This window comes from Lampetra planeri, chromosome 73 (assembly GCF_965212315.1).
Source record: "Lampetra planeri chromosome 73, kcLamPlan1.2.h2, whole genome shotgun sequence".
NCBI lineage: Eukaryota > Metazoa > Chordata > Hyperoartia > Petromyzontiformes > Petromyzontidae > Lampetra > Lampetra planeri.
Genome location: NC_136178.1, coordinates 479,581 through 621,783, shown reverse-complemented (window position 1 = coordinate 621,783; position 142,203 = coordinate 479,581). Strand labels below are relative to the sequence as shown.

Here is a 142,203-nt window from a genome sequence, read left to right as displayed (position 1 = left end):
AGGTTTGAGGTTGGACGGAAAACACCCCGAAGAGAAGGAGGCATTTGCGATGTTCTTGATCATGATGGCGAGTTCCGGAGCACATTGCTTGAACAAGGAACCTGGGAGCACGTCGAGTGGAGATGACTTCAAATGAAGTGATTCAATTAAAGAGAAAACGTCTTTTGTAGACACCGGCTTTAGTGTAATAGAAGAGTGTCTGGGTTAGTGGTTACAATTTTAGGTTCCATGAGCGGGGTACAATGGTGCGATGTGTCGGTAGACGTGCACGAGTTTGCGACAGTGATTAGCTTGTTGGTGAAGTAAGTATTAAAAGAGGTGGCAAGTTTCATTGAGGCAAGGGGATCGCTAAGGTGAGGGACCATGATGCTACCAGGATGTAGAAGATCTTTGAGGTTTTTCCATAGAATGCACGGTTTTCCGGTTGCTTTTTTGATGCGTTCCTCAATGTAGGAGGAACGTGAGACTAGGATCAGTTTGTTAGTTTTCCTGCAGGCGACTCTGTAAGCAAGTCGATCAGCAGGTAGACCACTGCGGGATGCGATACTTTCAAGGCGCCTCCTGGTTCGCTTAGCAATGATGGCATCTCTTGAGAGCCAGTGAGTGTCGTGGGAAGACTGCCTAGCGGTTCGTGATTTTAATGGAGCTAGTTTGTCCAGCGCTGCCCTCATGTCAGCTTCTAGTTGGAGAGCGCAGACGGTTGGATCCGATGATGGGGATAACATTGAAAGCGAATTTGCAAGGAGGTGATGAAAAGCAGAAAACTCGATACCCTTAAAATTACGCAAGTTGCGGGTGAATTTGATGGTGATTGGCTTGGGAAATTGGAGGGAAGAAAGTATGAGGCGGTGGTCGGAGTAACCAGTTTGGAAAACTCCCAGTGCAGTGATGCGTCGGTGCTGGTCAGGTTCCAGAACCAGGTCGAGCATGCTCTCAACGTTTGTTGACGAAGCTCTGGTGGGGCCTGAGTTTGTGATGACCAGGTTATGGCAGGCCAAAGTTGACTCAAGGTGACTATCGATGGAGGCTGGGGTATTGCCGGGGCAATTAAAGTCACCTGTAAGCACGAGCCTGTGAGATGGGTTAGGAATCAGATATAGGAATTCCGAAAGCTCATTTAAGAAGGTGTTGATGCTGCCATCTGGAGGGCGATAGATGGAAATAATGGAAAAGCACTCGTTGTTAGTAGTAAGGGATACGGACTGGACCTCGAAGGTGGCGGGAGCCATTGGTAGATAGAGCTCTTTAATTTTCAAGTGAGCATTGTAAACAACCGCTAAGCCACCACCCCGCTGGTTAGTTGCGCGAGGTTTATGAAGAACCTTGTATCCTGGGGGCGCAACTTCCAGAGAGATGGCTGGCGGGGAGTCTTGCCTGCACCAGGTCTCAGTGATGAGCAAAAGGTCGATGTGGTGGTCCGAGATGGTGTCGTGAATCAGGGCTGATTTATTGGTGATGGAGCGTGCGTTGAGTAGGCCGAGGCGGATGTGTGAAGGTAGATGTGAAGATCCGTGCAGGTGAGGCGTCGAGGGAATAGAGGAGTTGGCTGGTTCGAGGTCGACCTGTGAACGGTGGCCCCTACCACCTCTGCAACCACGGTGCCGATGCAGTCTCCGACGTTGACCTCGGAGAAGCCCAAGGACAGAGAGCGTCCTCAGGAGCGCGGGTTCCAGGTGCAGATGATGAAGAGATGGCGCATGTCGTAGCCCTATTATATCAGCCCGTGCTGCACCGATGGTGCTGATGAAGGGGCCCGGATTCGGGTGGACTCCAATCAGCGGCTCTGCTGCCCTGAGCAGCAAGTCGAGGTGGCGTTGTCCAAGCTCCACGCTGTCAGCAAGCACTTCCCCGTACGTAGCGGATGGAAACACGCCTGTGTAAACACTCGTTGAGCGCGTACACGGGCGTACAGAACCACGCAGGCGGGGCGTACAATGGAGCAGCCAGAAGAACACGAGGTCCAGTGGATTAGCTGACCACGCGCTGTGCTCCAGCTCGCAGGTGATGCAGCAGGATGGACGAACCTCGCAGAGCTCCCGTTCACTGGTGGTGCTGGGCAGCAGGCAAGCCAACTCTCTCGTGTTGAGGAGATGACAGTCTGCTTCGCGTTCCCACTCGCTGATGGTGGTGAACATTGGACGGAGCACGTAGATCTCCCACTTGCTGGCGATGCTGGGGCACGCCAAGCTCACACTCGCTGATAGAGGAGGAAGAGGTGCCTTGTGAGGACGTTGCTGGCAAGAACCGTACCCGGGGCGGCTGTTAAGCCGCGCTGCATGAACAATACAGCCAGCGTCCTCCAGCTTCGTGAGTCGAAGCAGCAGGCCTCGTTTACTCGCACTGCCCAACAGCTGTGCGATGCGGCAGTTAAGGCGGGTTGTGTGACACTGCAGTAAACGGCATTTGTCAGCTGTTGTAGCGCCGCGAGGCGTGTGCAGTGAACACGGAGGCGGGCGGGTTTGGGTGCAGGGATCTCCTGCCACCCAAAACTCGGGCGACGCCAAAGTAATAATGAAAATAATGAAAATAAATTATATGAAAAATGTAATGGAAGATGAAAGTAAGAAGAGCGGTGGTGAGTGAAGAAGGACGTGGGTAAGGTACGAGGTGTGGTTACGGTTGATAAACCGTGAGAGCGATCCGGGACTGCAGCCAGCTGCAGTTTCTGTTTCGCCGGATAGAGAGGGCTAAACAGACGCGGCACGGCCTGGAGAAGAGATGGACTGTTGCAATATGGGAAGGATGTGGAGCTGAGTGGACTTGCTCAAGACTCGCGATGTCATGAAGAACGCTATTGGGCAGTTGGAGGCAGTTACCTTCCAACAACAGAGGGCAGAAGAGCGACGCTCACGACAATGAGCAGAGTGTCAAGTCACTAAAATGCAGCAAGTTGGCAGAGTAAGGGGGCACAGATGCCCCCTCAGTCAGCCAACCCAACACCATGGTGGCGAGATTTTAACTACCTCCCCTGGTATACAGGAGGTTATGAGTACGATCCCGATTCTGACGCCTGTATATTTGGAGTTTGCATTCCTTTCTCTCCGTGGTCACATGGATTTTTCTCTGGGTCCTCTGGTTTTTCCCTCTAAATTTAGAAACATGCTTTTAGTGTATTTGGCACATGATAAGCAAATTCGCTGAGCTATCATTTGTAGCCAGATCGCTTCTGAAAAATAGCTAAATAGCTCAGTGGGCCTTACCTGGTCAAATAAAAAAAAAAGTCTTCTGTCCTCTGACCTGTCAGCAAGCCTTCGGCACTTCACGTGGTCTCGGTGTGCACCTGGCCTGGCACAAGCACCTTGGTGATGTCACCGCCACTTAGTGACGAATGGCAGCTGTTGTTGCTGTGTGTGAGTGTGTGTGTGTATACAAGCATGTGTGTGGGGAGCGGTAGTGTAGCAGTCATTGCGCTGCGCTTTGAAACCATTATCCTCCGTTCGATTTCCGCTCACGTTCAACACCAGTGACGTTTATCGGAACCGGTGATGGGCCTCCCACTCGCTCCACTCAGCTTTAAATGAGTACCTGATGTGATGCATTAACATTCCCACGGATGCGGTCCGAGACATGTCGTTTGTCTCGGACCGCATCCGTGAACATAGAGCAGACTTGAAACACGGTAGGACAAACACCTCAGCCGTGGCAGATCACTGTTACAATTCAGTGGGCTCACATGACATTGACTTCTCCGAGACAGAGGTTTTCTGCAAGCCATCTGGCTACCATGAGAGATTCGTTCATGAGGCGATCCACATATACAAACACAGAGACAATTTCAACCGAGAAGATGGATTCTGGCTCAGCAATCATTGGAAGGACGTAATAAACCATTTCGGATCTTAACTGATTGTTGTTCACGTTTACGGTGACTTTCAGACCGCAGTCCACTCACTGGCATTGACTGTGTATCTTGTGTTCTCCACAGGGAATGCATTATTTGCTCCGCTGCGGGTCTCCTGCCACCGCTCTCATTGACATGTTTCATTACTTCTACATACTATTAACATTCCCTCCCTTTGTTAATGCTACCCCCTACCCCCTCCCTTTGATGCTGCTAATCCTGCATAATGCATGGGCATAATATGACTTTGAAACCCCCCCCCCGCCCACCTCCTACGTATTTCCCATGAATATGCTAAATTCCTCTTGATATGCACATTCTTTTGTTAAGGCGCTCTTCTTCCACCTCCAACCCAGCTTATATATAAGCTCCAAGCTTGGCAGTGTCTCATTCTTCACCTGAAGACGGCTGCTTGCGTTGTAGCCGAAATGTCGTGAGAATAATTTTATTATGTTTTATTTTTATTATTTTATTACTTCCCTTCTATGTGACTTTACCGAAAGAACCAAGAAGAGTTAAATAGATGCGATGCATCGCTTTAAACGGTGTCAAGCATTTGCAGGACAAGTTGCAGGAAGTCAGGATAACCCTGTTACGTTGCCCTTATTCGTAAACAGCTGTCATGACCCCATTGGTTGTGAAAACCTACTTGCTAAATACAGCAATCCCTCGCCAACCCAGGACGGTTAGGTTCCTGGAAAATGCCACGGTTGGCAAAACCATGGTTGGTAAAGTCCAGGGGCCTATGGGAAATAGGCTACGGTCAGACGCATCATCGCTTAACTCAGCTGCCTGCTTATTAATTAAACACCGAATAAAATACAGTACATGACACAACATAAAACATAAATGAACGTGAAATTAACTTTGCATGCCTTTAATGTTGACGACGATGACAGTGAGATGATGAGGGAAGGGCTGGTTAGAAGGAGGAGGGGCAGAGGCTAAACCTACTTTCCTCTTCCTCAAAGCCACAGACGCAACTCTCTCAACTTCACTACTCGCTACCATGCTCCGGGTTCATGAATAAGGGCAAAAGAAACCCTTTCCTGGAATTGGAAGAAAATATGAATTAAAAAAACCTTATCGATACGCAGTACGTCCTTAATGGCTTTACGCATTACCATGATGTCATGCGGTGATGCAATGACGTAATACACACGTCATGTGACGTGCTTAATACCTTACCCGTGGATACTCAAATTTCGAAGGCTGCTGTTGGTAAGCAGGTATACAGAAATAAATCCGCGTATACTCAAACTTCCCAATTGCAGAATTCACGGTTGGCCAGGGATGGCTGCAATCACTCGTCGTTGTTTTTTTTAGATACTTATTTGGTTTTCAGAGAGCACCGTTTATCTGAGGGTCTCAGAGCACTTGGCATGCAATGACTTTCACATATTTTGTCAAGCAGCTGATTGGGCACGCCCATTGGCAGCTGTTCCTGTGTGGCACAATATGACCCAGAAGCTGGCCTACAAACGGGCGTCAGCCTGCCAGTATAAAGCAATTATTGCTGCGGCTGCAGCTGTGTAACCACAGTTTATTAATTTGCAAGTAACTTGGCGAATTTGGGCTGTGACCGGGACCACAATCGCGGACTATCTTCCAGTGACGCGCTATGAATGAAGTAGACGTTGCAGAGTATTTTACAGTTAATAATCCTTGAATTTTCCAGGACGGCCATCGGATTAGAAGCACTGAAACAAGTGGCGAATGGCCTAAGGCCGGACCGTGCCATTAATGCTGCCTGTGCCTAAACCGTGGGGATTGGTAGTGTCGTGGTTAGTGCACGACCCGAGTTCCATTTCCACTGACTATCAACGTCAGTTACGATTATCTAAACCAGTCCTGTGTCTCCACTAGATTGGCACAGCCTGAAAAAGGAGTACCTTAATGTGGTGATTGCTAATAGCACTTTTCACAAAAATCTGGTAAGGCTATATGGGGGGTCTTTGTCTGACTCATGTGTAGGTCCTGGGGGTGCCGCCTCGGTTTGCGTGGAATACTGCTCCCTGCAAGGATCAATACTTTGGTGAGTTGTAGGGGAGGGTGAAATTTGGTTATGTCTGTGTCCTTAGGACCATCCGCCATCCAAAAAGCCAAAACAAATTCAATGACCACATCCACAAGCTTTGAAACGACACGCCAATTATGGTCATTTCAGAACGACACGCCGATTATGGTCGTTTCGGCTCAACCACATCCCATTGTCTCTACTATCAACTCCCCCACCTACAAACTGGCTCGTTTTTTGTCTGAAATCCTGCGTCCTTTCACTGGAAAAACCACCTCTGCGGTACTAAACTCTACTCACCTGGTATTGACAATCAAGGGAATTTCCCTGTCCCCAGATGACCTGCTTGTCAGTTTTGATGTGGTTTCCTTATTCACCAAAGTTCCTCTACCTGACACCATCGCAATCATTGAAGGACTGAATGCTGAGGTACCCCCCCTGGTGAGACACTGCTTAACCAATACATACTTCACCTGGAATGGAACTTTCTACAAACAAACTGAGGGCGGCACCCCAATGGGTTCCCCCCTATCTCCGGTTGTAGCCAACGTTTTCATGAAGAAATTTGAGACTGACGCCATCCAGACTGCCACTCTACGCCTGACCTTATGGAAGAGGTATGTAGATGACACTTTTGTCATCTGGCCACATGGCCGGCCTGCTCTAGACCAATTCCTCGACCACATCAATTCCATACACCCAGCCATCAGATTCACCATGGAAGTCGAAAAAGATGGCAAGCTACCCTTTTTGGATGTCCTAATTAAAAGGAGACCTGATGGTTCAATGAGCCACTCTGTCTACAGGAAAGCCACCCATACGGATGCTTACCTAAAACCGGATTCCCACCAGCATCCATCCCAGAAGAATTCCCTCATCAAGACTCTACACCATAGAGCCCAATGCATCTCCGACCAGGAACATATTGCCAGTGAACTCAAGCACGTATGTAGTGGTGGTGTTGACGTGCGCCGACAGTGATGGATCACGGGGCGGCACGGGGTGTGGGGTTGGGCACGCGTTGTGGGCGTGGTGTGGACGCGCGCGCCGGGAGTGAGAGATTACGGGGCGGCGCGGCGTGAGTGGTGAGGCGCGCTGACACGGTGGGAAAAGAGGATCGTAGCCAGCGCCCAGTGATTGGTCAAATGGGATGGGTGCTCTCAGCGACGTCCGCAGGAGGTGTATAAAGGGTGACGCGCGAGAGCACTCGGGGTTGTTGTTAACCAGTTGAAGATCGAAGACGGAGTGAAGAGGTAGTGCCCTGAGACCCCTAGTCCCGCTGTCCTTGTTGGGACCGGGGCCCTGTGTGGCTCGGAGGCGAGACTGTGGGACCCGGGGTCCGACGCCCATGTGGGTCGGGACTGTGGGACCCAGAGTCGAGAGGGACACCCCGGCTGGGTGTGTTCCGAGAGGCTACGGGGCGTAAGAGCCCGTGTTGGTGTAGCCAGGAGAACCGTGTGGGGTAGGCTGGTGTTGGCCACCCGTGTAGTTAAGTGGGTGTTAGTCACCCGAGTAGCTCAGTGGGTGTTAGTCACCCGAGTAACTAAGTGGGTGTTAGTCACCCGAGTAGCTCAGTGGGTGTTAGTCACCCGAGTAGCTAAGTGGGTGTTAGTCACCCGAGTAACTAAGTGGGTGTTAGTCACCCGAGTAACCAAGTGGGTGTTAGTCACCCGAGTAACCAAGTGGGTGTTAGTCACCCGAGTAACCAAGTGGGTGTTAGTCACCCGAGTAACCAAGTGGGTGTTAGTCACCCGAGTAACCAAGTGGGTGTTAGTCACCCGAGTAACCAAGTGGGTGTTAGTCACCCGAGTAACTACAGTGGGTGTTAGTCACCTGTGTAACGAAGTTGGTGGAATAAAGAGTGTGCTACCCGTGAAGTCGTCTCCCGCCGAGTTACTACATTACAACTGGCGTCAGAAGTAAACCTGTCTTCAAGAAGAATGGATACTAGGAAGACTACCCGTACCCACGAGCGAGATCGGGAAGACGACGGCGTACCGGAGACACCAACCTCGGGAGGAGAGGACGAGGAGTTGCCGCCGATGCAGCACTTCGCGGCGATGGCCGACGCTCTGCTCGCCTCCGACACCAGCCTACAGGACGCACACTCCCGCCTGGCGGAGTTGCTGCTTGCCGCCGCTGCAGTTTTGGCGGAGATCTCCGTTCCAGCGGGCGGAGGGACGGCTGCGGGGTTGGAGGAGGCGGCGCGGCTGGAGGGATCCCGCCAGAAGGCGCTTCGCGCCAAAAGTTTTGAAGTTGGCGCCGTTTTTGAGGGTCCGCCATTAATTGGCGGGAAGCGCGGACACCACGTGGGCGGAGAGCTCCACTCAGAGCGGCCCGCCTCATCGGCGCGCGCCGGAGCCCTCCATTATGCGCCTGCAGACGGAGCCGACATTTTCTACAACCACAGCGACGCGCGGGAAAATCGTTTCGACGACGACGACCGGGTCCTCCAGCAACGATTGCCCGCGCTGTCGGCGTTCAAGGCAGACGGGGGCGACTGGGGAGCCTTCCAACGAAGGTTCCTCGCACATCAAGAAATGTCGGGGTGGTCCGACACCACTGCCCTGCGCGCGCTGCCAGCGATGCTCGACGACGATGCGCTTGCAGCCTTCACATCGGCCCCTAGGTCGTCCCGCTCAACGCTCCAGGCCGCGCTACACCTAATGGCTAAAGTGTTCGGGCCGCCCTCGACCTGTCGCCACCAGTTCTACGATCGGCGAAAGGTGGTTGGAGAAACGACGCTCGCCTATCGCACGGCGCTGCTCGCCCTGGCGGACGCAGCTTTTCCCCGCATGGACAAGGAGGGGAAGGACGCCATGGTGACGGAGCAGCTGTTGGCGTTGGCTCACGGCTTGGGAGTCCCCATCAATACGGCGGACGAAATGGACATCTGCTCCCTGGGGATTGCCACGAGTATTCACGCATACGAGGTCCTCAAGCGCAAGCCAACGGTCATCTGCGCATCGGCGGGGAACGCGGCAGTGGCTGCCACGGTCGCCGAGCCTCAGCCTGCTGCGGCTCGGGAGGAGGCCTTCACTGTATCGAGACCGGGGGAGTGGAGAACGGGAGGTCGTTCGCCCACACGTTCATCCCGCAAGCTGGAGCAACCAAAACCTACGACGTCCCTCGTCGTCTGCTACAACTGCGGCCTTCGGGGTCACGTCGCAGCCGGGTGCCGGGCTCCGCGTCAGCGCGCCACGGGACCACGTCCGGACGACGACCGGGGCCACAAGTCATCGCAACTAAACCCGGCAAGTCGCGGCACCTCACGCGCTCGGTCCCCATACACGGCACGTTCGGGTCGCCGCTTGGCGGTGCGGGGACCGCATAAGGGTACCGGGGGTTCGGTTCGGCGAAGGGGGTTCGTACACGGCCCGAAAGCAGTCGAATGGTCCGAATTGGCCCACAGGATGGTGGCTGCGTCGGCCGGGTCGTCCGTGGTAACGGGGTTTATTGACGGGGTTGAGGTCCGGGTGCTTGTGGACACGGGTGCGTCGGCCACTATCATTTCGGACCTTATTTATAACATTCTTCCCGTCCAATGTCGACCCCTTCTGCCGGTGGACGTACCATTTTACGCGGCGAACGGGGGATCCCTGGGAATTATCGGCCAGATTCGGGCGACTATTTGTATTGGCGATATCAAATTGGCAGGTCCTATTTTTGTATCATCATCGCTGGCCGTTCCTTGTTTACTAGGTACGGACTTTCTGTCCAAAATGCCCATCAAAATTCTCATAGATCAAGCCTGCATTGAGCTTCCATCGGGACGGCGGGTTGCGTTTTTGACGAGCCCTACTAAAATGCGCACGGTTTGTGCGACGGGGCAGGCGCTGGCAACTCAGACTGTACGGGTGCCCCCGGGATCGCAAATGTTGGTACCCCTTCGGTTGAGAAAACCCCTCGGGGTGGATGCGGGGGCACAGGGAGTTCTGTTGGGGCCGTCTAACAGAGCCAAAGGGGGCCTCGACTTAGCGGTAGCTCAGACCATGGTGAGGGGGGACAGTGAGCCGTTCGTTATGGTCCTGAATACGGGGTCGCGGCCGGCCGTAATTACACAGGGAACGGTGCTGGCTCACGCCGCGCCGCTACCCGTCGAGGAACAGCTCGTTGCTCACGCGGGATTGAGTGCCGATACGCATCCTCAAAGTAAGGAGGGGACAGAGTGGGTGGACTCGTTGTGTGCCGGGTCTAGTAACCTGTCCAGTGTGCAGTTGGGAGCATTGAGGGGCTTGCTACTCGAGTTTGCTGACGTGTTTAGCAGTCACAAGTACGATATTGGCTGCACAGACCTGTTGCGCCACCACATAGCTACGGGGGACGCGGCTCCTATTCGACAGAATCCCTTCCGGCTCAGCCCAGCCGAGAAGGAGCATGTGCAGTCGGCGGTTAATGACATGTTGGCGGCCGACATCATTTCGCCCTCTTCCAGTCCGTGGGGTGCTCCTATCGTCCTAGTTAAAAAACAGGACGGGTCCTTGCGGTTCTGTGTCGATTTCCGCCGCCTAAACAAAATCTCTATGGCCGATGCGTATCCGCTCCCCAGGATGGATGAGTCGCTGGATGCCTTGGCGGGAGCACAGTTTTTTTTGACGCTCGATCTGCTGTCGGGATTTTGGCAATTGCCTCTCGATAACGAATCAAAACCTAAAACCGCTTTCCGGACGCCGGGAGGCCTATTTGAATTCAACCGATTGCCCATGGGCTTACATTCCGCTCCCGCCGCGTTCCAGAGGCTCATGGAATTGGTTTTGTCGGGCCTCCAATGGGACACCTGTTTGATCTACCTCGATGATATCATCGTTTTCAGCCGGACTTTTGAGGAGCACCTCCAGCGTCTGAGAGCGGTGTTCCTCAGGATGCGTTCCGCTAAGCTTTAATTTAAACCGGCTAAATGTTTTCTGTTTCGGGAGTCGGTCAGGTACTTGGGCCATATCGTTAGTCGTTCAGGGATCTCGACAGACCCTGCTAAGACGCACTGCGTCAGCTCATGGCCAACGCCAACCTCGGTCACTGAAGTCCGCAGCTTCATAGGATTCACCTCCTATTACCGTCGTTTTGTCAAGCAGTTTGCCACCATAGCCAGGCCCCTGCACGCTTTGACGGCTAAAGGTGTGCGGTTTCACTGGGGGCCGGAAGAGGAGGCTGCGTTCTGCTCCCTTCGTGACGCCTTGGTGCAGGCTCCCCCCTTGTGTTACCCCGATTTCACGCAACCGTTTTTGCTCGACACGGATGCCAGTAACACGGGTATCGGGGGAGTGCTCTCACAGGTGGTCGGGGGGGTTGAACGGGTGGTCGCCTACGGTAGCAGGGTTCTGTCCCCTGCGGAACAACGCTACTGTGTGACACGTCGTGAATTGCTGGCGATTGTGTTTTTTATACAGCAATTCAGGCCGTATCTTTACGGCCGTCATTTTACGGTTCGTACGGACCATGCGGCTCTCCAGTACGCTATGCGGGTGGCGCAGCCATCCGGCCAATTGTCCCGATGGTTGGAGGTCCTTCAGGACTACCAATTCACGACGATTTACCGCAAGGGATTGCACCACTCGAACGCGGATGCCTTGTCGCGGTTGCCGCCGCGCACGGAATGCGAATGTCTGCTGGGATCGGCGCGGTGTAAACCCCCTGTCGCCGTCCCCGCGGAAGTTGTGCTCACCGCCACTGATACTACGGGGGTCGACGCTCCCACGGGGAGGGACTCGCTGTTAGCGTTGCCTCTCATCGAGTGGGGCCATCTGCAAATGGCCGACAACTCCCTACTCACGCTACGTCGGATGGTTGACACTCCCGAGGGGGGGGAAACGCGGGTCGGTTCCTGGGTGTGCAGACAGGGCCTCTTGATGAAGTGGGACAACATGTCCCGGCGTCACGCGCTCGTTGTGCCATTTGCTATGCGGGGAAGGGTCGTTCTGGCTGCTCATGAACGACTCATGCATCTGGGTTTTCACAAAACGCTCGCCCTAATCCAGCGAGACTATTATTGGCCGGGGATGGGCAACGACGTGGCGAACATTCTTAAGGGATGTGTAAGGTGCGCCCAAAGGAAGCCGCCACCAGTAGCGGCTAATCCACCGCTGCAATCCATTCAGGTTTCGCGCACAAACGAATTGGTTGCGTTAGACATCTTGGGGCCCTTTCCCGCTACACCTAGGGGAAATAAGTTCCTGCTGGTTGGCGTAGAGTACTTCACCCGCTGGCCCATGGCGTGGCCACTCGCCAACCAGTCGGCTGCGGCAGTGGCGGACGCCTTCGTCCAAGGTTATGTTTTGGACAAGGGCGCCCCTGAACGCTTGCTGACGGACCAAGGGAAGAATTTTTCGAGCGTTTTGTTGCGCGAGGTGTGCGACCTGTTGGGTACAAAGAAAGTGCGTACCTCCCCGTACCACCCGCAGACTGACGGAATGGTTGAACGTCTGAACAGGACGATTACGTCTATGCTGTGCCAACAGGTCTGCGACGATCAGGTTGATTGGGACTTACAGGTACCGGGGGTGCTCGCGGCCTATCGAATGGCCCCTCATGCGGCGACGGGGTTTTCCCCATTTTTTCTTATGTATGGGCGGGAGGCCGATCCGGCCATGGACGTCCAACTGGGGATTTCCCAGCCACGTGCAAAATCTAAATTGGCAGACCACATCAAGTTTAATATCGCCAAATTGGCTGAAGCGCGAGAGGCTGCGAGATTGAATTCGCAGTCTCGGCAGATCGCGAACGAGAGATTGCATGGACGGAGGGTGCATACGCACGATTGGAAACCAGGCGATAAGGCCTGGCTGCATTGTCCACATGCACCGTTGGCTACGTCCCCCAAGTTGTTGAGACCATGGAGGGGACCGGTGGAAATTGTGCGGGTTGCACGACCCCAGAGTATACAGATTAAATGGGAAAAACGCCGTTGGTACGTGCACCCCTCCCGACTGAAACCCTACGCGGCACCGCGTGACCCCGTTTTGTGCCGTAACGACCGAGCGTGTGATGTGACCGTCGACTCGGGGAGGGATGTGTCGCAGGCTGATCCTCACGTGTCTCCACCTGACCCACCCCCAGGTGTTTCGGGCCTGACGGCGGTTGACCGTCGGGAACCGGAACCCCGCGGCACGCGCGGATCCCCGATGCCTGGCCCGTGCCTTCCTGAACTGCCGGCACCACCGGACGGTCAACCGCGTCTGGTGCCGTACGACGGACTGGCAAGGCGGACTCGGGCTAGGACACAACACTTTTCATGAGAAGAAAAAAAAAAATTAACAAAATTTTTAAACCCGGGCTCACCGCCGTGTTCCCCCTCTGCCGGGGTAATGTCCCATTCAAGGGACGCTCGGGAAGAATGGGACGCTGCACGAGTCAGAAGAAAGAAAAAAAATTTTTTTTTTTGGCATACACATTTATTGTTGTCACTCGCCGGATTGTACATATTGTTCTGTTGTTGTGGTGGCATTTGCTGATTTTTGCGGATGGCGGTGTTCGTGTTGTGTTATGTTGTTATGTTGTTGTTGTGTTACGGGGCACACATGAGGGGGTGTTGTATATTTTTATAGCAGCCGGGTCGGCTGCGAGCTATGTGGTAGGGGGTGATGTAGTGGTGGTGTTGACGTGCGCCGACAGTGATGGATCACGGGGCGGCACGGGGTGTGGGGTTGGGCACGCGTTGTGGGCGTGGTGTGGACGCGCGCGCCGGGAGTGAGAGATTACGGGGCGGCGCGGCGTGAGTGGTGAGGCGCGCTGACACGGTGGGAAAAGAGGATCGTAGCCAGCGCCCAGTGATTGGTCAAATGGGATGGGTGCTCTCAGCGACGTCCGCAGGAGGTGTATAAAGGGTGACGCGCGAGAGCACTCGGGGTTGTTGTTAACCAGTTGAAGATCGAAGACGGAGTGAAGAGGTAGTGCCCTGAGACCCCTAGTCCCGCTGTCCTTGTTGGGACCGGGGCCCTGTGTGGCTCGGAGGCGAGACTGTGGGACCCGGGGTCCGACGCCCATGTGGGTCGGGACTGTGGGACCCAGAGTCGAGTGGGACACCCCGGCTGGGTGTGTTCCGAGAGGCTACGGGGCGTAAGAGCCCGTGTTGGTGTAGCCAGGAGAACCATGTGGGGTAGGCTGGTGTTAGCCACCCGTGTAGTTAAGTGGGTGTTAGTCACCCGAGTAGCTCAGTGGGTGTTAGTCACCCGAGTAGCTAAGTGGGTGTTAGTCACCCGAGTAACTAAGTGGGTGTTAGTCACCCGAGTAACCAAGTGGGTGTTAGTCACCCGAGTAACCAAGTGGGTGTTAGTCACCCGAGTAACCAAGTGGGTGTTAGTCACCCGAGTAACCAAGTGGGTGTTAGTCACCCGAGTAACCAAGTGGGTGTTAGTCACCCGAGTAACCAAGTGGGTGTTAGTCACCCGAGTAACCAAGTGGGTGTTAGTCACCCGAGTAACCAAGTGGGTGTTAGTCACCCGAGTAACCAAGTGGGTGTTAGTCACCCGAGTAACCAAGTGGGTGTTAGTCACCCGAGTAACCAAGTGGGTGTTAGTCACCCGAGTAACCAAGTGGGTGTTAGTCACCCGAGTAACCAAGTGGGTGTTAGTCACCCGAGTAACCAAGTGGGTGTTAGTCACCCGAGTAACTACAGTGGGTGTTAGTCACCTGTGTAACGAAGTTGGTGGAATAAAGAGTGTGCTACCCGTGAAGTCGTCTCCCGCCGAGTTACTACATTACACGTACGCCAAGCTCTTAAGGCTAATGGTTACTCCGACTACACAATCCGCAAAGCCATCAATCCAACCATCAAGAAGGATCCTGTTGAGGAGCCATTCAAAACCATCACCTTACCCTACATTGCTGGGGTCACAAAAAAGATCTCCAAAATCCTGATTAAACACAAGATCCAGGTCCGATTCAACACAGTACATAAAATCCCTGATCTGGTCCCGTCTGTAAAAGATGTGGTTCCAGACATACAGTACCCTGGCGTCTACAAACTAAGTTGCTTCTGTGGTAGCAGTTACATTGGAGAAACCAAACGACATGTCACGGACCGCATCCATGAACATAAAGCAGACCTGAAACACGGTAGGACAAACACCTCAGCCGTGGCAGATCACTTACAATTCAGTGGGCTCACATGACATTGGCTTCTCCAAGACAGAGGTTCTCTGCAAGCCATCTGGCAACCATGAGAGATTCGTTCATGAGGCGATCCACATATACAAACACAGATACATTTTCAACCGAGAAAATGGATTCTGGCTCAGCAATCATTGGAAGGACGTAATGACCCATTTCGGATCTTAACTGATTGTGTTCACGTTTACGGTGACTTTCAGACCGCAGTCCACTCACTGGCATTGACTATATATCTTTTGTATTCTCCACAGGGAATCACTCTCCCATTGACATATTTTGTTGCTTCCTCTTAGTACTTTTCACGTGACGGTCAATTGTATAGTGTATAGCAGATTGTATAATAATAAATAATATGAAAGTGTAATGTCTAATATAATGTATAAGGTAATATATAGTATCGTAATTATATAGTGAATATACAGCAGTGTGGTATACAGTAGGGTGGGTAGAATAATACATAGTGTAATATTACAATGTATAGTCTAAGGTATAGGGTGGTGTATAGTAATGCAGTATATAATTTAATGTTGGGTTTGTCTCTGGCAGTATATTGTACGGGGTAGACCCGTGTGATGTAAGAGAAAAAAGTTTAGCTGGAGGCATATTATATTTTTTGCAACATAGAATTGTAATGTATGACTTACTGTTAGTCGCTCAGCTTATTGGAGAGTATATTTAGTATATTGATGACACTGATGTAGTTTATATTTTCGTTTTTTACGTGGTGGTTTAGCTGCTGTAGCTCCTTACTATTAAAATTCCTTCCCTTTATTACTGCTAACCCTACTCCCTCCCTTTGATGCTGCTAATCCTACATAATGCACGGGCATAATATGACTTTTAGACTCCCCCCACCTCCTACGCATTCCACAAGTAGTGACTAATCCTATATCTTCATTTTCCATAAATATGCTAAATTCCTCTTGATATGCAAATTCCTTTGTCAAGGCGGTCAGGGTCAATGTCGCCATGTCTCATCCCAATTAAGTCATTGGCAGTGTAAATCTTCTAATTCGGACCATGACATTTGCACACAATGGTCTACTCCTTTGGAATTATGTCACGGGGGTATTTAACTGGCACTTGCAAATCAAACGGCTCAAAATATTTCACGATAAAAATTCATACCGCAGTAAAAACCCAGGGTGGTATGGCAGATCCCAACCCCGCGCCGAGTCATCATGCTACGTTTTTTTACGTTTCTGTGCTGGTGGCTATGCGAGGCCGACGTGGTTTGTGACAGTGTTCATCCTGCATCTCGTCATTCCCACAGACGGCTCGGGGATGCCTCGCAATGAGAGAATATTCTTCGGGAGCTACCCGCTCCACGAGGCGATTGCCACTCACGACCCCACCTTGGTAGACTTCGTCTCCAGCTGCCTACGGTAAGAACCCTCCTGCTCCTGTCACTCTCCTCCAAGAGACACCCATAGAGTCACATAGACTTACATAGAGACCCATAGAGTCACATACACTTACATAGAGATCCATAGTCACACACACACAGAGACCCACATGCTTACATATGTAATAAATGTCTCCGACACGGTTCAAACTTCATCTGTATATTTATTCTTAAGTTGCAGTACAGCACGTGTCTCCCTCGTTCCTTCGCAGTTGTCTCTCTCTTGCTCTCGGTACGCGGCGCACGCTTCCCTCACGCCGCCCTAGCACTCGCTCTCTCTCCGCCTCGCCGCTGGCTGACGGCGTGTCGGAAAGAGGGAAGGCTCTGCTGGTGGAGCCCGTCACGTGGGTGATGGTGGTAGCATAGGTGGTGACGACATTGGGACCCAGGGCTCTTCACACCGACGACCCAGAGTCCTGTGCTGCTTCTGCTTATATCCCTCTCGGCGGGGCTAAGCCCCGCCTCTAGCCACGCCCCTCTCGGAACCTTCTAGAGGGCTCTCGAGGCTTCCCGCTAGCTCCGCCCGTTTACCTTTCACCCAGATGAGATGTGAGACAACATAGCACGAATCTGCAATAACCCCCCGGTCGTCCTGTAGGTGGCGCACTCTCATTACCCATACAGACAAAGCAATTGCCTCGTAATATTATTTAGGGCAGCTGCTGTATTCGATGACGAACCTCTTGCAACAAGCAGCGAACACGCCACTGCTACACCACGTCACCGCTGCGTCTGTGTGTGTATATGGGTGTGTTGAGAAGTGGGTATATATGTGTGTGTGTGCACTTGGTGCTGTATGTGGGGAGACAAAGGTGGTAGTGCGTGGTGCTGGCTACCCACCCCCTCATATGCTGTGCCAGCCTTCAAAGGTGCTTGCTAAAAGCATTTGTCCCAGCAGTCTGTTAAGACTATATGGAGGATCTTTGTATTTGTGTGTGTATGTGTATGGCTGATTGGGTGTGTCTTTGTCTTTTCTGTATGATTGATTCAATCGAGCAGCATTATGAAACAAACACAGCAGCAGGACTGCAGCAGTCCTCCTGCTATGTTTGTTTCACACCTGATGACGGTTGCTTGTGTTGCGATCGAAACGGCGTGATCTATTATTATTTTTTCTACCTACGTGACTTTACCGAAAGAACCAAAGAGTATACATGCCCATCTATTTTGCCAGCTGCCCATGCAGCATTGTTTGGCCAGATAGAGCGGACTGACCGGGCACGACAAAGTCTAGATAAGAGATGGACTGATGTGGTATAGGAGGATATGGTCCTGATTTGACTTGCCAAGAACTGGTGCCACCAATGTCAAATCACCCTCTGTAGAGGATGTACATGAAGGACACTTCTGGACATTTCCAGGCTAGATGCACTTGAAGCATTTGGGGAGTTGGAGGAAGTCGCCCTCCAGCAACAGGGGACACAGGAGAGACGCTCACAATGAGCAGAGCATGGGGTGGCTAACATTCAGCGAGGTAGTACAGTGGGGAGCACAAGTGGAATATCTGATGGCCTTCTCAGCAGCAGATGGTCTAAGATGGTGTTGACAACTGCAGAGTATTGCTGCTGCTGCGTCTGTAAGTTCATAGAGCCACTTGGAGATGAACGCGAAGCCTTCAATCATTCTCACCCTCTCCACGTGCGCCACGTGTGTCTGTGCATCACAACAGGTGGGATCTGGCCGAGCGCCCGACACCTGAACAGGCGCTGGCCAACAGCTGGCTGCAGGAACCAGGGTCCGCTATCTGCAGGACTACTACCACCACCACCACGACCACCATGACCACCACCGTCATCACGACTACCATGACCATCACCGCCATCACGACCACCACCACCATGCTGCCCTCACTCGCCATGACCTCAGACGAGCAGGAGGACAAGGAGATGGTGGAGCAGGAGATGGAGGCGGTGGAGCAGGAGGCAGAGGCGGTTTGTAAGAAGAAGAGGTCGCATCTGGCCTGTGTGTCAAAAGCGATCCGCTCATTCTTCTGCCGCGTGCTGCTCTGTGGTGGGTGAGCGTCCACAGAGTAGTTGTGAGTGGTGGAGGCAGTTGGGGGGGGGGGGGCGATGATCATTCTGTTTTGGTGTAAACACCTCGACCATTGCCACATGCACACAATTCACACCACACACACCACGCACATCAGACTATATGCACTACACACATCACATACTCTATGCACACACCACACACACGCTACACACAATCTAAACACAAACTCTACACACACACTCTACACACACATACCACACACACACGGAACTAGCCCAGTAGCATACAGTGAGGGAAATAAGTATTGATCCCCTGCTGATTTTGAACGTTTGCCCACTGACACAGAAATTATCAGTCTATAATTTTAATGGTAGGTTTATTTGAACAGTGAGAGACAGAATAACAACAAAAAAATCCAGAAAAACGCATGTCAAAAATGTTATAAAATTATTAGCATTTTAATGAGGGAAATAAGTATTTGACCCCCTCTCAATCAGAAAGATTTCTGGATGTCAGGGACAAGATTGTAGACATATACAGGGCTGGAATGGGCTACAAGACCATCGCCAAGCAGCTTAGTGAGAAGGTGACAACAGTTGGTGCGATTCTTCGCAAATGGAAGAAACACAAAAGAACTGTCAATCTCCCTCGGCCTGGGGCTCCATGCAAGATCTCACCTCGTGGAGTTGCAATGATCAACTGTTGTCACCGTCTCACTAAGCTGCTTGGCGATGGTCTTGTAGCCCATTCCAGCCCTGTATAGGTCTACAATCTTGTCCCTGACATCCAGAAATCTTTCTGATTGAGAGGGGGTCAAATACTTATTTCCCTCCTTAAAATGCAAATCAACTTATAACATTTTTGACATGCGTTTTTCTGGATTTTTTTGTTGTTATTCTGTCTCTCACTGTTCAAATAACCCTACCATTAAAATTATAGACTGATAATTTCTTTGTCAGTGGGCAAACGTACAAAATCAGCACGGGATCAAATACTTTTTTCCCTCACTGTAAACGGCCCCATCCCGGACCCTTCCATGCTGGTTTTCATCCTGGCAGTCCTCAGAGGATGACCTGGCCACAGTTCTAAGGACATGGAAGTGGCAGGGCTGTGAGAGCTGGAGGTGGCCTGGTGGTATAGACACAGACGAAGCCAAATACACGGCAAGTCCCAAGGCCACCCATTAGGAGTTATGATCAATCTGATTCGTGTTATTATTGTACAGAAATTTTATTTAATAAAGAGATTAAATAAACCCACTGAGAAATTGCCTATTTTGCTAGTGTGGCCTGCATGAAATGTATCTTAGCTTGTGTGCGGTACCCTGGCTTGTGTCAGGCATTCTGGGCCGTCCATTTGTACTGGAGAGCAACTCCCTCCAACGGCCCAGTATTCTCACACCACTATCAGTCTGGCACTGCCCAGTAGGATCTTTCATGTGCCTCTTCCACAGAGGCCTATCTTGGCAATGCTGGTACCAATCATCGGCAAATTGAATTCTTAGTTTGCTTCTGTCCCACATCGGTCTTGGCTTGCGGGCTACCATGACCTAGCCAACCAGCATCGCCTGCAGGAGGAGTTCACTGAATGGGACTGTGTCTAGGCCTATGCCATCAATCACCCTCCGTGTGGGTGATTGATGTGTGATGTCGTGTGTGGAAGGTATGTGCATGTTGTTTGTGCCGTGCGAGTGTGTGAGAATGGCATATCTGTCAACGCTCTATCAGTGCCTACCTTATTACATACCAATTCAGACCTTATTAGTTACCCCGTGCCCCTTATACATCTCAAAGTTCATCCTACAGTGTCCCATCACAAGGGAGAAACAAACAAATCGACAAAAATGATGTTACTAATCAAAAAAGTTTTACATATTAATTTTTATAATTGGTGTTGTGGTGCCACAACCGCGGAGCAAATCCACAAGCGCTGCAACTCCCGCCTGGCCCCTGCACTGAACACACACCCACACGCAGCACTTGCACCCACGTAGTGTCCTGGTGGGGGATTGCCTGGCACATCGGGTTTTAATCCGAAGGGCCTCTAGAGGGAAAGTCCCACGGTTTCCCAGTGCCAGGAGATTGGCCGACTCTCGCAGGACAGGTTACATTGCGATAAAAAATTGTGTAGAGGAGTAATATGGGGACGTGATGGCATGCGTTGCGTCCGGTGCGATGACGTCATGGGAAGTGATGTGATGCACGCTGGGTGGGGCGATGACATCATGTCTCTTCTAGGTACTTAAGGGGGACCCCGTGACGAAAGCGGGGTCACTGTGGGAGCCCGGGATAGTGAACGGTCGACGAGCCAGCCAGGGTTAGAGATAAAGAAGTCTGGAGAGAAGCCGGCGGTAGTCATAGAGGTGCTGCTCTCCCCGGTTGGTCGGTGTTGGCTGAACCCCCGATCCAACTCGAGGGAGAGAGCCCTGGAGCTAGCCGAGTGAAGTGCAGACAGTGCAGGGTCGTGTGAAGGACCCAGTATAGGACCCCTACCCCTGGGGAAGTATCTAAACCCTTAATAAACAACCGGCGCAAGCCCTTACCTGAACACCTGCCTCCGCGTCATCATTTGCACCACAACAATTGTATGGGTGCAGAAAGAAAAGGTTCCCTGGGCCAACCGCAATGAGTTACAGCATTGGGGGGAGGATGGAGGGCGGAATATTAGGCAAGAAAAGCGCAAGCGCCCTTCCAGACAATGGGCAACGAGGGACAATGCGTGGCCGGTGACCGCCATTGCGGACTACAGCAAGGACACAGTAACGGGTGGCGGCAACCACAGGTCGGGCATTTGAAGTGAGGGGATTAGGTTATGGTAGAGACGGTCGAGAGGGACGATGGAGCAGGTAAGCGCACGATTGGCTGCGTGGTACGACGTCACCCTGGGCCTTTGAAGTTTAGAGAATAAAAAGAGTAGCCCAGGACGATTTTAGAGCTCTTGTCCTCAACCTCCGGGTCATCAAGACCGACTCCTTGCCATCCTACCTCCTCGAGCCACTCGCAGCATCCATGTGATGCCAGCGAGTGCTGCTACGAGGCAGTGATAGGTAAAGTTTTCTCTCGTCCTTCTCCCTCCAACTCTCCCAGCGTCCGTGCGACACCATGAGTACAGCTTCGAGGTACGTGGCAAGACGTGACTGGGTTCGTAGGCATTGTTAGGCTAAGCTCTTCTCGCAAAATATTCCCCCCAGGTAGTGTGTATTTGCGCCATTAATAAACTTAATTACAGAGTATCGGTGCGGTATGATTTCTGTGTGGGTGGGTGGAACCTCGGCGTGGTGTTGGTAATTTGAGTGTGTGTGTGAGGCGCGCGTGTAATAAAAATATAAACGGCCGCCGAGGGTCGCGCGTCCATTCAGACGTGCCGCGTGAATATTAGGGCGGGGGCGGGGTGCGTAAAAACCGCTCTCCAATGCCCGCGCGTGTTTACACGCGCGTGTGTGTTAAATTGATCGCCGGTAGGGGCGCGCGCATGCTCGCCGCCGCCGTAGCATTAGTGTTAGCGTGTGTGCGTGTGGAATAACCCCGTGCGGCGGTGAGCCAGCGATTTAGTGATGTCCCTCAGAGGGGGCGCTAACACGGGGGGACCGATCACCCGGTCGGCGGGGGCCCGGCGGGGGCCGATCGACGCGGTGAAGGAGGGAGTGGAGGAGGAAGTCGATGGGGCAAACGTTGCGTCCCACCTGCCCGGCAAGAACGGTGGGGCAGACGTCAGCCATCACAGTGTCAATGATGCTGCTTATACTGGTAGGAACCTCCTGGTTACACCAGCCCATAAGGGATTATTGTGTCCGTCCGTCCGTCGTGAATCCAAAAATAGGAGGGTATGGGCCTTGGGTGGAGAGGGAAGGGTGGGGAGGGGTTAGGTGGGGAGGGTGGGGAGGGGCTGGGTGGGGAGGGTGGGGCTGAATGGGGGGTGGGAGGGGTGGGGCTGGGTGGGGAGGGGCTGGTCACCCCGTGGTGCCCTTATAAAACTCAACGTTTAACCTACTCACGCCGGCTTGTGCCCACACTCACAGTCGACCATATTTGCGGAATACACCACGCCGCCATTGACCCTGGCCATTGACCGAGCAACCCAACGTTCCTACCAGCTCCCTCCGCAGGAATGTGTTTATGCTGCTGTCTGTGATCTTGCATGCTGCTGCTTTCTTGATATGTGGATGCACATATGGGGATACCAGTAGAAGATGTGGTTTCTCAGATTGATGTAGCCCTCAGAGGCATAGGACACATCCATGCGGATGTAGCAAGAGCTGAAATAGCCACTATTCTTAAGAATGCTAAGAAACCCACTTGTAACATTAGCAAAAACGAACGCTCTGAACTCGCGGACCTAAAAAAGAGAGATGATATTGTCATCCTCTCGGCAGACAAGGGAAATGCCACGGTCATCATGGATAAAGATTCATACAACAACAAAATCCTGGACCTACTTAATGATGGGAGTTACTCCAAAATTAAAAACGATCCTACTAACAGCCTAACGACAAAAATTAACAAAATCATCACGAGTTCGACTTCCCTAATCGAACCAACCAAACGTCACTCTCTAAAACCATCAGCGGCAAGACCTCCCAGACTCTATGGTCTTCCCAAGATCCATAAAGAAGGCACCCCGCTACGACCCATCGTGTCGACGATCAACTCTCCTACCTACAAACTGGCCCGGTTTCTATCAGATACTCTGCTTCCCTTCACAGGCAAAACCTCTTCGGCAGTACTCAATTCAACCCAATTAGTCTCTATGGTCAAGGACATGGTACTATCTCCTGATGATATCCTCGTCAGTTTTGATGTAGTATCTCTGTTTACCAATGTCCCAGTACCTGACACCCTAACAATAATTGAGGACTTGGTCCAACATGGATTGAATTCGGATGTACCTGCGCTGGTTAGGCATTGCCTCACCAACACTTATTTTACCTGGAATGGCACCTTCTACAAACAGAATGAGGGTACCCCTATGGGCTCCCCCTTGTCACCAGTGATAGCCAACATGTTCATGGAAAAGTTTGAATCAGACGCCATCCAGACATCCACCCTGCGTCCTTCCCTGTGGAAGAGGTATGTGGATGACACTTTCGTCATTTGGCCACATGGCCTCCAAGCATTGAACCACTTCTTGGACCACATCAATTCCAGACACCCATCCATCAGATTCACCATGGAAGTGGAGAAAGATGGTAAACTACCATTCTTAGATATTCTGTTTGAGAGGAGACCTGACGGATCCTTGGGACATTCTGTCTACAGGAAAGCCACCCACACAGATTCCTACTTGAAACCTGATTCCCACCACCACCCATCTCAAAAGAATTATCTCATCAAAACGCTATACCACAGAGCTCATGGCAATTCTGACCCACACCACCTGGCCAGTGAATTAAGACATGTACATCGGGCCCTCAGGATGAACGGATACTCTGACCGTACCATCCACCAAGCTGTTTCTCCCACCATACAGAAACAGCCACATGAAACTCCGATCAAAACTATCACGTTGCCATACATAGCAGGTGTGGCCAAAAAGATCTCCAAAATTCTAAACAAACATAAGATTCAAGTCCGATTCAGTACAGTACATAAAATCCGTGATCGAATTCCATCTGTAAAATATGTCATTCCTGACTTACAATACCCTGGAGTCTACAAACTGAGTTGCGATCTTACATTAACATGCTAATCTCTCACATTACAATAGCCACCTCCGCGCCCTCGGTGTGGAAGTCGCCTTCCGACTAGCCCCGCCCACGTCGTTTATAACCCTTGGGGACCGTCCATAAATGACGTCACGCACCTAAGGGGGGGGGGGGGTCAGACATTTGTGACGATGTGTGACAAGGGAGGGGGGGGGTTGAGAAATATGACGTCACAAGAAAATGCGCAACTTTAAATAAATATAGACAACACGTTCTACTTAATTAAATATACTTTTTAATACATGTTTTTTCCGACAACAGAGTGCAGCACAACATTAAATACGCAATACAATGACAATAGTTTAAAGCGATTTAAAACAGCCTGCCTCAGCAGCTTTCCCCCTCCTTTTTAAATCCTTTATATTAAGTTCGCTTGCGTGCTTGCTTGCTTACGACCGTGCAAACCTTTCGGTCGTTTTTTAACCCACTTCCCGTGATCCAATCGAGCTGACACACAGACTCGTTGTGCGAGACAATTAATGTTCGTGAAAAAAAATTCCAAAATTTTACACTGTTTAGGGAAAACTAATTAAATATTTAATTACCAATTGTTTAATACTGCAGACAATCATCTGACCCATAGGTGGCAGCCATCTCAAGCCAGAGGACGAGAGGACTCTAGCCGCCACGCATATAAGGGATTTAGAGTGAAAAACTTTGTTTTTACGGGTTATACTTATTTTTTCCTGATGACGAGTTTTTGTTATTCTATTTTTGTTCTACGTGACTTTACCGAAAGACCCCAATAAAAAAAGTTATCCCGCGACTTTTTTTTTTATTTGGCCGTATGTTGTTGTTATTGCCCGCAATAAAACGGCTGTAAGCCGTAAGGAACTCAGCACTCAATTGCCCTGTACAAGAATACGGAGTAAACCGTATGGGTTGACAGCTATGGGATGGCTGAGACATCCTCTACATTTGTATTTGCTTCGCGTAGTTGTTGTAGGATGTCACGAAATGACGTCACGGGGTACACGACCTCATCGGTGAACGAGTGACGTCACGCGACGCGGGCGTTCGGGAAAAAGGGCGGGAAACTCGCAACCGCAATGGCGGCGCAAGGAGGGGAGAGGGAGGAGAAGACGGCGATGAGGAGCCCTGAGGAGACGTCGGTGAGAGCGACTCCCTCGCCTCTGTCAGCACGATCAATCCACCACCTCACGACTCCTCTCTGCCTGCCTCTCTCTGCGTGCGAGTCTGTGTAAGGGTTCAGGATCTGTATCCATCCTGGAGGAATCCGATGAGCCGTGAAGCTCTTTGTCGCACCTCCAGTGATCCGTTCTTCCACTGCGGTGGTGGCCGCCTACCCAGCCCCCGCTCCAACCCGCAGTGGCCGAGTCGCTACTCGCCGCAAGCAGGGATATCAACGTCGCTAGCAGCTGGGGTTGGCATCGTCCCCCTCCTGAGGGGAAATAAGTTAACGACTTTGGTTGCTGCGATGGCTGCTGTGGGAACGCGGCGGTCCAAACCTCCCCAGAGACGCGGACTGCTGCTGAGGAGGAGACCGACTCTGCCCTCGGTGACCCCGCAGTGACAATCAACTTCGCCTTTAAAGCAATCAGTGGGAGCGTGTGGCATAGCTGTCAACCCATAATAATTATCAGTGCCCGACCTTATTAGGGTGCCAATTTAGACCTACAAAGTCCCATCACAAGGGAGAAACACAAACAAATAGACACATTTGTATTGCCCGTATTGAAACGCCTGTACACACCGCATGGACTTGAAAACTCAATTTCCCAGAACAAGAATACGGCTAAACCGTATGGGTTGACAGCGATGTTGTGGTGGTGGTGATTCCCTGTCTGTATTTCAATGCACAGAGCCACCGCTGTGGACTTGTCGCGATGCCGCTCGAGGCATTGGCGGGGCTGCGTTCTGAGTTTGGCAGCGGCCCCCTCGTGGTAGTGTTATTATAACTCATAACTACTACTGTTACTACTACACCGTAGTATTATAACTATCATAACTACTACGGTTACTACCACACCATAGTATTATAACTATCATAACTACTACTGTTACTACCACACCGTAGTATTATAACTATCATAACTAATAATGTTACTACCACACCATAGTATTATAACTAGTATCACTACTACTGTTACTACCAGACCGTAGTATAATAACTACTACTGTTACTACCACACTGTAATATTATAACTACGTCTGTTACTACCACACAGTAGTATCATAACTACTGTTACTACCACACCGTAGTATTAGAACTGCCACTGTTACTACCACACCATAGTATTATAACTACTACTGTTACTACCACACCGTAGTACTATCATAACTACTACTGTTACTACTACACCGTAGTATTATAACTAGTACAGTATCACTACTGCTGTTACTACCACACCGTAGTATTATAACTAAGTCTGTTACTACCACACCGTAGTACTATCATAACTACTACTGTTACCACACCGTAGTATTATAACTACTACTGTTACTACCACACCATAGTATTATAATTACTACTGTTACTACCACACCATAGTATTATAACTAGTATAACTACTACTGTTACTACCACACCGTAGTGTTATTACAACTACTTCTAGATTTGAAGCTTTCGTGACTGCAAGGATTCATATTCTTAGGTTTTTTCGGTAAAGTCACGTAGGTAAAACATTAAAATTAATAAAAGAGAAATAAAATAAATCACGACGTTTCGGAAGCAACACAAGCTTCCGTCTTCAGGTGGAACCGTCACAGCCCAACAGCTGTATCAAGTAAATGAGAGATTACAGGAGATACCACTCCGTATATATAATGGTTGGGGGGGGGGGATGGCCCACTTTTTATTATTATGGTAAGGTGCGGTTTGAGACTATGAATAGACTGCAATACAAAATACTGAGCCTTTATTATGGAGAGGTTCGGTTTGTGACTACGCCTAGCCTACATAATAAAAGTGTGAAAAAAGAAGAAAGCTAAACCCGGTAGAAAGCTAAACCTGGTGAAACAACTGGCTGTCCATCAGTAACCTGCAATAGTTTTCTGTCAAATAAGATGGTTCAAATAAGTGTAGTTAAATCTTTTTTGCGTGGTTAATCACATCTTTCCAATGATTAAAGGTGCGGCTTGAGACTATGAATAGACTGCATAACAAAAGACTGAGCCTTTATTATGGAGAGGTTCGGTTTGTGACTACGCCTGGCCTGCATAACAAAAGTATGAAAAAAGAAAGCTTAACCTGGTAGAAAGCTAAACATGGTAAAACAAAACTGGCTGTCTATCAGTAACCTGTAATAGTTTTCTGTCAAATAAGATGGTCCAGATAAGTGTAGTTAAATATTTTTTGCATGGTTAATCACATCTTTCCAATGATTACTCAGTTTGTAACCATCATCACGGTTGAAATTATGTCTGTGTTTGTATATTTGTATGGCTTCGTGTACAAACCTTTGATGGTAGCCAGGAGGTTTGCAGAGAACCTTGGTCTCGGAAAAGACAATTGCTACAACTCGGTGGGCTCTCATGAAATTGTCTTTTCCGAGACCAAGGTGCTTGCAAACCTCCTGGCTACCATCAAAGGTTTGTACACGAAGCCATACAAATATACAAACACAGACATAATTTCAACCGTGATGATGGTTACAAACTGAGTAATCATTGGAAAGATGTGATTAACCATGCAAAAAAGATTTAACTACACTTATTTGGACCATCTTATTTGACAGAAAACTATTACAGGTTACTGATAGACAGTCAGTTTTGTTTTACCATGTTTAGCTTTCTACCAGGTTAAGCTTTCTTTTTTCACACTTTTGTTATGCAGGCCAGGTGTAGTCACAAACCGAACCTCTCCATAATAAAGGCTCAGTCTTTTGTTATGCAGTCTATTCATAGTCTCAAGCCGCACCTTTAATCATTGGAAAGATGTGATTAACCATGCAATAAAGATTTAACTACACTTATTTGAACCATCTTATTTGACAGAAAACTATTGCAGGTTACTGATGGACAGCCAGTTGTTTCACCAGGTTTAGCTTTCTACCAGGTTTAGCTTTCTTCTTTTTTCACACTTTTATTATGTAGGCTAGGCGTAGTCACAAACCGAACCGCTCCATAATAAAGGCTCAGTCTTTTGTTATGCAGTTTATTCATAGTCTCAAACCGCACCTTACCATAATAATAAAAAGTGGGCCATCCCTGCCCCTCCCCCCTCAACCATTATATATACGGAGTGGTATCTCCTGTAATCTCTCATTTACTTGATACAGCTGTCGGGCTGTGACAGTTCCACCTGAAGACGGAAGCTTGTGTTGCTTCCGAAACGTCGTGATTTTTATTTTATTTTACTTTTATTAATTTTAATGTTTTACCTACGTGACTTTACCGAAGAAAAAACCTAAGAATATTACAACTACTGTTACTTCCACACTGTAGTATTATTATAACTACTACTGTTACTACCACACCGTTTTATTATAACTATTATAACTACTGTTACTACCACACCATAGTGTTATTATAACTACTACCACACCCTAGTATTATTAAACCTATTATAACTACTGTCATTACGACACCGTAGTATTATTATACTAAGTATAATAACTACCACCGTAGTATTATTATAACTACTGTTACTACCACACCGTTGTGTTATAACTAATACTCTTACTACCACATTATAACTATTATAACTACTACTGTTACTATCACACCATAGTGTTATGATAACTATTATAACTGCTGCTGTTACTTCCACACCGTAGTAGTAGTGTAGTAGGTTCAATGAGATGTGGACGACGTAGTCGGAGGCACACTTATTTATTAACCATTTTACTCAATACAGGCCAAGGTACACAACACTCGAAGGGGTATCGGCCCCTTCACCCATCTAACAGGGAGATCCCACTATATCTATCCCGGCTAGCCTACTCCCAGGTCCTCCACTACAGAGCTAGGGGAGGCTAGCTGATCCAGCTCTGGCCAAGCTAGGATCACGGCACCCTTAGTCACCAGACCGGCTCTTACAAGAGCATCGGCTCTGAGCTCTCGGGGCCACGCCACTGGCTTGCCCTGGTCGGTCCTTAGAAGGACAGCGATCCAGGGGAGTCCCAGGGCCTATCTAGCCGGTCTTCTTTCTTCACTGGCTTAAGCTAAACACTCAACCCTGAGCCCACCGGCTCACCGCCTTATATAGCAACATCCCCCCCGAGGGGTGGGGCCGTGGGGGATCACAGCGCCGTTTCAGCCCCCCAGGCTAAACGATGCGGACGTGGATGTAAGCATCCTTCTTCGTGCGGGCATAACCACCCCTGGTGTGTTTGTTCGCCCTCCCGTAACACCTCCACAGTAGTATTATTACTATAAAGATTATCACTACTACTGTTACTACCACACCGTAGTGTTATGATAAATATAACTACTATCACACCGTACTAGTATAACTATTATAACTACGACCTACTACCACACCGTAGTGTTATTTTAACTACTACCACACCGTAGTATTATTATAACTACTACTGTTACTACTATACCGTATTATTATAACTATTTTCACTATTTTTACTACCACACCGTAGTAGTCCGGCAAAAATAATCCCCTACCTCCTCGTCGTGCCGGACGGTAATGCTGTGGTGGGCAGTGCCATGGGGGGATGGCCAATTAGGATTGGCTTTTCCCCTCATGGCATTTGTAACCACCACAGCGTTCAAATGGGGGCTCTGGATTGGTGCGAGGGACTGGTAACCCCTCCACCTTCAATTAATTAAGACAAAACCACGGATAAAATATCTAATTAATAAGCTTGTGCCGGAGGCCCCGGGGGGACAGACGTCTATGACGTTTCCTGGCCAAACCCCATTTGGCGGAGCCAGGAGATTGAATGTTTACCCTCGGGGCTCCTCCAGAAACAACTAAAAGCCACTACGGATGGCCACGTGGAATGTTCGAACACTCACTGTGGAGGAGAGGCTGCCACTTCTCTGTCGGGAGCTGGACCGGTACCGCCTGGATCTCTGTGGTATTCAGGAGGTCCGTTGGACCGGCTCTGGCTCCTGCCTCAATGAGGGGTGGACAGTCCTCTACTCGGGGCAGGAGACTACCAAACAACAGGGAGTGACTTCTTCTGAACAAAAGAATGAAGGGGGCATGGGAGCTTGGTAGTGAGGTGTGGGAAGCGGTAAGCCCCAGACTACTTTGGGCTCGCCTTCCCATCAACCGGAGGCGAGAAGTGGTGGTCGTGGTTACTTATGCCCCCCCACGAAGATGAACATCCGTGGAGGAATGCAGGCAAGGCCGATGAGTCAGATGCCTTCTATGACCTCCTGTCACAGGTGCTAGCTAAAGTGGCCCCTCGGGATCGAGTCATCCTGTTGGGCGACTTCAATGCCCGAGTTGGTCATGATGTTGGCACCTGGTCTGGAGTGATTGAAAGGCATTGGCCCGATCAGCCCAATAACAATGGTAGGAGGCTGCTAGATTTTTGTGCAGCCTATGGGCTTGTAATTACCAACACGCTTTTCCGGCATCGGCGCATCCACACAACGTCATGGATGCATGCCAGGTCCAAGCAAAAACATCTGCTGGACTACGTAGTGACAGAACAGCGGATGGTGGCCCATGTCCTTGACATCAGGACCTACCGTGGAGCGGATCTGCCCACTGACCATCGACTTGTCATCTGTAAGATGCGCCTGCCATTCTTTCACTCAGGTGGTGGGTGTACACCCAGGATGCCATTCAATCCTAAGGTGGCATGGTCTCAGCTAGCAGATGAAAGTTGCAAGCGAGAATTTAATCATCGCTTGCAGCTGGGGTTGGCATCGCACCCAACTCCTCCAGATGTCGAGGTTAAGGATTATGACTCACGCAGCTGCAATGGCTGCATTGGGTACACGGTCCAGACCTCCCAAGAGACCGTGGCTGACAGAGGAGGTGTTCAGGCTGGCAGAGAAAAAGCGACAGGTCCACTCATCGTCTACAGCATCCCATGTCAGAGAATGAGGAGGCTTACCGCAGCCTTCGCTCGGAGGTTCGGAGAGCCGTAAGGCGCTGCAAGGATGGGTAGTGGTTGCGGGTTGCTGAGGAGATGGAGTCTGCCTTAATGGCCCGCGATCACAAATCATTTAAGTCCATCAAAAAAGTTACCATCATTAGGGGAAAAACGATGATCCAATTTCCAACCCCCAGGAACAGGTTTGCAGATTTGCTGAGCATTTCTGTAAAGTCCTGGGGGAGGAGAAATCCCTCGGCATGGAAAACATCGTGGGACAAAGTGGGGATGACCCTGCTGAGGCTGTGGTGTCTCAAATATTGGAAGAAGAAGTAACCCCTTGTGAGTGGCTGGCTGAGGTGCCATCTTTTGAGGAAGTACTAAAGGCGATCCAGAGTCTGAGACCAGGAAAGGCACCGGGCAGAGATGATCTCCCAAGCGAAATGCTGAGGGAGGGTGGCGTTTGTGCACAGACTGCCCTCCATGATATCATAACAACAGTCTGGACCACCGGACGGGTTCTGCAGGATTGGAAGGATGCCCTTGTGGTCCCCCTTTTTAAGAAGGGGGACCGCACAGACTATAAGAACTACAGGGGCATCTCACTCCTCAGTATGCCAGGAAAGGTCCTGGCAAGGATTATTCAACATCGCCACGCCAGGCATGCTGAGGAGAGGCTTGCGGAGCCCCAATGCGGGCCAGTTTGGAGGTGGGTGCACTCATGGTGGAGACGATAGGACGGAGTGGTGTACCTTTTTATGGAGTTTTGGTAAGCAATAAAATCTGGATGGTCTAGCAGCAGAAGGTTTTAAGGAAAGCCGCTTGGTTGGTTTGATTAAAGATGTTGAATCAGTCTATCACCCACCTACAAACTGGCCCGATTTCTGTCTGAGACCTTGCAAACCTTCACTGGTAAGACCACCTCAGCATTACTTAACTCGGCTCACTTGATGTCTTAAATTAAGGACATCTCACTATCGCCAGGTGATTTGCTTGTCAGTTTCGATGTGGTATCTTTGTTTACCATTGTTCCTGTGCCTGACACCATTGCAATCATTGAAGATTTGGTCCAGCAAGGACTGAATGCTGATGTACCGGCCCTGGTTAGACACTGCCTCACCAACACTTCACCTGGAATTGAACATTCTACAAATAAGTTGAAGGTACTCCAATGGGTTCTCCCTTATTTCCAGTTGTAGCCAATATTTTCATGGAGAAATTTGAGACAGATGCCATCCAGGCATCCACCCTACATCCTTGTGGAAGAGATAGGTAGATGATACATTCGTCATCTGGCCACATGGCCTACCAGCTCTGGACCAATTCTTCAACCACAAATTTCATACACCCAGCCATCAAATTCACCATGGAGGGGGAAAAGGATGGCACGTTACCATTATTGGATGTTTTAATCAAAAAGAGACCTGATGGCTCAATGAGACACTGTCTACAGGAAAGCCACCCATACGGATGCCTACCTAAAACCTGACTCCCACCACCATCCATCCCAGAAGAATTCCCTCATCAAAACTCTATACCATAGAGCTCGTTGTATTTCCGACCATCACCACCTAGCCAGTGAACTGGAGCACGTACACCAAGCCCTCAAGAAGAATGGATATTCAGACTACACAATCCGTAAAGAACCATCTGAGAACCCAATCAAAACCATCACCTTGCCATACATAGCAGGGGTCACCAAAAATATTTCCAAAATCATTAGCAAACACAAGATCCAGGTATGATTCAACACAGTTTATAAAATTCGTGATTTGATCCCATCTGTGAAGGATGTGATCCCTGACATGCAATACCCCGGTGTCTACAAACTAAGCTGTGTCTGCGGCAGCAGTTACATTGGGGAAACTAAGCGACATGTCTCGGACCGGGTTCGTGAACATAAGGCAGATCTGAAACACGGTAGGACCAATATCTCAGCCGTGGATGATCATTGTTTTAACGCTGTGGGCATTGAAAGGACGTTATTAACCAGTTTAGGTCATAACTGGCTGTGTTGTTCTCTTCCTACCTACCTATGTTAGCAGTTATTTTTGACTCTGAGTTACATTCACTAACACAGCCACCGTTAACTGTGTTAGTAAATGGCAGCTTGCCATCCTTTTCCACCTCCATGTGGCGATGTCTCTTTCCGAGCTCTCTCCGAGTTTACATTTACAAGCAAATTTCTTACATACTAATCTCTTACAATACAATGGCCACGCCCACAGCTTCGTTTGTCAAGATTTATCCGATCTGACTGTTGTATATGTTGGATTATGATTTTAATAAAATTAATAAAAATTAATAATTTTCCGAAAAATGCGTAAATCGCATAAATTATGTTAATGTGTGTATTAATATGCATACATTATGATAACCACGGAGATAATCGTAGTTATTTATGCGAATGCTTGCGATTATGTTAATGTGTGCAGTTATGATAATTAAGCTTAGTTTCGTTTATCCAGAGTTGTATCAATCAGGATAACACGATTATCATTGATGAAACATTTACTGATTATCTCAGTGTTTATGTTCTGTTAGGTCTCCAATTTCATATCTCATCGCAGGCTACAGTTTTTAGGAATAAGACAGTTTTGCATGGACTTGGAAGGAACACTCGATATGCTTCTGTGTTAACAATTTTATTCTAAACAAACATGTGACATTCTAGCATGCAAGTCAAAAACATACGTCAATAAATTAATGAGCAAGATTATGCAATTAACGAAAATGAATGACTAAAACACTTATTCATTGGCGAGATTATACAATTAACTAAAATGAATGACTAAAACTCTTATTCATTGGCGAGATTATGCAATTAACGAAATTGAATGACTAAAACTCTTCTAACAACCGTAATTTCTACTTTCCCACCAGACATCTCAGTAGTTCCCCCATGTATCGAGCACAACCGGCGACTGGCGGAGTTTTAAAACAGGCATGCGACGATATTCATATGAAGGCAATAAAAGCAACTTATTATACCCCAGAGGCGAAAGTATACGTCAATAGATTCATCGGCAAGTATAAAATCCTTTTAACGAAATGTTTGAGACAAGGGTGGGTGCATGCGTGTTGTGAGAGAGTATCGGCTCTGCTTTGATTAATTCTTATGACAAAGAAACCGGTTTGACAAGATATTCTCTCTCTCTAAACGGGTCGATTCGTAATGAAGATTTCGAGAGTTTGAGTTTGCCTCGACGAATCTATTGATCGCCTATGCGATGAGCGGAACAAAAGAAAAAAAAATTAACCCGTAAAAACTAAGTTTTTCACTATAAATCCTTTATATGCGTGTTCAATGGGCCACAACCCAGCCCACATTGGTCTTTGAAACGGGCGGCTAGAGTCCTCTCGTCCTCTGGCTTGAGATGGCTGCCACCTATGGGTCAGATGATTACATTGCACCATTAAGCAATTGGTAATTAAATATAATATTTTTGTCCTAAACAGTGTAAAATTTTGGAACATTAATTGTCACGCACAACGAGTCTGTGTGCAAAATGTCAGCTCGATTGGATCACGGGAAGTGGGTTAAAAAACGACCGAAAGATTTGCACGGTCGTAAGCAAGCAAGCAAGTGAACTTAATATAAAGGATTTAACAAGTAAACCCGTAAAAACAAAGTTTTTCACTATAAATCCTTTATATGCGTGGCGGCTAGAGTCTTCTCGTCCTCTGGCTTGAGATGGCTGCTACCTATGGGTCAGATGATTGTCTGCCAGTATTAAGCAATTGGTAATTAAATATTTAATTAGTTTTCCCTAAACAGTGTAAAATTTTTGAATTTTTTTTTCACGAAAATTATTTGTCACACACAACGAGTCTGTGTGGAAAATGTCAGCTCGATTGGATCACGGGAAGTGGGTTAAAAAACGAGCGAAAGATTTGCACGGTCCTAAGCAAGCAAGCGAACTTAATATAAAGGATTTAAAAATATATTCGCCTGTGGAGGACGCGGGGATCGATCCCGCGACCTTTGACATGGGAAGCGAGGGCGCTACCAACTGCGCTACTCCGCCACGGCCTGTGGAGGGGTTACGCTCTGGGCTCTTACACTGTGACCTTCAGCCAAAGCCATGAATGAGTTCTATTTGAATATATGTAAAATAATTTTTTTTTTGCCTAAAAAGTGTAAAATTTTGGAAAAAAATTTTCACGAACATTAATTGTCTCACACAACGAGTCTGTGTGGAAAATGTCAGCTCGATTGGATCACGGGAAGTGGGTTAAAAAACGACCGAAAGATTTGCACGGTCGTAAGCAAGCAAGCAAGCACGCACGCAAGCAAGCAAGCGAACTTAATATAAAGGATTTAAAAAAGGCAAGGAAAATAACCTCACTCTTATAACCGATGGACTCTTAATCACTCGATGGGCCACGATTCCTCATGGCCAGCTGATGGTTCATGTAATTGATAATCAGTCTTCTGATAATTGACTAGGATTGATACGATGGTATGGGTGAAACAGATTGTCTCATAGGTAAGTGAGGCGTCGATGCGTGCGTGTGTGGGTCTATGAGTGGGGGAAGTTGTGGGTACGAACGACTTTCGGAGAAGGACCCTCTGGCTTGAGCGGGCTGCGGTGAGCGGCTCGCTTTCCGACTCCTCCCTCGGCTGACCCCGTACGGTGACTGACGGCGCGGCCGCGCTCGTTCGGAAGGCTTTGACTCTCTTTCTCCACTGCTGGACGATTGTTGAGTCGGCACGATGCTCGCCGTCGCTATGGACGTCTTGTCTGTTCTCATTGGGTGTTGGTCGGTGTGTGTATCAAACACACTGCGCATTCGATAGCTCTTTCTCTCTCTTGGTGGCAGCCCCCGGCTTCTCCACTGCTGGACAATTGTTGAGTCGGCACGATGCTCGCCGTCGCTCTGGACGTCTTGTCTGTTCTCACTGGGTGTTGGTCGGTGTGTGTATCAAACACACTGCGCATTCGATAGCTCTTTCTCTCTCTTGGTGGCAGCCCCCGGCTTCTCCACTGCTGGACGATTGTTGAGTCGGCACGATGCTCGCCGTCGCTCTCTCCTTGATCGCTGCCAACTTCACGCGGACACTCGCCCTTATTTCAGGCGGTGTTGCTCAGGCTCTGGACGACGCGGCTTTGCGCGCTCACTGGCTTGGAGCGCTCTGGCGATGAACAATGCTTCGTTCGTTGTCAGCGTTGAGAGGAGATGGAGGCCGAAGCCCCGTGGAGATCTGTGGTGGGGCCGAAGCCCTGGAGATCTGTGGTGAATGGATTTTTCCTCGGCTTATATCGGGAAAATCCACTCAGTTTTCCCGAGTTGTTCAAAGGCCGGGTCATATAACTTTTCCTTTGTTGTGTGCGTTTCGTCCGTGTGTGTCGTGTGCGTGTCCGTCCGTGTGTTTATTAGCTTTGAAGACACAGCTGTGTAATCATTCTGGAAGGAGCGGTGGGCTTCCTCGCGAACTGGCGTCACATAAGTTATCCATTAATCAGACCGACGATTCGCGTTCGCACCGAGTTATAAAAATCATAATCCACGTTTTTGATTATGAATAATATTTGTCGCGAAAACCTACGCGTTAAGCAAGCTTAATGATCCGCTCCCTCGCTCTGGGCGTTATATCCTTTGTCTCACACAGCTTAAGTTGTTTTTGGTTTGGAAGTTGAAATGCGACTTATTTGCTGCTTAGTTTCATTGTGATTTGATTGTAAGTGACTCCATGCATGTCGTAGCCGTGTTCACGGTATTTCATCGTGATTTGATCTCCCTATGGGAAATGTTATTTGCTCGCGTGCGAAAATCTTGCTGTCCGTGCTGCGGGGAGACAAAGACGGCTGTGCTGCGTCATTGGAGCACCCTGATGTGTGTTTATTTATTTATCTTTGGAGGCATGTGTTAATTTCCTTTCTGAGCTGTTGCCCCGACCTTTATGAGGGCCATTTCCTGGCTTGTGTGTGTGCTCCGTGGAGATCCTCTCGGGAAGACAAAGACGGCTGTGAGCTGCTCGCTTTCCATGGAGTGTTGCGTGTTGGTTAATTATGATAGACTTCTCCACCCTTAACTCTCCTAGGAGATCCACTTTAATTTCGTACTTATTATTTGACTTCTTGCTATTATTTAATCTGATATCCCGGGCTAGGGAATTTGTTTTTATGTTTTTTTTTTAGGAGCGACCCTGACTGCCATAATTATTCTTTGATGCTTCGGTCCGGCCGCGTAGAAATGATTAAGGGTACCTAATGTCCGCATGGAATTAATACATGAGGATTCAAACCCGTCTGTGCTTCTTGTTGTCAATGTTATTTCTTTGTTGAGAATATAATTATATATATTTCGTGGCCTGGTTTTGTATTGTAAAAGGGCCTTTGAAGGAATAGGTGTTATCCTAATAACCCTTTGCGACTTCCCCCCCCTTTTGTTCTTGTGTGGACTTTATGACATTTTATTGCCCTCTCTTTCATGCTTTCTGGCCTTTGAAGCGTGGTGTGCACGCCAGTTGGAAAACGGGTTTTTGTTCGTCTTTGTTCGCTTCCAAGTTGCCCCGTGTCTATTAAAAAAAATGTATTATATATGTTGGCAGGATAATTCTTAATATTAATCTAAAAAAGGGGTATATACACAACATGACATTTACATGCAAATTTAATCTCTAGCCCTACCCACTGACCCTTGGGCTACACCCATCTCAAACCTTTATAACTCACTGCCGTAGCAGTGCTCCCGCCATATATATTTTTCCTGCCTCAGCAGCTCTCCCGCTATATTTTTCACCTGATGACGCTTGCTTGTGTTGCGATCGAAACGTCGTGATATTATTATTATTTTTATTATTTTTCTATCTACGTGGCTTTACCGAAAGACCCAAATAATATGAATTCCTGCAGTCACGAAATCTTTAAGTCAAGTGTTATTATTATAACTACTGTAGTTACTACCACACCGTAGTGTTATTATTAGCACTACCATTACTACCACACCACAGTATTATTATTACTATTACTACGGTTAATACAGCACTAACGCTTGGCCGCATCACGGCCAAATATTATACATGCACACACACACGTACACACTCATACACATGTACACTTACACACTCATACACACGTGTACACTCAACAACAGCCGCCATTCCCCACTAAGTGCTGGTGATGTCACCACGGCGCCTGTGCCAGGCTAGGTGCACTTTGAGGCCACGTGAAGTGTCGAAGGTTCGCTGACACGAGGTCACGGGACAGACCCAGGTGCCATGGGTTGACTGAGATGACTGTGTCCCTTACTGTGTAAACTTGCTGCATTTTAGCTGCCCAGCGCTTCGTTCATTGTTGTGAGCGTCGCTCCTCTGCCCTGAGATGTTGTTTAGGACGACTGCCTCCAACTACCCAGTAACGTCTTTCACAAGCCTCCTCCATAGAGGCAAATCTTAACACCGCTGGTACCAGTCTTCGGCAAGTCCATTCAGCTCTACATCCTCCCGTACTGCATCAGTCCATCTCTTCTCCAGCCCGTTGCCCTTTTAGCCCCCTCTATCTGGACAAACAGAAAGAGCTTGGGCATGTGGTGGTGGCGCATGTGGGCTACATGACCCAGCGAATGCAACGCTGCCTGCCGGAGGAGCTCTTTGATTTAAGAATTTGTGAGCTCACACAATCCAGCCTAGTTAAACCAAGGATGAACCGTAGGCAGGCCAGCCTGAATGTTTCTAACCGGCGCAGATGTTCCATTAGGGGGGTCCACATTTCACAAGCACAGAGAAGGCAGGGCATGGCTGTGGCTGAAACGATCCGAAGCTTCGTCTGGAGCGACAGACCAGGTAGCTTCCACACAGCATTACACAGCCGACCAATAGAGAATGCTGTCTGACTGATTCAGAGTGAGACCTCTGCTGTCAAACTGCAGCTGGTAATAAGCACACTGCCCAGATATGGAAAACTCCACTTTCCACTCTCTACAAATGCTCCATTGTATACGTGCACACTTGTACATTTACACACTTGCACACACGTGCACAATTGCACACATGTACACGCATAAAGACAAAGGTCTTGTAGCCTATACAGAATGTTGGTTCAAGTGCTATTAGTGAGCACCTATGAAGGATGGCACTGCACACAAGGGAGGTGGTTTGGCCAGCGCCACGGTCGGCCGCCTTCATCTCTCCCGTGCTGACATTCACTACACACCACACCAGGTTCTCGTATACATCTGAATCTAAGTAAGTTGGTACATTTGTAAATGCGCAACTATTATAAGCCAGGTGATCATGACGAGGAAGATGGAAAATTGGTTATGATGTTTGCTGTCGCCATTCTTAACCGCGAGATTGACTCGAACACGGCTCGCCGGGTCGAAAGCGTGGTGCGCTATCTGCTACGCGAGCGCCGATGCCCCTCAGTTGTTCCTGTCGCGGTTGTTGCCGCTGCTGCTCGTACCTGTCACCCTCATCATCGTCCTCCCTTGTCGTCGTTGTCTCGCAGCGATCCGGCGTCCCGTTTGGCAGTCGCCCGCGGCGGGCGTCCCCATACTTCCAGACCCTCGCCGTGTCCGACTCCCAGCGCCCCGAGCTGGCCTCCCTAAGTTCGCGGGAGGATCTCGACCACTGGTAAAACGGTCGCGGCCGGCCCAAGTTCGAGTACGCGTTCTCCCTTCTTACAGTTGGCCCAACTCGGAATTGGAGCTGGGGAAAACGTCCCAAAGTCGGCAGCCTCTCGCCACCAGTGGGACGGTTCAGAACTGGTTTCTAGTGCATTGTACACGATACCCGCTTGACGACTTGAGACTCAGTAAGGTAAACAGAAGGCAGCTTTAACATTTTGTTATTATCAGTCACCCTTTCACCCTTGTCTCTACACACCAACCTGCAGCATGTTCAGAACTCATCCAGCTGACCGTTCATCAACCCACCCTGGCCACCTGCTCCCCGTCAGCTGTTCCCACAATTGGCCATTCGTCCAAATCGGCTGGCAGTGATCCAGCGCTTTGGAGGCAAGAATTGGTCACTGGGGAGACGGAGTCAGCCGGACGTAGTTCTGGCCACCCACTCCCTTCGTGTGCCCGCTAATAGCACTTGCCCCAACAGCCTGGTTAAGGAAATACAGGGGATCTTTGATTTGAAGCTTTCGTGACTGCAGGAATCCATCTCTTTGGTTCGACGTTTCGGGAGCAACACAAGCGTCCGTCATCAGGTGGGAAAGCACGGTCTGCTGCTGAGGCAGACTGTTTAAAAGGTTTGAAATGGGTGTAGGCCAAGGGTCATAAAGAAGTGGCCGGGGCTAGTGATGTTAATGTGAGAAATTAGCATTAACATAGCCACTTCCGTGCCCTCGTCAAGGAGGCCGCTCTCCTAGCTTACATTTACATGCTAATTTCTCACATTAACATCACTCGCCCCGGCCACTTCTTTATGACCCTTGGGCTACACCCATTTCACACCTTTTAAAACAGTCTGCCTCAGCAGCAGACCATGCTTTCTCACCTGATGATGGACGCTTGTGTTGCGCCCGAAACGTCGTGATTTATTTTATTTTATACCTACGTGACTTTACCGAAAGAACCAAAGAGAGGGGATCTTTGTCTTTGTGTTTCCTTATGTGCTGAATAACAGGGGAGATCAAGGATACCCCAAGACAATGCTCACACACACGGACGATGGCACGGATGTCCAGCCATTGGTGGAGGTTAAGTGGATGACCGCAAAGTGGCACACATCACTGAACATATAGATACCACTCATCACCATCATCGATCACTTTGGCTCATCATCACCAGCCCCATACATAGCTCACTACAGCACTCACCATCAGTCACCTAACTCCATCCCCAGTCATCACTCACTTATGTGAGCGACATGTGAAGGAGTGTGTGATAGTGGACAAATGTGAGTGACTATGCGAGTGCAGGGGATCAAGTGGTTGAATTTAGGCGATTGACCGTATGTTCAAGTAGTGCCTTTGTGCGTGTAAGAGTGGAGACCAGCATTGCAGAGCACTGCGCTACAAACCTAGCGACCCGAGTTCGATTTCCGCTCATGGTCAACACCAACAACGGTTATATGAACCGGTCTTGGGCCTTCCCTTGGCCGACTCAGCCTTAAATGAGTACCAGGTGCGGTGTGTAAACATCAGCCCCGGAGAGACAAAGGCGATCAGGGAAGTGCTGGCCATATCACCCCCTCGTGTGCCGTCCCGGCCTTAACAGATGTTCGCTCGCAGCATTTGCCCCAGCAGTCTCTTGAGGTGATAGGAGGAATCTCTGTCCTCTTGAGTTGGTGACCAAGCGATCGTTTGAGTGACGTGCCTCCCTGCCCACACGTCGCCACCACAGAGCTCGGGTGGCACGGCCCAGGACTCGGGTGAGCTCAGCCTTGCGGTTGCGCACGGAGAGCCGGAAGGGAACCCCAATGAGGACGTGGAACCTATCGGCGACGTCTTCTTTGGTAACGAATGCCCTCCCCCTCCACTCCACTCCCATAACTTCTCAGTTTCCTCATTCCGAGTGGAGCAACGTCTGACAACCCTTGTGTTTTCCTTGTCCCCAATTAGACTGTCAAGAAACGCTCAGCATCTTCTTGAGCGAGTGGAAGCAGCGCATGAGGTGCGGTCTTGGTCGTGAAGCCAGTTGCGCTGATGCTACCGACGGCAGTATCGCGCTTTTATTCTGCTCTCGGCTTCACGTGGTGCTCATGAGGGCCCAGCATTCCACCCCACTCCTTCTCCAGCAACTCAACTACTCTCAATGCGAGGCCACTATTTGATTCCGGACCAGATAGTTTGTATGGTCTCGTTATCATTCGTATCGTTTCTCAATTTGTGTGCTCTGTTAGCCCCGGTGTCTTATTGACCATCGCCACCATGGGCCTAAATGTAAAAAAAAACGATTGAAAATAATTTCTCACGCGCGCAACTTGGCGCTTTTATCAGGTGCGTATCGCGTGGTGTGATTAACGATCGTGTGGTTAGGGTCGGAGCTAGTTTTGTGTTGTTTATTAAAGTCAGGGCCATGGTCCGGTCGGCCCAAGTGCATGTAGAGTGCGGGCTCCACTCGGTTCGGGGTGCTGCTGGTGCCGCCACGCTCGTAACGCTGGCACTGGCGTCTCTCCGCAGCTTGAGTGAGCGCTACGAGGAGGAGATGGTTGTGCGAGCCGAGGCTCTGGTCAATTCCGGCAGGCGGCTGGTACAGAGTTACGAGCAGGAGAAGATCCGTCTCGCCGACGAGCTGCTCCATGTTCACGTGCTGCTCTCGGAGGAGTGCCGAGACCCACGCTCGCACGGACGGCTGGATGACGTCGTGGCCGCCGAACCGCCGAACCACCGACTCGACGGACGACCCCCGACCGACCGCCAGCCTACGGGTGCCCACACCGAGTAAATGACCCAACACGCATCATCCTGACCCACTGACCAAATAACTTACAGACCGATAACTCGCCACCCCATCCTATGACCCAATAAAACACTTTCGCAAAGCAACAATATATATGAACCCGACACCCGACTTGCCCACCCTCTGACTATAAGACACCGAGACCAATACAATACACCGACTTGGTGAAACTCTAACCCATCAATCGATCCATTTGACTACAAGCCAATCCACCGGATCACCAGCTGACTTACTGATCCAATAAACACTCTAACTGCCAACATACTGATCCACCAAATAACCCTATAATCTTGTCACCTAACCTCAGACTAAAGACCAGCTGACCGAATAATCCACAAACCGACTGTCCCACCAGGCTATCCCCACTGAAGGAGGAGTCGGTGTTATAAGTTAATGTTGTGTTTTTGTTCCGCATTTAGGCAGCACTGCCATTACTTTGCCATAAATGTATTTAAGCTCAGGAGTGTCTGTACACTCATCTTTACCAAATGGAAGCTGCTCGTGTTGGAAACTAGTTTAGCGCTAATGGATTTGACTAAAACCACTCGTGCATAAAACCAGTTGAAAAACTATCCTGACATTTTTCTAAATTAATACACACCGCAAGGAGGGTAGTTCCTTAAACACAATGCTCAAAGTGGTCGAGTGACATGGACGTATATTTTCCTGTACGTGCATTACACGTAATTATGTTCTCCTGTAAACGAGGGCTAATCCAAGGAAAATGTGCACAACGCACGCTGCGCTCCCACGATTTCGTCTTTACGATGAACCGTGCTTTCCATGTCACAGCGATCTGCAGGTTCTGCGCTTGTTTAGCGTGAGGCTGTAGTCATCGTTGCGATGCCGCGAGGGAGTCCGCTGAGTGGGCTCCTGCGCCCCATTGTCAATCGAAGGCTCGCGTCGCTAAGCTGTGTGCCGCCAGGCTCGTTCGGAATACGACGGTGGCGTCGTCTCTCCCTAGGTGGCTGGGAGGGCTCGGCGGGTTGTTTAAAAGTTCCTGGGAGACGCCGCTGTGTTTACACAACCAATGGGGGAGCGACGTAGGCTCGGAATGAACTCAGCAAAATGATATCACTTGAGAAGGCTGCAGATTTGTGTCTATGTCATTGTCTCGTTACCAGCTTTCGGTGAACACTTGGGTGTCACGTGTTGCACTTTATCATTCTCGCGACAGACTGCAAAGGCTGAAGTAAAATTTCCTTACACATCCACAGGTTAATCCTGATTAAAATTTGGAATGCCACAATATACGCACAGATACACGGTAAAATTACCCCCGTATTTCCAATATTCCTGTAACCGTGCTCTATTCAAGACACCTATTAACTCTTATCAGTGACACATTTAATAGTCATGTATTTTGCTGGCTGTTTTGTGTGTTTAGGTCTTTGGGAATGTCTGTCATAAACAAAAAAATAAAATGAGTTCCTTGAGTGTTATCCCCTGCATATGCGTAGACTTTCTTCGGGCACTCTAGTTTCCTGCCACACACGACGACCAATTCAGCTCCTGCCCTCGCCCTCAGGACCCTCTTGGAGATGCAGCTTGAGACCCCGAATCATTGCACCGCCGCTCCCCGAATGCAGGATTTTGCAACATTCGTCAAAAATAAAATCCATTCCAGTCATTCTCAGCACATTTGACCATATTTCACCACGCTGGTGAGTGCGAGTTAGCAAAGCATGGGTGCTGGGGGATCGGTCCAAATGTCGCTCGCCACTGATGCGTGCCGTGGATGGGAATCGAACTCGGGTCGCCAGGTTCGTAGCGTGATGCGCTAAGCACTGCGTCACCGCTTCCCAAATTCCCAAACGCAAATATTGCACCATGTACTTGTACTGTGCAAAACAAGTGTTGGCACACGCGCATGTCCTCCCTTTTTACATTTGCCATGACGCTTCTCTGAATCCCCTTGCTGGCAGGTGCTCAAGTCATCCACTCGCTCACCAGAACACTGTCATGGGGCAGCTGCAGGGAAGAGGTTTCTGATGGGGGGGGGGTATCTTTTAAACAGTGCCAGGCACGCCCCCCAATTCTCCATTTCACAGCCTCGAGACGTTTTGCACATTTGTAGATGGAGGGCTTTACATTCCTCGCTCTACATTCCCCCCAGGATGCTACTATAGGCTGACTCGGAGTGGGAAATATTGGCGTAAGGCACTACCACTAGAGCGTAAGGTATGCCTATCCATAATGTTTCAATATTGTCCTCATGATCTTATTTTATGAGTTTATTAACAGATTTATGCAAAATTATGAGGACGAAATAAAGAGAGATGGATGTGGCGTGGCACAATTTTTCCCGGTGCAGCGATCCGAAGCGTTTCAGCTGAAAGTAAACATTCAGTGTCGTGATAGAGAGAAAGAGCAGTCTAATCACAAGAGAATGAGCGATGAAGGGACCGCTTTCTACACCTTGTAGCAAGCAACCCTCCATTCTCACGCCTCTTGATACTTCTCCACTGTCTATCAATGCTCACAACACGCTCGATCGATTCTTTCCTTGTTTTTTATTTGTTCTCGTCGATTCTTTTGCATGGAAGCCCCCGTTTCATCTAGCCCGGTGCTCTCCTCCGTCCCGTGGGTATTCAGACGTGACTCGCCTCCTCTCGTGGAACGTCTGACCAGTTTCCAAGTTCTCCATTCGGTGGCCACACTTCCCCTACAAGGTGACCCTGGCAGCGCGGACCCAGGAAGCTGCGATCCTCCGTGAACGCACCAGCGCTTTTTTTCAGCATCTTTCTCTGGAGGCTTCCTGGGCTCCAGAGCTCCGGGAAGGTGGGAGGTGGCAGGTGGGTTCCAGGCAGCGTAGGCCGTTCTGGCCTTAGTGACGGAATATGGAGGGTGCTTCGGGATACAAATTAAATGTAATTAAATCAGAGTTGATGCCCCAATCATCTGGGTGGCCCAAAAGTCAGGACACAGGGTTATTGTATAGGCTGGCCCAAAAGTCAGGACATAGGGTTATTGTACAGGCTTGCCCAAAAGTCAGGACACAGGGTTATTATCGTACAGGGTAGCCCAAAAATGAGGACATGTGAAGTTATTTTTTATACAGGGTGGTCCAAAAGTCAGGACACATTGGGTTATTATTGGATAATGTGGCCCAATATTCAAGACACATTGGGTTATTTTTTTACAGTGTGGCCCAAAAGTCAGGAAACATCGGGTTATTTTTGTATGGGTTGGCTCAAAAGTCAAGACACGTTGGCTTATTTTTTATACAGGGTGGTCCAAACGTCAGGACACAGGGTTATTATACAGAGTGGCCCAAAATTCAGGACACAGGGTTAATTGTACAGGTTGGCCCAAAAGTAAATCAGAGATATTTTTGTACAAGGTGGCCCAAATGTCAGAACACATCGGGTTACTTTTGTATGGGGTGGTCCAAAACTCAAGACACGTTGGGTTATTTTTAATCAGCGTGGTCCAAAAAAGTCAGGACACAGGGTTATTAGACAGGGTTGCCCAAAAATGAGGACACAGGGTTATTGTTTAAGGGTTGGTCTTAAGGGTTGGCGTTTAAGGCTTGGTGTTCAAGGTTTGGTGTTCAAGGTTTGGTGTTTAAGGGTTGGTGTTTAAGTTTTGGCGTATAAGGTTGGCGTTTAAGGGTTGTGTTTAAGGCTTGGCGTTTAAAGGTTGGCGTTTTAATGGTTGGCGTTTAAGTTTATCGTTCAAGTGTTCGAGTTTGTGTTGGTATTTAACGCTTGGAATATGAGGGATGGTGTTTAAAGGTTGGCCTTTAAGGGTTGGCGATTAAGGGTTGGTTGTTTCAGGGTTGGTGTTTAAGGGTTGGTGTTTAAGGGTTGGCTGTATAAGGGTTAGCATTTAAGGATTGGCTTTTAAGGGTTGGCGTTTAAGGGTTGGTTTTCAAGGTTTTGGTGTTTAAGGGTTAGTGTTGAAGGGTTGGTGTTTTGTGGTTGGTGTATCAGTGTTAGCGTTTAATGGTTGGTGTTTTGGGATTCGTGTTTAAGTTTTGGCGTATAAGGTTGGCGTTTTAGGGTTGTGTTTAAGGGTTGCCGTTTAATGGTTTGTGTTTAATGTTTGGCGTTTAAGGGTTGGTGTTTAAGGGCTTGTGTTTAATGGTTGATGTTTATGGGTTGGCGTTTAAGGGTTGGTGTCTAAAGGGTTGGCGTTATGGGGCTGGCGTTTACTCGTTGGTGCTTAAAGGTTGCCGTTTAAGGGTTGATATTTAAGGTTTGGCGTTTAAGGTTTGGCGTTGAAGGGGTTGGCGTTGAAGGGGTTGGCGTTTAAGGGTTGGTGTTTAAGGGTTGGTGTTCAAGCGTTGGTGCTTAAAGGTTGCCGTTTAAGGGTTGATATTTAAGGGTTGATATTTAAGGGTTGGCGTTTAAGGTTTGGTGTTGAAGGGGTTGGCGTTTAAGGGTGTTTTTTTTTTATAAAGGTTGGCGTTTAATGGTTGGCGTTTAAGGGTTGGTGTTTAAGGGTTGGTGTTTAAGGGTTGGTTGTTTCAGGGTTGGTGTTTAAGGGTTGGTGTTTAAGGGTTGGCTGTATAAGGGTTAGCATTTAAGGATTGGCTTTTAAGGGTTGGCGTTTAAGGGTTGGTTTTCAAGGTTTTGGTGTTTAAGGGTTAGTGTTGAAGGATTGGTGTTTTATGGTTGGTGTATCAGTGTTAGCGTTTAATGGTTGGTGTTTTGGGATTGGTGTTTAAGTTTTGGCGTATAAGGTTGGCGTTTTAGGGTTGTGTTTAAGGGTTGGCGTTTAATGGTTTGTGTTTAATGTTTGGCATTTAAGGGTTGGTGTTTAAGGGCTTGTGTTTAATGGTTGATGTTTATGGGTTGGCGTTTAAGGGTTGGCGTTTAAGGGTTGGTGTTTAAGGGTTGGTGTTTAAGGGTTGGTGTTTAAAGGGTTGGCGTTAAGGGGCTGGCGTTTACGCGTTGGTGCTTAAAGGTTGCCGTTTAAGGGTTGATATTTAAGGGTTGGCGTTGAAGGGGTTGGCGTTAAAGGGGTTGGCGTTTAAGGGTTGGTGTTGAAGGGTTGGTGTTCAAGCGTTGGTGCTTAAAGGTTGCCGTTTAAGGGTTGATATTTAAGGGTTGGCGTTTAAGGTTTGGCGTTGAAGGGGTTGGCGTTTAAGGGTGTTTTTTTTTTATAAAGGTTGGCGTTTAATGGTTGGCGTTCAAGGGTTGGTGTTTAATGGTTTGTGTTTAATGTTTGGCGTTTAAGGGTTGGCGTTTAAGGGTTGGTGTTTAAGGGTTGGTTTTTACTCAAAGTATCACTCGGCCTCAAGATTTCCATTGAACTGCCCATATAGGACTCATCACTGTGATCTCTACATTGGGTCGAACTTAACATCTCTCAATGTTCGACGGCTTGTGCATCAGATCTTATTTATTCATGATGTACTTACAAAAAAATCCGCAGATTACCGGCTGGATCTCCTCTCTGTTTCAAAGAACAAATTTGACCTAAGATCTTCGCTCATTTACCAGCTTCACATTCCCTATTGCCGTACAAATACTGGAGGAAGGGCCTTTGCTATTGATGCCCCCAGAGTCTGGAATGCTATTGCCAATAAACTGCAACTTGAATCACTACCTATGAGATCTTCATTCAAAACTGCTCTAGAGGAGTTGTACACCCCTAGCTGCCACTGCAATTCAGTGGCCTAAAATACAATGTTTCGCTCCGGATGATCGCTGCAAAGTATGATCTGTGTTTTGATTTAGTGTGCTGATCTTAAAGGTGCATTGAAAAATGTTGATACTCCGACTGATACTTCTGCTGTTGTGGAGTGACTCATGCAGCCAGCTATGGCTGCAGAGTTTGGTAGTACATGTTGTTTACGTCGTTTATTGTGAAAATTCGGTCACAGTTCCTATGATCACTGTTTCATTGCTTTTATGGCTTTATTTTGGTGATTTTCGAAAAGTTTTTTGGTTTGTCCATGTTTGTTTGTTGTAGTACAGAGTTAGACTAATGGCCTTAATCTAAGTTGTCTCGTGGTTGTTGTTGTTTGACTTGCATCCCACTGGGATTTTTGCACACAGTGTTGGTGTACGGTGCTTTTTATGCAATATTTTGCTGTCTTTTTTGGATTTTCTATTTGCACATAGTCACTTTAAGATGTTTTCTTGTTCATGTTTTTGCTTTTTGTTTGTTGCGGTTGCACCCGATTCAAGAGCCGAATGGCTCACAGGGCTATACCGCGTTTAAGATTTGGTGTTTAAGGGTTTGTGTTTAATGGTTGACGTTTAAGGGTCGGCGTTTAAGGGTTGGTGTTTAAGGGTTGGTGTTTAAGGGTTGGTGTTTAAGGGTTTGTGTTAAAGGGTTGGTGTTTAAGGGTTTGTGTTAAAGGGTTAGTGTTTCGGGGATGGCATTCAAGGGTTGGCGTTTAAGTGTTGGTGCTTAAAGGTTGCCGTATTTAAGGGTTGGTGTATTAAAGGGTTGGCATTTAAGGGTTGTGTTGTATATGTCGGGTTATGAAATTTTGATAAAAATAATAAAAGTAATAATATTTCAAAGAATGCGCTATTCACATAAATTATGCTAATGTATGTAATTATTTGCATACATTATGATAATCACGGAGATAATCGTATTAATGTATGCAAATGCTTGCGATTATGTTAATGCATGCAGTTATGATAATTAGGCTTAGCTTCGTTATCCAGAGTTGTATCAATCAGGATAAATCGATTATCTTTGATTAAACATTTATTGATTACCTTAGTGTGTTTATGTTATGTTAGGTCTCCAAATTCATATCTCAACACAGGATACAGTTCTTATAAATAAGACAGTTTTTGCATGGACTTGGAAAGAAACATTCAACATACTTCTGTTTTAAGCAATTTTAATTCTAAACAAACATTTGACACTCGAATATGCAAAGGCGAAAGCATATGTCCATAGATTCATGGGCGAGATTATGCAATTAACGAAAATGAATGACTAAAACACTTCTAACAACCGTAATATCTCCTTTCCCACCGCACATCTCATTCATTCCACCGCGTAATCAGCATATACGGCAGTAGGGAGAGTTTTTAAAACAGGCATGCAGCGATATTCATATGAAGGCAGTAAAAGTAACTTATTATACCCCAAAGGCGAAAGTATACGTCAATAGATTCGTGATGAGGATTTCAAGAGTTTCGGTTGCATCGAAAAATCTATTGGTCGTATGTGCGATTAAAAAGATATGAAGGAAAACAAAACCAATAAAACTAAGGCATTAAATGACTTATTCTAATCCGTGACGAGCCGCGATGCCTTCACGGCCAGTCGATGATTCATTGTTTATAATTGGTCTTAGGATTGGCTAGGGTTGATTCCATCGTGTGAGTGCGTGGAATTGTCCTCTTGGTAAATTCTTGTATTTAAACAGACGCTCTCGTGAGTTTGAGTGTAGGGGAGGGAATACGAACGGCTTTCTCTCTCCGCTGATAGATGAGCGGCGTCAGCCCGACGTTGTCCTTGGGGAGGCTTGGTCGCTAGGTGGCGCCAGGCGGCCCTGGTGGGGCTCGGTGCTGGCAGGTGGGCACCCGTCTCTGTAGCTGTTGGCAACGGCGATGCTCGTTCACTCGTACGTTGGTGGCCGGCACCTTTGCGCTCGATGATGGACGACGCGGCTGTGCGCGCTCGCCGACTCCGGGTGCTTTGGCGAAGAACGAAGCTCTCGTTCGTTGCTGGGTTGACGTTAGGTTAACGTTGAGTTGACGTTGGGTGTCTTCGCTATTGCTCGAGAATGATAACTGAAATCAGTTTCACTCGCACCTCGACGGCTCGCTATTCAGCGAGCCCCGTCATACTTGCTGATTTTCTTGAGTCTTCTGTGTTGGTGGTGATGGTGTTGAGATGCTGAGATGATGGTGGCGCTCCTCCGTTGGTGGTGATGAGCGAGATACTCGATGTGTGGCTGTGTCTCCCTTTTTATCTGAATTTCCTCCCTTGCGTTTCTTGCGAGAGGAATTTTTTTTTTTTTAATAAAAATATATGCGTATTCTGTTCTGCTCTTACCCCGTGGCCATGAAATATTGCCCCCCCCCCTTTTTTTCAACCTTTGGTGACCCCGAGCGGGTGGTTTCCGTCAAGTTTATGTCTGATTCCGTTGAAACCAAGACGTGAAGTCCCCTCCCCTCTCGAGGGAAAAACAACCCAAGAAACAGGTGCCCTCTCGGCCCCTCCCTGCGCATCTCTTGCGAGAGAAAAGCAAACCGAAAAAAAAAACAGACACCCTCCCGACCCCTCCGCGCGACCGCCCTGACCCCCCACTCCCTCTGAGTGGGTCATCCCGAGGCCAGACCCCTCCACGGATTTATGGCGGGCCTGTTTTCGTGCCGAACCGTGGAAAGACAAAGGTGGCCGGGGCTTGGTTCTATGGGATACATATTCTCTTAGTTGTGCGTGGTTGACCTATTTTGACTTTCTATTTTTCTGGATGACCGTTGTTCTAATACTTAATAATTATTATTCGGTTTGTGATTTACCACGGTTATTGCCATGTATACTCCTAGAGTTCATTGACATTTGTTGTCTATCTGTATACAGGGATGGCACTGTTTTACTCGAGTTATATTTTAATGTCCTGAGGTTAAGTGTAACTAAGTTTCCACTTAAGCTTTCTTGACTGCTGGAATTCGTATTCTTTAGTTTTGGTAAGGTCATGTAGATAGAAAGATACAATACAAAATAATATATATGCGGTGAGTACGAGTAAAATAAGGAAATTACTAATAAAAAAAGCCCCTATTGTAGGCTGCAGTCATATACCGTTGGTTGATTCTTTTTGTTAAGTTTCTACTTTTTCCGTTAAGGAAAATCGTTACAGAAAACGCGCGTTGTAACAGTTGTTTTCCCTGTTCTGCACGTTATCTGTGCATCTCCAGACCGTCTTGGGAAGGTTAGGCCATCGATCTTTCGTCCATCTGGATATCTCTAGATAGTCTCTGACCTCTCTTTACTCCGAAGTCTTGCCGTTTAATGGCCTTCCACGTTTTTTCAAATGCCTGGTGTGGCCTGTGAAGAGTAGCGGGTTGTTTTCATTATTTAATAAAAAATATATATGCTTTTTTTTTGGCCTAATTATTCTTAATATGAATTTTTGGAAAAAGGGGCATAAATACAATAGTTGGAGTTTAACGGTTGGCATTTAAGGGAATGGCGTTTAAGGGTTGGGTGTTAAAGGGTTGGCGTTTAAAGGTTGGTGTTTAATAGTTGACGTTTAAGGGTTGACGTTTAATGGTTGGCGTTCAAGGGTTGGTGTTTAATGGTTTCTGTTTAATGTTTGGCGTTTTAGGGTTGGCGTTAAGGGTTATGTACTCTTTGGTTCTTTTGGTAAAGTCACGTAGGTATATTATATTATACCTACGTGACTTTACCGAAAGAACCAAAGAGTATGGATTCCTGCAGTCAAGAAAGCTTCAAATCAAGGTTAAGGGTTATGTTTAAGGGTTTGCGTTTAAGGACCAACATTTAAACGCAAATCCTTAAACACAAGGATTTGCATTGAAGAGTTTGTGTTTAAGGGTTGGCTTTTAAAGGCTGGCGTTTAAGCGTTGGTGCTTAAAGTTTGCTGTTTAAGGGGTGGTATTTAAGGGTTAGCGTTTAAGGGTTAGTTTTTAAGGGTTGGTGTTTTAAAGGGTTGGCGTTTTAAAGGGTTGGCGTTTAAGGGTTGGGCTTTTAAAGTTTGGTGTTTATGGGTTGGCGTTTAAGGGTTGGAGTTTAATGGTTGGCGTTTAAGGGTTGGTGTTACAGGGCAGTGGCGGCTCCTGCAAAATCTCTCAGGGGGGGCAAATGTCTGGATGATTGATAAGGATAAGGTCCACCCATGCAATGGATAAATTAACAGCTTAAGCATGTAAAGGCAACTTCACTTCTTTAATATTAATGAAAAATAAAGTGACTCTTACAATACATCTTGTTTGTTTCTATACTCACTATTAAAACAAACCACTCAAGTTTCTTTTATTAAAGATTCCACTAGGTGGCGCCAAATTATATTGTTGGATGAAACGTGCTTACGTATGATGACGTAAGCACGTATGATGACGTAAGCACGTTAGGGCGAGCCCTCCCGGAAGCCATAGAGAATGCATTGCAGCACCCCCGTTCGAAAAAAAACATCTTTGAATGTAAGTCTATGGGACCACTCGGGGCGATTCTCAGCTGGAGGGAAATCGCCCAAAAAGAGGCGGTACTCCACAGAACGTAGCATGACGCTGATTGGACTATATCCAGAGGCACAGTGACGGCTAGCGTGACTCTGTGGTTGAATGACATTGGTGGTGCGTCGCCCAATCGCCCTAATGAAGAAACCGCCCCTGTTACAGGGTTTGTTTTAAAGGGTTGTTGTATAAGAGTTGGTGTTTTAAGGGTTGGTGTTTAAGGGTTGGCTTTTTAAAGAGGTTTAATGGTTGGCGTTTTAGGTTTGTGTTTAAGCGGTGACGTTTAAGAGTTGTCTTTTAAGGTTTGGCGTATAATGGTTCGCGTTTAAGATTTGGTGTTTAAAAGTTTGCGTTAAAGGGTTGGTGTTTGAGGGTTGGTGTTTAAGGGTTGGTGTTAAAGGGTTGGTGTTAAAGGGTTGGTGTTAAAGGGTTGGTGTTTAAGGTTGGCGTTTAAGGGTTGGTGTTAAGTGTTATATTCTCTTTGGTTCTTTCCGTAAAGTCACGTAGGTATTTTATTTTATACCTACGTGACTTACCGAAAGAACCAAAGAGTATTGATTCTTGCAGTCACGAAAGCTTCAAATCAAGGTTCAGGGTTATGTTTTAAACAAGCTACTCCTCATGGGAGACTTTAATGCCAGGGTGGGCTCGGAACACCAGATCTGTGACCGTGTACTAGGCCGACATAGGCTCGGTAAGCAGAACAGCAACGGGCTGCGGTTACTCATCCCATATTCCGAACAACACTAATGGCTCGCAGAGCAGATATCGAAAAACATCCTCCCAGAATATTAGTGGGGCTTCAGGAAAGACAGAAGCACCACCGACATGATCTTTGTGCCACAACAACTGCAGGAAAAATGCCGGGATCAAAACAAAGACCTCTTAATAGCTTTTATCGACCTCACCAAAGCATCCGACACCATCAACCGCGAGATACTCTGGCAGAAGCTCATCAAACTTGGGGTGCTTCCCAAGTGTCAACGCATTCTAACACGTTCCTTCGGAGTGGGCAGGTAGGAACTTGGTTGGACAGCGAATTAGTGCACGAGAGACAACATGCACGACAGACAGACAAATCATCCCTGGTGAGCAGTGTGGAAAATGTTGTTCCTACCTGTGTAGTGGGTTCACTCTTGACACGGACGACGTAGTCGAGGCATAACGTTTATTTCAACACCGGGCAATGATACAACACTTGAAGGGGTAACGGCCCCTTCACCCGTCCTGAACAGGGAAGACCCCGAGCACTATCCCCGGCTGCCTGCTCCCAGGTCCTCCGCTAAGAGTGCTAGGGGAGGCTGTCTGATCCGGCTATGGTTAAGCACGGATCACGGCACCCAGCCGACCAGACCGGCTCTTATAAGAGCATCGGCTCTGAGGCTCTCAGGGCCGCGCTTCTGGCTTGCCCTGTCCGGCCCTGAGAAAGACAGCGAGCCAGGGGAGTTCCAGGGCCTATCTGCCGGTCTTCCGTCTTCACTGGTTCAGCTTGTATACTCGACCACGAGCCTTCTGGCTCCCCGCCTTTTATACCAATTTCCCCCGAGGGGTGGGGCTATGGGGGATCCAAGCGACCACCCACAGCCCCCCAGGGTTAACCGTTGCGGACGTGGATGTAGACACCCCTGTGTGTGGGTGTAGACACCCCTGTGTGTTTGTCCGCTTCCTCTCCCGTAACACACCTGTATAAAAGATAACTTGACTTGAGGTAGCCAGGCAGCCAGCCAGGTAGCCAGCCCCTTTAACTATTGGCCCCTCCCACTTTCTTTGGCACCTCCCCTTACCCCCCTCCCATAGGCCCCTCCCCTGACCTCCCCTCCCTCAGGCCCCTCCGCTGACCCCCCCCCCCTCCATTAGGCCCCTCCCCTGACCTCCCCCCCATATCCTTAGGCCCCTCCCCTGACCACCCCCCATATCCTTAGGCCCCTCCCCTGACCCCCCTTCCCTTAGACCCTCTTCTGACCCCCCCCCCCCATATCCTTAGGCCCCTCCCCTGACCACCCCCCCATATCTTTAGGCCCCTCCCCTGACCACTCCCCCATATCCTTAGGCCCCTCCCCTGACCACCCCGCCATATCCTTAGGCCCCTCCCCTGACCCTCTTCCCTTAGGCACCTCCCCTCTCCGTACCCGACAGTAGGTCTCCACCAATCAAAGAGCTGTTTATATTATATACATATATTTATGCACGACAGACAGACAAAAAATCCCTGGTGGGCAGTGTGGAACATATTTTTCTTACCTGAAAAACAGTTCCATGAAGGAATGCATGCCAGAGTGGTGCTTGGTGGACTTCAATCAGAGCCCTTCAACGTGGAGGTCGGGGTCAATCAAGGCTGTGTTCTGACTCCAGTGATATTCAACATGCTCCTTGCTGCCATCACAAGCCTTGCACACAACTCCCTCAACTCAATCGACAGAATCCAGCTACAGTATCATCTGGATTGAAATCTCTTCAACCAAAAACGCCTCCAAGCCTACACGAAAACCAGACCCCAACAGTTCTTAGAACTGCAATATGCAGAGGACCACTGATGTGTGTGTAAACCTGTGGCAGACAGAATGCATCGCTCCAGTAAGTAAAGTTTCCCACGTTTTAGGTAGTTCTGCCCTCTCCAGTTATACGTCATCCCTCTATGGGGACCTGTTTTTTTAATGGAGGAAAGAATCAGACACTCACGAGGTCACGGGTGGTGCTGCGGTCAGAGTTCATGAAGGCGAAGGCCTGGAGTGCCAGACGCTTGTAGTGAGAAGCCAGTGGCAGGTCAGCGACACCAGGGAATAACACACTGCACCAAGGAGACTGCACGGGGCAGCTGCACAGAAAAAAAAGTGCCGTTTACCCTCAATTCAAAGCATGTGTCATGCATCGGATTGAATGCACGTATCTTTATTTAAATCTGCACGCAAGGATGAAGGCCAGCTTTACAGTCAAGACATGCTCACGACCAGCAAGGCAGCCCAAATGCCAATAATGCAGTACATCTGTGCGATGCAACCATCACTGCATGTAATCGGCCTTGTACAAACCACCAGCTCTGGGAGGCAGAGGGTGGCTGTGTTAACATCCAGAACATCAACCCAAGGAGCATTGTGGCCATCGACATTTTGGATGGCACTGCAATATTGCTTAAACGATGCCAGTACTTGACAGTCACCATTACACGAACTGTTGTCATTGAAAGGGGACGTAATTAGCACAACTCTACTTACGTGGGGGAAGAAAGACAATCAATGTCTCGAACCAGGTTGCCTCTGCAGGTGGCAGTGAGAAGGTTAAGAGAGCACTACCCCGCCCAGCCTCACCCATCCACCACAAGCTTCCATTGCATGGTGTCGGTGTCATCTGCCGTGGGCGTGGCCCAGCAGTCCTTCAGGAAGAGTACCAGTGTGGGGTCAGAACGGTGCAGCAGTGACGCCTGCACGTAGAGTGGCGTTCCCAGAAGCACTACCAGCTGGTACTGCCAGGGCTGGTATGGCGTGGTGTAGAAGTTGTCTGGCAGTGTGCGGACATGGTTCACAAGGCATGTGGATTAGAGGTGGAAAGAGCACATTGGACAAGGCAAAGCACAAATCCCACTATAACGTGTTAATTACTTTTGATCTAGGGCACATTATCTCAACATTTTTCTGGCATAGAAACCGTGGTTGATATTTCATTTGTATTTTCATAATAAATTCTGTCATCCTCACCTCCGATTAGCATGGTTGGCTACATACGGTGTATTCAACAGCATCTCTAAATGTCTGTAGATGTTGTAAGGGGGCACGGTTTCACACGGAGGGGTGGCAATCGGGTGCTAACAGTTGGCCAAGCTCTCCTCACATTTTTTGCCAATTGGTAACCAATGAAACTATTGACCATTCGTTTTAGCAAAGGTGACTTGCAAATGAAGCTAAGAAAGCCAGTCCAATTTCTTTTAACAATACCCTCAAGGAGACTGTTTTGGTTGATGGGTTGGGCAAAAAGACGCATTTGGTAGAGTCATGGGAATTAAAGGGTATTGTCATCCCTTTGAATGTTGGCCCCACATTAAACATGGTTTCAGCTGGTAGCTGCTAGATTCAAAACCTCAGCAGAAATTAGCATTTGAAGTTACACGTCGTACCATGGAGAATGTGCAAGTCGTTCTAGTTGACTTATGGCTAATAATGAACTCTTGACAGGTTCACAATACTCTGCTAGGACGTCGTCCGTTTGTTGCAGTCGTTTGCAGTTCAAGTCCAGCACCCATGCCGATTAATGCTGCAGATGCATCCAAAAATCTCATGCAGCCTGCATCAGTGGAAATTAAACCAGGGTTGAGCTATTAGCTCAGCACTAGATAAAGTAAGCACGACTTGCAGCTGGCTTCAAGCCAGAGATAATACGGAGAATAGACCAAAGTCTTCCCTGGGTAGAGCGACATCACAACCCGTGTTCCCCAAAGTGGCATTTGTCCGCTCAGAGCTGCACGGTGTGGGAGAGGGCAGCACTCACCAGTGAAGACCTGGAGCAGCAGGGAGAGGGGTCTAGTGGCCGTGGCTGGAGGTGGCGGTGGGAGAGTGCTCACCTGCACTCCAAGCTGCAGGTCTCCACTTCCAAGGAAGCGGCATTGAAGAACCATCCTGGTGAACAGACACCACCCGCCAAAGAAATGCGCCACGTCCTCCACTGCAGCAAGGAGATTGCAGGAGCGGCAGTGGACTGACAGGGTGTTTTGCAGATGTACAAATCAAGGGACCACCTTAGTACACGTTCCTTCGGAGTGGGCAGGTAGGAACTTGGTTGGACAGCGCATTTGTGCACGACAGAAAGCTCGCGTTCACGTGATGCACTTCATTCAATCCGGGAGCGTACATGTTTGGGAGGGGCTGTGCACGACAGACAAATAATCTCTGGTGGGCAGTGTGGAACCGTTGTTCCTACCTGTATAATACCGTGTTTACACGAGCCATAAACCATATTCCTACTACTTCAGGAGACGTTAAAGATCCTGTGACGAAGAAGTCGCCCTTGTGCATTGAAGGTCCCAATTTGAAAATTAAATAATTGACTATGGAAGCACAGATTGGTCATGGTTCTGTCGGCATATGCTGCAAATATATAATGTTGCAGGGAGAGTGGCCATTGGTGGGGGTGGGTCTCCTCTGCAAGGCTCATGCGTAACCCTCATGAGCACAGCACTTGCAGAGGGGTGGTGTCAGTGCTTACTTGTGTAGTACCGTTGAGGACGCGTGGACACCGGAGTAGAGGCACACGTATTTATTTCACAACAGTCACTGGGGACATACAGTACTGGAGGGGGTATCGGCCCCCTCACCCGGATAGCTGGGAACACACGGCTAGCTACCCCTAGCCTGCCTCCTAATCCTCCAAATACTGGGCTAGGGGAGGCTGTCTGGCCCGACACTGGTCAGTCGGGCTACGGTACCCGGAGTCCCAGAGTCCTGGCTCTGGTTCACGGGACCACGCCGCTGGCTCGGTCCTGCGCGGCCCTGACAAGGGCGGCGTCCCAGGGGAGTCCAGGGCTCTAGCTAGGTAGTCTTCGGTCTTCAAGAGTTTACTTAAACATTCTGCCCCGAGCCCTCTGACACATCCCCCTTTATACTCCACCCCCGCTGAGGGGTGGGGCCCCGGGCTGCCTGGTGCGGACGTCGTTGAGAGCACCCCCCCCGTGCACTCACGTAGCCCCGCCCACTGTGTTTGTTTCCCATAAGCTGCCATGCATAACGGCTCTCTCTCTAACACCCCTACACTAGTTTCCCGTGTGATCCCATACATACAGCTCCTCCGTAACACCCCTACATCACCCCCCCCTGTACAGCTCGCAGCCGTCCCGGCTGCAACCTTGACAATAAAAGTTTATTCACCCCTCGATCCCCCAGCGTGTGCCTCATTTTTACAACAATAACGCAACGAGAAGAACAACAGGAAGGGAAAATAACCCGACGCACCCCACCCCCGAATAAATACGAAATCCGTACAACCAACGTATATACATTTTTTTTCAGGAAACCCCCCAGCACACACACAACACACAGCGAACACAACATTCGTACAATGCAATGTGCCAGGAACACACCACCGACGCCGCACACAGTGAGCATAACATGTGAACGTACACAGGAAAAAAAAGAAATATTTCCAAAAAAAATTTCTTCTTCTTTTTTTTCCCATTTTCATTCCGTGCATCACAAGAGTCTGCGCATTTTTGCGCGCGTCCTCGCCGCAGGCCCGTCACACGGGATAACCCCGGCCGGCAGGCCGTCGGGTGGCAAGTGTTCATCTCCGAGTGAGTCTGTTGTTGACGTCGCAAGACCCTCGGCATCCCCCGTGGGGGTCGGCGGGCGTGAGCCCGTCACTCCCGGTGCACCTGGGGGCGGGACAGCCGGCAACACGTCAGGCGAGAGCAGCGGAGACGAACTCTTTGAGTCGGTCGCCCCCCCACATGTTCGGCCACGCGCGTGTGTAGTGGGACCTCGCACCGCAACGAAGGGTTTTAGCCTGGAGGGGTGTACAAACCACCGGCGCTTCCCCCATTTAATGCGTACACACTGAGGTCTCAGGACCTCAACCACCTCGACGGGGCCCCGCCACGGCCGCACCAGTTTTGAGGAGGTCACGAGTGGTACCTGGGGACAGTGCAGCCATGCCCTGTCCCCCGGCTTCCACTGTAGCACATGCGCGCGACCCAGTCTGAGGCGCTCATTAGCCCTCTGCCGCATGTCAGAATTCTGCATGGCAGCATCCCGCGCCTCTGTCAATTTTTGCAGGTTAAATTTAACATGTTCGGCCAATTGAGTTTTTCCCTGTGGCGCTGGGATCTGCAGCTGGGCCCGAACAGGTGGGTCAGGTTCGCGGCCATACATGAGGAAGAAGGGGGAAAATCCCGTCGCACCATGGGGGGCCAATCTGTATGCTGCCAGGACCCCCTGAATTTTCAAGTCCCAATCTGTCTGTGAGTCCGAAACCTGCTGTGACAACATCGACGTGATGGTACGATGCAACCGCTCAACCATCCCGTCGGTTTGTGGGTGATATGGAGAGGTACGAATCTTTTTCGTGCCCAGGATCTCACAGACCTGTTGGAGCAATTTGCCAGAAAAATTTTTACCCTGGTCGGTCAGCAGCCGCTCGGGAGCACCTTTGTCAAGGACATATCCCTGGACAAAGGCCTCCACGATGGCTGCTGCCGACTGGTTGGCCAGGGGCCAGGCCATAGGCCAGCGCGTGAAGTACTCCACCCCGGTTAACAAATATCTATTTCCCCTGGGGGTGGCGGGGAACGGTCCCAGAATATCCAGCGCGACAAGTTCATTCACTCGGGAGACCCTGATAGACTGCAGGGGCAGGTTCGACTCCCTCGCTGGTGGTTTCCGCTGCGCACACCTAGGGCACGACCCTAACAGATCCCCGACATCCTTTGTCATGCCCGGCCAAAAAAAATCAAGTTGGAGCAAGGCCAGGGTCTTTTGGGTTCCCAGGTGGAGGAGGCGCTCGTGAGCGGTCCACACCACCCTACCCCGTAACCCCGAAGGGACCACCAGCCAGTGTCGATGGGATTTCCCGTCCCAATGCATTAACAACCCACCGAGCATTTCCCATGCGTCGGCATCACCCCTCCCCCGCCCCCGGTCCCCGACGCGGCGGCGCAACGCAAGGAGGGAGGTATCTTCCATCTGCAAATGCCCCCATTCCGTGGCAGGCAACCCCAACAGGGAATCAGATCCCTGCTGTGCGATGGAATTCGTCATTGACGCTGCGTCGTCAGCAGCCGCCAAGACCGGAACAGGCATTTCACCAGGATGCCTGCACCGACCCGACCCCAGGAGGCATGCGCATTCGGGGGTGGTTGGCATGCGCGACAGAGCTTCCGCGTTGGTGTGGCGAACGCCCTTACGGTACGTGGTCTCAAAATCAAAATCCTGGAGAACCTCCAGCCATCGAGACAATTGTCCCGATGGTTGTTGGACTCGCAGGGCGTACTGTAGCGCCGCATGGTCTGTACGGACGGTGAAACGCTGCCCGTACAGATATGGCCGGTACTGCTGGATGAAATAGACAATTGCCAGCAGTTCCTGACGGGTGACACAATATCGTTGCTCCGCTGGAGACAACACTCGACTACCGTACGCGACCACCCGTTCCACGCCCTCAACCACCTGGGAAAGCACGCCCCCAATACCTGTGTTGCTCGCGTCGGTATCGAGCACAAAGGGTTTTGAAAAATCGGGATAAACCAGGGGAGGGGCATTAACCAGAGCGTCCCGAAGGGAGCGGAATGCAGCCTCCTCCTCCTGTCCCCAATGGAAGCGGACCCCCTTTGACGTCAAAGCGTGCAGGGGCTTAGCAATGGTGGCAAAGTCCGCGACAAAGCGTCGGTAATTTGACGCGAAACCAACGAAGCTCCTGACCTCTCCCACCGAGGTGGGAGTCGGCCAGGAGCTGACGCACTGCGTTTTGGCGGGATCGGTAGCAATACCCGAGCGTCCAACGATGTGCCCCAAATAACGTACCGATTTGTGCAATAAATGACACTTTTGGGGTCTAAATTTCAAATTAGCAGCCCGCATTTTGAGGAAAACGGCCCGCAACCTCTGGAGATGCTCGTCAAATGTTCTGCTAAAGACGATAACGTCATCCAAATAGATTAAACACGAATCCCACTGCAATCCAGCCAAAACCAATTCCATCAATCGCTGGAAAGTCGCCGGCGCCGAGTGTAATCCCATCGGCAACCGGTTAAATTGGAAGAGACCATGTGGTGTACGGAATGCAGTTATAGGCTTAGATTCATCGTCCAGAGGAAGCTGCCAGAATCCCGAAAGCAAATCCAATGTGGAGAAGAATCGCGCCCCCGCCAAGGCGTCCAGCGATTCGTCAATACGGGGAAGCGGGTATGCGTCAGCAACGGAAATTTTGTTGAGGCGGCGAAAATCGACGCAAAACCGCAACGATCCATCCTGTTTCTTAACCAGAACGATCGGCGCTCCCCACGGGCTGGTAGAGGGAGAAATGATGTCGGCGGCTAACATGTCATCAACAGCCGATTTGACATGGTCCTTTTCGGCGGGACTCAGCCGGAAGGGATTTTGGCGTATGGGCGCGCTGTCACCCGTATCAATATGGTGACGCAGCAAATGGGTACAGCCTAAATCGAATTTGTTCTGACTGAACACGTCGGCAAATTCGCGCAGGAGTGTCCTAAGTTTTTGACGCTCTACATCCGACAGGTCCGTCGATCCCGCACAAAGCGCCTCAAGCCACCCTTCATCGGTGTCCGAATGTGGAAGCGGCAGAGTGGCAGTGCCAACGTGATTGGCGACAGGTTCCTCGCAGGGCACCGGCGTTGCGTGAGCAAGCACGGTCCCTTGAGGAATTACCACGGCCTGCGACCCCACATTGAGGACCGCGATGAAAGGGTCCCCGTCCCCCCTTACGATGGTCTGGGAGGGAATTAAATGCGGCCCGCTAACCCCGGCCCTAGATGGCCCCAGCAGGACACCCTGGTCCCCAACACCCTTAGCGAAGGGCCTGCGAAGTTTTAGGGGCACCAACATTTGTGCCCCCGGCGGCACGCGAACCGTTTGAACGACAAACGCCGGTACCGTCGCAAACGCCGACCGAGCCGCAGTAGGGGAAGGCAAAAACGCCATCCGTCGTCCCGACGGGAGCTCAATGCAACCTTGATCAATCAAAATCCGAATTAGCATTTTGCCCAAGAAGTCCGTCCCCAGCAGGCACGGAACCGCCAGCGAGGAGGAAACAAAAATCGGGCCGGACAATTTAATATCACCGATCAAAATTTGTGCGCGAATCTGACCCATGATACCCAATGAGCCCCCGTTAGCAGCGTAGAATGGGACATTAACTGGTAGCAAAGGACGACTCTGGACAGGGAGAATGTTGTATATGAGTTCCGAAATGATAGTCGCCGACGCTCCTGTATCGACGAGGATACGCACTTCGACCCCGTCAATGTGCCCTACTACGGCCGACGACCCCGACGACGCAGCCACAACGCGATGGGCCAACACGGACCACTGCCTGGGTTCGATTTGAGTCCCCATAGTGGTGCGTGTTGGCCCGACGGTGCGCAATGTTGGCCCCCCGTTCGTTGCGGTGTGCTTGTGTGTAACGGGTGTGTGCTTTGGCCAAACATGTGGGGTGCCGCGACTCGCCGGGTCATGTTGATGGAGCTTGGAAGGAGGAGGAGGGCCGGCGTCCCGGCGAGGCGTCGTCCCCCGCTGTCGAGGAGAGCGGCACCCCGAGGCGACGTGGCCCCGGATGCCACAGTTATAGCAGCGCGGGAGCGCAGGCGGTGATGACGGACGGTCGGAGCGGCCCGACCCATCCCGGCCCGCCCGTACTCCCACCCTCTGCTGCTGTCGGAAGTCGGCGGCGTAGACCTCCTCCGTCGGGGGGGGTGACGGCAGCCACCGTACGCCCGGCCGCTGCCCTGCTGGCCTTCCGTCGCTGTGACAGGAGGTTAGCGTGGAGGAGCCGCGCCGCCTGGAGGGAACCCATCTCCGTGTCCTCCTGTGCGACGATGGCGATGTCCAGGTCGTCCGCCAGCAGAAGAATTTTCTCAGTGACCATCGCGTCCACGCCTTGGTCATCCATACGAGGGAAGGCCGTCTTTGCCAACGCCAGAAGGCTCGTACAGTAGGCGAGGGGCGACTCCTTTGCACCCCGCTGGCGATCGTAAAATCGCTGTCTGCATTCCGCCGAAGGTCCGTAGACCCCAGCCAGCAACTGCAGCGCCATCTGAAGAGTGGAGCGCTTGTCCCTCGGTGCCGACGTAAGAGCGGCGAGGGCGTCGCCGTCGAGGAGCGCCGGCAGCGCGCAGAGGGCTTCGGCGTCCGACCACCCCGCCATTTCTTGGTGCGCGAGGAAGCGTCGCTGGAACCCCCCCCAGTCGCCCTCCTCAGCTACAAACTCTTTCAGCGGAGGCAGCCTTTGGTGTAGCGCAGCGATCGCCGTGGAGGCCCGCGCTTTGCTGTCCCCGCAACTCGGCTGAGCGTCGGCACGAACGACAGATGGAATCGCCTGTCGCGCTGATGGTGACGCTCCGTCCGTTGGTGGTGACGCGGCAGCCCCTGCGAGGCCGATGTCGGACCCCAGGTTGAGGCTGGCCACGCCCTCGGCAGCTGCTGCGGCGATGGCGGGAGATTCGAAGTTGTAGTCAGTAGAAATGGCGGGAAGGCGCAATGGTCGTCGGCCGTCCTCGCCCCGCGGCGGTCCAGCAGCCCCCAGCCGAGTGATGCTCTCGAGTGTGGCGGCAGCAGCATACAGCAGCTCCGCCAGCCTCGCGTGCGCCAGCCGAAGTCCGTCGGATGGCGACTCCCCTTCCTCCCGATGCCCCGGTAAGGATGCATTCGGCCCCGGCTGCTCGTTGCCCCCATCAGCCGTCTCTGGCACCGCACTTCCCGCGGTGTCCTCCGCCTCCTGCACCCCGGCCCGAGCTGTTCGGCGCGTGTCCATGTTCGTAGTTGTTCACTTCTGTCACCAGATGTAGTACCGTTGAGGACGCGTGGACACCGGAGTAGAGGCACACGTATTTATTTCACAACAGTCACTGGGGACATACAGTACTGGAGGGGGTATCGGCCCCCTCACCCGGATAGCTGGGAACACACGGCTAGCTACCCCTAGCCTGCCTCCTAATCCTCCAAATACTGGGCTAGGGGAGGCTGTCTGGTCCGACACTGGTCAGTCGGGCTACGGTACCCGGAGTCCCAGAGTCCTGGCTCTGGTTCACAGGACCACGCCGCTGGCTCGGTCCTGCGCGGCCCTGACAAGGGCGGCGTCCCAGGGGAGTCCAGGGCTCTAGCTAGGCAGTCTTCGGTCTTCAAGAGTTTACTTAAACATTCTGCCCCGAGCCCTCTGACACATCCCCCTTTATACTCCACCCCCGCTGAGGGGTGGGACCCCGGGCTGCCTGGTGCGGACGTCGTTGAGAGCACCCCCCCCGTGCACTCACGTAGCCCCGCCCACTGTGTTTGTTTCCCATAAGCTGCCATGCATAACGGCTCTCTCTCTAACACCCCTACACTAGTTTCCCGTGTGATCCCATACATACAGCTCCTCCGTAACACCCCTACACTTGTATGTGGACGACTTGGTGATTGCGACGTTTCCATCGACGCAGAGGTCCCGCTTGGAGACCAACAGTAACTCGTACACGAGCTCCCGGCCACTCCACTGGACACACCAAAAAGTAGTTCACAAAACGATAATGCCATTGAGTGATCAAGCAGAGGAATGATAACTGCTATTGGCCAAGAGTCCAAATTGCTCAAAATTAGCTACAAATTAGATATTAGGATCCCCCTAAATTCTGCTTTGGCGCTCGATTCATTTGACACTCAATCATAAAGTGACCCTACTGTTCTTTATCAACTCATGCGTGATTGTGCTCGGCACATCAAGGAGTGGTGCATCGTGAAGGGTCTGATGCAGCACTTCAGCAAGACCTATGCAAAGACAATCTACAGCAATAAAATAGCCATGATCGATAGCAGCATCTAACTTGAAGGGTCCACATTCTCCTGGTCTGACAGAGTTTGAAGAAACTGGAAAAACGCAAAACGAGACCAACGTTGGTGGTAGACGTTTCTATGTTCTTCGTAAATCTGCCAAAAAACACATCACCTCGACATGTCGATTCCCAAATCATAAGCGGACGCTCTAGTGCAACGGATTGTCCACCTGGAAAATCTTTCGTTTGGCGAGGGCCGTTTCCCAAACCACTTCAAAATAATGCAGGTAACACCCCTCAAAAATGTTGGCTTGAGCCATAGTGATCCCACGAACTATTGCCCCATCTCAAAAGGTGAATAGAGTCTAGGGTCAGAGTGCCTGTGAAGTGGTTACTTTGCAATGTTGCTGCAACAGTCAGATTCAACCCATTGCACTTGGTATACCCGAAGCTCCATAGAACGGAGGTAGCGCCACTAAAGATGCCCAGTTATCTCTACAAGATCATACACGACTGGATCACATACGATGTTTTGACACCATTGACCGAAAGATACTAAATACGGGCAGCCGAATGTTCGGTTTATCCAGTACGGCACTGGGGTGGATCGTCTCATACCGATATGGTCGATCAATTAATCAAGCTGGATGACGGCCATCACCTATGCCACACCTTGTTGGCATACCACAAGGATCCATCCTCGGGCCCTTCCTATTTTTAATCATAGGTCTGCATTTGCCAATATCATATTATCGCATGACAAAGTTCCATCAATATGCCGACGATACTCTGCAGTGAAGTCAATATTTTTGATATGGAGCCTCAGGAATATCGAAGATGCACTAGCAGTGCACCAAACAGATTAATCGGAGGAACCTATCGGAGGTTCTGCTGGTTGGCATAGGAAACACATTTGTGGGATGATCAGGTGTGGCTGTCGCCGACTCTAAGATTGGTTCCTACTCTTATAGAGCCTTGGGCACCATACAACCCAAATTAGTTCAATCAACCACCTTATGCAAAAAATCGTCAGGGCCTGGCATTTGCATATCAGGACTCTACAACATACTCGACCATCATTGAGTCGTCACAGCCAAGTGGCACATAGCATCGTATCGACAAGGTTTGATTATTGCAAGTCTCTATCCTACAGATCATCTGGTAGAAACATTAATAAGCTGCAGTGTCCGAAGCACTTTGGCACGTGTCGTTATGGGTACTGAAAAATCCAACCAAGTCCATCCAGTGCTTGCCAAGCTGTATTGCCTCTCGGTTAATAGGTGAAGTCGTATTCCATTAATTTATGCTCTATTGCGAGGTTTATCTGTGGCTACCAGAAGCATGACCATCAACCAGAAGACCAAATTATAATTTCGGTGCAAGAATTGATTGTTACCTCATTTGCTCAAGTCAAATCCTATGCAACAAGCAAAATGTACAAGCCACGACGAAGGTAAATATGGCAGCGAGTATACAACTGCACCAGGCATAAGTCCACTCGCTCACGAGTGAATGCGTTGGGATTGTTTAACGAAAGAGTCATAATCGGCTCCTGGATCCCATAGTCATAAAGAAAATTTCGTTAAAGAGCAAACCTTAATGACTGCACAAATTGGCTCATGTCAGTGATACTGCACATCACACACGTTCCCACGTGGTGCATTTAATCCCATTCCCCAGTTGATGTGAAGGTTAAGTGAATTGCTATAAAGATTTAGGAGTGTGGTGAACCAGTCACTGGGTTTCATCATGGTCACTGCACCACAAGTTACCCATTTAACTACATCAGGATGGGGGCAGGGCAAAGCCGAGTCCAGGAGCCCAGTACCTGCACAGTGGCACCACACGCTGCCATGGGTACGTCAAAGACTGCAAGGTCTGCAGACACCAGCACGGGGCTGCACTGCGCACCACTACCGCCAGTCAGGTGCACGGTACTCAGGTCCAGCGGTGGAGACGTTAGGTTCCGAGACACAGGCACCACAAAGCGCCCATCTGTGGTGCACACTGGGTGGAGCATGGGGGGGGAGGGTACTGGAGCGTTTGGTGAATCACGAAAAGGTGCCGCATGTAGCCCGTGATGATACAGCAAGTTCAGGGAACCAGCACAACAGGATGCTACTGTGCCAACACAGTACCTCACAGCCAGAGCCTAGTTTAGGTAGTGAACTATGGAACCTCTGGGTTTGAGTCGGCTACGTACCAGCTTCACTGTAGAAGCAGCGGCGTAGAGTGGGGTCGTAGCAGCAGCCACTCTGTGCACAGACGTCCATGCTCGGGACACTCTGCACAGAGTTGCATGGGAAGTCCCTGCTCCGACCAGAGCACGTGGCGATCTATAACAGTAGGAGCACAACAGGTCATCGTACAAAACCCCACGTACTTAAATAAAATTCATCGTTTGAGCCACGTGTCAAGTATGTGAGTGTTATTTGGCACATGACCAAATCACCCGGGCAATTCACCCAATCTCAGAAGCCAATTAGGGTTGAGTGTACAGCAAAGATGGGCAAACACCGTGCTCAGCTGGCTGTAAAAGGCTATGGCAGTGGAGCACAATTTGTTGTATAACAGGTCAGTGCCCACTCAACCTTTGCTAACGAGGTGTAGCGTGGTGAAGCATGGTCAAATTAACCCTCAAGACCCAGGGCAGCACCAACTAGCAGTGCATTAGGAAAATGCGTTTATATGGGGCAACTATTGCAATCCGCCATTAGGGGTTGCTTCGCAAAAGGATTCAAGCAGCAAGTTGGTCCAGTAAAAGCCAAGGGCATGAAACGCACTTGCAGGAAATGCAAAAGCACCAGGACAGATGATCTAGGTCAGGGGTCGGCAACCAAAATAACAAGAAGAGCCATTTCTTTCCAATTCGGTACAAAATTCAGTATTTCAAGAGCCGCAATGCATCTGAGTACATACGTACATATCGTCAAGAAGCAGCCCGTAAAGAGCCGCATGTGGCTCCAGAGCCGTAGGTTGCCGACCCCTGATCTAGGTCGATGTAAAGGGAGTCGTTGACCCAGCAGACCCATTCTATAGCACCAAGTCATAGGTAGTGCAGTCTGTGGGTCCGACTAGCAGAGTCAAGTCAATGGTACTCACCTCCAGCTCTCGCCGATCTTAGGTTCTCAGTACAATCGATAGTGAAAGCCCAGACGAGTCCATTTAGCCCCTGCCGCATCTCCTGCAGCTCCACCTGGACCTTCCTCCTGCCGTACTGGTGAAATCAGCAGCTCTCAAATCGGACTCGGGGCCAGTGCCCCAGGAAGGCTCAAACAAATCAGTAGATTTAGTGCATCAAGTTTGGGTGAGGTCAGGTTGATGACAAGTAAAACTGTTAATAGGAAACCCGCCACCACCTGCCACCCAAATTAAGACAGGCAGACTGCACGTGGGGGTGCATTCCTGGGTAGCCGCACTCCCCCTGCACAGACTCCACATCCACAGCCTCATTCCGCACCGCTGGAGATATCAAGAACAAAGTTAGAAAAACCTGTATTTGGATGGATTGCGCACCACAAGTTCATGTGGTCAGCGTGACTGCAAGAAGAACAACAAAGGATGGTGTCAGTGTCAACTCGAATAGGAAGTCGCCACAGTACCAGGAACGTCTCTAGGACACAGGATACTCAATACACCGCTGGAATTACGGTAATCCAAAACCTGCACAACGACCTCGTCTAATAGTTGCTAGTAAATAAGGCTGCGTGTCAGATTATAGCGACAAGATCTCCCAAGTAGTCAACGGAGGACTCAGGTGGGATATGCGGACGATGCGAGTAGAGAACCAGGAGTCACCAGGTTCAGTTTACAACGGAAGTCACCACCTTGCATTAAATGTTCCAATGAAAGGGAGAGCCCATTGATTAATAAGGGAGTCACCCATCTAGTAAAACACACGCAGTTATTCTATGGAAGATAAGATTTGATTCTCGTCGTCTGTTGTATTAGACTAGTTGAAATGAACCCTGAAGCATGCTTTGAATCCCAGATTCTTAAATTTTCCATCGTTCATGCGAATTACATTTCGCAACGCAGGGGAAGCATTTGAGACCAAACAATTGGCCAGAGAATGTCATCCCCGAATCAATTTGATAGTAATCTTAATTTAGGAGCTTTCGTGACTGCAGGAATTATTCTTTGGTTCTTTTCGGTTAAGTCACGTCTAAAAATAAAATAATAAATTAACATTTTAATTAAAATTTTATTTTTAGACGTGACTTAACCGAAAAGAACCAAAGAATAATTCCTGCAGTCACGAAAGCTCCTAAATTAAGATTGAACCACTTCTACGGGGAAGTTTTAAGCTTATCCTTTTTCTTTCTGGCTATTTGTTCTCTCTGCCTGTGTCCTCTCTTTGGAATTTTCACACTTAAAATTCTAACTTAGCAAATTTTGAAACACGTAATCAACCAGGCTATGCGTTAATTGTGTGTTAACCGACTATCTGTGTTGTATTACATCACATTTTGATATTTTGCTAGGTTATTTAATTTTGGTGTGCCTGTCTCCTAATTTTCAATTTTGCGTGCCCGTTTTCAATTTTGCGTGCCCGTTCCACATTGTCATCTTACTTGCAACAGCAGTACGTTGCCGTACACTCATTGATGCTAATTCTCTCTGCCCCCTCCCTCTCTCCGTCCCCGCCCCCCCTCTCTATATTTAAGGGACCGTCACAGAAACGACCCCTCTCTTTGTGCCGATTTGTGTCCTCTCTCTGTGTGCCGTTGTGATGTCTGTCTGCTTGTATGTCTGTCTATAGTTTTCTAGTTAGATTTTTGTTGCTATTTCTTTTATACCTGATGATGATTGCTTGTGTTGCAATCGAAACGTCGTAATATGTTATTTTAATTTATTATTTTATTTTTAGACGTGACTTAACCGAAAAGAACCAAAGAACAATTTGATAGTATCCTTGAGAAGCGTCATATATGTTTTCAGTCATCATACAATGGCTCAACATGGTTAATTATGTTATCACGATTGAAGGGAAAGCTCGTGGACTCACTCCGTAAAGACACGGTAATCACTGTCAGAGGAGCTGCTCCATCCCACAGAGAAACCCAGAGTGGAGGAGAGGCATTGCTTCAGCAGACCTGGGGGAGGCAGTTCAGAAGTTGAGACGTCAACACCAACTACACCTTATGGAGAAATAAAAAAAAACACAACGTGACGGTTTCTGTATACACAAGTTAAGGCGTTGCATTGTTCTAATTTAGCGCAAATTCAAAAAGGTATGTGCACGACTTGACAGCACGAACCTCACACCAGGGATCGTCAACCTGCAGCTTCGAAGCCGCAGGTTGAAACATGGCTCTTGGTATTTTGTTCGTAGACCCCTGCATTAGACTCTTGAAATTGTAGTGGAAAGTTGCCAAGGTAGACCCTGATATATGCAAATTATCGACACGAGTGCACAGTTCGTTGTTACTACAATGTGTAAAGGAGAGCCAACACAAGATTGCAGGGGTTTCGTCTTTTAATCCTTTTCTCCCATCCACACCTGTCCCCAGCCATCCCAATCTCGTTCCCGCCAAAGGCCCCCTCTTCCCGCCCGTTCTCCCCTTATATCTCCTCGATCACCCTTCCCAATAACCCTCCTATTGGTGGAAATCCTTCCCCTGACACCCCTACATCACCCCCCCCCGAGAAAAAAAAACCGTCCTCGGTTCTGCCTCCCCCATGGACCATTTAAGTCTCCCCATGCCTCCCACCACTGACAGTGATGACAGCCCTTAACCCCCCTACAACCATACAATGCAATAGAACACAACAAAATCAATTGCGCGGCCTGCCCAGGTCTCCAGCCAGCGTCCCGTAACAGCCCGGACATCCACAGGCAGCAAATGACCGTGGCGGCCCCCTCCTTCGAAGGCCCTCTCGTCGCGGTCCCTGGTTCGGTGGTGCCGGTGTCGCCTTGCCTGGCGCCGCTGTCTCTCCGACCCCCGCTCGTGCCGCCGCTCCGTCAGGCCTCACATGGGGTGCTGTAGGTGACAAGGGAACACAGGGCACCGAACCCCCTGCCGGTCGGCGCGTGGTGGTCGGCGACCTTGGCCTGGGTCGGGATGATGATGATGATGTTGGCAGTGATGTTGGTGGTGATGTTGGTGAAAATGACGGTGGAGATATGTATGGCTTAAGGCGGGTGGGGTGTACAAACCATCGTCGCTTACCCAGTTGGACCTGGACGCACTGCGGTCGGAGTGCTTTAATGACCTCGACTGGCCCTTTCCAGGGTCGGTGCAGCTTTGGTGAGAGGCCAACCGGCACCTGAGGACAGTGTAGCCATGCCTGGTCCCCGACTTTAAAGGGCTTGGCTGTCACTGTCCTCTCCCGTATGCGTACATTACTCTCTTGGCTCGTGGCCGATGCGGCCTCGGCTGCTTGGCGGGCCTCTCTCAAATAAATGAGGGAGGTCTTTAGTGCCTTCGGCCATGCGTCAGCTCTTGCGGGAATGTCCGTCAGCTGCACCTCAATAGGCGGAACGGGATCCCGTCCGTACATCAGGAAAAACGGCGAGAACCCCGTCACCGCGTGCGGGGCCACCCTGTACGCCGCTAAGACCGAGGGAATGTGGAGGTCCCAGTCGGAATGGTTTTCGTCCACCACTTGGGACAGCATGGCCGCTATGGTGCGGTTAAGCCGCTCTACCATCCCATCGGTCTGGGGATGATACGGAGATGTTCGGACCTTTTTAGTGCCCAGGATAGAGCAGATGTCCTTCAATAGCTGTGAGGAGAAATTCCTGCCCTGATCCGTGAGCAACCGCTCAGGTGCCCCCTTATCAAGGACATAGCCTCCCACGAAGGCATCAGCGATGGTCTGTGCCGTTTGGTCCGGGAGGGCCCACGCCATTGGCCACCTCGTGCAGTACTCGACTCCGACCAACAGGTATTTATTTCCCCGTGGCGTGACCGGCAGTGGTCCCAGGATGTCCAACGCAACCAATTCGTTGACCCTGGTCACCGTGATGGGCTGTAGGGGCGCCCGGCTTACCCGGGGTGGCGGCTTTCGCCGCGCACATTCGACGCAGGTAGCGACCCATCGATGCACGTCAGCAGTCATACCTGGCCAAAAGTACCAACCCTGTAATGTGTACAGTGTCTTCTGCCCCGCCAGGTGCAGCAGCTGGCGACCGTGTACGTCCATAACCAATTGTTGACGCAGCGACTCCGGAACTACCAGGCATCGCCGGCGCCCTGTCGGGTCCCATCGCATGAGGAGGTCCTCCCATACGATGTACTCCTCCCCCCCTGCCTCTGCTGAGGCGCGTAGCGTACGCAGTGGGGCTTCCTCCAGCTGTAGCCGTCTCCAATCGCCCAAGGTCAGCCCCAGGTCATGGTCGGTCAGCTGGACCTCACCCTGTGCACCCTCCGCCGTGCGTACGGGAGCGATGACCGTCCCCTCCGGCTTCGCCTCCTTGCAGCGTGCCCCGCCTGTGGTGCATGCACAAGGGCCCTGGGGCGCCAGTCGGGACAATGCGTCTGCGTTGGCGTGTCTGGTCCCTTTGCGATGCACTACTTGGTACCTGTACTCCTGCAGGCGCTCTATCCATCTGGCCAGCTGGCCCGAAGGCTGGTCGATGCGGAGCGAATACTGCAATGCAAAGCCGCGTGGTCAGTGCGGACCGTAAATTTGCGACCATACAGGTAGGGTCGGAATTGCTGCATGAAGTGAACGACTGCCAGAAGTTCCCTACGTGTGACGCAGTAGCGCTGCTCCGATGATGAAAGCACGCAACTACCGTAGACGATAACCACCTCCCGACCCTGCTGGACTTGCGACAAAACACTGCCGATGCCCACATCGCTGGCGTCCGTATCCAGGATAAAGGGGAGGCTAAAATCCGGAAAGGCCAATGGTGGTGCATCTGTCAGACATGAGCGCAGCTGCTGGAATGCCTCTTCCTCCAGAGGGCCCCAATAAAACCTCTGGTTCTTCGCCGTCAACATGTGCAAGGGCTTGGCAATGGTTGCGAAGTTCGGTACAAACCGGCGGTAGTAAGAAACGAAACCCACAAACCGGCGTACCTCTGGAACCGTTGTGGGAACAGCCCAGGCCCTCACGCAGGCCGTCTTTTCCGGGTCTGTAGCCACTCCAGACTCACTGACGACGTGGCCCAAGTAGCGTACCGACGACTGCATAAGGTGGCACTTCGACGGCTTGAGCTTCAGGTTCGCGTTCCGGAACCGCAGGAATACCTGACGTAATCGGTCAATGTGTTCCTCGAATAATCGGCTGAAGACAATGACGTCATCCAGGTAGATGAGGCACGTTTCCCATTGGAGGCCTGCTAAGGCCAACTCCATTATGCGTTGGAACGTTGCCGGCACAGTCTGGAGGCCCATAGGCAGGCAGTTGAACTCGAACAGGCCCTGTGGTGTCCGGAACGCTGTTTTAGGCCGGGAGTCCGCGTCTAGTGGGACCTGCCAGAACCCGGACAATAAATCCAGCGTACTGAAAAATGTTGCTCCCGCCAGTGCATCCAATGAGTCGTCGATACGTGGTAGGGGATATGCGTCGGCCAGCGTGACGGCATTGATGCGTCGGAAGTCCACACAGAATCTCAGTGACCCGTCTGACTTCTTGACTAGGACCACCGGTGCTCCCCAGGGACTCGAGGATGGAGAAATTATGTCGGCCCGCAGCATCTCCTGCACCGCTTGTTGAATGTGGCCTTTTTCCATTGGGCTCATTCTATATGTGTTTTGGCGCAGGGGTGTGGCATCTCCCGTGTTAATGTGGTGCTGCGACAGATTTGTGCACCCTAGGTCGAACGGTCCCCAGCCTCAGGAATATCGAAGATGCACTAGCAGTGCACCAAACAGATTAATCGGAGGAACCTATCGGAGGTTCTCCTGGTTGGCATAGGAAACACATTTGTGGGATGATCAGGTGTGGCTGTCGCCGATTCTAAGATTGGTTCCTACTCTTATAGAGCCTTGGGCACCATACAACCCAAATTAGTTCAATCAACCACCTTATGCAAAAAATCGTCAGGGCCTGGCATTTGCATATCAGGACTCTACAACATACTCGACCATCATTGAGTCGTCACAGCCAAGTGGCACATAGCATCGTATCGACAAGGTTTGATTATTGCAAGTCTCTATCCTACAGATCATCTGGTAGAAACATTAATAAGCTGCAGTGTCCGAAGCACTTTGGCACGTGTCGTTATGGGTACTGAAAAATCCAACCAAGTCCATCCAGTGCTTGCCAAGCTGTATTGCCTCTCGGTTAATAGGTGAAGTCGTATTCCATTAATTTATGCTCTATTGCGAGGTTTATCTGTGGCTACCAGAAGCATGACCATCAACCAGAAGACCAAATTATAATTTCGGTGCAAGAATTGATTGTTACCTCATTTGCTCAAGTCAAATCCTATGCAACAAGCAAAATGTACAAGCCACGACGAAGGTAAATATGGCAGCGAGTATACAATAAATATGGCAGCGAGTATACAACTGCACCAGGCATAAGTCCACTCGCTCACGAGTGAATGCGTTGGGATTGTTTAACGAAAGAGTCATAATCGGCTCCTGGATCCCATAGTCATAAAGAAAATTTCGTTAAAGAGCAAACCTTAATGACTGCACAAATTGGCTCATGTCAGTGATACTGCACATCAGCACACGTTCCCACGTGGTGCATTTAATCCCATTCCCCAGTTGATGTGAAGGTTAAGTGAATTGCTATAAAGATTTAGGAGTGTGGTGAACCAGTCACTGGGTTTCATCATGGTCACTGCACCACAAGTTACCCATTTAACTACATCAGGATGGGGGCAGGGCAAAGCCGAGTCCAGGAGCCCAGTACCTGCACAGTGGCACCACACGCTGCCATGGGTACGTCAAAGACTGCAAGGTCTGCAGACACCAGCACGGGGCTGCACTGCGCACCACTACCGCCAGTCAGGTGCACGGTACTCAGGTCCAGCGGTGGAGACGTTAGGTTCCGAGACACAGGCACCACAAAGCGCCCATCTGTGGTGCACACTGGGTGGAGCATGGGGGGGGAGGGTACTGGAGCGTTTGGTGAATCACGAAAAGGTGCCGCATGTAGCCCGTGATGATACAGCAAGTTCAGGGAACCAGCACAACAGGATGCTACTGTGCCAACACAGTACCTCACAGCCAGAGCCTAGTTTAGGTAGTGAACTATGGAACCTCTGGGTTTGAGTCGGCTACGTACCAGCTTCACTGTAGAAGCAGCGGCGTAGAGTGGGGTCGTAGCAGCAGCCACTCTGTGCACAGACGTCCATGCTCGGGACACTCTGCACAGAGTTGCATGGGAAGTCCCTGCTCCGACCAGAGCACGTGGCGATCTATAACAGTAGGAGCACAACAGGTCATCGTACAAAACCCCACGTACTTAAATAAAATTCATCGTTTGAGCCACGTGTCAAATATGTGAGTGTTACTTGGCACATGACCAAATCACCCGGGCAATTCACCCAATCTCAGAAGCCAATTAGGGTTGAGTGTACAGCAAAGATGGGCAAACACCGTGCTCAGCTGGCTGTAAAAGGCTATGGCAGTGGAGCACAATTTGTTGTATAACAGGTCAGTGCCCACTCAACCTTTGCTAACGAGGTGTAGCGTGGTGAAGCATGGTCAAATTAACCCTCAAGACCCAGGGCAGCACCAACTAGCAGTGCATTAGGAAAATGCGTTTATATGGGGCAACTATTGCAATCCGCCATTAGGGGTTGCTTCGCAAAAGGATTCAAGCAGCAAGTTGGTCCAGTAAAAGCCAAGGGCATGAAACGCACTTGCAGGAAATGCAAAAGCACCAGGACAGATGATCTAGGTCAGGGGTCGGCAACCAAAATAACAAGAAGAGCCATTTCTTTCCAATTCGGTACAAAATTCAGTATTTCAAGAGCCGCAATGCATCTGAGTACATACGTACATATCGTCAAGAAGCAGCCCGTAAAGAGCCGCATGTGGCTCCAGAGCCGTAGGTTGCCGACCCCTGATCTAGGTCGATGTAAAGGGAGTCGTTGACCCAGCAGACCCATTCTATAGCACCAAGTCATAGGTAGTGCAGTCTGTGGGTCCGACTAGCAGAGTCAAGTCAATGGTACTCACCTCCAGCTCTCGCCGATCTTAGGTTCTCAGTACAATCGATAGTGAAAGCCCAGACGAGTCCATTTAGCCCCTGCCGCATCTCCTGCAGCTCCACCTGGACCTTCCTCCTGCCGTACTGGTGAAATCAGCAGCTCTCAAATCGGACTCGGGGCCAGTGCCCCAGGAAGGCTCAAACAAATCAGTAGATTTAGTGCATCAAGTTTGGGTGAGGTCAGGTTGATGACAAGTAAAACTGTTAATAGGAAACCCGCCACCACCTGCCACCCAAATTAAGACAGGCAGACTGCATGTGGGGGTGCATTCCTGGGTAGCCGCACTCCCCCTGCACAGACTCCACATCCACAGCCTCATTCCGCACCGCTGGAGATATCAAGAACAAAGTTAGAAAAACCTGTATTTGGATGGATTGCGCACCACAAGTTCATGTGGTCAGCGTGACTGCAAGAAGAACAACAAAGGATGGTGTCAGTGTCAACTCGAATAGGAAGTCGCCACAGTACCAGGAACGTCTCTAGGACACAGGATACTCAATACACCGCTGGAATTACGGTAATCCAAAACCTGCACAACGACCTCGTCTAATAGTTGCTAGTAAATAAGGCTGCGTGTCAGATTATAGCGACAAGATCTCCCAAGTAGTCAACGGAGGACTCAGGTGGGATATGCGGACGATGCGAGTAGAGAACCAGGAGTCACCAGGTTCAGTTTACAACGGAAGTCACCACCTTGCATTAAATGTTCCAATGAAAGGGAGAGCCCATTGATTAATAAGGGAGTCACCCATCTAGTAAAACACACGCAGTTATTCTATGGAAGATAAGATTTGATTCTCGTCGTCTGTTGTATTAGACTAGTTGAAATGAACCCTGAAGCATGCTTTGAATCCCAGATTCTTAAATTTTCCATCGTTCATGCGAATTACATTTCGCAACGCAGGGGAAGCATTTGAGACCAAACAATTGGCCAGAGAATGTCATCCCCGAATCAATTTGATAGTAATCTTAATTTAGGAGCTTTCGTGACTGCAGGAATTATTCTTTGGTTCTTTTCGGTTAAGTCACGTCTAAAAATAAAATAATAAATTAACATTTTAATTAAAATTTTATTTTTAGACGTGACTTAACCGAAAAGAACCAAAGAATAATTCCTGCAGTCACGAAAGCTCCTAAATTAAGATTGAACCACTTCTACGGGGAAGTTTTAAGCTTATCCTTTTTCTTTCTGGCTATTTGTTCTCTCTGCCTGTGTCCTCTCTTTGGAATTTTCACACTTAAAATTCTAACTTAGCAAATTTTGAAACACGTAATCAACCAGGCTATGCGTTAATTGTGTGTTAACCGACTATCTGTGTTGTATTACATCACATTTTGATATTTTGCTAGGTTATTTAATTTTGGTGTGCCTGTCTCCTAATTTTCAATTTTGCGTGCCCGTTTTCAATTTTGCGTGCCCGTTCCACATTGTCATCTTACTTGCAACAGCAGTACGTTGCCGTACACTCATTGATGCTAATTCTCTCTGCCCCCTCCCTCTCTCCGTCCCCGCCCCCCCTCTCTATATTTAAGGGACCGTCACAGAAACGACCCCTCTCTTTGTGCCGATTTGTGTCCTCTCTCTGTGTGCCGTTGTGATGTCTGTCTGCTTGTATGTCTGTCTATAGTTTTCTAGTTAGATTTTTGTTGCTATTTCTTTTATACCTGATGATGATTGCTTGTGTTGCAATCGAAACGTCGTAATATGTTATTTTAATTTATTATTTTATTTTTAGACGTGACTTAACCGAAAAGAACCAAAGAACAATTTGATAGTATCCTTGAGAAGCGTCATATATGTTTTCAGTCATCATACAATGGCTCAACATGGTTAATTATGTTATCACGATTGAAGGGAAAGCTCGTGGACTCACTCCGTAAAGACACGGTAATCACTGTCAGAGGAGCTGCTCCATCCCACAGAGAAACCCAGAGTGGAGGAGAGGCATTGCTTCAGCAGACCTGGGGGAGGCAGTTCAGAAGTTGAGACGTCAACACCAACTACACCTTATGGAGAAATTAAAAAAAACACAACGTGACGGTTTCTGTATACACAAGTTAAGGCGTTGCATTGTTCTAATTTAGCGCAAATTCAAAAAGGTATGTGCACGACTTGACAGCACGAACCTCACACCAGGGATCGTCAACCTGCAGCTTCGAAGCCGCAGGTTGAAACATGGCTCTTGGTATTTTGTTCGTAGACCCCTGCATTAGACTCTTGAAATTGTAGTGGAAAGTTGCCAAGGTAGACCCTGATATATGCAAATTATCGACACGAGTGCACAGTTCGTTGTTACTACAATGTGTAAAGGAGAGCCAACACAAGATTGCAGGGGTTTCGTCTTTTAATCCTTTTCTCCCATCCACACCTGTCCCCAGCCATCCCAATCTCGTTCCCGCCAAAGGCCCCCTCTTCCCGCCCGTTCTCCCCTTATATCTCCTCGATCACCCTTCCCAATAACCCTCCTATTGGTGGAAATCCTTCCCCTGACACCCCTACATCACCCCCCCCCGAGAAAAAAAAACCGTCCTCGGTTCTGCCTCCCCCATGGACCATTTAAGTCTCCCCATGCCTCCCACCACTGACAGTGATGACAGCCCTTAACCCCCCTACAACCATACAATGCAATAGAACACAACAAAATCAATTGCGCGGCCTGCCCAGGTCTCCAGCCAGCGTCCCGTAACAGCCCGGACATCCACAGGCAGCAAATGACCGTGGCGGCCCCCTCCTTCGAAGGCCCTCTCGTCGCGGTCCCTGGTTCGGTGGTGCCGGTGTCGCCTTGCCTGGCGCCGCTGTCTCTCCGACCCCCGCTCGTGCCGCCGCTCCGTCAGGCCTCACATGGGGTGCTGTAGGTGACAAGGGAACACAGGGCACCGAACCCCCTGCCGGTCGGCGCGTGGTGGTCGGCGACCTTGGCCTGGGTCGGGATGATGATGATGATGTTGGCAGTGATGTTGGTGGTGATGTTGGTGAAAATGACGGTGGAGATATGTATGGCTTAAGGCGGGTGGGGTGTACAAACCATCGTCGCTTACCCAGTTGGACCTGGACGCACTGCGGTCGGAGTGCTTTAATGACCTCGACTGGCCCTTTCCAGGGTCGGTGCAGCTTTGGTGAGAGGCCAACCGGCACCTGAGGACAGTGTAGCCATGCCTGGTCCCCGACTTTAAAGGGCTTGGCTGTCACTGTCCTCTCCCGTATGCGTACATTACTCTCTTGGCTCGTGGCCGATGCGGCCTCGGCTGCTTGGCGGGCCTCTCTCAAATAAATGAGGGAGGTCTTTAGTGCCTTCGGCCATGCGTCAGCTCTTGCGGGAATGTCCGTCAGCTGCACCTCAATAGGCGGAACGGGATCCCGTCCGTACATCAGGAAAAACGGCGAGAACCCCGTCACCGCGTGCGGGGCCACCCTGTACGCCGCTAAGACCGAGGGAATGTGGAGGTCCCAGTCGGAATGGTTTTCGTCCACCACTTGGGACAGCATGGCCGCTATGGTGCGGTTAAGCCGCTCTACCATCCCATCGGTCTGGGGATGATACGGAGATGTTCGGACCTTTTTAGTGCCCAGGATAGAGCAGATGTCCTTCAATAGCTGTGAGGAGAAATTCCTGCCCTGATCCGTGAGCAACCGCTCAGGTGCCCCCTTATCAAGGACATAGCCTCCCACGAAGGCATCGGCGATGGTCTGTGCCGTTTGGTCCGGGAGGGCCCACGCCATCGGCCACCTCGTGCAGTACTCGACTCCGACCAACAGGTATTTATTTCCCCGTGGCGTGACCGGCAGTGGTCCCAGGATGTCCAACGCAACCAATTCGTTGACCCTGGTCACCGTGATGGGCTGTAGGGGCGCCCGGCTTACCCGGGGTGGCGGCTTTCGCCGCGCACATTCGACGCAGGTAGCGACCCATCGATGCACGTCAGCAGTCATACCTGGCCAAAAGTACCGACCCTGTAATGTGTACAGTGTCTTCTGCCCCGCCAGGTGCAGCAGCTGGCGACCGTGTACGTCCATAACCAATTGTTGACGCAGCGACTCCGGAACTACCAGGCATCGCCGGCGCCCTGTCGGGTCCCATCGCATGAGGAGGTCCTCCCATACGATGTACTCCTCCCCCCCTGCCTCTGCTGAGGCGCGTAGCGTACGCAGTGGGGCTTCCTCCAGCTGTAGCCGTCTCCAATCGTCCAAGGTCAGCCCCAGGTCATGGTCGGTCAGCTGGACCTCACCCTGTGCGCCCTCCGCCGTGCGTACGGGAGCGATGACCGTCCCCTCCGGCTTCGCCTCCTTGCAGCGTGCCCCGCCTGTGGTGCATGCACAAGGGCCCTGGGGCGCCAGTCGGGACAATGCGTCTGCGTTGGCGTGTCTGGTCCCTTTGCGATGCACTACTTGGTACCTGTACTCCTGCAGGCGCTCTATCCATCTGGCCAGCTGGCCCGAAGGCTGGTCGATGCGGAGCGAATACTGCAATGCAAAGCCGCGTGGTCAGTGCGGACCGTAAATTTGCGACCATACAGGTAGGGTCGGAATTGCTGCATGAAGTGAACGACTGCCAGAAGTTCCCTACGTGTGACGCAGTAGCGCTGCTCCGATGATGAAAGCACGCAACTACCGTAGACGATAACCACCTCCCGACCCTGCTGGACTTGCGACAAAACACTGCCGATGCCCACATCGCTGGCGTCCGTATCCAGGATAAAGGGGAGGCTAAAATCCGGAAAGGCCAATGGTGGTGCATCTGTCAGACGTGAGCGCAGCTGCTGGAATGCCTCTTCCTCCAGAGGGCCCCAATAAAACCTCTGGTTCTTCGCCGTCAACATGTGCAAGGGCTTGGCAATGGTTGCGAAGTTCGGTACAAACCGGCGGTAGTAAGAAACGAAACCCACAAACCGGCGTACCTCTGGAACCGTTGTGGGAACAGCCCAGGCCCTCACGCAGGCCGTCTTTTCCGGGTCTGTAGCCACTCCAGACTCACTGACGACGTGGCCCAAGTAGCGTACCGACGACTGCATAAGGTGGCACTTCGACGGCTTGAGCTTCAGGTTCGCGTTCCGGAACCGCAGGAATACCTGACGTAATCGGTCAATGTGTTCCTCGAATGATCGGCTGAAGACAATGACGTCATCCAGGTAGATGAGGCACGTTTCCCATTGGAGGCCTGCTAAGGCCAACTCCATTATGCGTTGGAACGTTGCCGGCACAGTCTGGAGGCCCATAGGCAGGCAGTTGAACTCGAACAGGCCCTGTGGTGTCCGGAACGCTGTTTTAGGCCGGGAGTCCGCGTCTAGTGGGACCTGCCAGAACCCGGACAATAAATCCAGCGTACTGAAAAATGTTGCTCCCGCCAGTGCATCCAATGAGTCGTCGATACGTGGTAGGGGATATGCGTCGGCCAGCGTGACGGCATTGATGCGTCGGAAGTCCACACAGAATCTCAGTGACCCGTCTGACTTCTTGACTAGGACCACCGGTGCTCCCCAGGGACTCGAGGATGGAGAAATTATGTCGGCCCGCAGCATCTCCTGCACCGCTTGTTGAATGTGGCCTTTTTCCATTGGGCTCATTCTATATGTGTTTTGGCGCAGGGGTGTGGCATCTCCCGTGTTAATGTGGTGCTGCGACAGATTTGTGCACCCTAGGTCGAACGGTCCCCGGCTGAACACGTCCGAGAACTCATGCAATAACGAGTGCAGCTGCTGTTTCTGGTCGAGCGGCAATCCCGGCTCAGGCCCCGCCAGCTGGTCCATCCACGATTCGGCCCCTCTGTCCTCGGACTGGCTGATGCTGCCTACAAGCTCGGGCTCTGTCCCTGGGGCTCCTAGTGACAAGGGACTAACGTGGGCCAGAACTGTTCCCTCCTGCACCGTCGCTGTTCTATCGGAGGTGTTCAGCACCTGAATGAACAGATGCTGGTTCCTCTGTACAATAGTTTCGGCTCCCACCAGCGCATGGTGATCCATGGCAGCTGACGCCGGAGACACCAAGATGGGTGAGTCTGGTCGGGCTGTCACGAGGGGGGACTGATATCGCAGCGGAATTAGCATCTGGGCTGCCGGGGGAATGGAGACAGACTTACTGACCAGAGCCTGCACGTAGGGTACACCCCGGCTGGCCCCCTCTGCCTTTAGGAAATGGAGATGCGTTCCCTGGACTTCCACCCGCCCATTGGCCAGATCGATTTTCATTGGCATCCACCTCAGAAAGTCCGTCCCCAACAGGCAGGGTACGGGCAACCTTGCGGAGACAAGGATGGGTCCTCCTACCGAAAGCTGCCCAATCTGTATCGGGGCTTCAACCTGGCCCAGGAAGCCCATGCTGCCTCCATTTGCTGCAATGAACGTTGTCTTGACGGGGACTAAAGGTCGGATTTTATCCGGCAGCATCTCGTGTGTAACGGGTTCCGGAGACACTTGTAGAGGTAACGTCTTTATTACAATCCAACACCACTCCAGCACTCCAACTCTCCAACAGTCCTGATACTCTGTTACAGCCTTGATACACAGCCTAGATACTCTACTCTGGCTATGCTCTGGAACTCGCCCTCACAAGGTTGTAGAGTCTGGAGTTCCAGTCCCACCACTGGCTCTCACAGCGTCCCAGGGTCCTCCGATGGCTGGTCTTGGGTCTTGGGTCTTGAGCTACGACTGGCCCTGATCATCCAGGGAGCTCCCCTTTAATGCCTAGTCCCCAACGAGGGGTGGGGCCGTGTGCGCCCCCAGATATCCCACAGAGCACACACAGCCCCCCCCTTTGGCGGCGCCAAGGGGCTTAAGCGCCTGGGAACCCAACGCCTGGCGCCAAGAGGCTTAAGCGTCTGACCCGCCTGGGAACCCAGCGCCTGGCGCCAAGAGGCTTAAGCGCCTGGCCCGCCCAGGGTCCCAGAGCCCCCAGCAGCACCTCCCTTCTTATGTCACTACACGTGCATGGTGCTCGAGATGATCGTGGCTGATGCCCCCATATCCACCAAGATACGTACCGACACTCCCGCGATTTCACCGACCAGGACCGAGGTTCCTGACGTGGCCGCTACCACCCGCCTTGCCAGCTTCCTCCATTGTGTGGCTGAGTCCGGCCACTGACCACGCGGCGTCTCGTTATCCTGTGGTGCATGGTGAGATGATGGGGGATGGATGTGAATGGACCGAAGATGGGGTTCCTCCCTTTGGAGTGCGTCGCAGCAGGGTGAACGCGCCCTTGTTACATAGTGTGGGCTTCCCCCTGGGTTGCGGGCTGGGCTCTCTATGTGGTGCAAATTGCCCCCCTTGGTGACGTAGGATGGGCCCCCCTCGTGGTGTGGGGGGGCCCCCCCATTGTAGGGGGCGGTGGGGACTGGGGGGTGGGCCTTCCTATGAGCCCCTCCCTTCTTCCCTCCCTTTCCTTTGTCACGGGGGCGTGGTCCCCCTGGTTCCGTCTCGCTCCGCCGCAATGCGGTGGTGAGGCGGGCCGTGGAACTGCTCCAGGGCGCAATGTCAATTTTGTGGGCTGCCTCAGCCCAAGAGCCGTTGCCCCTGGCAACTCGCCGGCGTCGCAGGTAACTGGTGACGTCACGCCCGCCCGCGACGTCACGCCCGCCCACGAAACCACACCCGCCCGCGAAACCACGCCCGCCCGCGATGTCACGCCCGTCCGCGACACCACGCCCGGCCACGACGTCACTGCCGGCCGCGACGCCCCCCCCAGCCGCGACGTCACTTCCGCCCGCGACACCACGTCCGCCCGTGATGTCACCTCCGCCCGCGACGTCACCTCCGCCCGCGACGTCACCTCCGCCCGCGACGTCACCTCCACCCGCGACGTCACCTCCGCCCGCGACGTCCCTCCCGACCTCGGCGCGATTCCCGGCGCGGTCCCCGGCCTCGGCGCGATCCCCGGCGCGGTCCCCGGCCCCGGCGCGATTCCCGGCGGGGTCCACGGCCCTGGCGCAATTCCCGGCGCTATTCCCGGCGCGATCCGTGACACCACTTTCGGCCGCGACGTCACTTCCGGATGCAACGTCACGTCCGTTCGCGACGCCACTCCGGGTCGCGACGCCACTTCTGGTCGCGACACGATCACCGGCCCCGGCGCAATCCCCGGCGCGATCCCCTTCCCCCGACCAGGACAGTGGGGACCGGGAACCGACACCGATGGCGCCCACCCCGAGGAGACTCCCGGTGAGTTCGCGGCGTCGGGGTTGTAATTGCTCGGCCCGACCGAGAGGCTGGGTGGGACGGCGTCACTCGCCTGGATCCTGTCGGCGTTCGGCCCCGGCGGGTTCCAGGTGGCGTTGGCGGCCTCCGGCTCCGTGCGGCACCCCATCGCCACATGCCCCTCTCGACCACAATGGTGGCAGACCCACGGGGCGTTCCGTCGGGGGGGCTCAGCGCGATGTTGTAGAGGCGCCTGCCAGCGACGCGGCGGCTGGTCGCGCCCCTGGTCCCTCTGCTCCGCCAGTCCCCGGATCGCCGCGTACACCTCCCGCAGCGATGGCTCCGGCTCAGACGTCGGGGGTCCGTTCCCAGCTGCCCCACAGGCAGCCTGTGGCGACGGTGCAGGTTCGGCGGTTGCTGTCGCTGGACCCAGTAGCGTCGCAGCAACGGCTCGGCTCTTCCCCCCCGCCGCGCCAGCCACCCTGCCCACGGGTGGCGCCCGGCCCATGACCTGCTCGTGGGCTTGGATGGTCCGGGCAGCCCACAGCGAGGTGCGTTCCTCCGGCGTCACCACGGGCATTACAACACCAGCGCGGCAAGCGTAGGCGATGAGGTGCTCGACCACGAGGTCCTCGAGCGCTTCTTCAGCCAGGCGAGGGAAAGCCCTCCTCGCCAACACGAGCAGCGCACCCCTGTAGGCTAAAGGGGATTCTCGAGCCCCTCGCTGGCGGTCCTGGAACCGTTTAAAGGCTCCTTCCGCCGGGCAATAGATCTCCCCCAAAGCCTCGTAGGCCGCCTGTAGCGTGGTCTTGCTGTGCGAGGGAAGGGAGGTGTAAGAGGAGAGTGCTTCTTCGCCAAGAACGGATGGCAGCGCTCGTAGTGCCTCTTCGTCTGTCCACTCAAGAGCGTGGAAGGCAGCCTCGAATCGGCAGACAAACCCCTCCCAATCTTCTTCCTTGGCCACGAACTTGTTGACGGGCCCCAGCCGACGCGGCCGTCCTGCCACCTGTTCTCCGTGTTGGGTGTTTAGCCCTGGGGGTTTTGGCGGGAGCGGCGGCGGCTGGCCTGACGAGGTTGGTTGCGGCTCGTGCCCGGCCGGCTGGTCGGCCTCCGGGTCCCGTGGCTTCTCCTCCCGTGGTACGCGTGGGGGTGGGGGTCCCGGTGCTGGCGGGCCCCCCATAGGGAGCCTCTGCAGTAGCTCCTGGAGTGCCCTCTCCACGCGGGCCATGCGGTCCTCCATGGGGTCCTCCAGGCGATCCAGGCCCCCTGCTGCTGCTTCTGATAGCAGGCCCCCTTGTTGCCCGGGATGGGAAGGATCCCCGGCCCCTGCTTCCTCTTCTCTTGGCTCTTTTCCGCGGGGATTCTTCTTTGTAGCCATTGTAGAATCCCACCGCTGCCACCAGATGTAAAGGAGAGCCGACACAAGATTGCAGGGGTTTCGTATTTTAATCCTTTTCTCCCATCCACACCTGTCCCCAGTCGTCCCAATCTCATTCCCGCCAAAGGCCCCCTCTTCCCGCCCGTTCTCCCCTTATATCTCCTCGATCACCCCTCCCAATAACCCTCCTATTGGTGGAAATCCTTCCCCTGACACCCCTACAAATGGAAAGGAAGAAGGCCATGATGATTTTGCCACGCGAGTGTTACGTATAGGTCGTGTGCAGTCAAATGGTGTACAATTCACTATTTTAAGTATAGTTGTAAGAGCCGTGCCAATCAGTCATAATCCATATTTTTCGAAAGCGTTATTATCGTAAAAAGGAACGTGCAAGGGAGAGTTAATGTCCCCGAATGCCCCCTTTTCCATGCGCTGGAGGATTATGAATCATCCCCGTGCCGGCCCGTGCCCAGCAGCCATCACGTCGCGTCACGTGACTACTGCAGCGCCAGACGCTCAAAGGCACCCCCCCCCACCTCGTCCAGGCAGCGCTCTTGTGGGCAACTCATGTCGCCGGTAACGGTTTTCCAGTTCACCGAGAGACGCCGCCATTCTAATCTTGCACACGGCGGTGTCTGTACACACGAGGTGATATTGAGAGAATGAGCGATGTGGTTGTCATGTGGCTCCAACAGCAGCGCCCCCTACCACTCGGCTCCCCCAGCGTCCGCGGTCCCAGCGACTGGCGAAGCCTCGCGAGGACGGAGCCCAGGCAGAGAAAGCTGCGGGGAGCACGAGAAACGTGACCGCCAAGACGAGAGATCGCAGGGGGAGAAGGGAGGCACCCCCCCCACTCCCAAAAAAAATGAAGTGGCCAGTAGCGACTTTAGTGAGCACCTATTCAAGGCCAGCACGGTGCACGATGTAGTTGGTGTGAACAGCGCCACACAAAGCCGCCTTTGGAACCCCTACGACCCACAATGGTGCAAGCGAGACATTTCAGGACCGCATTTCTCCATGCAGGTCAGTTACCCAAAAACGTACACAAGACGTCATTATCCAGAGCTGTTGAGGAACATCCCTGAACATCACTCGGCACGCTCCTCCGCCTCCTCACCTGGTCAGGAGCAGTAGAAGAACTCGCAGTGTCTCCATCGTAAAACAAATACTCGGCTGCGTCGCCTCCCTTAGGCCACGGCATCCCTTTTATATGGAAAACCCTCAGCGATCCCGATTGGATCAGATCCACCCACGCATTGTCTCATCAGCGAGATTTTATCAGAGCAGATGCACTCACCCTTTCACCAAGCTATTTGAGCTTTTTTTTATTCCACTAGTATCGCACTAGGTAATAAACCCCACGTCTTCCTCCCTTTTTTAGATGAGTGCAGAGCTGCTGTCTTACGAGAACTACCTCTACTACTGCCCGACGTCCAACACGGGCATTGTCCGCACAAACTACGTCGCTGTGCCGGTCGTTTGCCGCTATCCCAGGCGAGTTCACCAGCAGTCTCGTTTTGACGTTTGCTTCATTTAGAAGTCCAGCTAAACTGCTTGCAATTCTACCGCTGTCTTTAAAAAACTTCGTGCCGTTTCGGTGGCTTTAGCTTTGCGAGGCCTGAATTGCAATAAAGCCAAAATGACAGCGAGTTAATCCACCGATGGAAAGTCTCCCTGTGCTCTCTGTCGTGGGGGTTTTTGTGCAAACTTGGGTTCACATCAAGCGCCTGTGTCGTGGCCTGCCTCCAACATCCTGCCTTGCAATTGTCCACGCCTGAAGTGGTGCATGCATTGCATACTGTGTGAACCACGGTCCCCTGAATTATACTCCAATGCATAGCATTCATCGCACCAAGTCTCATACTTAATCTTATTTGGTCCTCGTCGGATATAAGTCTTGCACTTTGCGATGTTAAATGTACTCTGAAAATGTGGTTCAGTATATCTTAGCTTGTCTACTTACGGCATTGCAATAAGACTCTGGTCATAATTGGTGCTGTTGAGCATCACCCACTTCTGCTCGTTGTAGAGAATGTGTGCCTGATCTCCTTACTGCAGGAAAGGAAACGTGTCCAGCAATGCCATCAAAGACACATGGATCCCCTTCAGGAGCGCCAAGGTTATGCAGCAGCAGCTGAGCTTCACGCTGAGGCTCATGACCGGTCAGTGGTGATGTGAGGACGTTGATTGCTTATTATGCACATAGCAGTTTAGACTTCAAGATGTTTGCTTGGTATTGAAGAATAGGCCAGATATATGCCCGAGGTCCCTAAACTTTATCTGAGGTTTAATAGGTTTTCCCTTTTTTTTTTCTGGCAACAAAACGGGTGTTAAGATGTTAAAACACCAAACAAAACTTTTGCAAGGAATCATGCCTGCAGATACTTGTGGTGAAAATATAAACAAAAAAACATGCTCTGACAGTATATACACTGTCTTTGAAACTGATCCACACCAAAGACGGCTTTCTTTAGAGCCTCGTCTCAAACAGTGTTAGATCAGAGGACGCCAAAAGGCAAACAGCACAAAGACAATGCACTATCAGGACACTGAGAGCTCGGGTGAGCAGCTACATCATGGGACCTCCTTTGCCAGTGTTAAAATATAAGAATAGGTTTCCCCTTTCAGGCAACAAAACAGCTGTTAAGATGTCCAAACACCAAACTGAAACCTTTTAGAAGGAATCATGTCTACATTAACCACAATACTTGTGGTCAGAATAAAAATGTGGAAGTTTTTAGTTTGTTTGCATTCTGACCACAAATGTTGTGATTTAATACAGACATAATTCCTTGTAAAGGGTTTCAGTTTGGTGTTTTAACATCTTAACACCTGTTGCCAGAAAGGAAAACCTATTCTCATATTTTGCTACTGGCAAAGGGGAGGTCCCATAATTTCTGGGATTCTTCCACAAGCAGTGGCGTGAGCAAGCACTTTCCTGGCTGCGCTTTTAGTCTGCACTCGACATTGGCAATTGTGTTTTTTGAAGTTGTCTAATTGTTTTTTTATGAAGACGACTGGAGTGTGGCGCGACCTTCCACCATATACCAGCTGGGCCAGACTCTGCATGTCGAGGTGAGCGTGCAGATGTAACGGGTTCCAGAGACACTTGTAGAGGTAACTTCTTTATTACAACACAACACTCCAACAGTCCTGATACTCTGTTACAGCCTAGGTACACAGCCTAGGTACACAGCCCCCGATCGTCTAGGGAGCTCCCCTTTTTATGCCTAGTCCAACGAGGGGTGGGGCCGTGTGCGCCACCAGACATCCCACAGAGCACACACAGCCCCCCCCCGTTGGCGGCGCCCAAAAGGCTTAAGCACCTGGAAACCCAACGCCTGGCGCCCAGAGGCTTAAGCGTCTGGACCCCCTGGGAACCCAGCACCTGGCGCCCAGAGGCTTAAGCGTCTGGACCCGCCCGGGAACCCAGAGCCCCCAGTAGCCCCTCCCTTCTTATGTCACTACATTACCCTCCTCTACGTAGCCTCCAGCCGACCCGGCTGTCAAAAAAAATACAATTGTACAATAAATTATTTGTTAACCATCAGAATGAGTGTGTGACAACTCAAGAAAAAAAAAAAGAGAAGAAAGCGCCTCTCCCCCTCCTGTGGTCACCGATGCAGAACAACACTGTATAAACACATATATGCAGGATGAACGCACGCCCCAATCGCCCACTATACATGATGGCAAGGTGAGTGGCGTCGCGTTGAGACGAGAGTTCGTGGGCGGGGGTCATGAAAATCGTTTGAGTTTTGAGCGAGTCCGAGTGGCAGGTCCATCGGTTGCGACGGAGGCGGGAGGGGACCAACGACCCGCTGTTGCGCTTGTGTCCTGGGTCGCTGATCCCGCGGGCAAGCTTGTTCCCGCTGGGTCGGCCGTGGCGGGTTTCATTCCCAAGCCACCTGAGGGCGGGACAGCGGGACCTGCCCGAGAGTTAGAAGCAGCATCATCGCGGCACGGCTCGTCAGACATGTCGCGCTCTCGGCCCCGGAGAAGTGAAGGAGGTGTGTAGGGTTGAATGTAAGGTTTTAGACGTGACGGGTGCACGAACCAACGTCGCTTGCCATGCTGGATCCTGACACACTGCGGGCGGAGAACGCGAATAATAACAACCGGGCCTCTCCAAGGCTTAAGCAGTTTTGAGGAAGTAGCCAATGGTACCTGCGGGCAGTGGAGCCAGGCGCGGTCCCCTTCTACCCAAACGTGGCGGGATGTGCGGAGATTCCGCAACCGCTCGTTGGCAAGCTGACGGGCTTCTGAGTTATTTTGAGCAGCCTCCCGGGCATCCACGAGACGACGCACATTAGCACGGATGTGGTCGGCACTCTTAGCCTTAGGTGCGGGCTGTTTAATGTGCAATTGTACGTCGATTGGGGGCCAAACCTCCCTACCATACATAAGATAGAATGGCGAGTACCCCGTGGCCGCATGGGGCGCCATTCTATAGGCGGCCAAGACACCAGGTATGTGGAGATCCCAATCAGTCTGTGACTCAGACACCTGGTGGCTTAGCATGGAGGTAAGTGTCCTATGTAATCGCTCGACCATACCGTCAGTCTGGGGGTGATATGGCGAGGTGCGAATTTTGTGTGTCTCTAGCAGGTTGCACACATCCTGCAACAGGGTGGAAGAGAAATTTTTTCCTTGGTCGGTCAGCAGGCGTTCGGGAGCACCCTTATCCAGGACATAGCCCTGGAAAAAGGCCTCCATAATGGCTGCTGCAGACTGGTTGGGGAGTGGCCAGGCCATAGCCCATCGGGTAAAATATTCGACCCCAACCAAAAGGCACTTACTACCCCGAGGAGTAGCGGGAAACGGACCCAAAATATCCAATGCGACGATCTCATTGACCGGCCAGAAAAATTCCAATTGGATTTTAGCTAGTGTTTTCTGAACACCCAAGTGCAAGAGGCGACTGTGGGTTTCCCACACAAGTCGCCCCTGCAGGGAGGTGGGCACCACCAACGTGTGGGATTTGGACCCCCCATCCCAATGCATGAGGACGCCTTCCCGGATGACATATGATACGGGGCCCCCCTGCCCTCTGTGACCCTCGGCATCCCTAGCGCGGCGTCTCAATTTGAGGAGGGAGACGTCTTCCATCTGAAGACGTCCCCAGTCGTCCAACCCGAGGCCCAGCAATGCGTCCTGCGGAACTTGTGTGGAGGGAGCCCTGTGGTCCCCGACCCCATCCCCGGCCGCGGCCGCAAGGGATGGGGGCGGTACCCCGTCAGGCTGCCTACAATGCCCCGCACCCAAAAAACAAGCACAGCGCCCATTGTTCGGCAGTCGCGACAACCCGTCGGCGTTCCCGTGTTGAATCCCCTTGCGGTAAATGACAGTGAACGCAAAGTCCTGGAGGATCTCGAGCCAACGCGAGAGCTGTCCAGATGGTTGGTCCACTCGCAAGGCGTATTGTAGCGCCGCGTGGTCGGAGCGTACTGTGAAATGCCTGCCATACATGTATGGTCTGTACTGCTTTATAAAAAAAACGATAGCAAGCAATTCGCGGCGTGTCACGCAGTAACTTTGCTCCGCGGGCGACAGCACCCTGCTGCCATAGGCGATGACGCGCTCCACTCCATTGACAATTTGCGACAGCACCCCTCCAATTCCGGTGTTGCTGGCGTCTGTATCCAGAATGAACGGAGTGGTAAAATCTGGATAAGACAGGGTAGGAGCATCGACCAGTGCTTTTCGGACGGCATTGAACGATGCCTGTTCTAACTCTCCCCAACGGAATTTTACCCCTTTGGCCGTTAATGCGTGGAGGGGCTTCGCGATGGATATGAATCCCGCAACAAATCGTCGATAATATGAGGCGAAGCCGATAAAACTCCGCACCTCCCCAACAGAGGTAGGAGTTGGCCATGAGCGCACGCAATTTGTCTTTTCGGGGTCCGTGGCAATTCCCGAGCGGCTGACAATATGGCCCAAGTAACGAACCGAATCCCTCATGAGGTGGCACTTTTGCGGTTTGAATTTGAGGTTAGCCGCTCACATTTTAAGGAAAACTGCCTTCAATCGCGTGAGGTGTTCATCAAAAGTTTTGCTGAACACGATTACAACGTCGAGGTAGATTAGGCAAGAATCCCACTGGAGCCCAGCGAGGACCAGCTCCATCAGGCGCTGGAACGTCGCCGGGGCCGAGTGAAGACCCATGGGAAGTCTGTTGAATTGGAACAGTCCCTGCGGTGTGCGAAAGGCCGTCTTTGGTTTGGATGCGTCATCAAGGGGTAGCTGCCAAAACCCCGAGAGGAGATCCAAGGTGGAGAAGTAGTGCGCACCTGCTAAGGCATCGAGCGACTCGTCCATCCTGGGAAGCGGGTAGGCGTCGGCCACAGAAATCTTATTAAGTTTCCTGAAGTCAACACAAAAGCGGAGGCTCCCGTCGTGCTTCTTAACAAGAACGATCGGCGCCCCCCATGGGCTATTTGATGGCGCAATGACATCGGCCGCCAACATATCGTTGACGGCCACCCGTACATGTTCCTTTTCGGCCGGGCTCAACCGGAATGGGTTTTGACGAATTGGAGCGGCATCACCCGTGTCGATGTGGTGGCTTAGCAATTTAGTGCAGCCAATGTCGAATTTGCTTTGACTGAAAACGTCGGCGAAATCGCTCAACAGCGTGCGTAATTTAGCATGCTGTAATGGTGACAAATCGGCAGAGGTGGAGCAAAGCGCGTCGAGCCATCCTGTGTCAGGACCTGGCTTGGCAACGGAAGAGGACTCGCCCCCTACGTGACCCACGATCACATCTTCTGGCGGGGCTGGCGTCGCGTGAGCAAGCACCATTCCCTGACAGATAACGGTCGTTTCCAATCCCGCATTAAGGACCTGGATAAAGGGGTCGTGGTCGCTTCGCACGAGCGTTTGTGCACACACGAGGTCCGACACCCGCTCAGCTGAACGCGAAGGCCCGATCACAGCACCCCCCATGAACGCGTTGTAATCAAGGGGTTTACGAAACCGGAGGGGAACTAACATCTGAGAGCCAGGAGGAATGTGAATTGTGCACGCCGCCAACGCCTGCACCGTCGTAGATGCGGAGTGCAACCGAGTGGGTGTGGGTAGGAAGGCCATGCGTCGGCCGGAGGGGAGCTCAATACACCCTTTGTTAATGAGAATTTTAATGAGCGTCTTCCCCAAGAAATCTGTTCCGAGGAGGCACGGAACGGCGAGGGTTGATGAGACCAAAATGGGCCCAACTAATTGGACGTCAGCAATGCGGATCTGAGCATTGATCTGTCCGGTGATGCCCAACGAACCCCCATTTGCGGCATAGCATGGAACATCAACTGGCTGCAAGGGACGGCATGTATCGGGCAGAATGTTATAAATTATGTCTGAAATGATGGTCGCCGACGCACCCGTATCGATCAACATACGAACATCAACGCCCTCGATGGAACCCACTACGGCAGAGGACCCTGCCGCCGCGGCAACGACCCTATGGGCCAACTCGGACCATTGACCTGGTCCGAGCGCCCGGTTGTTCAATGATGGGCCCGAATCCCCCTCCTTCGAAGCATGACCCCCCTGTGTGGTGTGAGGGTGCGTGCTTGTTGTAAGTGGGGGCCGAGAGTGCGAGGTGTCGTGACTCGCCTGAGTATGCCGAGGATACGGTGGTGGCCAAGGCGCCGGAGGTCCTGAAGTCCGGCATCGGGGGACCCGGCAGCCGGACGCCACATGGCCCCGAAGGCCACAGTTGTGGCAGACGATGGACGCCCCGTCCTGGCGCGAGATTGGCCGGTCCCGCTGGTGGTGATCTCGCTGGGATCGCCAGTTGGACGATCCGCGATTTTGTGTTGCCGTGAAGGCCTGATGAGGCCCCGAATACACGTCATAGGCTTGTGCATCAGGTGGGCCTGCGCAGGCGGCGATGGTCGTGTCCTCATCGCAATGTAGGTGTGCTTGGATGCACCTGGCAGCACGTAGCGACGTGAAGTCGTCGTCGTCGGCTGTCGGCATGGCAACTCGAAGCTGGCGGGCCAAGCTCATGAGCTTCTGCAGCACGAGTGACTCCACAGCGTCTTCATCCATGCGAGGGTAGGCAACCCGCGCCATGGCCAGCAGCGCGCTGCGGTACCCCATCGCCGACTCGAAGGCCTTCTTCCTCCTCGCATCGAAGCGGTGACGTGCTTCGGACGGGGATCCATAAATCAGCCGCATCTGATGAAGGGCATCCGTGAGCGTGGCACGTTTCGCTCGTGGCACCACAAGAAGTGCTGCGAGGGCGTCGTCGTCGAGCATGGCCGGGAGGCTCTGGAGCGCTTCATACTCCGACCAGCCGGACGTCTCTATAAGAGAGACGAACCGGCGTTCGAACGCTGCCCACTCACCCCCCTCTGAAGAAAATGCCTTGAGTTCCGGCAGGCGTTGCTGGACGTGAGCCAAGCGCTCGTTGCCTGGCAACCCGGCTGAAGCTGGCTTCGCGTTCGCAGCGCTGTCACTCGGCGGTGAGGGACGCAGCGCTGATGACGCGGCGTTGCTAGGTTGCAGACAGCTGTCACCCGGCGGTGAGGGACGCAGCGCTGATGACGCAGAGTCGTTTGGTTGGCCGACGCTGGGCCCAGAAGTGACGTCGCTCCCAGCGGTCATTGCTCCCCCGGCAGAAGTGACGACACACCCGGATGTATTTGCGGCGGGAACGGCTGCCATCTTTGTGTGGGAGCCGGCGGAATGGAGCGGCCGCTGCGCCGCCTCTCTCCCTCCTGTCTCCGCCTGTGAGCGACGCATGTCGTCCAGGATGGAGACGGTGGCGTGGAGCAGCTCGGTGAGGCGAAGCAGCGTTTCCTCCATTGCTGCTCCCGACGCTGGAGGAGGATCGGCAGGTGTGGTGGACGACTACTCAGCCGGCGGTGCGGCGTCGTTGTCGGCCCGAGTTGGCTGCCCCGTCGCCGCTTGCTCTTCAACATCGCCGTCAGGACTGAAGGTACGTGGCTTACTTCTTGTCTCCATTGCCACTTCTGACGCCAAATGTAACGGGTTCCGGAGACACTTGTAGAGGTAACTTCTTTATTACAACACAACACTCCAATAGTCCTGATACTCTGTTACAGCCTAGGTACACAGCCTAGGTACACAGCCTAGATACTCTACTCTGGCTACGCTCTGGAACTCGCCCTCACAAGGTCGTAGAGTCGGGAGTTCCAGAGTCCCACCACTCGCTCTCACAACATCCCAGGGTCTTCAGATGGCTGGTCGTGGGTCTTGGGTCTTGAGTTACAACTCGCCCCCGATCGTCTAGGGAGCTCCCCGTTTTATGCCTAGTCCAACGAGGGGTGGGGCCATGTGCGCCACCAAACATCCCACAGAGCACACACAGCCCCCCCCCCCCCCCCCCCCCCGTTGGCGGCGCCCAAAAGGCTTAAGCGCCTGGGAACCCAACGCCTGGCGCCCAGAGGCTTAAGCGTCTGGACCCGCCCGGGAACTCAGAGCCCCCAGCAGCCCCTCCCTTCTTATGTCACTACACAGACACTGAACCACGTTCCACTCAGGATCTTTGTGGTCGGCTGCCTTTGCAACCCTGGTTCTGTACAGGGACTCTCCCCTTCACTACCAAATAATTTCAAACTCTGGATGAGATTTCTCTCTCCACTGCTTGAATATATAACATAGCCTGACCTTGGAATTCCGCTGAATCTTGCTCTGGTTAAGCCTGACCAGGTGTATGGTTAATGCTTTTCATCATGTGGTGTCTGTCGGTACACTACTGATGAGAGATGTGGTCAATGTGCGCCATTGGTGACTGCTTTGGTTTGCGGGTGGCGCGGGTGGGAGGAGCCCCTCAAGAGGTGGGCTTGGCGCACCCTCGGTGCAGTATTATACAGTGGAAGAGGAGTGCTACATCTCCTAGCGCTGGCTTTCTGCTGGCCTGCCCTATGTAAAGCCACGTGTCATACGTCTACGTTGTCTGTGCAGGTGTCTTGTGGATGGCAAAGTCTCGTATGATGCTCACCTTACTTCTGGCTTCCTGCTCCAGCAAAGTGACAACGTCCTTCGCTTCTTCATAGATTCCTTCCGCTTCCTTGCGAAGTTGACCAACAATGGCGATCAGGTGATCTACTGTCATGCAGGCTTCTACAGAAACCACCTTTAGCCACATGGTGGTAGGCAGTGTGGTTGAGGTGAGAACCCATCTTCCTCTTCTCAGTCCAGGTTTTCGTCTTCTGCCAGCTGAAGGTTGCAGATGTTGCTACAACTCTAAACGGCTGTCAATAAAGCTTGCACCTACAGCCCCTCGGCTGCATACAGGTTGGTCTGCTTCCTTACATTGCCCATGAATTTGTTTTTCAGTGTCTTCCATCCAATAGCTCAATCCATGCTTTGCATGTGGGCTACACCATATTGCTTGTAGTGGTTTTTGGGTATTTTTGTCTTAGTGATTTTTTGGTGTTTGTGGGTTTTCGGTTTTTGGGTATTTTTTTCAGTTTAGTGATTTTTGGGTATTTCAGGTTTAGTAGTTTTGGGGTTTTTTTCTGTTAGTAGTTTTTGGGTATTTTCTTCAGTTTGTAGTGGGTTTGGGGTATTTTCTTCAGTTTTTAGTGTTTTTGGGTATTTTCGTCGTGTTTTTTCGGTTTTTGTTTAATGATTTTTCGGTATTTTATAAGTTTTTAGTGGGTTAGGGGTATTTTTGTCTCTTTTTACTGTTTTTGGTTACTTTTTCGGTTTTTAGTGTTTTTTGGGTATTTTTTCAGTTTAGTGGTTTTGGTTTATATTCGTCTGGTTTTAGTGGTTTTTGGGCATTTGTCGGTTTTTAGTGGTGTTTGGGCATTTTTGGGGTTTTTAGTGGTGTTTGGGCATTTTTTCAGTTTAGTGGTTTTGGGGTATTTTCGTCTCTTTTTAAATCCTTTATATTAAGTTCACTTGCTTGCTTATGACCGTGCAAATCTTGGTCGTTTTTTAACCCACTTCCTGTGATCCAATCGAGCTGACATTTTGCACACAGACTCGTTGTGCGTGACAATTTCTTTTCGTGAAAAAAAATTACCAAAATTTGACACTTTTTAGGAATTTTTTTTAAATATTTAATTACCAATTGCTTAATGGCGCCAGGCAATCATCTGACCCATAGGTGGCAGCCATCTCAAGCCAGAGGACGAGAAGATTCTAGCCGCCACGCATATAAAGGATTTATCGTGAAAAACTTTGTTTTTACGGGTTAATTTTTACTGTTTTCTTGGTTACTTTTTCGGTTTTTAGTGTTTTTTTTGGGGTTGTTTTAGTGTTTGGGTATTTTTTTAATTTAGTGGTCTTGGGGTATTTCCGTCTGTTTTTAGTTGTTTTGGGGTACTTTCGTCTGTTTGTTGTTTGGTATGTTTTCAGTATTTAGTGGTTTTGGGGTATTTCAGTCGGTTTATAGGGATTTTTGGGGGTTTTTTCGGTTTTTAGTGTTTTTTGTTTCGGTTTTTAGTAGTTTTATTTTTTCTTCAGTTTTTAGTGTTTTTTGGGATTTTTCGATTTTTAGTGGTTTTTGGGTATTCTTTCAGTTAATGATTTTTGGGTATTTTTTCAGTTATTAGTGTTTTTGGGTATTTGTTTAGTGGTTTTTGGGTATTTCTGTCTGTTTATAGGGTTTTATCGGTTTTTAGTGGTGTTTGTATTTTTTCAGTTATTGGTGTTCTTGGGTATTTTTTTGGGATATTTCCATTTCTTTTCAGTGTTTAGTGTTTTTTCGGTTTTTAGTGGTTTTTTGAGCTTTCAGTTTTTAGTGATTTTGGGGTATTTCCGTCTGTTTCTAGTGTTTGGAATTTTTTCGGTTTTTAGTAGTTTTTGGGTATTCTTTAAGTTTCTAATGGTTTTGGCGTATTTTTTTCAGTTACTAATGCTTTTGGGTATTTTTTTGTGGTTTTGGTATTTCCGTCTTATAGGGTTTTTTTTTGTTTCATTTCGGTTCTTGGTGTTTGGGTATTTTTTCAGTTATTAGTGTTTTGGGATATTTTCAGTTTTTAGTGGTCTTGGAGTATTTTCGTCTGTTTTTACTGTTTTTTTGGTTGCTTTTTCGGTTTTTGTTTTTGGGTTTTATTCCTGGTTTTAGTGGTTTTGGGGTTTTTCCGTCTGTTTTTAGTGTTTTTAGGGATTTTTTTGGTTTTAGTGTTTTTTCAGCATTTTTTAGTTTTGGTGTTTCGTTTTAGTGTTTGGGTTTTTTTTTCAGTTTTTAGAGGTTTTGGGATATTTCCGCTGGTGGTGGTGTTGATGGTGGTGACCACCGAGGTACAAGTGCACAGCGCTCCCATGTGGCCACCACCACGAGGTACACGTGCACAGCGCCCCCGTGTGGCCACCACCACGAGGTACACGTGCACAGCGCCCCCGTGTGGCCACCACCACGAGGTACACGTGCACAGCGCCCCCGTGTGGCCACCACCACGAGGTACACGTGCACAGCGCTCCCGTGTGGCCACCACCATGAGGTACACGTGCACAGCGCTCCCGTGTGGCCACCACGAGGTACACGTGCACAGCGCTCCCGTGTGGCCACCACCACGAGGTACACGTGCACAGCGCCCCCGTGTGGCCACCACCACGAGGTACACGTGCACAGCGCCGCCGTGTGGCCACCACCACGGGGTACACGTGCACAGCGCTCCCGTGTGACCACCACCACGAGGTACACGTGCACAGCGCTCCCGTGTGGCCACCACGAGGTACACGTGCACAGCGCTCCCGTGTGGCCACCACCACGAGGTACACGTGCACAGCGCCCCCGTGTGGCCACCACCACGAGGTACACGTGCACAGCGCCCCCGTGTGGCCACCACCACGAGGTACACGTGCACAGCGCCCCCGTGTGGCCACCACCACGAGGTACACGTGCACAGCGCCCCTTAAACACCAACCATTTAAACACAACCCCTCAATGCAAACCATTTAAACAACCCTTAAACGCAACCCTTAAACACAACCCTTAAACGCCAAACATTTCAAACACAACCCTTAAACGCCAACCATTTAAACACAACCTTTAAACGCCAACTCTTAAACACCAACCATTTAAACACAAATCCCTTGAACGCTAACCATTAAACGCCAACCATTTAAACACAACCCTTAAACGCAAACCCTTAAACGCATATCCTTGAGTTGTGTTTTAAATGGTTGGCGTTTAAGGGTTGTTTTTGAAATGTTTGGCGTTTAAGGGTTGTGTTGTAAATGGTTGGCGTTTAGGGGTTGTGTTTAAATGGTTGGCGTTTAGGGGTTGTGTTTAAATGGTTGGCGTTTAGGGGTTGGCGTTTAAGGGTTGTGTTTTAAATGGTTGGCGTTTAGGGGTTGTTTAAATGGTTAGCGTTTAGGGGTTGTGTTTTAATGGTCGGCGTTTACATGGTTGGCGTTTACATGGTTGGCGTTTACATGGTTGGCGTTTACATGGTTGGCGTTTACATGGTTGGCGTTTACATGGTTGGCGTTTACATGGTTGGTGTTTACATGGTTGGCGTGGGGCCGTTGGCCCCCGAGGTCTCTCCCTGCTGCGTGCCGACTGCAGGGGTCCCGCCGTTTGCCGACCCCTCGCTGGTCTGCGAACAGCTGCTGCCGCCGCTGGGCTCATCGCTCGACGGCTCCCCTCCCTGGTCCGCACCTCCGCGAGCTCGCGTGAGAGGCATGGCTCGTCGCCGACTCCCGTACGCCTGTAAACACTGCGTTGGCTCTCCGCCAATCACACGCTCTGAACGGAGGGTCAGGGGTCGAAGGGCGAATGACGTTGCTCGCACCCGCGCGGCCTCCACGAGCGGGCGAGAACGCTCGTTTAAAGGGACCGCGGAACAGGTGTTTACGGTGGTTGTGAGCCCTCACACCGCACAAGTCTCCGCGGCGACAGACGGAGCGGGTACCCGTGGACGCACCGACCACCCACGTTACGAGCGTACACACATACACACAGCACCACGCGCTTTCACCCACTCGTAAAACCACACGAGGCTGCGATGGGTTATTAATGATTTATTATTGGCCGACTGCGATTTACTTTTGGTCAGTATGGATCGGCGAGGCAGGTCTACGCTATCGTCCCAGGGTCTGTACCCGATTTATCTGATTTGATAGGCTCTAAGCGGTTCTGGTTCCTCTAGCCTCTATCCCAATACTCCCTTTCCGCTTACTCACGGTTAGATGCCCACGGCGTTCCGTTGGTCTCGTCCTCGCTGCGCACCTCGACGCGTCACACGGACGTTCGAGTGGCCGAGCTAGAGACCGTCCCGAGGGCTGACTACATCAAAGGCCTCCGACCCGAGGGCCCTCCCGGCCAATCAGGTCGTCGTACTCGTTCAGCCGTATTCCCGGTTTCCCTAACAATGGCCGGCCGCGGCGCCGGTGGCGCCGGCGGCGGCCCACGGGTGCCTTTGTTATGCCAATCAGCCGCGGCTTCCGTAACAAAGGCTCGCCGTGGGCTGCTGCGCGCCGGCGGTTCCCGAGCACACCGCCATGCCAATCAGCCGCCCCCCCCCCCCTCTGGCTTCCCCTTAGTTCGTGGTTGTGGACCCCTGCCTGCCTCGCCGATACGTGTGTGGGGGGTGCGTTTCAACCGCGGTGGCTGGGCAGCCCCCCGCCGTGACCATGCAATCTTAACCCAGGTCACAGCGCCGTGGTGCGAATTAGCATCGGGGGGTCGTCCAATTCCCTGGCCACAGGAAACCGTGAAGATTATCCCTACGAGGGCTTTTGGGTGAACCTGCCAGCCAGGGGACCTCCCCTCGGAGCTTAATGGGGGGGGGGGAATTGTGTGAGGGTGTGTTTGTGGGGAGCGGTGAGGGGGAAGCGGGGTAGGCCCCATCGCTTGGTGGTGGCGAGGTCGTAGATGGGGCACCCGCCGAGCGGCTTCGCGGTGGCGACATCACAGTAGGCGTTTTAAGGGTTGTGTTTACATGGTAGGCGTTTAAGAGGTTGGCGTTTAAAAAAGGGGTTGGCGTGTTTAAGAAAAAAAGGGGTTGGCGTGTTAAAGAAAAAAAGGGGTTGGCGTGTTTAAGAAAAAAAAGGGGTTGGCGTGTTTAAGGATGAAAAAAAGGGGTTGGCGTGTTTAAGAATGAAAAAAAAGGGGTTGGCGTGTTTAAGGATGAAAAAAAGGGGTTTGCGTGTTTAAGGATGAAAAAAAAGGGGTTGGCGTGTTTAAGGATGGAAAAAAAAGGGGTTGGCGTGTTTAAGGATGAAAAAAAGGGGTTGGCGTGTTTAGGGATGAAAAAAAGGGGTTGGCGTGTTAAAGGATGAAAAAAAAGGGGTTGGCGTGTTAAAGGATGAAAAAAAGGGGTTGGCGTGTTTAAGGATGAAAAAAAGGGGTTGGCGTGTTTAAGGATGAAAAAAAAGGGGTTGGCGTGTTTAAGGATGAAAAAAAAGGGGTTCGTGTATTTAAGGATGAAAAAAAAGGGGTTGGCGTGTTTAAGGATGAAAAAAAAGGGGTTGGCGTGTTCTTGGTTCTTTCGGTACAGTCACGTAGAAGGGAAATAATAAAATAATAAAAATAAAACATAATAAAATCAGTCTCACGACGTTTCGGCCACAACGCAAGCAGCCGTCCTCAGGTGAAGAATGAAACACCACCAAGCTTGGAGTGTATATTTGAGCTGGGTTGGAGGGGGAAGAAGAGCGCCTTGACAAAATAATTTGCATATAAATAGGAATTTAGCATATTTATGGGAAATGCGTAGGAGGTGGGTGGGGGGTTTCAAAGTCATTATGCAGGATTAGCAGCATCAAAGGGAGGGGATAGGCGTAGCATTAACAAAGGGAAGGAATGTTAATAGTATGTAGCTGCAGTTACTAAACCACCACGTAAAAAACTAAAGTATAAACTACATAGTATCATCAGTATACTAAATATACTCTCCAATAAGCTGAGCTACTAACAGTAAGTAATACATTACAATTCTATGTCGCACAAAATACAATATGCTTCCAGCTAAACTTTTTTCTCTTACATCACACGGGTCTACCCCGTACTATATACTACCATAGACAAACCCAACATTAAATTATATACTGTATTACTATACACACTCTATATCTTCGACTATAATATTACCCTAAGTATTATTCTACCCACCCTACTGTATACCACACTGCTGTATATTCACTATACAATTACGATACTGTATATTACCTTATACATTGTATTAAACATTACAATTTTATACTATTTATACAATCTGCTATACACTATACCATTGACCGTCGCGTGAAAGGTACTAAGAGAAAGCAACAAAATATGTCAATGGGAGAGTGGTGGTAGGAGACTTGCAGCGGAGCAAAGAATCCATTCCCTGTGGAGAATACAAGATATATAGTCAATGCCAGTGAGTGGACTGTGGTCTGAAAGTCACCGTAAACGTGAACACAATCAGTTAAGATCCGAATACATTATGTTAATGAGCCCCCAGTCACCGGGCGTAGCTTCGCTCAAATAAGGATTGGCACTGGAAGATATCGGCAGCGGCCAAGAAGAGGTGACGTCACGCTCAAGAGCGCGTTGGTCGGGGGTGGGGTGAATACCTTGGTGACATGACGTCACTAGCGAGGCACACCTCCCCCTGGCGTTTGACGCCGATGAGGTGGGTGGGGAGGGGATGGTGGGGAGGGTGGGGCTGGGTGGGGAGGGGCTGGTCACCCCGTGGTGCCCTTATAAAACTCAACGTTTAACCTACTCACGCCGGCTTGTGCCCTCCCTCACAGTCGGGCATATTTGCGGAATACACCACGCCGCCGTTGACCCTGGTCATTGACCGAGCAACCCAATGTTCCTACCAGCTCCCTCTGCAGGAATGTGTTTCTGTTCATTTCCCATCACAACAACGGCAACAATGAAATAACCTAAGAGTTAAATATTACCGCTTGATGGAATAAATTATCCTTCACTTGCTCTAAGTGGAGAGGAATTTACTGTTGCGTTGCACAATTTGTTGAACAAATTGTGATAGCCTTGTGACCTTTACAACTGACACACCGCCCCAAACAAGATGTACATTTTGATCTTGTTCAAGGGTTATTAAAGGCCCGAACATTACAACTGTGTGCGGTTTTTTTTGTGCGTTGATATGCAAATTCCTTTGTCAAGGCGCCCTCCTCCTCTAACCCAGCAGCTTAAATATACGCTGCCAAGCTTGGTGGTGTTCATTTAGACGCTGTCTTTCCGACAGCCCTGTTCTTCACCTGAGGACGGCTGCTTGCGTTGTGGCCGAAACGTCGTGAGAATTGTATTTTATTGTGTTTTATTTTTAATATTTTATTTCCCTTCTACGTGACTTTACCGAAAAAACCAAGATGATGAATCCCTGCAGTCACGAAAGCTTTAAATCGAAATCTTTAGAAATAGTTTTAAACAATCCAGGACGGTTTGTTTTTATGGCAACATTCCAACTGATTGTATTTGTTTGGGATGTCCCCGCGGCAGTCGAGATTTATGGCAATTATCTGCAGGGATGGTGCGTTTCCGTTCCCAGCCGCGAGGGCATATCATTGTTACTGCGCTGTCCGTTAGCGTTGGTTCACGTTCGGAGCAATGAGGAAGCCTGCTTATCTTACTTATGTTGTTGAGTTGCGTCGGCAATAAACCCAAAGGGCAACCTTACCCGGTAAATACAGTAAACCACATAGTAAACCACTGTAGTCTTCGTTCCTGCAATCAAGGAATAACAAAGCAACACCAACTCTCTCCCGAAGCCCTCTTCTGGCTAACAGACCTCGACATTTTCATTTATCTCCTGAACATATTGCCAGAATTGGAGTAAATTGTAATATGGTGCCACCTAGTGGCGATACAGCTCAGGCGAGTCTTAAGTAAACATGCGGCAAAGCTTAGTTATAGATTCATGTTCATCATCATTATCAACCATAATTAAATCCAATGCTGGATGGAGGCCTCTCCAAGCTGTCATCAAATTTTCTTGCAATGCAACAATTCACGGAGCACCTGCATATGAGCTGATTTCAGAGCTCTCCATCTTTGATCTTTAAAGGTGCATTTGAAATTGTTTTTTATACTCCTACTGATGCTCCTGCTGTTGTGGAGTGACTAATGCAGCCAACTATGGCTACAGGGTTTGGTGGTACATGTTTTTTGTCGTTTGTTGTGAAATTTCGGTCACAGTTCCTATGATCACTGTTACATTTCTTATGGCTTTATTTTGGTGATTTCAAAAAGTTTTTTGGTTTAGCCATGTTTGTTTGTTGTAGTATGGAGTTAGAATGATGGCTTTAATCTAAATCGTCTTGTGGTTGTTGTTGTTTGACTTGCACCCCACTGGGATTTTGCACAGCGTTGGTGTACGGTGCTTTTTTCTGGAAGACTTTGCAGTTTTCCCTGGATTTTTCTGTTTGCGCATAGTCACTTTGAGATGTTTTCTTGTACATGTTTTTGTTTATTTGTCGCGGTTACACCCGATTCAAGAGCCGAATGGCTCACAGGGCTATACCAAATAAATGAAAATGAAACTGTTTAGACTATATGGGGGATCTTTGTGCTTGTGTTAGGTGCTCGCTAACAGCACTTGCCCCTACAGTCTGTCCAGGCTATACGGGATTTATTTGTCTTTGTGTGTTGGGAGCAAGTTTGAGTCCCGTGTAGTCGTGGGAGTTGAACGGGAGCCTGCTGCTACTGACATTCGTTGACTCAGGTTGGACAGACGCTGATAGACAGACACACAGAGACAGACAAGACAGGCGGACAGACACAGACAAGAGGAACACAGAGACAGAGATACAGAGACAACATAGACACAGAGGCAGAGAGAGACACACAGAGTCGAACAGAGACACAGACGGACAGAGAGATGTTGAATCGACCACACTGAACTCGCTCCATTGAAAGAGTTTCCTCGATCTTTGCCCATCCCCGGAAGTCGTCCTAGTTTCTATTTCATTGTGTGTGGTGTGTAGTGTAAGCAATGTGGGATATCGATGTACACGGACATGAACAAGATCAGCAGACAAGACGTATTTCATACTCTTTGGTTCTTTCGGTAAAAAGTCACGTAGGTAGAAAAAATAAAATAATAAATAAATCACGACGTTTCGATCGCAACACGAGCGGTCGTCCTCAGGCGAAAACATCCAGACATTGTCGCGGCAGAAGTCATGTGAGCTACGGCACGTGACAAAGATGAGGTGACCCCCCCCCTCCCCCCGTGGCTCGCCCCGCTCAGCTGAGCATTGTTTTAATGCGGTGGGCTCACGCGAAATAGATTTCTGCAGGACGAAGGTACTTTGAAAACCCACTGGCGATACTCTTTCATATAAGCGCACAACTTCATCTATCTGTGACGAACGCTGCACTTTCCGTCGTTTTCATGCAGGGGGCGCTGCAAACCTACGCACCCTCTGCATGAACAACGGAGGCGCAGGGACAGACGTTTGATCGCGTTGGAATTGATCTGCAGACGGCGGTCTTCTCGCACGGCCAGCTCTGTCACCTTTTCTCGATCCCGTGATCCCAACCAGGTGAAAGTCCGCATCGAACCGCACACCCAGCAAAGCCATCTACTTAACGACGAGAGAAAATTCACACGAAGTGTCGTTTTCAATTAAGTCTTCCAGATGTAAAATGATATCAGCTTTTAATTAAGAAATACAATTATCAAATTCTAAACATAATACAATTCAAAGTTGTTTCATTTTAAAACTTCAAAACGGAGCATCGGGTGCTTGCGTGGATGCGTCGTTCGTGTGCAATTTTTTTCATGACTTTCCTGGCCCAAGGCCGTAAATGGTTGTGAGGGGCACCGCAGGCGGTCCGGCTTGCTTCAACCCATGGTTGTCAACATCCAGACTTTAATCAGTAAGGAGCATTTCTCGTCCTAATTCGACAAAATCTACGTCAACAAGTAATACAAAATTATAATCCGTGTTGTAGAGAATGTATCTCCTCTACGTGTAACTTTTGAGTGGTATGCCTTGTAACTGATGAATGATCGGAGTGTGCTCCCTATTTCAAAGACAAGGAGTTGCTCCAGAGGGAGATGCTTCCTGAAAACACAAAAATACCCTTTGACCTGTATCACAAGAACGAGTCTCACCTGAGTTATCTGTACAGGTTACTTCCAAAACACACACTGTGTCCTAACATCACTTATTCAATGTTTGACCCTTATAGACAAAATGTTACATGTACGCACACCATCAGACAAGTATTCATTCAAAATTATTGACAGGCATGTTAACAAAATTGAATTACTGCACTGAAATATACTGCATCAGATTTTGATTTAAAGCTTTCGTGACTGCAGGGATTCATATTCTTGGTTCTTTCGGTAAAGTCACGTATAAGGGAAATAATAAAATAAATAAAATAATTATTATTTTAGTATTTCCCTTCTACGTGACTTTACCGAAAGAACCAAGAATATGCTGCATCAGGTTACATTGCATTAACAAGAAGCTAATAAAAAATACGCACCGTCTGCTTAACAGTGTATGTGTAGTGGTGGTATTGACGTGCGCCGACTGTGACAGTGATGGATCACGGGGCGGCGCGGGGTGCGGGGTTGGGCACGCGTTGTGGGCGTGGTGTGGACGCGCGCGCCGGGAGTGACAGATGACGGGGCGGCGCGGCGTGGGTGGTGAGGCACGATGAGATGTGGGAAAAGAGGATCGTAGCCAGCGCCCAGCGATTGGTCGAATAAGTGGGTGCTCGCAGCGACGTCCGCAGGTGGGGTATAAAGGGGGACGCGCGAGAGCACTCGGGGAGAGTTACCCAGTTGAAGACCCGAAGACGGAGCTGAAGACCTAGTGCCCCGAGACCCCTAGTCCCGCCGTCCTTGTGGGGACCGGGGCCCTGTGTGGCTCGGAGGCGAGGCTGTGGGACCCGGGGTCCGACGCCCCCGTGGGTCGGGCTGGGGACCCACAGTCGAGACGGATACCCCGGGCAGGGAGTGTCCCGAGTAGCTCAGTGGCGTTAGTCGCCGAGTAGCTAAGTGGATGTTGGTCATCCGAGTAGCTCAGTGGCGTTAGTCGCCGAGTAGCTAAGTGGGTGTTTGTCACCCGAGATACTAAGTGGATGTTGGTCATCCGAGTAGCTCAGTGGGCGTTAGTCGCCGAGTAGCTAAGTTGGTGTTTGTCACCCGAGATACTAAGTGGGTGTTTGTCACCCGAGATACTAAGTGGGTGTTTGTCACCCGAGATACAAAGTAGGTGTTAGTCACCTGTGAACGAGTTTGATAAAATAAAGAGTGTGTTACCCGTGAAGTCGTCTCCCGCCGAGTTACTACATTACAACTGGCGTCAGAAGTAAACCTGTCTTCAAAAAGTATGGACACGAGGAAGACTACCCGTACCCACGAGCGAGGTCGGGACGACGACGGCGTACCGGGGACACCAACCTCGGGAGGAAAGGACGAGGAGTTGCCGCCGATGCAGCACTTCGCGGTGATGGCCGACGCTCCGCTTGCCTCCGACACCAGCCTCCAAGACGCGCACTCCCGGTTGGCGGAGTTGCTACTCGCCGCCGCCGCTGTCTTGGCCGACATCTCCGTTCCGGCGAGCGGAAAAACGGCTGCGGGGTTGGTGGAGGAAGCGACGTTGGAGGAATCCCGCCAAAAGGCGCTTCGCGCCAAAAGTCTGGAAGTTGCCGCCGTTTTTGGGGGGCCGCCACCGATTGGCGGGAAAGACGGACGCCACGTGGCCGGACACCTCCGCTCAGCGCAGCCCACGTCATCAGCGCGCGCCGGAGCTCTCCATTTTGCGCCTGACAACCGAGCCGACATTTTACACAACTACAGCGGAGCGCGGGAAAATCTCTCCGACGTCGACGACGATCGGGTCCTCCAGCAAAGATTGCCCGCGCTGTCGGCGTTCAAGGCGGATGGGGGCGACTGGGGAGCCTTCCAACGAAGGTTCCTCGCTCATCAGGAGATGTCGGGGTGGTCCGACACCACTGCCCTGCGTGCGTTGCCAGCGATGCTTGACGACGACGCGCTTGCAGCCTTCACATCTGCTGCAAGGTCGTCCCGCTCTACGCTCCAGGCCGCACTACACCTGATGGCGAAGGTGTTCGGGCCGCCCTCCACGTGTCGCCACCAGTTCTACGATCGGCGGAAGGTGGCTGGAGAAACGACGCTCGCCTATCGCACGGCACTACTCGCCTTGGCGGACGCAGCTTTTCCCCGCATGGATAAGGAGGGGAAGGACGCCATGGTGACGGAGCAGCTGCTGGCGTTGGCCCACGAGTTGGGGGTCCCCATCAATGTGGCGGACGAGATGGATATCTGCTCCCTGGCGATCGCCACGAGCATTCACGCGTACGAGGTCCTCAAACGCAAGCCGGGGGTCGTCTGCAAATGGGCGGGGAACGCGGCACTGGCCGCCACGATCGCCGAACCTCAGCCAGCTGCGGATCAGGAGCAGGCCTTCGCTGCATCGCGTCCGGGGGAGTGGAGAACGGGAGGTCGTTCGCCCACACGTTCACCCCGCAAGCTGGAGCAACCAAAACCTACGACATCCGTCGTCTGCTACAACTGCGGCCTTCGGGGTCACGTCGCAGCCGGGTGCCGGGCCCCGCGTCAGCGCGCCACAGGACCACGTCGGGACGACGACCGGGGCCACAAGTCATCCCAACAAAACCCGGCAAGTCGCGGCACCTCACACGTTCGGTCCACAAACACGGCACATTCGGGTCGCCGCTTGGCGGTGGGGGGTTCGCGGCTGGGTGCCGGGGGTTCATTTCGGCGATGGGGGTCCGTACGCGGCCCGCAAGCAGTCGAGTGGTCCGAATTGGCCCACAGGATCGTGGCTGCGTCGGCCGGGTCGTCCGTGGTAACGGGGTTCATTGACGGGGTTGAGGTCCGGGTGCTTGTTGACACGGGTGCGTCGGCCACCATCATCTCGGACCTTATTTATAACATTCTTCCCGTCCAAAGTAGACCCCTTCTGCCAGTAGACGTGCCATTTTATGCGGCGAATGGGGGATCCCTGGGGATCATCGGCCAGATTCGGGCGACTATTTGCATTGGTGACATCAAATTGGCGGGCCCTATTTTTGTATCATCATCGCTGGCCGTTCCCTGTTTGCTAGGTACGGACTTTTTGTCCAAAATGCCCATCAAAATTCTTGTAGATCAGGCCTGCATAGAGCTTCCGTCAGGTCGGCGGGTTGCGTTCTTGACGGGCCCTACAAAAATGCGCACGGTTTGTGCGACGGTGCAGGCGCTGGCAACTCACACTGTACGGGTGCCCCCGGGATCGCAAATGTTAGTACCCCTTCGGTTCAGGAAGCCACTCGAGGTGGGTGCGGAGGCACAGGGGGTGCTGTTGGGGCCGTCTAACAGGGCCAGAAGGGGCCTCGACTTAGCGGTTGCTCAAACCATGGTGAGAGGGGACAGTGAGCCGTTCGTAATGGTCCTGAATACGGGGTCGCGGCCGGCCGTAATTGCGCAGGGAACGGTGCTGGCTCACGCCGCGCCGCTACCCGTTGAGGAACGGCTCGTGGCTCAAGCAGATTTCACTGTCAAGTCGCATCCTCCAAGTGATGAGGGGACTGAGTGGTTGGACTCGTTGTGTGCCGGTTCTGCTAACTTGTCCGAGGTGCAATTGGGAGCATTGAGGGGTTTGCTACTCGAGTTTGCTGATGTGTTCAGCAAACATAAGTACGATATCGGCTGCACTGACCTGTTGCGCCACCACATAGCTACAGGGGACGCGGCCCCTATTCGTCAGAATCCCTTCCGGCTCAGCCCAGCCGAGAAGGAACATGTGCAATCGGCGGTTAATGATATGTTGGCGGCCGATATCATTTCGCCCTCTTCTAGTCCGTGGGGTGCTCCTATTGTTCTAGTAAAGAAACAGGACGGGTCCTTGCGGTTTTGTGTCGATTTCCGCCGCTTAAACAAAATCTCGATGGCGGATGCGTATCCGCTCCCCAGGATGGATGAGTCGCTGGATGCCTTGGCGGGAGCACAGTTTTTTTCCACACTCGATCTGCTTTCTGGATTTTGGCAATTGCCACTCGATAACGAGTCTAAACCTAAAACTGCTTTCCGGACACCTGGTGACCTATTTGAATTCAACCGTTTGCCCATGGGCTTACATTCCGCTCCCGCCACGTTCCAGAGACTCATGGAATTGGTTTTGTCGGGCCTCCAATGGGATACCTGTTTGATTTATCTCGACGATATCATCGTCTTTAGTCGGACTTTCGAGGAGCACCTCCAGCGACTGAGAGCGGTGTTCCTCAGGATGCGTTCCGCTAAGCTTAAATTTAAACCGGCTAAATGTTTTCTGCTTCGGGAATCGGTCAGGTATTTGGGCCATATCGTGAGTCGTTCAGGGATCTCGACGGACCCTGCTAAGACGCATTGCGTCAGCTCATGGCCAACGCCAACCTCGGTCACGGAGGTTCGCAGTTTCATTGGTTTCGCCTCCTATTACCGTCGTTTTGTCAAGCAATTTGCCACCATAGCCAGGCCCCTGCACGCTTTGACGGCTAAGGGTGTGAGGTTTCACTGGGGGGCGGAAGAGGAGGCTGCGTTCTGCTCCCTTCGTGACGCCTTGGTGCAGGCTCCCCCCTTGTGTTACCCCGATTTCACACAACCGTTTTTGCTTGACACAGACGCCAGCAACACGGGTATCGGGGGGTTGCTCTCACAGGTGGTCGGGGGGGTTGAACGGGTGGTCGCCTACGGTAGTAGAGTTCTTTCCCCCGCCGAACAACGCTATTGCGTAACTCGTCGTGAATTGTTAGCGATTGTGTTTTTTACACAGCAATTCAGGCCGTATCTTTACGGCCGTCATTTTACGGTCCGTACGGACCATGCGGCTCTACAATACGCTATGCGCGTGGCACAGCCATCGGGCCAATTGTCCCGATGGTTGGAAGTCCTTCAGGACTACCAATTCACGACGATTTACCGCAAGGGATTGCGACACTCAAATGCGGACGCCTTGTCGCGGTTGCCTCCGTGCACGGACTGCACATGTTTGTTGGGATCGGCGCGGTGCAAACCCCCGGTCGCCGGCACCCCGGGAGTTGCGCTCGCCGCTTCTGACACCCCGGGAGAGGACGCCCCCACGGGGAGGGATTCGCTGTTGTCGTTGCCCCTCGTTGAGTGGGGCCGTCTCCAGATGTCCGACAGCTCCCTACTTACGCTACGTCGGAAAGTTGGCGCTCCCGAGCTAGGGGAGGCGCGGGTCGGTTCCTGGGTGTGCAGACAGGGCCTTTTGATGAAGTGGGACAACATGTCCCGGCGTCACGTGCTCGTTGTGCCTGTTGCTATGCGGGGTAGGGTTGTTCTGGCAGCTCATGAACGGCTCATGCATCTGGGTTTTCACAAAACGCTCGCCCTAATCCAGCGAGACTATTATTGGCCGGTGATGGGTAACGACGTGGCGAATATTCTTAAGGGATGCGTAGGGTGCGCCAAAAGGAAACCGCCACCATTGGCAGCTAATCCACCGCTGCAATCCATTCAGGTTTCGCGTATAAATGAATTGGTAGCGTTGGACATCTTGGGGCCCTTTCCGGCTACACCAAGGGGAAATAGGTTCCTGCTGGTTGGCGTGGAATACTTCACCCGATGGCCTATGGCATGGCCGCTCGCCAACCAGTCGGCTGCGGCGGTGGCGGACGCCTTTGTCCAGGGTTATGTTTTGGACAAGGGCGCCCCCGAACGCTTGCTGACGGATCAAGGAAAGAATTTTTCGAGCGTTTTGTTGCGCGAGGTGTGCGACCTGTTGGGTACAAAGAAAGTGCGTACTTCCCCCTACCACCCGCAGACTGACGGGATGGTTGAGCGTCTGAACAGGACGATTACGTCTATGTTGTGCCAACAGGTCTGCGACGATCAGGTTGATTGGGACTTACAGGTGCCGGGGGTACTCGCGGCCTATCGAATGGCCCCTCATGCGGCGACGGGGTTTTCCCCATTTTTTCTTATGTATGGGCGGGAGGCCGATCCGGCCATGGACGTCCAACTGGGGATTTCCCAGCCACGTGCAAAATCTAAATTGGCAGACCACATCAAATTTAATATCGCCAAATTGACTGAAGCGCGGGAGGCGGCGAGGTTGAATTCGCGGTCGCGGCAAATTGCGAACGAGAGATTGCATGAGCGGAGGGTGCATACGCATGATTGGAAACCGGCCGATAAGGCCTGGCTGCATTGTCCACATGCACCGTTGGCTACGTCCCCCAAGTTGTTGAGACCTTGGAGGGGACCGGTGGAAATTGTGCGGGTTGCACGACCCCAGAGTATACAGATTAAATGGGGGAAACGCCGTTGGTATGTGCACCCCTCCCGACTGAAGCCCTATGCGGCACCGTGTGACCCCGTTCTGTGCCGTGACGACCGGGCGTGTGATGTGACCGTCGACTCGGGGAGGGAGGTGTCGCAGGCTGATCCTCACGTGTCTCCACCTGACCCACCCCCAGGTGCCTCGGGCTTGACGGCTGCTGACCGTCGGGAGCCTGAACCCCGGGGCACGCACGGGTCCTCGATGCCTGGCCGATGTCTTCCTGAACCGCCGGCACCACCGGACGTTCAACCGCGTCTGGTGCCGTACGACGGACCGGCAAGGCGGACTCGGGCTAGGGCTCAACAATTTTCATGAAGACGTTTTTTTCTCTACACCGAGCTCGCCCGGTGTTCCCCTCTGCCGGGGTATTGTCCCGTTGTAGGGACGCTCGGAAAGAAGGGGACACCGCACGAGTCGAAAGAAAAAAAAAAAAATTTTGTCCATTTATTTTCCTTTCTGCATACACATTGCTATTGTCACTCGCCGGTTTGTATATATTGTTCTATTGTCGCGGTGGCATTGGTTGATGGTTGCGGATGGTAGTGTTCGCGTCGTGTTGTGTTGTTACGTTAGTTGTTGTTCTTATTGTTGTGTTGTGTTACGGGGCACACAGGGCGGTTTGTATATTTTTATAGCAGCCGGGTCGGCTGCGAGCTATGTGGTAGGGGGTGATGTAGTGGTGGTATTGACGTGCGCCGACTGTGACAGTGATGGATCACGGGGCGGCACGGGGTGCGGGGTTGGGCACGCGTTGTGGGCGTGGTGTGGACGCGCGCGCCGGGAGTGACAGATGACGGGGCGGCGCGGCGTGGGTGGTGAGGCACGATGAGATGTGGGAAAAGAGGATCGTAGCCAGCGCCCAGCGATTGGTCGAATAAGTGGGTGCTCGCAGCGACGTCCGCAGGTGGGGTATAAAGGGGGACGCGCGAGAGCACTCGGGGAGAGTTACCCAGTTGAAGACCCGAAGACGGAGCTGAAGACCTAGTGCCCCGAGACCCCTAGTCCCGCCGTCCTTGTGGGGACCGGGGCCCTGTGTGGCTCGGAGGCGAGGCTGTGGGACCCGGGGTCCGACGCCCCCGTGGGTCGGGCTGGGGACCCACAGTCGAGACGGATACCCCGGGCAGGGAGTGTCCCGAGTAGCTCAGTGGCGTTAGTCGCCGAGTAGCTAAGTGGATGTTGGTCATCCGAGTAGCTCAGTGGCGTTAGTCGCCGAGTAGCTAAGTGGGTGTTTGTCACCCGAGATACTAAGTGGATGTTGGTCATCCGAGTAGCTCAGTGGGCGTTAGTCGCCGAGTAGCTAAGTGGGTGTTTGTCACCCGAGATACTAAGTGGGTGTTTGTCACCCGAGATACTAAGTGGGTGTTTGTCACCCGAGATACAAAGTAGGTGTTAGTCACCTGTGAACGAGTTTGATAAAATAAAGAGTGTGTTACCCGTGAAGTCGTCTCCCGCCGAGTTACTACATTACATATGTACAACATACTATTGCGCCATTCAAAACGAGTCGGCCATTGCATGCTGGTATCTTGGTAAAAATGTAGCAAATTCCAAACATTACCTACAAACTCCACAACTGAGATGCCACATCAACCATCGCCCCCTACTGACAGGCTCTTGTCCACATGCAGGCCGGTGCAGGGCCACCACCTTGTGCCACACAGGGGCAGCTGCTACTTGGGGGTGCTGTTAGAGTGTTTGAAATGAGATACGATGCAAAACTCCGAGTTGCCGAGGTGATTAAGCAAGCACCATATAAATGCAATTCATAACATAGTGAATGCTTGGGAGCTTATTGGCTCCCACTCCTGGTTAGAGATCTACCCAAGCCAAAGGTCCACAAAGACTGGCCGCTCTTACCCTGCAGGTTGCACCTAGGAATTGAGTGTTCAACTTCACATTCTTGTCATTAAAGGCCTGTGACAAAGGTGCGTCTATTGGAGCGGCATCGTCTCTGGCTTATACATCTACCGGGTCTCCATTTGACTTTGTATTGTCTCGGAGGAAGTCCACCCACACCTCCACTTCCACAAACTGCTGGGAGTTGCCTCGCTCTGCCTCACAGTCAGAATTCTCCTCCTGCTTCACGTTGCCTCCATCGATGTGAAGGTCCGATTTTGGATTTGAATCATGTTCACATTTTACCATCACTTCTTCGCTCTTCACCATCACTTCTTCACATTTCACCTTCACCTCTTCATATTTCACCTCGATACCTTTAACAGTGTCCAAGCTGGTATTTTCTTCCGGTTCTTGTTTCATGAGGGATGGGCTCATTGCGGCACTTTGACTTTCACAAGCTGATTTCAGACTCCACTCCTGATGGATCTTCTGATGCTTGTGTGTTCTCTGGTGTGCTACAAAATCAGACGAATGTGCAAATGTCTTCTCACACACACTGCACTTGAAGGGTTTCTCTCCTGTGTGAGTTCTCTGGTGTGCTACAAAAGTAGATGACTGTGCAAACGCCGTCCCACACACACTGCACTTGAAGGGTTTCTCTCCCATGTGCGTTCTCTGGTGTTCTACAAGAGTAGATGAAAGTGCAAACGCCTTCCCACACACACTGCAATTGAAGGGTTTCTCTCCCGTGTGTGTTCTCTGGTGTTCTGCAAGAGTATATGAACGTGCAAACGCTATCCCACACACACTGCACTTGAAGGGTTTCTCTCCCGTGTGTGTTCTCTGGTGTATTACAAGAGAAGATGAATGTGCATACGTCTTCCCACACACACTGCACTTAAAGGGCTTCTCTCCTGTGTAAGGTCTCTGGTGTGCTACAAACTCAGATGAATGTGCAAATGTCTTCTCACACACACTGCACTTGAAGGGTTTCTCTCCCATGTGAATTCTCTGGTGTGCTACAAAAGTAGATGACTGTGCAAACGCCGTCCCACACACACTGCACTTGAAGGGTTTCTCTCCCGTGTGAGTTCTCTGGTGTTCTACAAGAGTAAATGAATGTGAAAACACCTTCCCACACACACTGCACTTAAAGGGTTTCTCTCCTGTGTGAGTTCTCTGGTGCCGTGTCAAATTGCCAATATAATCCGTGCTGTATGCACACCGGTCGCATTGATGCCTTTTTGCACCGAGCCGCGCCGAGTACCTTTGCTCCATGAGACAAATTCTGCAGAGGAAGCGACAGAGGAAGCAGCAGCTGGAGACAGAAAAAAAGAATATCCACACCATCTACACATCAGTATCGATGCACAGAGGAATGCATATATACACTGTAACACATGACTTACACGTCTACTTATTCAGATATAGTGAAAAAGTGTCCTAAATTCATCACACGGGCTGTTATGGCACACAATGAGAGGGCAAATGGTCATAAACATGCCTGGAAGCCCTCATATTTTCAAAATGAATGTTAACACAATTGCGGCTGTCTGGCTTGAAAAGGATATTTTATAAAAGCTAAATTCAGCTGACATAGAAAAGGGTGTTGAAAATAATACTATTTGTGTTATGCAGAAATGTTCAATTGCAACTTAGAGGTGTGAAGCCAGGCACAGATGTCCTTGAATGCTGGGATGAACAGTTTCGACTTCTGCTGCTGCACGTGTGCTGTGATAACTTCCTGACTCCATTCTTACAAAGAGTTCCAGAGGGAAAAAAAACTGTTTTGGAAAAACCTCCATGCTCAATAGAGTTAATAGACTTTACTGCAAATACAAACATGACACTGTCCACACTCAGAGGCGGAGCCAGGATTTTCGGGTGGGGGGGGGGGGCAACCCTTCCAGCAATGAAAAATGATAGGAGTTGTTAGTAAGTAAGGAGTTGTTATTAAGTAAGAACCTCGGCATCGCGCTCGCTGAAGGTGTTGATGCTTTCAGGGAAGTCGTGTACTGTATACGCCACTGCGCACAATTCTGCGAGTAGCTTGCAACTGCTTTGCCGTTACTTATTGCCAATTATGGACACGGACTGTTGTCCTCTCATAGAGTCCCTGGCACGTAATAACATGCCACTCGGTGGCGGTGGGGGTCGCAAAATGCTGATTTATCTATGTGTAGTATTGTGAATTACAGCGGGAGACCACTTGACGGGTAGCACACTTTATTAACTCTTCTCTTGGGCACAATGACACGTGTGGACAACTACAGCTCTTCCTTAGCCACAATAACACGTTTGGACACTACATCTCTTCCTTAGCCACAATAACACGTGTGGACACTACAGCTCACGCTACGCGTTCCACCCGGCTACACACACACGGGCTCTCCAGCCCCGTAGCTTCCAGGGGAACCTACAGACCCACCCCAGCTTGGGTATGGGTCACGATCACTGGGTCCCGTGGCCCGGTCCTCACACGGACGTCCGGCCCCGGGTCCCAAGGTCCCGCCTCTGAGCCACACAGGGTCCCGGCCCTTACAAGGACAGCGGGACTAGGGGTCTCAGGGCCCTACCTCTTCCTTCTCCGTCTTCTGTCTTCACTGGTCACCCACTCCCCGAGCACCCGCGCGCACCGCCTTATATAGCCCTCCGCTCCCGAGGAGACGGAGTCTATGGGGACCGCGATGTGAGCACCCACTAGTCGACCAATCACGACGCGCTGCCCTACGATCCATTTTCCCAGCGTGTGTTACCACCACACAACCACTCGCCCCGCGCTGCCACACGATCACTCCCTGTCAGCGCGCGTCACCGACACACAGCCAATCACCACGCGCTGCCACACGATCCTTACTGTCAGCGCGTATCACCACTACATCACCCCCTCCCACATAGCTCGCAGCCGGCCCGGCTGCCAAAAAAAAAAAAAAAAAAAAAAAAAAAAAAAACCCACTCACGAAGTGTGCCCCGTAACATTAACCACAATGCAACACAGCAACACAACACAACACCTGAACGTTAACTAGTAACAAGAACGAACTATGTACAAACCGACGAGTAACCGAATAAAAGTTATTTCGAAAAGACCGACGAGTCCAGTGTCTCCTCGACTCCCGATCCCCCTCCCGCTTGCTCCTCGAACGGAACGATAGAGCGGTCGAACGGACGGGGAATGCCGTAACGAGACGATCCGGGCGACTCGTCCCGCACCTCCACCTCATTTATTGGGTCAGGAAAAGTTGCGCGATCTAGCGCGAGTCCGCCTGGCCGGTCCGTCGTATGGGACAGGACGCTGTCGACCGTCCGGTGGCTCCGGCAGCCCAGGAAGGCACGGATCGGGCCTGGAAGAACCGTCCGTGCCGCGGGGATCCGGTCGCCGGTCGTCGGCAGCCGTCAGTTCCGAGACACCTGGGAGCGGATCAGGCGAAAACATGCGAGGATCAGGCGGAGACATTTCCCTCCCCGGGTCGTCGGTCACATCACATGCTCGGTCCTCCCGACACAAAGGAAGGCCATATGGTGGCGAGAACGGTTTCAGCCGGGAGGGGTGAACGTACCAACGCCGCTTTCCCCATTTTATCTGCACACACTGGGGGCGTGCAACCCGCACGACCTCCACGGGTCCCCGCCATGGCCTCAATAATTTAGGCGACGTAGCCAAAGGTGCATGAGGGCAATGCAGCCAGGCCCTATTGCCCGGTTTCCAATCGTGCACGGACACCCTCCGTGCACGGAAGCGCTCGTTGGCGATTTGGCGAGACCTCGAATTAAGCCGTGCGGCCTCCCGTGCCTCGGCCAGTTTTGCAATGTTAAATTTAATATGGTCGGCCAACTTGGCACGGAAAGTCCCAGCTGAGTCTCCATGGGCGGATCGGCCTCCCAACCGTACATCAGATAAAATGGGGAAAATCCCGTTGCTGCATGGGGGGCCATTCTGTACGCGGCGAGGACCCCCGGGACCTGCAAGTCCCAGTCAACCTGTGCCTCGCACACCTGCTGGCACAACATGGAAGTTAACGTTCTGTGGAGCCGCTCCACCATCCCGTCAGTCTGTGGGTGGTACGGGGAGGTACGCACCTTTTTTGTTCCCAACAGGTCGCACACCTCCTGCAGCAATTTGCTCGAAAAATTCTTTCCCTGGTCGGTCAGCAAGCGTTCGGGAGCCCCCTTGTCCAAGACGTAGCCTTGGACAAAGGCGTCTGCTACGGCCGCCGCCGACTGGTTGGCGAGTGGCCATGCCATAGGCCATCGGGTAAAGTATTCCACACCAACCAACAGGTACTTGTTACCCCTAGGCGTGACAGGAAAAGGCCCCAAAATATCCAGCGCAACGAGCTCGTTAGTGCGGAGACCTGAATGGACTGCAGCGGTGGATTCGGCGCAACGGGCGGTGGTTTCCGTTTGGCGCAATCCACACACCCCTTCAGTATATTGACCACATCGCTCCTCATCCCCGGCCAATAATAGTCACGCTGGAGCAGAGCGAGCGTTTTGTTTACACCCAAATGCAAGAGGCGCTCGTGTGCGGCCAGAACGACTTTGCCCCGCATAGCGGAAGGCACGACATCTCATTAGCAGGCCCTGCTTGAGCAGCCAGGAGCCAGCTTGCTTTCGACCCTCCTCGGGACCCCCCGCCCTGCGACGCAACGCGAGCAGGGAGCTGTCAGCCATCTGGAGTCGGCCCCACTCAACGAGAGACAGTGAGAGCAGCGAGTCCCCGCCCGCAGGGGTAGGCGGGAACGTCAACCATCGGCACATTCGCGGCCGCGACCAACTCACTCTCAGGTACAGCACCCGGCGGTTTACAGCGCGCCGACCCCATCAAGCACGCACATTCGGGACGAGGCGACAACCGCGACAGGGCATCTGCGTTGATGTGGCGCAACCCCTTACGGTAAGTGGTCGTAAATTGATAGTTCTGGAGGACTTCCAACCACCGTGACAATTGGCCTGAGGGTTGGGCGACCCTCAATGAATACTGAAGCGCCGCGTGGTCCGTCCGGACCGTAAAATGACGGCCATAGAGATAAGGTCTAAATTGCTGTACAAAAAAGACAATAGCCAGCAACTCGCGACGGATGACGCAGTAGCGCTGTTCCGCAGGCGACAAAACCCTGCTACCATAAGCGACCACCCGTTCAACTCCCCCAACGACCTGTGAAAGCACCCCCCCAATGCCCGTGTTACTAGCATCAGTATCCAGCAAGAAGGGACTCGTAAAGTCAGGGTAACGTAAGGGCGGGGCACCCACCAAGGCGTCCCGGAGAGAGCAGAACGTGGCCTCCTCCTCTGGCCCCCATCGAAACCTGACTCCTTTGGCTGTTAGAGCGTGCAAGGGTTTGGCAATGGTGGCGAAATGCTCAACGAATCGGCGGTAGTAGGAAGCAAAACCAATGAAGCTGCGGACCTCAGAAACCGACGTGGGCGTTGGCCATGAACTGACACAGTTCGTCTTCGCAGGATCGGTGGAGATCCCTGAAGAATCGACAATGTGGCCCAAGTACCTTACGGATTTCCGCAAAAGGTGGCATTTCGCCGGTTTAAACTTCAACTTAGCCGATCGCATCCGCAAGAACACCCCTCTCAATCGCTGGAGGTGTTCCTCAAAAGTTTTACTGAAACAATTACATCGTCGAGGTAAATTAAGCAAGTATCCCATTGCAGACCCGACAAAACCAATTCCATGAGGCGCTGAAACGTCGCGGGAGCGGAATGGAGCCCCATGGGCAAGCGGTTGAACTGGAACAGGCCCCCTGGGGTCCGGAATGCGGTCTTAGGTTTAGACTCATCGTCGAGTGGCAACTGCCAGAATCCCGACAGTAAGTCAAGCGTAGAAAAATACCGCGCCCCGGACAATGCGTCCAGGGACTCATCCATCCTAGGGAGCGGATATGCGTCAGCCACAGAGATTTTATTAAGGCGACGGAAATCTACACAAAAACGCAAGGAGCCGTCTTGCTTCTTAACCAGCACGATAGGTGCTCCCCACGGACTGGATGAGGGCGAAATGATGTCGGCCGTCAGCATGTCATTGACGGCCGATTGAACGTGTTCCTTCTCGGCAGGACTCAGCCGGAAGGGATTCTGCCAGACTGGTGCCGCGTCACCTGTGTCAATGTGGTGGCGTAACAGGTCCGTGCACCCAATATCATATTTGTGCTTGCTGAACACATCGGAGAATTTGATGAGCAGAGCACGCAGCGCACCAAATTGCACCCTTGACAAATCAGTGGAGTTCGCACACAGCGAATCGACCCATCCAAGGTCATCACCCAGTAGAATTTTCTGCGCCGGGACGGGATCAACATGTGCAATAAGGCGCTCTTCCGCAGGGACCCGTGACGCATGAGCAAGCACAGTGCCCTGCGGAATAACGGCCGGCCGCGAACCAGCGTTTAAAACCATAACGAACGGGTCCTCGTCAGCCCGAACCAACGTTTGAGCCACCGCCAAATCCAGACCGCCGACAGCTCTATTCTATGGACCCAAAAGCACGCCTTGTCCCGTAGTCTCTGCACCCAATGGCTTCCGCAACCGGAGGGGTATCAACATTTGCGAACCCGGGGGCACGTGCACCGTCTGTGTCGCTAGCGCTTGGATCGTTGCGCACGCCGTCCGTATTTCAGTAGGATTAGACAAAAATGAAATACGGCGACCCGATGGCAGCTCAATACAACGTTGATCCACGAGAATTTTAATGGGCATCTTAGCCAAAAAATCTGTGCCCAACAGACAAGGAACCGCTAGGGAAGAGGAGATGAAAACAGGTCCCGCCAATTTAATATCCCCTATGCAAATGGTCGCCCGAATTTGACCGATAATACCCAATGAGCCCCCATTTGCAGCGTAAAATGGCACGTCCACCGGAAGCAGAGGTAGACATTGGACGGGGAGAATGTTATAAATGAGGTCGGAAATTATAGTCGCCGACGCTCCTGTGTCCACCAACACCCTGACCTCGACCCCGTCTATGAATCCCGTAACGACCGAGGAACCCGCCGATGCAGCCACTATTCTGTGGCCCAACTCGGACCATTTAATGTCCCCCCGGCCCCGTACGAACCCCCCTCTCCGAACCGAATCCCCGATCCCCAATCGCATATCCTCCGCCGCAAAGCGACGGCCCATGTGTGTCGTGTATGTAGGCCGAGCATGTGAAGTGCCGCGACTTGCCGGGGGTAGTTGGGACGACTTGGGGCCTTGGTCGTCGTCCAGCCGAGATCCCGTGGCACGCTGACGTGGAGCGCGGCACCCGGACGCCACGTGGCCCCGAAGGCCGCAGTTGTAGCAAGTGATGAGAGACGTCGGAGGTCTCGGTTGCTCCAGCTTGCAGGCCGATCGCAGAGGCGAATGACCCCCCGACCTCCAATCCCCCGGTCGTGCTGCAGTGAACGCCTCCTCCCGTGGGTGAATGACCTGGGGCTCGGTGACCACCGTGGCCGGAGCTGAGACCCCGGCAGCAGTGCAGACGACCACCTGTTTCCGTTTCAGGACCTCGTGCCCCTGGATACTCGTTGCAACACGCAACGAACATATGTCGACTTCGTCGGCTGTGTTGATGGGGACCCCCAGGTCGTGCGCCAACTTCAGCAGCTGTTCCAAAACCATAGCGTCCTGCCCCTCCTCGTCCATACGAGGGAACGCGGCGTCCGCAAGGGCCAACAACGCCGTGCGGTAGGCGAGTGCGGTCTCCGTGTCCGCCTTCCGTCGTTCGTAAAATTGGTGGCGGCAGGCCGATGGTGGGCCGTACACCTTGGCCATGAGGCCCAGCGCAGCCTTGAGCGTGGAGCGGGCCGATCTCGGTGCGGACCCGAAGGCCACGAGCGCATCGTCGTCCAACATGGCAGGCAGAGCCCGCAGCGCCGTAGCGTCGTACCAGGCCGACATCTCTTGATGGGCGAGAAATCTTCGCTGGAATGCGCCCCAGTCACCCCCTTCCGCTTTGAAGGCTGTCAACGCGGGAAGACGCTGCTGGAAAATAATGTCGTCCTCCGCCTCGTGACTCTCCCGCGCCGCCCCGTCGACATGCAAAATGGCGGCCCCTGTGGCGGGTGGCTGATGGCGGCCCGTAGCGCGCGATGATGACGTGAGCGGCAGAGATTGGAGGACCCCCGCCACGTGTTGCCCGCAGTTCCCGCCAAAAGATGGCCGCTCAGCAGAAATGGCGGGAATTTCAAAGTCATTTTGGCGGGAATCAGCAATGCGAGCCCTTTCAAGGTCCGTCGGCGTTCTCGCTCCTCCAGCCATGGTGATCTCCGCTAGGATGGACGCCGCGGCGAGTAGTAGCTCTGCCAGGCGGGAGTGCGCGTCGCGGAGTCCTGCATCAGCCCCCAGCCGCTCGTTGGGCGCCCATGAGGGGTCCCCTGTGGCGCCGGCATGTCCTCCTCTTCTCCCCCTGATGCCTGCTGGCCCGAGTCGTCGTGGTTTTCCTCCCAGTCACGCTCGTGAGTCCGATGAGTCTTCCTGGTATCCATGGCAGGAAGACTGTTTCACTCCTGACGCCAGTTGTAGTATTGTAGATTACAGCGGGAGACCACTTGACCGGTAACACACTTTATTAACTCTTCTCTTGGGCACAATGACACGTGTGGACAACTACAGCTCTTCCTTAGCCACAATAACACGTGTGGACACTACAGCTCTTCCTTAGCCACAATAACACGTGTGGACACTACAGCTCACGCTACGCGTTCCACCCGGCTACACACACACGGGCTCTCCAGCCCCGTAGCTTCCAGGGGAACCTACAGACCCACCCCAGCTTGGGTATGGGTCACGACCACTGGGTCCCGTGGCCCGGTCCTCACACGGACGTCCGGCCCCGGGTCCCAAGGTCCCGCCTCTGAGCCACACAGGGTCCCGGCCCTTACAAGGACAGCGGGACTAGGGGTCTCAGGGCCCTACCTCTTCCTTCTCCGTCTTGTCTTCACTGGTCACCCACTCCCCGAGCGCCCGCGCGCACCGCCTTATATAGCCCTCCGCTCCCGAGGAGACGGAGTCTATGCGGACCGCGATGTGAGCACCCACTAGTCGACCAATCACGACGCGCTGCCCTACGATCCATTTTCCCAGCGTGTGTTACCACCACACAACCACTCGCCCCGCGCTGCCACACGATCACTCCCTGTCAGCGCGCGTCACCAACACACAGCCAATCACCACCACATAACCCATGACCCCGCGCTGCCCTATGATCCCTCACCGTCAGCGCGCGTCACCGACACACAGCCAATCAACACGCACTGCCACACGATCCCTACTGTCAGCGCGTATCACCACTACATATGTATATAAAAAAGGGAAATTTGTGAATGTCTGTTAGAAATGTTAAGCATACTTCCCAACATGCAACAAACTTGAAATTTGGCATGTGGGTAGCTTCCAGACTGTACACAACGCGAAAAGTATAAAAATAGACTTTTGTATTTTGGGGAGGGGGCAGGGGCGCAATATTGCATATATTTTGCATGCAAGTGAGCGGTGACATCACATCTGTGATCACATCTGTGATGTCACACCCGCATGCGGCAGCGTTACACAGTGTGCTTGCTGACGTCACCCCCCCCCCCCCCAAACACTCCGCGTAGGCCGTATTTTAATCCAAGACAAGAATCCAAGTCCCGGGCGAAACCGGGTAGTAAAGCTAGTCTATATATAAAAGGGAAATGTGTAGATATGTGTGTGTCTGTTCTAAATGTTAAGCATACTTCCCAACATGCAACACACTTGAAATTTGGCATGTGGGTAGGTTCCATACTGTACACAATGTAATAACTATACGAATAGACTTTTGTATTTTGGGAGGGGGGGAGAAATGACCATGGAGTGTGTGGCGTCAACCCGCAACACACCTGAGTTAAGCGCTCTGCAACGCTTACCCCTACCATATGGCTCTTCGTGCGCCATACTTCTAGGGAGATTTTAGGTGGCGCTTCGCTCCTGGCCGATGAAGCCATTGGCTTCTCGGAGTTTCAATACATATCCGTGTGAAGAACGGGTACAACTGCTATCTTAAGTATAAAGCAGAAATTACATCTGTTTGTTTGTGTGAAGCAGCAAAACCTCTCCCAACGCTGAGCTCTGGCGTCATGAAATTTGCACAGCTTATGTTGTCTGGAATTTCTATGTGAACGCGACTATTTTCAGCTTGCCACGTCATTCCCTTCCCGAGTTGCCAAAATCGACATTACGTAGAAGTGGGTTAAGGTTAAATTTCCTTCAGTGAAAAACATCCGATTTAGTTAAATTGATTTCTTTCAGCTTTTTTCTTTCTTACAAGAATAACATTTTCAGGGTTTTTCAGTGACATGGTTCACAGGTGGTGGTGAATCCAGGCCCACGCTTGGCCACCTTCACCTGCTCAGTATTAATGCTTCCTCAATCCACCAAGTAATTCATTGAGGATCAACCAACACAGCCGAGACTGCGTGCCTCTCTCTCTAGTGAGTGAACACCGCCACTCGTCCAGAGTGAACACCGCGACGCGTCCAGAGTGAACACCGCCACGCGTCCAGAGTGAACACCGCGACGCGTCCAGAGTGAACACCGCCACACGTCCAGAGTGAACACCGCCACGCGTCCAGAGTGAACACCGCCACGCGTCCAGTGTGAACACCGCCACGCTGTTGACGAGCCCCACCTTGTTGTTGTTGTTGTGGGCAGGTCGCTTCTGAAAACAAGAGCGGTACAGCAGCTCAAGCGTGCTTGGCCTGGTAAAAATAAAAACTGTGTTAATATTTAAAGTAAAACAAAGTTACAAAGTGGCGAGCTGGGTGAAGACAAATTCAACTTAAGTGAGAGAATTGAAGCAAACGCGATCAGCCGAGGGCAGGATGCAAGGCCCCGCGTTGTAAAGTTCCAACCTGGACATCGCTTCCATGCTCGCTGCTACTCAAATGACATCCCTACGAGAGAGAGAGAGAGCGAGGCTCTACCTCGGTAAACAACAACCACAACCACCACCACCACAACCACCACCACCACAACCACAACCACCACAACCACAACCACCACCACAACCACCACCACAATCACCACCACCACCACCACCACAATCACCACCACCACCACAACCGCCACCACAACCGCGATGAGAATTTCTCACCTCGGATTTCAGTGCACAGGCGAAGCGGCAACTTCCTGGTCCCTCGCGACGTCACGCGGCAGCAGGTGACATGACGTCACTTGCGGGGTACGATGACACTCCCCTCCCACAATGAGTGGCTCTCAACTCGCGACGGCTTTCACGAATATATTATGTTAATGAGCCGCCAGTTACCGGGCGTGGCTTTTCCCAAACAAGGATTGGCACTGGAACAGATATCGGCAGCGGCCGAGCGGAGGTGACGTCACGCTCAAGAGAGCGGTGGTCGGGGTAGGTGACATGACGCCACTAGCGAGGCACACCTCCCCCTGGCGTTTGACGCCGATGAGGTCACGCTGCGCGGTGACGTCAGAGTGCGGGGTCAGAGTTCAAGTTTGTTGACAGAAGGGGAGCGGCAGTGTCGACTCGGCCTCAAACGAGTACCCGGTGCGGTGTGTCAACATCGCCACTAGGGAGACAAAGGCGGCCGGGCGTGGTGCTGGCCACCCACCCCCTCGTGTGCCGTGACGACCTCCATTGTAGATGTTGTGGCTTGGCTCTCCAGCACACCGATGGCGACATTTCACGATGACATTTTCACGTCCATAAAAAGATAATCGCCATACCAACCTATGCCGTTATTTTTAGCAAAATTGGCCCAATTTTCCGAGCTTTATTTTTCAACGAAAGTGCATTCCTTGGTTGTGTTTAGCCTGAGTAGCCGATATATTACGTTAAAAAGTGGGGAAATTCATGCTTTCAATTTTCGAATACTGTGCTGATTTTAAGCCAAATAAGCCCAACTTTCACAGCTTTATTTTTGGACGAAAGTTAATTCCTCTATTGTATTTACTCTTAGTATGCATTAGATTAAAAGTGGAACATTTTATGATGAAATGTTCACGTCCCAATATAGAAAATCGGCATACTAAGGCCGTTTTGGCCAATGGCCAAATTTTGACAGCTTCATTTTTTAAGAAAAGTGCAATCCTCGGGTGTGCTTTGCCTTAGTATCCTATATATTGCATAAAAAAGTAGTAAAAAGACTCTGACATGGCTGTCTTTGATAATTGTTTTTTTACCCTTTTATCTGGCAACAAAACTGACACCTTTTTTTACAAGGAGTCATGTTTGCAGATGTAGTGGTGATACGCGCTGGGGTAAGGATCGTGTGCCAGCGCGTAGTGATTGGCTGTGTGTGTTGGTGACGCACGCTGACGGTGAAGGATCATGGGTCAGCGCGGGGTCATGGGTTATGAGGTGGTGATTGGCTGGGTATCGGTGACGCGCGCTGACAGCGAGGGGATCGTGTGGCAGCGCGTGGGGATTGGTCAACTAAGGGGGTGCTCATGTCGCGGTCCGCATACGCTCCGTCTCCCGGGAGCGGAGGCTATATAAGGCGGTGCGCACAGGCGCACGGGGAGTTGGTGACCAGTGAAGACAGAAGACGAAGGAGGAAGAGATAGGGCCCTGAGGCACCTAGTCCCGCTGTCCTTGTGGGGACCGGGGCCCTGTGTGGCTCAGAGGCGGGACCTTGGGACCCGGGGCCGAACGTCCCTGTGAGGGCCGGCCCGCGGGACCCAGAGGTCGGGACCCACGCCCAAGCTGGGGTGGGTCTGTAGGCTCCATGGACGCTACGGGGCTGGAGTGCGCGTGAGCGTGTACCGTGAGCGTGTAGCGTGAGCCGTAGTAACCACACGTGTCAAGTGGAATGTGCAGCGTGAGTTGTAGTGACCGCACTTGTCAAGTGGAGTGTGTAGTGTGAGAAATAGTGACCACACGTGTTATTGTGGAAAGACAAGTTTTAATAAGGTGTGCTACCCGTCAAGTGGTTTCCCGCCGTCATTCCGAATACTTCAACTGGCGTCAGAAGTGAAACAGTCTTCCAGGCATGGATACAAGGAAGACTCGTCGGACTCACGGGATTGACCGCGAGGATAACCTCGACGACTCGGGCCAGCTGGCATCAGGGGGAGAGGACGAAGAGATGCCGACGCCGCAGGACCCACCGGGGGCGCCCGACGAGCGGCTGGGGGCTGATGCCGGACTCCGCGAGGCGCACTCCCGTCTGGCAGAGCTGCTACTCGCTGCGGCGTCCATCCTGGCGGAGATCACCACGTCGGGAGGAGCGGGGACGTCGGCGGACATTCAACAGGCTCGCCTCGCAGATTCCCGCCAAAATGACTTGGCAGTTCCCGTCATTTCAACCACGCGGACATCTTTTGGCGGGAACGGCGAGCAACAGGTGGCGGGAGTTCTCCAAGCGCGCCCGCTTACGTCATCAGCGCGCGCTACGACTGCCATCAGCCACCCGCCATAGGGGCCGCCATCTTGCAGACCGACGGTGCGGCGGAGAGGAACCACGTGGCAGAGGACGACTTCATCTTCCAGCAGCGCCTTCCCACGTTGACAGCCTTCAAGGCGGAAGGCGGGGACTGGGGCGCATTCCAACGCAGGTTTCTGGCGCATCAAGAAATGTCGGCCTGGTCCGACGCTACGGCGCTGCAGGCACTGCCTGCCATGTTGGACGACGACGCGCTCGCGGCCTTCAGGTCCGCACAGAGGTCGGACCGCTCCACGCTTAAGGCTGCGTTGGGCCTCATGGCCAAGGTCTATGGACCTCCTTCGGCTTGTCGCCATCAGTTTTACGAGCGACGGAAGGCGGACACGGAGACCGCGCTCGCCTACCGTACGGCGTTGTTGGCTCTCGCCGACGCCGCGTTCCCTCGTATGGACGAGGAGGGCCAGGATGCGATGGTCTTGGAGCAACTGCTCAAGTTGGCGCAGGACCTGGGGGTCCCCATCAACACGGCCGACGAAGTCGACATATCTTCATTGCGGGTCGCAACAAGTATACAGGCGCACGAGGTCCTCAAGCGTAAACAGGGGGTCGTCTGCACTGCTGCCGTGGCCTCAGCTCCGGGCCCGGTGGTCACCGAGCCCCAAGTCGTCTGCCCACGGGAGGAGGCGTTCACCGCTGGATGACCGGGGGACTGGAGGTCGGGGGGTCGTTCGCCTCTGCGATCGGCCCGCAAGCTGGAGCAACCGAGACCTCCGACGTCCCTCATCACGTGTTACAACTGCGGCCTCCGGGGCCACGTGGCGTCCGGTTGCCGCGCTCCACGTCAGCGCGCCATGGGACCTCGGCTGGACGACGACAAAGGCCCCAAGTCATCCCTACTACCCCCGGCAAGTCGCGGCACTTCACATGCTCGGCCTACATGCACGACACACATGGGCCGTCGCTTTGCGGCGGTCGTTACGGGATTCATAGACGGGGTCGAGGTCAGGGTGTTAGTGGACACGGGGGCATCGGCGACTATAATTTCAGACCTCATTTACAACATTCTCCCCGTCCAATGTCGACCTCTGCTTCCGGTGGACGTGCCATTTTATGCGGCAAATGGGGGCTCTTTGGGCATTGTCGGGCAGATTCGGGCGTCCATTTGCATAGGGGATATTAAATTGTCGGGACCTGTTTTCGTCTCCTCTTCCTCAGCGGTTCCTTGTCTGTTGGGCACAGATTTTTTGGCTAAAATGCCCATTAAAATTCTCATCGATCAACGTTGCATTGAGCTACCATCGGGTCGCCGTATTTCTTTTTTGTCGAATCCTACGGAAATTCGGACGGCGTGCGCTACGATACAAGCGCTGGCGACACAGACCGTGCATGTGCCCCCGGGTTCGCAGAAGTTGATTCCCCTCCGGTTGAGGAAGCCATTGGATGGGGAGACCTCGGAACAGGGCGTGCTGTTGGGTCCATCAAATAGGGCTGTCGGAGGTCTGGATTTGTCGGTGGCTCACACGTTGGTTCGGGCTGACAAGGACCCGTTCGTTATGGTTCTAAACGCTGGTTCGCGGCCGGCCGTTATTCAGCAGGGCACTGTGCTTGCTCACGCGGCACGGGTCTCTGTGGAAGAGTGCCTTGTTGCGCATGTTGATCCAGTCCCGGCGCAGAAAATTCGATCGGGGGAGGACCTTGAATGGGTCGATTCGCTGTGTGCGGACTCAAAGGATTTGTCAAGGGTACTGTTGGGTGCGCTGCGTGCTTTGCTGATAGAATTCTCTGATGTGTTCAGTAAGCACAAATATGACATTGGGTGCACGGACCTGTTGCGCCACCATATTGAAACAGGCGATGTGGCACCGGTCAGGCAGAATCCCTTCCGGCTGAGTCCTGCTGAGAAGGAACACGTTCAGTCGGCCGTCAACGATATGCTGGCGGCCGACATCATTTCGCCTTCTTCCAGTCCTTGGGGAGCACCTATCGTGCTGGTTAAAAAGTAAGACGGGTCCTTGCGATTTTGTGTAGATTTCCGTCGCCTGAATAAAATCTCCGTGGCTGACGCGTATCCGCTCCCCAGATTGGACGAGTCCCTCGATGCATTGTCTGGTGCGCGATATTTTTCTACTCTTGATTTATTATCGGGATTCTGGCAGCTGCCACTCGACGACGAGTCTAGACCTAAGACAGCATTTCGGACTCCAGGGGGCCTGTTCCAGTTTAACCGGTTACCCATGGGACTTCACTCCGCTCCCGCGACGTTTCAGCGCCTTATGGAGTTGGTTTTGTCGGGTCTGCAATGGGATACTTGCTTGATTTACCTAGACGATGTCATTGTTTTCAGTAAAACGTTTGAGGAACACCTCCAGTGGTTGAGAGGGGTGTTCTTGCGGATGCGATCGGCTAAATTAAAGTTTAAACCGGCCAAATGCCACCTTCTTCGAAAGTCCGTGAGATACTTGGGCCACATTGTCGATTCTTCGGGGATCTCTACCGATCCCGCGAAGATGAACTGTGTCAGTTCATGGCCAACGCCCACGTCGGTTTCTGACGTACACAGTTTCATTGGTTTTGCTTCCTACTACCGCCGATTCGTTGAGCATTTCGCCACCATTGCAAAACATTTGCACGCTCTAACGGCAAAAGGAGTCAAGTTCCGATGGGGACCGGAGGAGGAGGGCGCGTTCTGCTCCCTCCGGGACACCTTGGTGGGTGCCCCGCCCTTACGTTATCCTGACTTTACAAGTCCCTTCTTGCTAGATACGGATGCTAGCAACACGGGCATTGGGGGGGTGCTCTCACAGGTCGTTGGGGGAGTCGAACGGGTGGTCGCCTATGGTAGCAGGGTTTTGTCGCCGGCGGAACAGCGCTACTGCGTCACCCGTGGCGAGTTGCTGGCTATTGTTTTTTTTGTACAGCAATTTAGACCGTATCTCTATGGCCGTCATTTTACGGTCCTGACGGACCACGCGGCGCTTCAGTATTCATTGAGGGTCGCCCAACCCTCGGGCCAATTGTCACGGTGGTTGGAAGTCCTCCATGACTATCAGTTTACGACCACTTACCGTAAGGGGTTGCGCCACACTAACGCGGATGCCCTGTCGCGATTGTCGCCTTGTCCCAAATGTGTGTGCTTAATGGGGTCGGCGCGCTGTAAACCGCCAGCTGCTGTAAGTGTGGGTGCGTTGGCCGCGACCGCGAATGCGCCGATTGGTGACGTTCCCGCTACCCCTGAGGGAGGGGACTCGCTGCTCTCGCTGTCTCTGATTGAGTGGGGCCGTCTCCAAATGGCTGACAGCTCCCTGCTAGCGTTGCGTCGCAGGGCGGGGGGTCCCGAGGAGGGCCGGAAGCGAACTGGCTCCTGGCTGCTCAAGCAGGGCCTGCTAATGAGATGGGGCAATTTGTCCCGGCGGCACGCACTCGTGGTGCCTTCCGCTATGCGGGGAAAAGTTGTCCTGGCCGCACACGAACGCCTCTTGCATTTGGGGGTAAACAAAACGCTTGCTCTGCTTCAGCGTGACTATTATTGGCCGGGGATGGGGAGCGATGTGGTAAATATACTAAAGGGGTGTGTAGACTGCGCCAGACGGAAACCACCGCCCGTGGCGTCAAATCCACCGCTGCAATCTATTCAGGTCTCGCGCACTAACGAGCTCGTTGCGCTCGATATTTTGGGGCCTTTTCCAGTCACGCCTAGGGGTAACAAGTACCTGTTGGTTGGTGTGGAATACTTTACCCGGTGGCCTATGGCGTGGCCACTCGCCAACCAGTCGGCGGCGGCTGTGACGGACGCCTTTGTCCAGGGCTACATTCTGGACAAGGGGGCTCCCGAACGCTTGCTGACCGACCAGGGAAATAATTTTTCGAGTAAATTGCTGCAGGAGGTGTGCGACCTTTTGGGTACTAAGAAGGTGCGTACCTCCCCGTACCACCCACAGACGGACGGGATGGTGGAGCGACTCCACAGGACTTTGACTTCTATGCTGTGCCAGCAGGTGTGCGAGGCACATGTTGACTGGGACCTGCAGGTCCCGGGGGTCCTCGCCGCGTATAGAATGGCCCCCCATGCAGCAACGGGATTTTCCCCATTTTATCTGATGTATGGTCGGGAGGCCGACCCGCCCATGGAAACTCAGCTGGGTCTTTCCGCGCCACGAACGAATTCAAAATTGGCCGAATATATTAAATTTAACATTGCTAAGTTGACCGAGGCATGGGAGGCCGCACGGCTTAATTCGAGGTCTCGCCAAATCGCCAACGAGCGCTTGCGTGCACGGAAGGTGTCCGTGCACGACTGGAAACCGGGCGATAGGGCCTGGCTGCACTGCCCTCAGGCACCTTTGGCTACGTCGCCTAAATTGTTGAGGCCATGGCGGGGACCCGTGGAGGTCGTGCGGGTTGCACGCCCCCAGTGTGTTCAGATAAAATGGGGAAAGCGCCGTTGGTACGTCCACCCCTCCCGGCTGAAACCGTTCTCGCCTCCGTATGGCCTCCCTTTGTGTCGTGAGGACCGAGCATGTGACGTGACCGACGACCCGAGGAGGGAAATGTCTCCGCCTGATACTCACATGTCTCCGCCTGATCTGCTCCCAGGTGGCTCGGAACTGACAGCTGCCGACCACCGGCGGCCGGATCCCCGCGACACGGCCGGTCCTTCCAGGCCCGATCCGTGCCTTCCGGGGCTGCCGGAGCCACCAGACGGTCGTCAGCGTCCCGTCCCGTACGATGGACCGGCCAGGCGGACTCGCGCTAAGTCGCGCAACTTTTCCTGACCAACTGAATGAGGGGCCGATGCGGCCAGAGCGTCTCGTCACTGCGTTCCCCATCCGCTCGACCGCTCTATCACCCCGGTTGAGGAGCGAGCGGAGGGGGGGATCGATAGTTACAGAGACACTGGACACGTTTTTTTCTTGGAATTACTTTTATTGTGTTGTTCGTCGGGTTGTACATAGCTTGTTGTCTGGTGTTGTATGTTGTTGTTGACTTTTTATTGTGTTGTTCGTCGGTTTGTACATAGGTTGTTGTCTGGTGTTGTGTCGTTGTGTTGTTGTTGTTGTGTTACGGGGCACACTGGGGGGTGGGGATTTTGTTGTTGTTACTATTGTTGTTGTTGTTGTGTTGTTTAGCAGCCTGGCCGGCTGCGAGCTATGAAGTCACGCTCTAGGCTACACCTAGCCTACTCCTAGGTCCTCCACTATCGGGCTAGGGGAGGCTAGCTAACCCATCCCTGGTTAAGCTGGGATTACGGCACCCTGAGTCCCCAGACTGGCTCTGACAAGAGCATCGGCTCTGGGCTCTCGGGGCCACGCCACTGGCTTGCCCTGGTCGGCCCTGAGAAGGGCAGCGATCCAGGGGAGTCCCAGGGCCTATCTAGTAGATCTTCCTTCTTCACTGGTTAAGCTCAATACACACTGCCTCGAGCCCTCCGGCTCACCCCCTTATATCAACTCTCCCGCTGAGGGGTGGGGCCGCGGGGGATCCCAGCTCCGTGTCAGCCCCCCAAGCTGAACGGTGCGGACGTTGCTGTAAGTACCTCCTCGCGTACAGACATAGCCACACCCAGTGTGTTTGTTAACCATTCGACACAACTGTATAACACCCCCTCCGTAACACCCCTACATTACCCCCCCCCCCCCCCCCCCCTGTACAGCTCGCAGCCGTCCCGGCTGCAACAGAATAACAATAAAGATGTACCCCCCCCAAATCCGTGTGTGCCTCGCGTAATTTTAACAAGAACAACGACAAAAATGAACAATAACAACAGGAAAGAGAAAATAACCCGACGCACCCCCCCGAATAAATACCGAATCCCGTAAAAAAAACGCAACATATATACAATTTCCAGGACCTCACAAAAGTCTGCGCGTTTTGGCGCGCGTTCTTGCAGCGGGCCCGTTACACGGGGCAACCCCGGTTGGCCCAGTGGTGGGTGTCAACAGTCCGGTTGCGAGAGAGTCAGGCTTCGCCGCTCAGTGACCCCCGACCCCCCCGGGAGGGGTTGGCAGTCGTGAGCACGTCAATCCCGGTGCACCTGGAGGTGGAACAGTTGGCGGCAAGTTAGGTGAAAGCAGCGAAGTCGGACTCCGGGAGTCGGTGGACCCCTCACATGTTTGGCCATGCGTGTGTGAAGTGGGAACATGGGCCGCAACGAATGGTTTCAATCTGGAGGGGTGCACGAACCACCGACGCTTCCCCCATTTGATACGCACACATTGTGGCCGCAAAACCTGCACCACTTCCACGGGACCCCGCCACGGCCGCACCAGCTTAGACGAGGTCACCAGTGGTACTTGGGGACAGTGCAACCACGCCTTGTCACCCGGTTTCCACTGAAGCACATGCGCCCGACCCAGCCTGAGCCTCTCATTAACCTTCTTGCGGAGGTCCGAATTCTGCATGGCCGCCTCCCGTGCCTCTGTCAATTTAGCGATGTTGAATTTAACATTGTCGGCCAATTTAGATTTACCCTGCGGCGTGGAGATCTGCAGCTGAGTCGGAACAGGTGGGTTAGGCTCACGGCCGTACATCAGGAAGAAGGGCGAAAATCCGGTCGCCGCATGGGGGAGCCATTCTGTATGCCGCCAAAACCCCCGGAATCTGAAGGTCCCAATCGGTCTGTGAGTCAGAGACCTGTTGGGACAGCATGGACGTGATAGTCCGATGCAGACGCTCCACCATCCTGTCAGTTTGCGGATGATATGGGGAGGTACGAATCTTTTTCGTTCCCAGGAGCTCGCAGACTTCATGGAGAAGTTTACCCGAAAATTTTTTACCCTGGTCGGTCAGCAGCCGCTCCGGAGCACCTTTGTCGAGGACGTAGCCCTGGACAAAGGTCTCCGCGATGGCTGCTGCCGACTGGTTGGCGAGGGGCCAGGCCATAGGCCAGCACGTAAAATATTCTACCCCGGTCAATAGGTATCTATTTCCCCTGGGTGTAGCGGGGAATTAGCCTAGAATATCAAGCGCAACGAGCTCGTTAACCCTGGAAACTTTGATAGACTGCAATGGTGGGTTTGACCCCTGCGCTGGTGGTTTCCGTTGCGCACACTGAGTACACGACCCTAAAAGATCCTCGACGTCCCTTGCCATGCCCGGCCAAGAAAAATCCAGCTGAAGCATGGCAAGGGTTTTGTGAGTCCCCAGGTGAAGGAGTCGCTCGTGCGCAGCCCACACCACTCTACCCCTCAAAGCGGAAGGCACCACCAGCCGGTGTCGGCGGGATCTCCCGTCCCAATGCATCAACAGACCTTGAACCAACCCCCACGAGTCGACATTTTCCCCCCCTCGACCAGCTCCCCCGATGCGATGGCGCAAAGCGAGGAGGGAGGTGTCCTCCATTTGGAGGCGCCCCCATTCCGCAACAGACAACCCCAGCAAGGAATCCCTCCCCTGTTGCTCAATAGGACCCGTACTCGAAGGCGCGTCAGCGGCGGCCGCCAGGACCGGATCAGATATCCCATTCGGAGGCTTGCAACGCCCCGAACCCAGGAGGCATGCGCACTCGGAGGTGGTTGGTAACCGTGACAGAGCGTCTGCATTCGTGTGGCGAACGCCCTTACGATACGTAGTGTCAAAATCGAAATCCTGGAGAATCTCCAACCATCGAGACAATTGCCCCGATGGCTGTTGAACTCGCAAGGCATACTGCAGCGCCGCATGATCTGTGCGGACGGTGAAATGACGACCGTACAGATATGGGCGATACTGTTGAATGAAGTTAACAATTGCCAATAGTTACCGACGGGTAACACAGTATCTTTGTTCCGCCGGAGACAACACCCGACTGCCGTACGCCACCACACGTTCCACGCCGTCAACAACCTGTGAAAGCACGCCCCCAATGCCCGTGTTGCTCGCGTCCGTATCGAGCAAAAAGGGTTTAGTGAAGTCAGGATAAATCAATGGCGGAGCCCCCACTAGAGCGTCCCGGAGGGAGCAAAAAGCAGCCTCCTCCTCCTGTCCCCAGTGAAACCTGACCCCCTTCAATGTTAAGGCATGTAAGGGCTTTGCATTTGTCGCGAAATCAGCGACAAAACGTCGGTAGTATGACGCGAATCCAACGAAACTCCTGACCTCTCCCACGGAGGTGGGAGTCAGCCAGGAGCTGACACATTGCGTTTTGGAGGGATCAGTAGCAATACCCGAGCGTCCGACAATGTGGCCCAAATACCGCACTGATTCGCATAGCAAATGACATTTCTGGGGTTTGAATTTCAAATTAGCAGCCCGCATTTTGAGGAAAACTGCACGCAACCTCTGGAGGTGTTCGTCGAATGTTTTACTGAAGACGATGACATCGTCTAAATAAATCAAACATGAATCCCATTGCAACCCAGCCAAGACCAATTCCATTAATCGCTGAAAAGTTGCCGGCGCTGAGTGGAGCCCCATCGGCAAGCGATTAAATTGGAAAAGGCCGTGCGGCATACGGAAAGCAGTTTTAGGTTTTGATTCGTCATCCAGAGGGAGCTGCCAGAATCCTGAAAGCAAATCCAATGTGGAGAAGAATCACGCCCCTGCCAAGGCATCAAGCGATTCATCCATCCGAGGAAGCGGGTATGCGTCGGCTACAGAAATCTTGTTCAGCCGACGAAAATCGACATAAAAGCGCAACGAGCCGTCATGTTTTTTAACTAAGACAATCGGCGCACCCCAAGGGCTGGTAGAAGGAGATATGATATCGGCGGCTAACATGTCATCAACAGCCGATTTGACATGGTCCTTTTCGGCGGGACTTAACCGAAAAGGATTTTGGCGTATTGGCGCGCTGTCACTCGTGTCAATATGGTGTCGCAGCAGTTTAGTACAACCCAGATCGTATTTGTGTTGACTAAAAACGTCGGAAAACTCGCGCAGGAGGATTCGAAGTTTCTCACGCTGTGAGTCGGACAGGTCCGATGATCCCGCACAAAGCGAATCGAGCCACCCTTCATCACGGTCCGCATGTGGTTGCGACGGAGGAGCAGTGCTTACGTGACTAATGACGGGTTCCTCACAGGGCACCGGCGTTGCGTGCGCAAGCAGGGTCCCTTGAGGAACCACAGCCGTATGCGACCCCACATTGAGGACCGCGATGAAAGGGTCCCAGTCCCCTTTTACAATGGTCTGGGCCGATATTAAGTCAGGTCCGTTAACCCTGGCTCTAGATGGTCCCAACAACACCCCCTGGTCCCCAATCCCCTTAGCAAATGGTCGACGCAGCCTAAGAGGCACGAGCATCTGAGCTCCCGGCGGTACGCGTACCATCCTCGCAACCAGCGCTGGTACCGTCGCAAATGCCGTCCGACCCATAGAGGGGGAGGGCAGGAACGTAACACGTCGGCCCGACGGGAGTTCAATGCAACCCTGATCGACTAGGATACGAATCGGCATTTTGGCCAAGAAATCCGTCCCCAACAGGCACTGATAGCTGTGCCATCATCGGGGATTGCTGTGCCTGTCAATGTGTGTCTTTGAGTCCATATGTGTGTGCGTGTAGAGCCATGCGTGTTTTTAAGTCCATATGTGTGTGTCTTAGTCCATATGTGTGTGTGTAAGTACATATGTGTGTTTACGTCAATGTGTGTGTAAGTCCACGTATTGCTGTGTGTGAGTCGGTGTGTGTGTGTACATCCATATATGTGTGTGTAACGCCATGTGTGTATATTTCAAGTTGATCACTATGTGTGATAGTCCACATGTGTATGTGTGTGTACGGCAATGTGTGTGTACGTCGATATGTGTGTGTAACTCCATGTGTGTGTATCTCAAGTGCATGTCTATGTGTGTATGAGTCCATATGTGTGTGTGTGTGTCTGTAAGTCGATGTGTTTATGTGTGTGAGTCCATGTGTGTGTGTCTCAGTCCATGTGCATGTGTGTTAGTCGCTGTGTGTGCATGCCTCTGTGATGCCGCCGCCACGAAGCCGTTCAGCAGGCGCCCCATCTACGACCTTGCCACCACCAAGCGACGCAGCCGACCCCGCGTCCCCCTCACCTCACCTCACATGAACACACCCGCACGCATTTCCCCCCCCCCATAGAGCTCCGAGGGGAGGTCACCTGACCGACCGGTTTTTATCCGAGAAACCCTTATCGGGATTAACTTTCACGGTTTCCGGCGACCAGGGAATTGGACGACCTCCCCCGACGCTACTTTGCACCGCGGCGCTGCGACCGGCCTTAAGATGGTATGGTCGCGGCAAAGGGCATTCGGCCACCGCGGTTGAAACGCATCCCCCCACACACCCCCACGGGTCGACGAGACAGGCAGAGGAGGGACGGGGCAGCATAGTTTAGCGTGCCAAAGCGTGCTCGAGTGCGTAGGTGCCATCGTTAGGGAAGTTAAAGGATAGGGCGGGAATGGCAAATAATCAGAGAGGCGACTTGGACGCATAGTGTGCAATTGATGGGGCAGGTGGTGGAGACATGCGGAGGCTCCGCGCTTAATTCCACAGCAGGCCGTGGTGATGGACGCCGCTGCATAATGCGCAAGACCAAGGCGCCATGCATGAGAAAGGGATTAATTAGAATAAACGCCGCAACACGCAGCGCAGATGATTAGCATAGCAAGGGCGCCCGGAACCGCCGTATGCGTGCTGACGGGCACGCGCCCATTGTTAAAGAAAAACCACGCTCAGAGCCGCATCCCTTTGATGTAGGAAGGATAAAAAGGGGGCGCAAAGGGGAGATCGGTCTCTTACTCCAGCATCAGGCGACAAGACGCTCTCCAGCCCAGCGACCCGGACGTCCGTGAGACGCACCGAGGTACGCTGCGAGCACGGGATCAACGGACCGCCGTGAGCACCTAACAGTGAGTAAGAAGGTGAATTAGGATCGTAGCCGATAAATAGGGAATAGGTCCAGGGGTAGTAGAATAGGCCAGCCTCGTCGATTCATACTGACTCAACCACCAGTCCCAGGTAGCAAACAATAAATCCTTAATAGCGGACCGTGTCTCCATGTGATCTCGCTGAGAAGTGGGAACGCGTGTGGTGCTGTGTACACAGTGGCTCGGCACGTGGGAGCGCTGCGTAGAGCGGCGCACGAGTGGGTGTCGCGTGTGTGCAGGTGTGTGCGCTCGTAGCGTGGGGAAAGGGGTCGGTGCGTACACAGGTACCAGCTCCGTCTATCGCCGCAGGGACTCGCGCGGTGTGAGGGCAGCGTCATTCGCCCTCCGACCCCTGACCCCCGTTTAGAGCGCGTGATTGGTGGAGAGACAACGCAGCATTTACAGGTGAACGAGAGCGTGCGGCGAGCTATGCCTCTCACACGAGCTCGCGGAGGGACGGACCAGGGAGGGGAGCCGTCGGGCGATGAGCCCAGCGACGGCAGCAGCTGCTCGCAGAGTAGCAAGGGGTCGGCGAACGGCGCAGCCCCTGCCATAGGCACGGAGCAGGAAGGGACTTCGGGGACCAGCGGCCCCAACAATTTGGTGTCAGAAGTCGTACGAACCCTCACATCTTCACGGGAAGGTGGCGCGCTACTCCATGCAAAGGTAAGGCATGTGTTCACCGGCCAGGGGACCCCTACATGGAAAGCGTTTTCCCGCAATATCATAGGGGCTAAAGAGCTTAATGGCTGGTCGGACGCGCAGGCATTACGACAACTTACGTTGAACCTAGATGGGCGGGCAGCCGACTTTGTAGAGGCACTACCCGAAAGCGCGCAAACCCAACTAGAAGAACTAATGCGTAGATTAGACCTGCGTTTCGGCACGCGCAACGCGATATGGGCAAAGACGGCCTTAGAGGCGCACCGACGCCAACCCGGCGAGGACTTCCAAGACTACGCCGAGGACGTGCGGTCACTAACCCGGATCGCCCGTCCAGAGTTCGCGAAGGAGGTCATTGACGCGCTAGCTGCAGACAAGCTACTCAGGTACCTAGCTCGCACCGCGTGGTGGCAGCCCAAAAGGGGTAGCGCAGGCCTCCCCTTCGATACCCTAGTCGAGCAAGCACTTTAGTGTGAGGATATCTCCAGCGAACGCGCGCAGTTCCGAGGGTCGGGACAGGAGTGCACCGTGGCGAGCCTGATCCCTGACGAGGAGGAAGATGAGGAGGAGCCCGCCAGCCCAATAAGGAGACGGGCAAGAGAGCCCCAGAGACCCTGCGAGACAACCCCGGGGTGGGTAGCCAGGTTACAGACCGGCATGGGAGATATTGCTGGCCGAGTAGACCAAATGGACGGTAAGTTAACCCAAGTAGGTGAGAGGGTAACCCACGTAGGTGAGAGGGTAACCCAAGTACGCGAGGAAGCAAATAAAAATATGAAGACCCTCCAGTCTGAGATGGGGGAACTACGCTCGACAGTAGGGGGGCTGGCCGGAAGGGTAGCCCAATTAGAGTCTGATGTGGGACAACTGCGTACTGGGGGAGAGGGAGCGGACAGGGGACCCGCTACGGAGCCACCCCCCCTCCCCGGACATGTTACATGTGCGATCGCCGAGGGCATCTAGTGAGAGACTGTCCTGAAATCACCCGAGCTAGGCAGACGCGGGGGTTAAACTCCAACGCCCCCTAGAGCGTGGACCAACTAGGGGTGCAATCGACGCGGTCCCGATACAAATAGACGATAATGAGAATAATGGCGAGCGAGTGATCTCCACACAGGTTCCAGCAACAACGCCCACGGAAACGGTGACTCCTGGCGACTGCCTACGGGAGCTGGTGGCGGGGATCACGGGGGCCACGTCGCTCGTGGAAGGGGAGGTAAACGGAATGCGTACCCGAATCCTGCTGGACATGGGGGCGGTGGCCTTGCTCGTGAGCGCAGCGCACTGCAGCACGATCGGGGTCGACGTGCGTCACCTGCAGGCCCCAGACCGCGTGCTGCACACGGCGAGCGGAGCAGGAATGGGGCTGCTGGGGAGAGCCACCCTAGAGGTTCGCATAGGCAGCCAGGTGTGCACCCAGGAGTTCTACGTGTCGAGTGCGTTGTGTCACGAGTGTATTGCAGGTACCGACCTCCTAGAACAGCTGGGACTCAACGTGCAACCCCGCCAGCGATGCGCCACCATGGAAAGCAACGGCGAGCGGATTCCGTTCCTGGGACGAGAGCCGACGCGCCCCCGCTTCGCACCTGTGGCCGCTATCCTGGCGATGGCAGTCACCATCAGGCCGCTCACTGAGATGCTGGTGCCGGTGGCAACATCCCCCACCGACCCCGCGCTTCGACCATCAGGGGAGGTAATGCTAACTCCTCACCCGGAGTTGGCAAAACGGTATGGGGTCGTGGGATCCGCCACGTTGGTAAACGCAGATGGGGACCGATTGTTTATGCGGATGTTTAACCCCCACAGTACCCCAGCGATACTGCGACGGCGCACCCCGATAGCCACCGTACACCCCCTGCACGCATGCCACTCTAACGACTCGGTGTTCGCACTCTGGGCTGAGGACCCCGGTCGTCCTGAGGGTGACCAGGACCTGGCCTGGCGAGTCGGTCCGACTCCCCGAGCCGAGGTCGTTCACCTGCTCGACGCGTTACATGTACCATGGGCGGATTTACCTAAGGGAGAGGCCAATCGGCTGCGTGAGTTACTGCGGGAGTATGCCGACGTGTTCAGCGAACACGACTCGGACGTGGGTCGGACCGACCTTGTTAAGCACCGAATTGACACCGGTGCAGCCCGACCTATCAAACTCCCTGCATACCGAGTGGGCGCACCCGAACGCACCCAGATCAAAGTGGCGGTTGGGGACATGCTTCGCGATAACATAATTCAGCCCTCGGCGAGCCCCTGGTCAGCCCCGGTGGTACTAGTAACGAAAAAGGACGGGTCAACCCGGTTCTGCGTCGATTACCATAAACTGAACGCAGTCATGCTCGGCGACGCCTTCCCCATACCCCGCATCGACGACACGTTTGACAGCCTCGCCGGAGCGCGATATTTTTCCACCCTCGATCTTGCGTCCGGGTACTGGCAGGTGGAGATGGCGGAGGAGGATCGGCCGAAAACCGCATTCACCACCCCGATGGGACTATTCGAGTTTCGAGTACTCCCGTTCGGACTCACCAATGCGCCCGCGACGTTCCAGTGGCTGATGGAGTTGGTGATGCAGGGCTTGCAATGGGAACAGTGCCTGATTTACTTGGATGACGTGATCGTGTTCAGTAGATCTTTGTCTGAGCACTGGTCCAGGCTACGAGAGGTGTTCCAGTGACTGCGAGCGGCTCATCTCAAGCTCAAGCCACGTAAGTGTTACATCGCACAATGCGAGGTGGGGTACCTCGGGCACCGCGTCAGGAGGCAGGCGTGCACACCGATTCGGAGAAGGTACGTGCCGTAGTGGAGTGGCCACGGCCAAGGAATCTGACAAAGATCAGATCATTTTTAGGGCTCGCCACCTATTATCGTCGATTTGTAAAGGGATTCAGCGAGATTGCACGCCCCCTCACCCAACTCACCTCCCCTAAGCACCCCTATCAGTGGACGGGGGCCTGCCAGACGGCCTTCACCACTCTCAAAGACCACCTCACCCACGCCCCCACCCTCGCTTTCCCCGATTTTACCACCGATTTTATTTTGGACACCGACGCCTGCAGCAGCGGGCTGGGCGCTGTGTTGTCACAGGTACAGGATGGGACGGAACGAGTCATCGCGTACGCCAGCCGGACCTTGAGTGGGGCCGAACTGAACTATTGCGTGACCCGCCAAGAGTTGTACGCCGTGATTTTCGCATGTAAGCAGTTCCGGCCGTATTTGTACGGCAGGAAATGTCGCGTATGCACTGACCATTATGCTCTGCAGTTTCTTCTTACATTCAAGGAGCCGCGGGGGCAGATGGCCCGGTGGTTGGCGCAGTTGCAGGAGTACAACCTGCAAATAGAGTATCGGGCTGGCCGGACGCATGCAAACGTGGACGCCTTGTCGAGGCAGCCCACGGTGTACGCCGATTCAAGGGCGGAGGAGGCCTGCCCGTGTTTCACGGGGGGATGCTGCCGGCAGGCAACGGACCCCCGAGAGGCCGCGGCCACTGACCCCCCCCCAGCGAGAGAGAGTGCAGTGTGCGCCACAGAGACCCTCACAGGTGGCACCGAGGACCCGTCGACCGCCCGGCAAGCGCGGGACCCACGGCTCGGGACCCGGTGGATCACCCCACCCCGATCGGACGGATCCAGGAGGACGTTGGCTGCACCTTCCCGGGCCTGAACGACGAGCAACGGATCTGGCGGCAGTGGAGGCGGCAC

The 142,203-nt window shown here is 52.1% G+C and overlaps 5 protein-coding genes and 2 long non-coding RNA genes across 17 annotated transcripts in view; 3 read left to right on the top strand and 4 right to left on the bottom strand.

The window, feature by feature from the left end:
- Positions 1-20,910, top strand: part of LOC144737722 (uncharacterized) — a 36,800-nt gene extending 15,890 nt beyond the window's left edge. For 2 of the 3 annotated variants that reach the window (XR_013589060.1, XM_078620573.1), the window contains exons 7-8: positions 16,237-16,348; positions 18,038-20,910. The gene's annotated coding sequence lies outside the window, so the exon portion shown is untranslated. Of the gene's footprint in view, positions 1-5,815; positions 5,877-16,236; positions 16,349-18,037 lie in introns of all 3 variants that reach the window. The other variant, XM_078620574.1, reaches the window with a different exon arrangement.
- Positions 20,911-25,035: 4,125 nt separating this feature from the next.
- Positions 25,036-43,832, top strand: LOC144737739 (uncharacterized). The gene is made up of 6 exons (XM_078620592.1): positions 25,036-25,176; positions 39,486-39,610; positions 40,613-40,685; positions 41,332-41,443; positions 41,550-41,601; positions 42,111-43,832. The coding sequence occupies exons 1-6, from the start codon at positions 25,114-25,116 to the stop codon at positions 42,373-42,375; spliced, it is 690 nt and encodes a 229-aa protein (XP_078476718.1). The 5' UTR covers positions 25,036-25,113; the 3' UTR covers positions 42,376-43,832.
- A 9,839-nt stretch (positions 43,833-53,671) lies between these two features.
- Positions 53,672-70,533, bottom strand: LOC144737740 (zona pellucida sperm-binding protein 4-like). 7 transcript variants are annotated; one of them, XM_078620596.1, is made up of 9 exons: positions 69,989-70,533; positions 68,474-68,520; positions 68,083-68,197; positions 67,184-67,316; positions 66,809-66,987; positions 56,997-57,124; positions 55,823-56,012; positions 55,197-55,332; positions 54,622-55,064 (listed from the first exon to the last, which is right to left on the bottom strand). In XM_078620596.1, the coding sequence occupies exons 6-9, from the start codon at positions 57,121-57,123 to the stop codon at positions 54,972-54,974; spliced, it is 546 nt and encodes a 181-aa protein (XP_078476722.1). In that variant the 5' UTR covers position 57,124; positions 66,809-66,987; positions 67,184-67,316; positions 68,083-68,197; positions 68,474-68,520; positions 69,989-70,533; the 3' UTR covers positions 54,622-54,971. The 7 variants fall into 7 exon arrangements, 6 of the variants coding, with proteins under 6 accessions (XP_078476722.1, XP_078476720.1, XP_078476719.1 ...); XR_013589064.1 differs by lacking the exon at positions 69,989-70,533 and adding an exon at positions 53,672-54,199 and having other exon boundaries at positions 54,759-55,064; positions 68,083-69,157; XM_078620594.1 differs by lacking the exon at positions 69,989-70,533 and having other exon boundaries at positions 68,474-69,157.
- Positions 70,534-70,645: 112 nt separating this feature from the next.
- On the bottom strand, positions 70,646-77,138 carry LOC144737742 (zona pellucida sperm-binding protein 4-like). The gene is made up of 4 exons (XM_078620600.1): positions 76,074-77,138; positions 75,175-75,307; positions 74,800-74,978; positions 70,646-70,964 (listed from the first exon to the last, which is right to left on the bottom strand). Exons 2-4 carry the CDS (start codon positions 75,242-75,244, stop codon positions 70,953-70,955), a joined length of 261 nt encoding a protein of 86 aa, XP_078476726.1. The 5' UTR covers positions 75,245-75,307; positions 76,074-77,138; the 3' UTR covers positions 70,646-70,952.
- A 362-nt stretch (positions 77,139-77,500) lies between these two features.
- LOC144737738 (uncharacterized) lies at positions 77,501-94,947 on the bottom strand. Its single transcript, XM_078620591.1, has 3 exons — positions 86,728-94,947; positions 86,319-86,392; positions 77,501-78,067 (listed from the first exon to the last, which is right to left on the bottom strand). The coding sequence occupies exon 1, from the start codon at positions 94,419-94,421 to the stop codon at positions 91,614-91,616; it is 2,808 nt and encodes a 935-aa protein (XP_078476717.1). The 5' UTR covers positions 94,422-94,947; the 3' UTR covers positions 77,501-78,067; positions 86,319-86,392; positions 86,728-91,613.
- LOC144737744 (uncharacterized) lies at positions 87,685-95,675 on the top strand. The gene is made up of 3 exons (XR_013589068.1): positions 87,685-87,772; positions 88,624-88,685; positions 95,544-95,675. It is a non-coding gene; the product is annotated as an uncharacterized LOC144737744 (long non-coding RNA).
- A 7,060-nt stretch (positions 95,676-102,735) lies between these two features.
- Positions 102,736-124,880, bottom strand: LOC144737743 (uncharacterized). Of its 3 annotated transcripts, none has more exons than XR_013589066.1 (4): positions 124,771-124,880; positions 124,306-124,375; positions 114,931-114,981; positions 102,736-105,083 (listed from the first exon to the last, which is right to left on the bottom strand). It is a non-coding gene; the product is annotated as an uncharacterized LOC144737743 (long non-coding RNA). The 3 variants fall into 3 exon arrangements; XR_013589067.1 differs by having other exon boundaries at positions 102,736-105,080; XR_013589065.1 differs by lacking the exon at positions 102,736-105,083 and adding an exon at positions 105,144-105,566 and having other exon boundaries at positions 124,771-124,879.
- Between the last annotated feature and the right edge of the window lie 17,323 nt (positions 124,881-142,203).

What these genes read in the sequence shown, in the direction of transcription:
- LOC144737739 (XM_078620592.1), top strand. Translation starts at nt 25,114, where the DNA reads ATGGCGGCGCAAGGAGGGGAGAGGGAGGAGAAGACGGCGATGAGGAGC. An exon ending in TATCGGCGACGTCTTCTTTG is followed by an intron (nt 41,444 to 41,549) that starts GTAACGAATGCC and finishes GTCCCCAATTAG; the next exon opens with ACTGTCAAGAAACGCTCAGC. An exon ending in GAGTGGAAGCAGCGCATGAG is followed by an intron (nt 41,602 to 42,110) that starts GTGCGGTCTTGG and finishes GTCTCTCCGCAG; the next exon opens with CTTGAGTGAGCGCTACGAGG.
- LOC144737740 (XM_078620596.1), bottom strand. Translation starts at nt 57,123, where the DNA reads ATGGTTCTTCAATGCCGCTTCCTTGGAAGTGGAGACCTGCAGCTTGGA. An exon ending in GCTGCTCCAGGTCTTCACTG is followed by an intron (nt 56,013 to 56,996) that starts GTGAGTGCTGCC and finishes GCACACTGCCAG; the next exon opens with ACAACTTCTACACCACGCCA. An exon ending in TGGAAGCTTGTGGTGGATGG is followed by an intron (nt 55,333 to 55,822) that starts GTGAGGCTGGGC and finishes TTTTCTGTGCAG; the next exon opens with CTGCCCCGTGCAGTCTCCTT.
- LOC144737742 (XM_078620600.1), bottom strand. Translation starts at nt 75,244, where the DNA reads ATGGACGTCTGTGCACAGAGTGGCTGCTGCTACGACCCCACTCTACGC. An exon ending in CTGCTTCTACAGTGAAGCTG is followed by an intron (nt 74,979 to 75,174) that starts GTACGTAGCCGA and finishes TGCTCCACCCAG; the next exon opens with TGTGCACCACAGATGGGCGC.
- LOC144737738 (XM_078620591.1), bottom strand. Translation starts at nt 94,421, where the DNA reads ATGGAGGAAACGCTGCTTCGCCTCACCGAGCTGCTCCACGCCACCGTC.